General features: G+C 39.1%; 1 protein-coding gene across 1 annotated transcript; it reads right to left on the reverse strand.

The window, feature by feature from the left end:
* Nucleotides 1–1335: 1335 nt before the first annotated feature.
* Nucleotides 1336–98244, reverse strand: LOC139738885 (polycystin-1-like protein 1; the record flags this gene model as incomplete). The annotated part of the gene is made up of 44 exons (XM_071649515.1): nt 98111–98244; nt 96362–96454; nt 95347–95531; nt 92092–92256; nt 88433–88761; nt 72773–72859; nt 70870–72145; nt 69455–69592; nt 65978–66090; nt 56081–56346; nt 55194–55332; nt 54312–54871; nt 53662–53818; nt 52838–53039; nt 51676–51903; nt 50458–50577; nt 49604–49775; nt 48439–48684; nt 47276–47408; nt 45986–46192; nt 44964–45142; nt 44113–44355; nt 43510–43664; nt 42242–42335; nt 39786–40624; nt 34548–34778; nt 32381–32526; nt 31775–31904; nt 30699–30813; nt 24457–24610; nt 23411–23539; nt 21891–22127; nt 19599–19871; nt 17601–17726; nt 16483–16631; nt 15719–15819; nt 15141–15275; nt 14411–14558; nt 12963–13115; nt 12050–12211; nt 11049–11265; nt 10032–10205; nt 8656–8772; nt 1336–1405 (listed from the first exon to the last, which is right to left on the reverse strand). Coding segments are annotated over exons 1-44 (9427 nt in total), but the record flags the coding sequence as incomplete, so codon positions are not given.
* Nucleotides 98245–109245: the final 11001 nt, after the last annotated feature.

The following is a 109245-nucleotide window of genomic DNA, read 5'->3' on the forward strand; positions in this document are numbered from 1 at the left end:
CTTTCTCTCAAACCAGAACAATTTGCTTCTGATTAGTGGAAATAAGAGCTGTGGCAAAGAAGTTGTTACTTGGAAAAAAAAAAAAAGTAGACTGGGCAAATTCAGTTTCAAGACTTTCTATCCAAAAGAATCCTGCATAGTAGCCATATGATGTGACAAAACATGGACAACAATAAAAACTAGAGAAGCACTCTGAGAGCGCAGACCTCTGCCAAGCATGCAGCTCATTTCCACCACTGATCTTGTTCTTCCATAGAGTTATCAGTGATTTCCACCAGTACGTACAGTATATCGTCGGCTGAGAATGATAAGGGCGTTAAGTTGCCACTAAACCCATAGACCCAAATTCACGAAGGTGGTACAAATGAAACCATAGTTTAAACCATGGACAAAAACCATGGAGCGCCAAGTGTCGCATGGAATATTTCGTTACGAAATCGGTCATTTCGTCGATGAAATGACTATTTTGTAACGAAATGACAACACTTTGTAACTAAATGAACATTTCGTCCACGAATTGATAATTTCGTTAACGAAACGGTCATTTTATCAACGAAATGACCAATTTTGTAACGAAATATTCTGTGTAACACTTGGCGCTCCATGGTTTTTGTCCATGGTTTAAACCAAGGTTTCATTTGTACCACCTTCGTGAATTCGGGCCATCTAGTGTTCACAACCACTTAACGCCCTTCTCATTCTCAACAGACGATATATACTTATAGCATTGTGTGCTGAAAGTCGCCAGATTTCCCAATATACAGCTGCAGAAGCCTTTGTTACGTCATAAACCCTCAGCTGCACGGCGCGCCTCGCCCTAGCAGAAAATGCACAAACTAGAGCACGCACTTTAGTGCGCGCATGCAAACCTCAAATACGCGCACCCTGAACTCCCAAGTTCATTGACCCTACCTGCCAAAATATCAAAAATCCTCCATAAACTCCCCAAAAATTCTCTGATCACTACCAAAATTTAATCATCTGTTACTTGTATCATTCTCTACAAGTTTCATCCAAATCCATTAACCATTTTTTGAGTTATTTTGCACACGGACAAACTAACAAACGAACAAACCAACGGTAACGAAAACATAACCTCCTCCCTTGGCGGAGGTAATAAGGGGTAGAAATTACAATATGTATGATTTACAAGCACAAAAAAAAACATGCATGAAAAGTTACCCCATTGAGGATGGACTGATTTTGCTACAACATGCATTTCCCATAGACCCCTGCCCGAGTATACTCGGGACTCGTCCTCAACAGGTTAATGGGCAACAAGGCTGGATGCATGATATTATCTAGTACACATGTAAAAGCGTAAAACTGAAATACCTGGTGGTGGTTTGCTGTGTGATTCAATGTGCTTGTAGAGTTCACCTATTTCTCCTGGCATTGATGCTGGCTGTATAGTGAAAGAGCAAACAGACAAATAAGCAGACAAAGACAAATCACAGCACATCAGAGCACATCAGATCTTCTGAACATTATGCCTGCATGGGGTCCTGGGGGATGACAGCACACTAGACAGTTGCCTCCATCTGCTACTACATCACATACTTCTATTCATACAATTAACAGTACATTCCAGCCCTCAAAAGTGAACCAAAGCGAGCTGTGAAGATATTTTTGTAGGTTTTAGAATCCGTGCCAGCCAAAAGTAGCGCAAAATGCACAAAGATTAATGTACTGCAAATATTTCTGCGTTTACAGTAATACCATTCCAAAATCAGGGAGAGTTTCACATTCTGTTGTCAGGACATTGACACACTGTAGATATTTGATTTTTCAGGGAGCCCCATACAGTTGAAGAAGGACTTTATCATTTAATATCCATGTTTTTTGTAAAAGTGACACTGGGTCAAATTTTATGTCCTGAAGTGGTAAACTTGGCATACATGGGAAGAAAAAAAATATCACTGAAGGTGATTAATACCCCCGCCCCGTGACGACAGTCTTACCCAAGGAATGATCTTTCCTTGATCTTCTGCCATTTAAATGCCGTTACCATGGCAACGCAGGTTCCGACACGTCCGAAAATTATGTCTTGCACATCTTCCCACCAAGACTATTGTGTGTGCCACATTTCATAAGCTTTTGTCAAAAACTGAGGAAGTAGTTAAATCCACAAGATCTTTCCTTGATCTTCCACCATTAATATGCCGTTACCATGGCAACGCAGCTTCCGACACTTCCAAAAAATATGTCTTGCACATCTTCCCACCAAGACCAATGTGTGTGCCACATTTCATGAGCTTCAGTCGAATACAGAGGATGTAGTTCAATCCGCAAGATCTTTCCTTGATCTTCTGCCATTTATATGCCGTTACCATGGCAACGCAGCTTCCGACACGTCCGAAAAATATGTCTTCCACATCTTCCCACCAAGATCAAGGTGTGTGCCACATTTCATAAGCTTTGGTCAAAAAACTGAGGAAGTAGTTAAATCTGCAAGATCTTTCCTTGATCTTCTGCCATTAATATGCCGTTACCATGGCAACGTACTTTCGGGTACTGTCAAAAAATGCGTCTTGCACATCTACAACTAAAGGCACACATCTGTACCAAGTTTCATGGAAATTGGGCAAAAACTGAGGAAGTAGTTTGCAACACAAAATTTTCCATCATTTTGGCTCATAATATATGAGCTGTTACCATAGCAACATACTTTTTGTCACTGTCAAGAAATGTGTCATGCTGACCTATATCCTAAGACAAACATTCAATATGAATTCCATGAGAATTGGAAGAACACTGATGAAGCAGTTTTGCCATGAAGCATTTTGCCCTACATTTTACCAATAACATGCCGTTACCATGGTAACGCACTTTTTGCCACTGCGGAAACATGTGTCTTGCACATTAACATATTCAGATGAACATCTGTACCTAATTTCATAAAAATTGATCAAAAACTGTGGGAGGAGTTCGCGACGCAAGATTTGTACCCATTTTTGCCCATAATATGCCGTTACCATGGCAACGTACTTTTGGGTACTGTCAAAAAATACGTCTTGCACATCTACAACCCAAGGCACACATCTGTGCCAAGTTTTATGGGAATCGGTTGAAAACTGAGGAAGTAGTTCGCGACGCAAGATTTGCAACGGACCGACCGCCCGACCGTCCTCTGATTCCTATATACTAGACCGGGGGCCCAGAGCATTTATTCAGCTGAAAAGGGTCACACTTTTTGATGGTCTCATCCTGTAAGGATGTGGCCAAGGGTCAATGAAATGAATTGCTGGCAAGTCACATCCTGTACCGTAAGCCTAGGGACCACAAAAAGGGACCCCGAAAAATGGATTTATTCAGCCGAAGGGGGTCACGGACAAAAGTTGGTGGATATTGTTCCTTTGGGTGTACTTATCATGAAAACAGCAATGCCAGCTATTTTATCCTGTACGGGGCCCTAGACAGTAGCCCCAAAGGGCCCCACCCCCCATAGGCCTACGTATAAACACACACAAACATTGATTTTATTCAATTAAAAAGATTCAGGGCTAATTTCTTTTGCAATGGAAGGAGTACCAATCAGAGATATCCAAAACACCAAAGCCAGCTATTTTATCCTGTACGGGGCCCCAGACAGTAGCCCCAAAGTGCCCCACCCCCTATAAGCCCTACGTACAAACACACACACACACACATTGACTTTATTCAGCTGATAAGAGTAACGGCTAATTTCATTTGCAATGGAAGTAGTACCCATCAGAGACATACAAAACACCAAAGCCAGTTATTTTGTCCTGTACGGGCCTAGACAGTAGCCCCAAAGTGCCCCCCCCCCAACACACATACTCACACAATAGTTTCATTCAGCTGAAAAAGGGTCACGGCTAATTTCTTTTGCAATGGCATTAGTACCCATCAGAGAAATCCAAAATACCAAAGCCAGTTATTTTATCCTGCATGGGGCCCCAGACAGTAGCCCCAGACAGTAGCCCCAAATTGCCCCCTTACCCCCTCCCCTTCCCCCTCCCCCCCCCCCCCCCCCCCACACACACACATTGATTTTATTCAGCTGAAAAGGGTCACGGCTACTTGCTTTTGCAATCGGAAGTAGTACTCATCAGAGACATCCAAAGCACTAAAGCCAGTTATTTCATCCTGTACGGGGCCCCAGACAGTAGCCCCAAAGTGCCCCCTACACACACACACACATATATTGGTTTCATTCAGCCGAAAAGGGTCACGGCTAATTTCTTTTGCAATGGAAGTAGTATCCATCGGATATCAAAATACCAAAGTCAGATATCTTATCCTGCACGGGGTCCCGTACAGTAGCTCCAAAGTGTTTTGCTTTATTCTCTTTATTGTGTGCATCTCTTCTTCTTAAATATGCGCTCCTTCGTCTTCATTTTCGCGACAACGACAACGCGCCCTCCTCATCATCATCAGTTTTGCTGTTCTGGCAAACATTTTCCAGCGTATCGGCTACGTTCGATTTTAGAGCGGCGAGAGCGGAAGACGTGCATAATTGAGTCTGGGAAAGCGTAGGAACAGCGTAGCTAAAGCGGCCAACAGCGTTATCGAAGCAGGAATGAAGCGTCGTAGGAACAGGCCTTGATTTTATACGAGAGTAGAGAACTTAGTGAGAGCGTCGTTAAAGCGGGAAGGTCGTGCTTTGATCAAGCGGCGTAGCAGCGGGACCATGTCGTCGGTGTCTAGTTTAGACTATATTTCCCGTTCTTGTGCCGCTGTTACTACGGTCAGAAAAACCTGGAATTGTTACGCTCATCCCGCGGTATTTACACTGTCACTGCTCTCTCCCCGTTTGAGCTACGATTCAAAATAGGTCAATCTTGATGGGGGAGATGAGGAAGAAATTTTGAACCAGTTCAAAATTTCTTCCCGATCTGTAAAATTGCCAGATCCAACCCCATCACCCAAACGCTGCTGCTACGATGCTCCCGGTCCCCGTACACTTTTGCCGCTCTCTCCCGATCTGACAGATTGAATAGATCGGGATGCAGATCTTGATAGTGGAATTACATGTGGGGACACTTTAGGAACACTCCGTGGGGCCCCGTACAGCTATATAACTGGTTTCGGTGTTTTTGACACCTCCTTGAGTACTACTTCCATTGCAAAAGAAATTATAGCAATGATTCTTTTCACTTAGAATATAATAATACGGGAGCACTTTTCAGCTACTGGCTGGGGGCCCCTTAACTGGATGGGTTTGTGTTTTACGTATCTCAGCTGTTAATTCCACTGCCAAGGAAAATAGGCATACATGACTGTTTTCACCTAAAAACAATTAATTCATATGGGGTGGGAATACCTTGGGGCTATACCTGTCAAGGGCCCTGCATCCGGGCCAATATCGCACCTCTTTTAATCGAATTCTTTAATGTTGAATTAAATTTAGCAAAAACTTCGCCTAGATGACATGGTAGTTCAATGTCATATTAATCTCTTCATTCAAATTTATTTTGAAACATTCACATTACCTCTAACCTTATTCTAAATAACACTTTTTCAACTGAAATCCATACGATATAAGACAAGTACCATTCCACTATCCGTTCATTCATAAATTCATAATGATATAGTCACGTGATTACATGCTACGCTCGTTCATTCAAATTGATTTCTGGCCATCTAATTTAACATGTTCTGCAGTCAATTAAACAGATATGTTCATGCTTGGCCTCTTTCCTTATTTTCTTTCGTCGTAGTTATTGTTTTGTAAGCATCATAGCATTTCATGTTTTCGTATTCGTTTAAGAGACTTTGACACCATTTTTTAACGTTCTTTTTTAATCCAAAGAAGTAAGAAGCCACAAATTATCTGGCCGTTACGAGCGCTTTATTCCGAGCGGTCGGCCAGTTACAAGAAGTCAAGGTTATGATCCTCAAATGTTTTTTTTTTTTATAATTCTTTCTATGTCTTCTAGAGATATACGACTGTATATATTGTGCTGTCATGACTATAAAAAATGAAGTTAAGCTGCATTACTAGTACACGTATATGCCTATAATGACATGTACATGTATATGAAAGAGAAGGAGCGTTACCAGTCTGGTTACAGAACAACCAAATCCAGTTATACTAGATAAGAAATATGACACTTTTACTGCTTTATAACAGTAATTTATAGATGAAACGAAAACACACATAGAAAGACATGTTAAAATGATCTGAAACAAAGAAATAGCATGATTTGAATTTGAATGAACACGTTTGGAATTTGACTGTCTTTCGCGAAATTTAATGACTGAAATACACTTTTCGGCAAGTCAAGGCGAATTTGAATGAACGTAGGGTACCAGCCAATTTGAATACCCATTTTACGAATTCGAACCTTCTATCAAAATTAATGAACCAACAAAAGTGCGAAATTGGCTGGGAAAACCTAACTGGCTTTGATGTTTTGGGTATCTATAATGATGTAAACTAAGGCCTACTTCGATTGTAAAAGAAAAACAACTATGACTCTTTTCAGCTAAATGATGTCATAATAATTATGTGGGGGAGGGGCACTTTATGGCTACTGTAACCTGGGCCCAGTACAAGATGAAATGACTGGTTTTCGTAATATGGTCATCTTGGTTGTGCACTATACAGAAGTATGCTTCCTTTGCAAATTTCTTGAGTGTTTTGCTACTGTAACCTATGGGACCCCGTATACAGGATAAGATGACTTGCTTTAGTGTTTGTGATATCTCTGTTCAGTAGGCCCTGATATTAACGTTACAAAAGAATTTGTAAGACCATTTCAGCTGATTCACAGTACATGTATAATGGATGGGACACTGTGGAGCTACTGTCTAGGGCTCTGTGCAGGATGAAATAACTAGCCTTGGTGTGTTGAATATCTCTGATAGGTACTTCTTCCAGTGCAAAAGAAATTACCCGTGTTTGGGGCTATACTGTGCGGGGCCCCATACAGGATAAGATAACTGGCTTTGGTATTTTGGATATCTCTGATGGGTACTACTTCCATTGCAAAAGAAATTAGCCGTGACCCTTTTCAGCTGAATGAAACTAGTGTGTGTGTGTGTGTGTGTGTGTGTGTGTGTGTGTGTATATGTGTGTGTATGTGGAGAGGGGGGGCACTTTGGGGCTACTGTCTGGGGCCCCGTTCAGGATAAAATAACTGGCTTTGGTGCTTTGGATATCTCTGATGGGTATACTTCCATTGCAAAAGAAATTAGCCGTGACCCATTTTGGCTGAATGAAACTAATGTGTGTGTGTGTGTGTGTGTGTGTGTGTGTGTGCGTGTGTGTGTGTGTGTGTATGTGGAGAGGGGGGCACTTTGGGGCTACTGTCTGGGGCCCCGTTCAGGATAAAATAACTGGCTTTGGTGCTTTGGATATCTCTGATGGGTATACTTCCATTGCAAAAGAAATTAGCCGTGACCCTTTTCAGCTGAATGAAACTAGTGTGTGTGTGTGTGTGTGTGTGTGTGTGTGTGTGTGTGTGTGTGTGTTGGGGGGGGGGTGCACTTCGGGGCTACTGTCTGGGACCCCGTGCAGGATAAAATAACTGGCTTTAGTGTTTTGGATATCTCTGATGAGTATGCCTACTACCAATTGCAAAAAATAAAGAAAGTAGCCATGACCCTTTTCAGCTGAACAAAATCAATGTGTGTGTGTGGGGGGGGGGGGGGGGGAGGGAGCAATTTGGGGCTACTGACTGGGGCCCCGTGCAGGATAAAATAGCTGGCTTTGGTATTTTGGATATCTCTGATGGGTACTACTTCCATTGCAAAAGAAATTAGCCGTGACTCTTTTCAGCTGAATGAAACTAGTGTGGGTGTGTGTGTTTGGGGGGGGGGGGGGGGGGAGCTCCTTTGGGGCTACTGTCCGGGGCCCCGTACTGGATAACATACACTGTAGCTGACTTTGGTGTTTTTGATATCTCTGATGGGTACTCCTTCCATTGCAAATGAAATTAGCCGTGACTCTTCTCAGCTGCACGAATGAAATCAATGTTTGTGTGTGTTTGTACGTATGGCCTATGGGGGTGGGGCACTTTGGGGCTACTGTCTGGGTCCCCGTACAGGATAAAATAGCTGGTATTGGTGTTTTAAATATCTCTGATGGGAACTACTTCAATTGCAAAAGAAATTAGCCGTGACTCTTTTCAACTGAATAAAATCAATGTTTGTGTGTGTTTGTACGTAGGCCTATGGGGGGTGGGGCCCTTTGGGGCTACTGTCTAGGGCCCCGTACAGGATAAAATAGCTGGCATTGGTGTTTTGGATATCTCTGATGGGAACTACTTCCATTGCAAAAGAAATTAGCCGTGACCCTTTTCAGCTGAATAACACCATATTTCTGGGGCCCTTTGGGGCTACTGTCTGGGGCCCCGTACAGGATAAAATAGCTGGCATTGCTGTTTTCATGATAAGTACACCCAAAGGAACAATATCCACCAACTTTTGTCCGTGACCCCCTTCGGCTGAATAAATCCATTTTTCGAGGTCCCTTTTTGTGGTCCCTAGGCTTACGGTACAGGATGTGACTTGCCAGCAATGCATTTTATTGACCCTTGGACACATCCCTATATGATGAGACCATTAAAAAGTGTGACCCTTTTCAGCTGAATAAATCTTCTGGGCCCCCGGTCTATACCCCCTTCAAACTTCGTTTGGCGGGGGTATAACAAAATGAAAAGGGAGAGAAAAAAAAATGCTACTGACCTTGCTCCTCCTAAACAGCATGATGAGGGGGAAGTTGATGGGAATGGCCAAGAGAGCCGTTACTATGCCAACGAGGACCGCCTCACCAGACAAATCATAGACTCCCAGCTCCGCATCCTTTGAAACAAAAGTTGAACATGGCAAATATCATGACAGATTACTTTATCACACAGCAGAATGATTGCCATAAACCCAAGTCTTACACTGTCACAATCTTCTCAGGTCCTCTTCTTCCCAAACTCTTTTATAAAGTTAATTTTACATAATATACGGAACAATGAAGTGTGCTATTGTGCTTAAGTTTTGCAATTGCATGGGTTTCACCTTGAAATAAAGAAGCGAACAAATAAAGTTTTGAAATGTAAAGAGTTTATTCACATCAACATACTGATACTACACTTACACCCACCACTAGGCTCACAGAATGGACTTTCACGACTAAAACAAGATCTCAAGGACACCAAGAGAAGAAGAATGACTTTAACTTACAATGTACATGTATATTCCCCCCATCCAATCAGTTCTCCACAATATCTGGGATATGAATGCATTCAATCATTTTATGACATAATTTATGTCAAAGATATAATGTGCTGTCTTTTGAGATGAATACAACTGTAGTTTTGTTTGTTTGGGATGCCCCTCAAAGAAGACAGCACCTTTAAGTCCATTCAGAGGATCAATGGTATCAACTTGAGTTGACCAGTAATTGGTATAAAGTATATGCCTAATATTTTCATGCATACTTATTCCAGTAATAAGAGGATTTGCATTTTTGCAAGCAAATTCCTGGAATGGCTTACAGGGTTGTATACTCATACATACATGTATATTGATTACACCTGCACATAGTAAGCTTTGTGTATACATGTACATACATGTAATACACCTAAACATTGTCAGCAATGTACACATATTCACAAAATTAGTGACGATGAACCCATGTGATAATAACTTATGCCGGATTTGATTACTGACTTTTTTCTGACCCCCCCCCCAAGAAAAAAAAAAATGTGTCTATGCACGACTTTACATCACAAATGTGCCAAATTTTTTCCGAGTCATTCACAAACTGGAGAAGAGGGCAATAATGCACTGTTACCATGGCATCACACTTTCTGCTACTTATACAAATTTACAGAAGTGCCATCTGCAAGGCTTTTCTCCTGATTTGTGGCACATAATGTGTTGCTACTGTGGCAACACACTTTTCAGCACTCAAAAATGAAGTAGTAATACTATCGGTAACATTTGTAACAGACAGACCGCCTGATTACATGACTATTCCTACGTTGTATATACCCCCTTCAAACTTTGTTTGGCAGGGGTATGATAAGATAAAGACAAGGAGATGACTGATGGGGGGCCCCACCCACCTGGTTGTCAAGCTTCTGGTACCACAGCGTGTTGATGCACATGAATCCCATGGAGATACAGAGGCAACACGTGAGTCGTTGGACGCGGGTAAAGACGCTGTACGGCGGCCGCGTGAAGATGGAGCTCCAGATGTAGTAGTCGGCAAAGTACTGGGCCCCCTTGGCAAAGAAAGCCTGGGGGGAGGGGTGGAGGGATGCATGCCATCATAGAGGGTACACTGTGGGCAGGTGGACTTTGACTGAACTGTCACATACACTTGCTTTGTCCTACTCATATACAATGTACATCATTTTCATGTTTGTGGTACTTTGTTGGCATCTTGCCCTAGTCATGTTCTTGGTACGTAAGCAAACCGAAGTGATTTTTGAGAATGTGAGCAATGGCATCTTGATTAACACCTGCACATTTGTTATCACTTTTGTTATCACCCTGATTCTCTAAAACAGACAGAGATACCAAATTACATAAAAATGAAGAATGTATAAATGAGTGCACGCACGAATTGCAGTTGGAGTCAATTAAACTGTGGATTCCTTAAAGGGATGGTACAGTATTGGTGGAGATGAGAATTGGGCTTTTAAGTTTTTGCGAGATACCAAGAAAACACTTATGATATAGTACAGAGCTTACCATTTTCAGAGGAATTCAAAGTTTATTTGATGAAAATCGGGCTTGGAATGACTGAAACATCCAAAAACAAAGTAAAACAAAGCGATAGTAATAAAGTGTGAGTCCCACACTTTATTAGAATCGCTCTCTTTTGGATATCTCGGCCATTTCAAAACCAATTTTCATCAAATAAACGTTGAATTCCTCATAGAATTGCATGCTCTTTCATATTTCATAAGAGGTTTCTCATTATTTCACCCAAAAATGTTAGAAACCCGAAATTAGGTCTCAACCAAAACTGAACGATCCCTTTAAACACTGCCTTTAAAAAAAGAAAAGAAAATTAATTTAAATAAAAATAGGATAAATACTTATTGGTCATTCTCCCACAGTGGTGCATAATTTACCTTCTGGAAGCCCACCCCGTCTTCCACAACCTTCAGCTCCCGCTCGATCTTCCCGTCGTCCTCCTCAACGGCAAACCAGCGCTCGCAGATGAAGAACCACTTGTTGCCGGTCAGCAGGTCCCTGACCGAGATGCGGCTGAGGTACCAGCCGGGCGACAGGCCGGCATTATTGTGCCACAGCTGCAGTCGCTGGATGTTGCCCAGACTCTCTGGGGTACTGCACGGATGGGAGATGGGAGATGAAGAATAAGAGATTCAGAGGTATATTAATCCTTTCTGTGCCAGGGATTTTAGGGGGCTGCAGCTTCCATACTTCTGGCTCTTTTAAATCCTTATGTGCCACATTCGCACATAAAGCTCAGTTGAAGGCCCTTTTAAGTTCACATATTCTGCTCAAACGCACATCCACGCCCAAACTGATTAATAAATTGCCAAATTCAGATAACAGTTCAATGAAAGCTTTACTCGCAATTCCATTCCTCACACAGTAATATTGTAGCTTGCGCTGTGTGATGATTGAATAGCAGTGTTCCAAAGGGTGTTTTTTGGAAAAATATAGAAAAATAAAATAATGACACAAGAAAACCCGAGACTTCTGACGGTTCCACCCCAATTTCTTTGCATCACTGAGGTTGGGAGGAAAGCATTGACTTTTGACCCAACCAAACACGGGCACCTGTGTTTCATTGCGTGTCTTCGATAGAGTATGAGGCAGCTATTGCTTTCTTCAACTTGCGCTGTAACTGCATGTATCTCTTTAAAAATATATGGCTGTAGAAGTCATGATTATCATGAGGAAGACTAATGTAGAAGACACTCAAACCCTGAGATCTTCTATCAGAGATCAGAGACAACCTACAAAGAATATTCAGGAAGCAACCAGTCAAAATCAGTAAGTATGGGAATAAAAAAGACCAATAAGATGAGCAAAAGTTGACACATTGACAACTCTAGGCTTGCAAACATTTTTGAAGAAACGCTCAATATCTATATCACAGTACCTGATCACAAATCTATCTCTGGAGTTTCTCTCGAAGATGGGCCTGTCATCGCACGTGAGTTCCTTCGTCTCAGAGTGTCCCTCGTCGCCATGGAGAACGATGCTGATGCGGGCTGTGGTGCCCGCCCCGGTCCTGAATCCTGTCTCCACAGTTACATCATAGCTGTTTGCAAATGAAGGTTTTCAAGAGAAGTGGGACAGCATTTTAATACTAAAATGCATTTGTGTCATGACCTGCAATGAAATGACAGTTATATGACAGTACAATTGTACCTGCTATGATGAGTAGCAGTCAGTTTAACCCTTTAAATCTCATCCTGTTGAATCCTGCTCCAGAAAAATCAGTAAATGCTATTGCTATGAAGCCTTCAAATACAGAACACTTGGTGGTCATTCCAGGCAAAACCACACATTTATCTTTTGGGAGCTGGCTCAAATGTTCTCTCAATGTCAGAGGAAATTGAACTTTTGTGACATTCTTTTTATTTTCTTAGTATCATCTACCATTGTGACATCACAGATTTTTTTTTCTATGATTCCTGCCCTGAGAGTACAGCACATGGAACTAAATAAAATCTAAAATATTCATAACTTTTTTAACTGAATGTCTAATTGTTCTCACACTGTCAGTGACTCTATCATTTATCTTTTTACATTCACTGCATCCATACATCTACTCAAGGGGGGGGGGGGGGGGAGAGGAAGGGGGTTCTTCCTGCTTCCCTCACACAAGGCATAATCGTCTGTTGAGAGTGAGAAGGGCTTTAAGTTGTCTTGAACACTATGGGTTTAGTGACAACTTAACGCCTTTATCATTCTCAACCGACGAAGTTATCTAAGCACTCCAAACTCATTTGAGATGGCTTCCCAGCCGTGATGAAGATGAAACAAAACCAGATGGAGGGGTCACTCACTATTGTTGGTCTCCAGGCTGGTTGTCCTTCAGGAAGATGAGTCCCTTCTTCTTCTCGTCGTGGCAGTCGGCATAGTAACAGTAGACGAAGAGGAGGGCGTAGGCACCCAGGAGGACAGCCACAAACATATAGGGCACTGGATTCTCGTTTGAGCTGTGCAGATAACAAGGGGGAAAATTCTCGACCTGTTTATACACTGTATTCCACAGCAATGCTCACAGCTGTTTTTAAGGCATAATTTACCATTTGCCGATGAAACAAAAACCCAGCTTTAGTGCTTCAAAACAGTTCTCAAATGTGAGTTAGTGATAGAAACAACCAATGTAAAAATTTGAACCAGTATTATTGATGTTAAGTATTGTTAAATATACAAAATGTGAACAATAATTATAATAAAGATGTTTCCAGACTAAACCGTCTAGTTATGATTTAATAAGAAAAATGGTGATACCTTCTTATATTTTAGGCTTTATTGCAAAAATTATATATGGTAGTATGTTTTGTGATACAACTGACCTACACATATGCATCAAATGTGATATCTTGAACATTTTTTGAATCACTGCTCACAATGGTAAACAGTACCTTTAATTATTGTTACTGCTGAAGCATCCTTTTGGGTACTGTATGCTGGTCAAATCAGCATTGTGTCATATATGCACAATTTTGTCACATCCACAAATGCGTACACTACTTGATTTTTGTTTTAGCTGTGGGTGTCACAAAGGTGCCAAATTCTTATATGATGTTTTATATACCCATACCAATGCTCTTAGCTATCTTATAATTGTTTAATATTACTGAAGCATCATTTTTGCTATGCTGGTGAAATCAGCATTGTGTCATAAATGCACAATTTTGTCACATATCCACTAACAGGCAGGTCACTGGATTCTCAATTGAGCTGTGTGTATGTCAAGATGGGAGCCGAATTCTTACATGACCTTTTTATACACTGTAGGCCTACAGAAATGCTCTCAGCTGTTTAATTACTGTTATTACTGAAGCATCATTTATGCCATGCTGGTCAAATCAGCATTTTGTCACAAATGCACAATCAGATATTCATATCTTAGTATGTTTAAAAGTTTCTGGAATTACATTCATTTCTGCAAGGTCATACCTACGCTTCAAAGGAAAAACCAACAACAAGCAGATGAAGAGTAAAGAAAATGAAGAGGTATGAATCACATCCAGTTAGGAGAAATTGGAAGAGGAAAGTTGTGAAGATGTTTGGAAAGAGGAGGATTAGAAAGGGGGAAGCCAAAATTGAGGAAACCGTAGCATGACAAATGGCTTGCAGGTAGAAAGACAAAGGCTTGAAAGGAAAAAATGAAGAGGTACAAATGTATGAAACTAATCCAGTTAGGAGAAATTGGAAAAGGAAAGCTGTGAAGATGTTTGGAAAGAGGAGGATGAGAAAGATTTCAGATTACGTCCCGCCTTACTCAACAAATAGCTGCATGTCGATGAAACCGAGGGTGCTGAAGATGGGGAGGAAGCTGACGCCGAAGGAGCTGAGGTGGTTGCAGCGGCACTGCGTCGTCGAGAAGGTGGACGACGACGAAGTGGAGCAGCCTTCTGGAGACCACATGACTAAAAATCAGGGCAAACACAGTTGAACAAAATAAAATGTTTGCATCTCAAGTAGGAAGTTACACTGGCTGAATTTTAGGTAGGCTTTAAAAAAAAATGTGTTTTTGGGGTTCAGCATGGTCTGTTTTCAGTTTTGGGTATAAACAAAAAAGACATTTTTCATCTTCATACATCTGAAATTTGGAATGATAAGTGTAGAATAAAGTAAAAGAAGCAACTTTTCTTTCCGCACTTTTGTGAAACCAAATTTTGAAAATGGCTATCTTTTGGTAGCCCGATCCAGCGACTAAGATTTAAAGTGTAATGTTATATTTGTTATCTCGGGCAACTTCAGTTTTTTCTTTTTGGGGCTACAAAAATTTGAAAATTCAAGATTTTAATGGCCCTAACAGGTAGAAGGAGGAAAAATCTCGTGTCAAGCCCTGTTTTAGGTGTCTACATAAATACAGTTTTGATCAGTAATATACCATTTTAAAGCCAAGAATATGGCCAAGCCAAGCTCAAAGTACTTATTCAGCAACTTCTCGTTGGTTTCATGATATAAGTTTTAACATAGAAGAATCTGAATGCATATGAGCTCACCATTTTCCACATTCCAATAGAGGCACTCGCCCCACCACATCTTCAGCATATACTGCCTGGAGAGGTCCCCGTTCTGCCGGTACACCATCTGACCAAACTCGCCGTCCATCAGGGCTAGGTAGTAGCGGCCGGAGTCTGAGAAAAAGAGGAGAGTAGTGAACAACATTAGCATCATTTATTGTAGAGAACAAGAAAGGTTTTGCTGCTGTACAAAGTCCATGGACCTAAATACAGTACAGGGAAATTTCATTACAATATTATATTGCTTTGTACAAAAACAGAACAATCAGGAGTAAATCAATGAAAACTTGGGGCTAAAATCAGACACATATAACAAGTTATGAATTGAACAAGTTTAGAGATTAAGACAAATATGCAACTCTGTGTGATTTATGAGCTGAGCAGCTCTCCATTTATTTTGGAAACAAAATGTCAAAAATTTTCAATTTTCTCACAATATCTGGGCATAGACAGAACTTATATTCAGAGGAGGACGTGCAAAAAACGCATTACTCTTATCATGCTTATCATCTATCTAGAATAGGTCTGACGAAACTGTCCGTTTGTCTGAGACTTACTGTTGAAGGTATCTGGGACGAGGAAGATGTGGATGTTGTTGACATTTTCATCGTGATCCCAGCGCAGATCATACTGAGTGGGCGTTGGCTCAAAGTCATATCTACAGGCATGGTTATTGAGACAAGGAAGACAGGAGCGGAAGACAGAATAATACAAACATGTTTATGTCAAATAGAAGCCACCTGCCGTACACGACCACTGAAAAATCCCCCTAGGAGAAAAGCCATGTTAAAGGGAGTGTATGGTACTGGTTGAGGTGAGGATTCAGTTTGCAACGTTTTGCGAGATATTTAGAAACCACTCTATGAAAGAGCATACAATTCTAAGGGGAATCAAAAAATTATTTGATGAAAATCAATTTTGAAATGACTGAGATATCTAAAAACAAGGTAAAACAAAGAGATCCTAATAAAATTTTTGGCCTGTCAATTTTATTAGTATCGCTTTTTTGGATATCTCAGCCATCTCAGGACCAATTTTCATCAAATATTGTTGAATCCTTCTTGAAATTACATGCTCTTTTATATATCTTAAGAGATTTCTTATTATCTCACCAAAAAATGTTTTATATAAACCTGAATCCTCACCTCAACAAGTACTGTACAGTCCTTTTAGAGACCATGTGTACAGTGACCACCTGCCTATTTAACACAGCCAGCTGCCACCAATTTTGCATACCTCGGTAGATTTTTTACTGTATATTCAACTGCACCAACAGCCAAGAGGAAAGCTTTATTTATAGACATGACCAACCCAGTCTCACCTGAGCAGGACGGATACGGGGACTGGATGATCGATGGGGGTCAACTCGATGGCAAGGTGCAAACTCTGCTGGATGTTGGCTGTAGTCACGTTGAACTCGTGCACGCTCATGTAGGCGGGGTCAAAGGTGAAGTTGAACACCGATGGAAACTGGGAAAAAGGATTTCACACGTGTGAGGATAGACAGAAAAATATGAACATACAATGTACATGTAATGCAACTAAATATGCCTGAATGTTTCATCAAAACAATACTGAGAATTAACAAACGTGATCCGTCACTGATATGTAGGTCAAGCATGACATTATACAATAAACACAAAATCAAAAGTACTGCCTGACACTACTACAACAACTTGTTACTGTAAATTATCACCTTTGAGCATATTTGAAATTATTAAATACTTGGGAAAAAAATTAAACTATCTTATAATTACAGTGGACTCCCGTTATAATGAAGTCCTTGGGACGGGCAGTTTTCTTTCATTATATCGAAATTTTGTTATAACCAAACAAGTAAACAGTAAGATAACATAGGGAGGATAATGTTGCGGCCTGAATTTTTATTTCGTTGTAACTGGAATTTCGTTATAAACGTGTTCGTTGCAACGGGAGTGCACTGTAGCAAAAAGGAAAGTAGTACATTCGTCAGTAGATGGTTAATGCAAAACCAGAAATGTTCACATCCATTCTAATTTCGCAAATTTTGTGAGAGCCAAGATTTGCAAAATGACTGTAAAATGCCCGCGAAAGTTCTTCTCTACACTACATGCACTGAATGCCAGTGGCAATTGGCAAAAATTTCATGCAGCAAAAAAGGCCGTCGGCTCAAATTCGCCAAAGATTTCTCGCTTTACAATAATTCAATTCTCCAAAACATCTAAACACACATCATCATGCGTGTAATCTACACACATTTTCCTCATTCAATGTCAGTGCACTCATATGGAGATGCAATGTGATGAAAGTTTGCAATGACAGGAAAGAATTTCATTTGAAATGTGCAAGCAATACCCCATTGAGGACAGGCTGATTTTGCTATAACATGCACTTCCCATAGACACCTGCCCGAGTATACTCGGGACTAGTCTTCAACGGGTTGAAAGCTAGCAGGCTCACCTCTTCAACCATGTTATCGATGTCAATGACAACCTCTTGCCCAGATGGTAAGTTGCCGACGACGATGGGGCTCACCGTCTCATCATGGCAGGTATACAGCTCCAGAGAAGTGACTGGGGTCGTGACCTGGAAGTACAAACACATGGACAATGGTACATGTTACTATGTCAACTCATTAATTCATGACAGGGTTGCTGACTTTTTAACCCAATGGAGCCTGTAATACTCATTTGTGTGGAAAAGGGTTGTAAATGCATGGTTAGATCATGACATGGTCGATGATATTCACGTACCGACAGAAGAATACATGAAATACTGTCACGTGGAAATTGGAAATTTGGAAATTACAGGATATTGTTTGACCCCATTGAAATGCACATACACCGTACCATGTAAAACATGAGTATCTTTCTGACTGCTGTGAAGAACATGCTACTACTACACACATACCGGTATATCTGAAAACAGGAAACAAACATACAAACAGACAAACAAACAAACAAATAAACAAACATAACTAGAAATATCACTTAAGGTGATTAATACCCCCGCCCCGTGACGACAGTCTTACCCAAGGAATGATCTTTCCTTGATCTTCTGCCATTTAAATGCCATGGCAACGCAGCTTCCGACACGTCCGAAAAATAAGTCTTGCACATCTTCCCACCAAGACTATTGTGTGTGCCACATTTCATAAGCTTTTGTCAAAAACTGAGGAAGTAGTTCAATCCACAAGATCTTTCCTTGATCTTCTGCCATTAATATGCCGTTACCATGGCAACGCAGCTTCCGACACGTCCAAAAAATATGTCTTGCACATCTTCCCACCAAGACCAATGTGTGCGCCACATTTCATGAGCTTCAGTCGAATACAGAGGAAGTAATTCAATCCGCAAGATCTTTCCTTGATCTTCTGCCATTTATATGCCGTTACCATGGCAACGCAGCTTCCGACACGTCCGAAAAATATGTCTTCCACATCTTCCCACCAAGATCAAGGTGTGTGCCACATTTCATAGCTTTGGTCAAAAAACTGAGGAAGTAGTTAAATCCGCAAGATCTTTCCTTGATCTTCTGCCATTAATATGCCGTTACCATGGCAACGTACTTTCGGGTACTGTCGAAAAATGCGTCTTGCACATCTACAACCAAAGGCACACATCTGTACCAAGTTTCATGGATATTGGGCAAAAACTGAGGAAGTAGTTTGCAACACAAAATTTTCCATCATTTTGGCTCATAATATGTGAGCTGTTACCATGGCAACATACTTATTGTCACTGTCAAGAAATGTGTCATGCTGACCTATATCCTAAGACAAACATTCAATATGAATTCCATGAGAATTGGAAGAACACTGATGAAGCAGTTTTGCCATGAAGCATTTTGCCCTATATTTTACCAATAACATGCCGTTACCATGGCAACGCACTTTTTGCCACTGCGGAAATATGTGTCTTGCACATTAACATATTCAGATGAACATCTGTACCTAATTTCATAAAAATTGATCAAAAACTGTGGGAGGAGTTCGCGACGCAAGATTTGTACCCATTTTTGCCCATAATATGCCGTTACCATGGCAACGTACTTTTGGGTACTGTCAAAAAATACGTCTTGCACATCTACAACCCAAGGCACACATCTGTGCCAAGTTTTATGGGAATTGGTTGAAAACTGAGGAAGTAGTTCGCGACGCAAGATTTGCAACGGACCGACCGCCCGACCGCCCGACCGCCCGACCGACCGCCCGACCGCCCGACTGACCGCCCGACCGCCCGACCGTCCGCTGATTCCTATATACCCCCTTCAAACTTCGTTTGGCGGGGGTATAACAACTAGGTGGCAACTGTGAGGTGGAATAAACATATGACTGCATGTCATCTGCAGGTTGACATATACTGTTGACAAATTATATGAAATATAGACGGGGAAAAACATTCAATGAATGTGTACAATCAGTTGCATGGCCCGTATGTATTCCATCACAGCACATACCCTCTGGAAGCCATTCCCCCAGACGTAGGGGTTGTCAGCGTAGGTAGCCATGTGGGCGCTGTAGCAGGGGTAGTTCCACTGGTAGCTGGAGGAGGACCTCTGGTCTTGGGCGTGGCCCAGGAGCCCATCCAGGTCCTCAGGGAGGGTAAACGAGGCCCCGCCCGCCACCAGCCTAGCCCCGCCCAGGGCGTCCACCCTTGACCCCTGGAGGGTCAGCAAAGGGCTGTCCAGGGTCACTGGGGCACTCTGGGTGGTCATGTGACCCAGATACACCTGCAGAGTGGTCAACAGATAAAGAGAAGAAGAAGAAGATATGTCATCAATTGATTATGGTACCAGATGATAGTGTCATCAGGCTCTTCATTTATTTCTGTTTCTTTCTGTTGTAGAATATCAATAAGTCTCCTAATGCTTAATTCAAAACTTTATCTTACACTGACAACAAATTCTATAAGATTAAAATGCCTGTTTCTCTCTCTTTTAATTGGAAGATATTTGTAGATTTCTTTCTGATTTTATCCAGATTTGATAAATTTAACACATTTCTCTCACTCTATGCAGTGAAAACTAGATTATGATTACAAGGCCATTTCTGTAGCAAACTTGCCCCATAACTTCATGGATTAAAATGTCCCCCATATGGAAATGTGAAGTACACTGGCACATTTAAAGTCTTTGTCACATCTATGCTACATGTACACATGTATCACCATGATTTGATGGTTACTATTCAACTATGTGCCAGTTTTACGCCTCAGAACTGTTTTCCGAAAGAGCCCAAAAGTTGCATGGGCAGGATCAAATTTCCAAGGTGCCTGCAACAGGAGCTACAGAATCTTCCCAAATCTGACCGAGGATCCTTGGGAAACTTAAATATCTCTTCAAATGTTGAAGAGAGAATATTATAAAGGCCTGTCAGTCCCTGCTTTGGGAATGACATATCCCTTTATATTCCACATACTAAGAATCTTGCTATACGATTGGTCAAGAGCTAATCACGTGATTAAGTGTACAGTAGTTTTGCCCATCACATCACCTGAGAAGAAGTTTGTTACACTCTATGTTGATAGTCCCTTTTGTTTTGCTGATCTCTTCAGTCCATACAGTCCTAACGCAAGATGAGTACGTGCGAAATAAAAGTGCGTTGCACTGTGGACTATCACTTAACTAGGTCAAGTAATGATAGTCCACAGTGCAACACACTTTTATTTCGGTGTTGCGGTGCGCAGATCAAATTCGTTATTTTGTCATCTACGCGCATACGTCTAAAGTAAACTACGTAACCTAAACTCTAAGGATACCCAAAGACAGCTCAAACAGTTTCAGATGTGGAATAAAATGGGAATATCTAGGACCCTAGATGTGGAATATAAAGCAAATAATCAACTATTAGTTTCAGGCCATGAGACAAACTATCACTTCCTCAGCGATCTGAATGCGTACACAATCTTTCCTCAGCTGCGCTTCGGAAATATAGCTATATCTAGGTCGCCTCGGAAGTGATGGTTTGTCCCATCACCTTCACCAACATTGATTATTTGCTTACTATTAAAGATGTACGTAACATACACAATTACATCTCTTAGTGATCATGAACTCTGTAATCTCATTAGTCAATAATCCACTGAATATTTCCTTCACCTCATTATTTCTTGTTGCATTATTTCATGAATGAGGCCAATGTCTTGTTGAATTTCATGCTTTGCATTCTTGTTGATATTTGTGCGTATGCGCTGATCGATCTTGTGCAGACAGCAAACATGGCTCACAGCAGGGCATTTCAACATACATGTAGGGCATACTTGTGGAAAGAAATTAGTAAGAAGAATTCATGATAACTATTTAAAGAGATAATATTGTTACCTTATTGGTACCTTATTGGTACCTAGCAATGCTTGGGCATTAATTGATAATGGCAGAGCCTTCTGAGTGAGGAAAATATCTTGGCCAAGGATGAAAATACCAGGCAGGATTTGAACCCAAACCTTGCGAACACGCTGTTATTTTCGTGAGGGTTTAATTTTTGCGAATTCCATGAATCACTGTTGGGCCGCGAATTTTATAAATACGGGAAAATAACGCTAACGGACAAGCATCAGTGCACTTACAATAGCCTCGGTGACAAATTGCAAAAACAGCATTTCAATGAAAATGTCTGTGACTTCCTAATTCAGGAAAATATATGTACATGAAAATAACAGCTTTTACAGTGTAAGGGTATGCAAAGGTGCTCTTGTGCTAATGTTGGCAGCCCTGTACCAATCCATGATAGAGTGTTCTTGAACTCTTTACCTGAAGCATGTCGGAGAGCGACGCGATCATCCTCTCTGTGATGGCCCTCTTAACGTTCAAGTCCAAGGGCTCCCCCGTGTGGTTGTGGTGGTACGACTCAAACATATTGGAGACGACGGTCAGCATTTCCGCGAGGGCGTCCCGCGCTGAGCTGGGCTCCGCCCACCGGCAGGCAGCGCTGGAGGCGGCGAGGGCCATGAGAAGATTTGACGTCTTTTTCTGACACTCTGTGCTCATCTGTTGGTCAGAGATGGATACAAATCATTCACGTAATTCATGGCAATGTCAAATATCTTTTAATCATCATTTTTTTAAAAACCTAATTTACTGTTCGAAGCACAACATGATACCTACACAGAGTAGAGAAACGGTCAACGTTAGCCCCCCCCACCCCCAAAAGGAAACCAGAGCACTTGGCCGAGGTACCCGTTCGAGCACATGTATCCCTCAACCCGTCCCCCCATACTTTACTACAGTATTTGGATGACTTTTAGGCCAAAATGTTGTATAATATGGCACCTGATGTGAGATACAATGAAATCCGACAGGGCAATGAGCCTGGTCATGTAGCATATACGAGAAATATGACTTGACCTCCTATGAAAGTTGGAACAATAAGGGCGCTGTCCATGAAAACTTCAGTTTCCTGGAATGGCCTCCCTTTAAGCCTCTATAGCAAGTTTGAATGAAGTCCGACAAGAAATGTGGCTGATAGAGAACATCGTACGCTGTACACGAAATGTGACATGGCATCCAAGTCGAAGCACTGAGGTTGCCATCACCACAAATAATGATAAAAAAAAAGAGGTTAAACTCTCGCTGAAACCATTTGAAGCACATATTTTATGGTAGGAAATAAGCTATTCTGTCCACAACACTTCCAGGTTCTCTGCACAGCAAATACAATTACAAAGGCATCAAATTCATATGCAGCACTGATAGCAATCGGACCGGGATATTGTTGGGTTGGGCAGGTTACACCAATACAACAAATTTTTTTTTTTTTTTTTTTTTTTTTGGGGGGGGGGGAACATGCTGCTTCATATACAGCAAATTCCTTACTTCAAATGCTAGAGACAAATTAGTATTCAGAACAAGTCTTTTATAAGTTTATACCTTACACCACATTGCCTGACACAGTTCACCCCAGTATAAGATTGTTTATAAAATCACCAACATTTCAGACTTGGACCCCACACTATCCAAATTTTTCAGCTGCAGTGGAATGCTTCACTCTAAACATAATCCACTACATGCCTTCCTTTGCAACACACAGGAGAAAACACTCAAGTTCATGAGTTGCTTTTTTGTTCGTCGCTTGTTTGGCCCTACATATCCGGTACCATCCAAATACTGCAGTTTATGAGTGAACTTTTTTTTCTCCTGAATTGAGGTGGGGAGGGTTAAGTGCAGCCTCCAAGTTAATTTCCTTGGCCAAGAACTTTGGTGCCTTACATTTGGATTTGCACCTCTGTCACTTAAACCCTCCTTTCCAAAATCCAGATAACTCGCATACAAACCTCTTCTGGTACTGCAGTGGCCTCCACTGTGGCGCCAACTGCCTGCAGGATCTCGTACTCATTGCGAATGGAGAGGGCCTGTATCCCGTCTAAGAGGGCACTGCGAATGTCACACCGCTCGGCAATGTTCTAGGCAGAGAAAACAACAGTGACGACGTGATGTTTAGGGTACACTAGTTGTTTAGAAGGCCATGCATTTAACGTACAGTCCACCCACATTTCTTTTTCAAATGACTCTTGGAATCAGGTTTGTATGAAATTTTTTCAAAAAATTCTTTTGAGATCTAGCACTAAAAAAAATCAGATATTTCTCACATTTTTTTTTCTTATTTCTTTGCCCAAAGCATCTTCTAGTTTCCTATAAGGATGTACAGGTTATCATATATCTCATAAGGTATTATCTTATGATAGTAAATGGACTGATTTGGAATATTAACCAGAGTTCAAATTGTTGCCTATGTCTATCTACAAAAAGTTCAAGTGCTTATAAAGTCTCATTACATAATGAGGCATAAAATTCCAAGGCTTAAAGAATGACACAAATTTCCCCTTGTTTTTCTAGGAAACTGGTATTCCAAAACATTTTTCCTCTCCTTGGCTCACATGCATTTCCCATTTAATCATCTATGAATGTAATCACTTTGATTTGATTTGCCATATCACTTTATCTCTTCTCAGGTTCTTCAAAAAATAATAATCAAACTTCTTTTGACCCACTATGTGTAAACAGTATAAACCACACATTGACTAGTATGCAATTAAAAAAGGAATCGATTATAAAAATAGACTTAAAAAGTGCAAAAAAAAAAGAACTACAGTAACCTGATGAGGACAAACTGATTTTGTGATAATACACATTTCATACAAACACCTGAGTTTACTCACGACTAGCCTTCAACAGATTCAAGAGGAAGGGAATAATGAAAGAGGCACAATGAACTGCACTGACTTAAATTGAAATGATATGAGATAAAATAAAACAAAATGAAATAACATGAACGATCTGAAATAAAATAAAACAAAATGAAATAAATTGATCTACTCACATGGCAATGCTCCATATCTTCGTCCTCTTCGTCATGGTGCGAGAGGTCGTTGAGGAGGTGTGCCACGAGTCGCACATGGGAATGGATGTTGAGCTGGTCGCCGCGGGCAACGTAGGTACCCAGATCACTGCTGCTGCCGAGTGTGACCTCACTCCTATATTGTGTTTTATTCATTCATTTGGCAACATTAGATACATAACATTTTGACAGGGGTGAAATTGTACAGAGGTGTATATAAAATGATACGGAAGAAGTAAGACAAAGGAAATAAATATGAGCATAAAATGATAAAATATTTCGACAGCTTTGAAGATAATCCTAATTGCAGGTCATTCCTACACATAATATCTTTATATATCGAATCACTCATCTGACTAAAATTCTCATAACACAGTATCCACAATGAAAATTAAGCTGCTAGGGTCTCTTTATTGTAAATGTGTATACCTTCAACATTTACACATTGCATTTTCTCATTCTTATGGCTATTTTTTTGAGGGGGGGTAGGGTGGGTGAGAGGATGAAAAAGGTGTTACGTATTTCTTTGATTTAATAGCAATGGCTGAAGTGTATGCAGTAGAACAAAGCATTCTTCTGACCCTAAATATTCTTGTTTTTAAACCAAATCATGACTATGTTTCTTAACCTAATGAGAATGTTTAATGCTTGAAAAATAGTTCAAAATGTACTTCCATGCAAGAATTGTCTCCAAATGAAAATGTGAAAAAAAAATTCACCCGATAGTTCATCTCTTTTTTCTATTCTTTATCACTGGATTTAATACATGAACACATTCATGTTTATGATCTCTAATATTATGTATAATGCACACAAGACTAACTCTATATCATATCTGACACCCTTTGGGTTGTTACCTGTGCTCTCTACCCTAAAGTGCAGCTGAAATCATAAAATAAATAACACACAAATACTTTCATATACATGTAAGCAGTAGAAGACATCAGGAACCTGTACAAAATGAACATACATCCCAATGCACAATTTGCCCTTTAAGGACAGATCAGATATAAAAACAAGACATAGGTAACACAGACATACACATAATTGAAACAACACACCTACAAATATATATGATATCACAAACTTAAAATACATAGCAAACCGAGCTTGACTCTATTTTGTACATGCACATACACAGGTAAAGACTTCCCACCAAACTTTACTTGAAAACTTTCAAATTATAAAACTTTTGTTCATTGGACCATTTGCTGGGAACTTTGTTCACTCATAATTCTGACAATAAGAGCAGTTTTCCTTAAATCTTTGATCAGTTGCAGAGTGTTTTAGTATGAGATCTGATACATCATTGCTCATTTTGTTACGTGCAAAATTAGCAAAATACTTTGACAGTGCATGAAATTTCATACTTTCATACATTTTTCTCAACTGAAACATAACCTTGTATTTTTTGCAAGTATGCATGCATATACATTGTATATAACTTTATTTGTACCATTTGATATCCTTTGCAAAGTTGAATGTATACGTTTGTGATATAATTCCTGATTTATTCTGTGTTGTATTCTGTTGGAAAAGAGAGAAGAATGAAAATAAATGAATTGGATTGAATACTATTATTTTACAGTAGATCGGAATTGTAAATAACTGATACGAGATCAAACAAAACAGAAATCACTGTATCTGAGGGTGACATTTTGATGTTTTGTGCCAATACAAGCAACCAACTGTGTCCAGCAAAATAGAATCCAGCTGCTATCATCCTGAGAGAATTGGTATCAAATTCATTCACAGAATATGTTTTATGTTGTGCAAATTGTTTTTGCTGTAATAGCGCTTTTGTCAGTGCATCCAATCTTATACCCTGAAACGTTGATCTGCTTGCTCCACTGAGTAATTCCTGATTCAAACAGTAGCTGCACTATTTCATAAACATGGATATTATGCCGAGTCAAAATTCCCTGAAGTGCACTGGCATTCCTGAATGTATATATATATCTTTAAAAAAATATCTATGGAAATGGCATTTGTTTTGTACAAAGAGCATGCAAAACAAAATACCCTGAAATTTGCTATACTTCAACTTCAATTTTGTTTTGTGCTTTGCAACTATCGAAATGACAATGAGTTTAAATCCTGATGTTTTGACATTGACCCTATTGTGGATTCCTGAATGACTTGAGATGTGATAAATATTTGTGTTTGTATTGGGCATACAATTTGTATGCAAGTTATCCCATATCGTGCATACCCGTTTCGGTACTGTATATTCCAGTATACTTTTCATGATTTTTATTTTTGCATATATTTTTTTAGTCTGGTGTTATTTGCGAATTTAACAACACATGAAGCAATTTACTCTGATCCTGAAATGTGTAATACATTGCAGTACAGGTACAACATATGCATAATACGCAAACATTGTTTTCCATACAGGATTGCAAATTTTGCTTCCTGAAAGTGAGTGAATGACACCAATCATAAATTTAACCATTTGCTAAAAAATATTATTTTACTTCGAGTTTTCTCCCCTTTTTTTTGCATCAAATCTGAGAATCCTGAAAAGAAGGATACAGCAAGAAAAAAAAGGTTGTCTTTGAATATAAAAGCTTCTCTCAAATGTCACTCTCTTTCTGTTTCTTTCTCTTAATAAATTTCTAAATTATGGCCAGGGATTATCAAACATGAAATCAGTAAATGTGAAAAGTATGAATGGTGCATGTGCTGGGTATCAAAGGGTAGGTGTAGTTTTGGTTGAGATAAGGTTTCAGGTTTCCATCTTTTTGTGTGTGTGAGATAATGAGAAACCTCTTATGAAATATGAAAGAGCATACAGTTCTAAGAGGAATGCAAACTTACTTTGATGAAAATTGATTTTGAATGGGCAAAGATATCCAAAAAACAAAGTGGTCCTAACAAAAGGTGGGACCCACCTTTTATTAGAACCACTTGATTTTACTTCGTTTCGGATATCTCAGCCATTTCCGTACTCATTTTCATTAATTTTGAATTCCTCCTAGAATTGTATGCTCTTTCATATTTCATAAGTGGTTTTTAGATATCTTGTGACAAGTTAAAATCTGAATCTCTCATCACAACCAAAGCTATACCATCCCTTTAATGTGGAGCATCAAGGCTATTAATATTTCAACTTTTGCGTGTTTCTGTGGTGTTTTCTGGAAGAGATGGTAAATTTGCCGAGACACAATGAAAAGAAGTCATCAAAATCGTTATCTTGCATCCTTCGCCAATTTGAGACAGTTTCATAAAATATGCTGAGTTAAAGATTCAGGGAATGATAAACTGGCTAATGAATGAATTGTTACTTTGTATCAACTTTATCTGCCTTGACACTTTCACCGATTTTGTTTGTTTGTTTTTGTTTTTTTACTTGTTGTTGTTGTTGTTGCTTTTTTTTTGGGGGGGGGGGTTTAAGGGGGCTTAAATTCAACACATTTTATTGCAAAAGAAAATTAGCTTTTTTTGATTACTTTCTCTCTGTAACCAAGAGATCAATCATTTCAATGTTGACTCAAACTCCAAACGGCTCAAAAATGATATGAAATGGCAATGATAATGTGCACAAAAATGGAAGATATGCGTATTAGTTGCCTTCACAATAAAATGTTCATCATCATTATAACAGGTTAGCCATCATGACAGCATCACGTGATGAACGTCCAATATTTCGGCGGCACGACAAGGTTGCGCCGCAGTATCGTCCTTCTCAGTGTCGCACTGATCGGTAGACGCCACGACGAGATTGGGTGAAGGAAACAGAATTTCACAACAATTTCAATCGCGTTTACCCGGCAAAATATGCGGCGATTGCTTGGATTCTCTACAACCACACTTACCGAATCAATGAAGGGATGAAAATGACATTACAACTCACACACACACACAAACATATGTATACCTAAAACCAGGCATCCAATGGTAGTGATCGAGTTGAATCTTATTCCTATCAGTACAGACAAGAAACAATCATATTGACTCAAGAAATAAAGAAGATGATAAAATAAGTACACAAAGGATAAGTACTGGAAGGGGACTGTGCACAACATATGCAATAGCGCCTTTTGCTTCCTTCTTTTTTCTTTAAAATTAATCAACATTTCTTGACATTAATGCAGGCTGATCTTACACTTTTTTTTTTTGGGGGGGGGGGGTTCAGGGACTTTGGTGTAAAATGGAATAGCAGGTACAGAGCAAGGATATTTACAATGCTAACTTCACAGCACAGGATGCACAGGCAAATGCAAATTGAGCAAGCAACTTTTGTCAACTTTTGTCATTTCATGTGGTATGTGGTTGTAAATAGTTGTAGCAGTAAATTGTATGATTTTAAATGGTTTCTGCCTCCCATAACAAGGTGTTTATATCTGTTGTGGTCACAATCACAACGACAATGACAGTATCACATGACTTTGTATCATATGTTTTTGGTTGTTGTTTTTTTTTTTGACATTTAGATATTGATGGCACTGAGTAGGGTTAGAGTCCAACATGAAATTTTCCCCCTTAAAAATGAGCAATCCGTTGTATAATTCTGTTGTCTGTATGCACACATTGTGTCTCATTCCCTCTCACACTACAAAGAAAGTCACTTCTTTTTCTCTGCACACATTCGCACAATGCACCGGCAGACACTGTGAGAACAAAGGAATCTCGACTGCGCGAAAATGCACAAAATCCATAAAATAGACTGAAACACTCTTCAACCTAGCTGGACCGCCGGTGTCACGGCAACATGAAGATCGTTGATTCAGCAAAATGGGACATAATCTCTGAAATCGATTGAACGGCTTGAACCCCAAATTGGCAATGCCATGCCGTCAGCCCACCAAGGCGATGCAACAAATGAGACGCCATATTCCTCACATTTGACATAACTTCAGTACAAAAACACAGAGGCTAGCACAAAGCTCACATACACAAGCACAATTCTCTTCTCTTCTTCGTTCTTTTGACCTTCTTCTTTCTCCTTGTGATGTCAAATCAGTTGAGTCAACAATTGACTGCAATTGCTATTTAATATATATATGTTTTGACCCTCATTCTTTGGTCGAAATATGTAGCTGTGCTAATTACCACTGAATCTTTATTCTGCATTAGCATGGAGATAGAATGTCATATCAAGTGAAGGGTCTTGTAAATCTATTGATGTTTTGAAGACAGATGAATGTAACATCGTTGAAAGATTTTCTAGTCTGTGCTGTTCACATTTTCTTTGTAACTCTAAGCAGATAGCTTTATTGCAAGGGAGAATACAGGTTACAATTTAGGCATAAAATTGTGGCTGAATTGTTGTGTGTACACATATTAAAGCATTCAGTGATTAAATAAGACACTCATAACACACTGGGACAAAACACACATGAAGGGCCCTTCATACAAGGAACAAAACAAAACAAAAATATAACAAATATGTATAACCACAGCATTTCCATCATGCATGACGGAGGGTGAAAACAGAAGGAGCAAATGAGAACAAAGCAAAACAAATGTCATTACATTTCCCATATTTTGGGATAGATATAAACAAGGAGGTTATTCATACCACCATCAGGACAGGGGAGGGATGGAGCATGCAATCACAATGAAGAGGGTAGGGCAGGTACATCATAAATTTGCTTGTGCAAAAACAACACCATCAACTAACACTGTGCAGCGTAACTCTGCACAGTAACCACGTCCCTAGTAGATAAGGCTGAAAGGGTGCAATCTCCCTTAGCCTACACTGTAGATGTTACAGAGAGTATTCCACCCTTCCCATTCTCATGGAAATGACGCAGATTTCAACACTTGGGACTACGAACGAGACAGAACGTACTCAGCATGTAGCCACCTAAACAATCCGAGAGACATTTCTTATCTCTGCATGCACAAATTTGGTGTCTCAATGGTGCACAAGTTTTTTGTCTAATGGTTATGAAACATCAGACTGACTCGTGGTACTGCATCCTGTGTGATTGGCTACATAGCCTTCAGTCAACCTTGCACAAGTCATCCTATTGCGTAGGTCGAAATTTACATAATCAAAGGATATTCTCCCATACCTTTGGGGATTTGACTTGGGCGAGGTTGACTGAATATCCTAATTCAGATTTTGTTATGCATACTTTCCTTATCAAATCACACTAGAAAGGATCACCAATCTCCTGGATTGCACAGGGTGGCCACACTACTGCAGTGATTAAGAAGTGTAAAGTGTATTCATTTCAATAGCAAACACTGTACAAGGCCTGGGTGGTACTCACAGATAATTCAGTTTTTCTTCCAAGCTGCCAAACTCTTTTGGGGTTACCGGTATCGCTATGTCGCAGACTGATGTCTTAGCTCCCTGGCTGTCTACAATAGCAAGCTTCAGGTACACTGTAGAAATAAAAAAATGAAAATAAAGAATAAAAGAATAAAGGTCTTGTTTACCTTTGGGAGCAGTGATTTCAAAAATGTTCACGATATCACATTTGATACATGCGTGTAGGTCTGTTGTATCACAAAATATCCTACCATATAGAGATGTTCGCAATAAAGCCTATTAATAAGTAGGAGATATCAGTGTTTTTCTCAATAAACCGTAACTGTAGACAGTTAAGTCTGGAAACATTTTTATTACAACTATTGTTCACATTTTTTGTATTTAACAACTTGACATCAATTATATGGATTCAAATATTTACAGTGGTTGTGTCTATCGCTAACTCACGTTTTAGAACTATTTTAAAGCACTAATGCTGGGTTTTTGTTTTATCTGCAAATGGTAAAGTACACTGTATGCCTTTAATGAAACCAGGTGGCGTGAACAGCATAGCGAGAGCTTTAGAGAGAGACGCAGAGATAGAGATAATACGCAAAGAAAAAAGAAACATCTAAGACAAGATAGTTAACCCACTGAGGACGGGCTGATTTTGCTACAACACACATCTCCCATAGACACTGGCCCAAGTATTCTCAGGACTCGTCTTCAACGGGTTAAAGAGCATGCCGAAGATGGTCAACCCCCCCCCCCCCAAAAAAAAAAGAAAACAAAAAGAAAAAGGAGAAATACAAAAAATATATGAGAGAACTATGTTTCACCTTTAAGGGTTTGTCAAAATTGTCTAGGGAACTGGTTACTGTAGCATCATCAGATACATTCATGTGTGTTAACAGTTTGCGATTATGGAGTATCACACCCAGGACTGCTATTCATTTATGATTGTAACACCATACAATGTGATACACAACAGACCAGGAATAAACATGCATGGAACCCATATCCAAATGGTCTCCATCATACATTATTAATAATCTAAAAAAACATTACAGTTTCATGCATTCTTGGCAAACTTACCATTGTGGTTGTTCTCTGCATGTCCAGCAGGCAGCAGGAAGCGAATGGACGAATCCATGCCATAGTAGAGAATGGTTTCTGGATCCGACTGGTTGAGACTGTATCTGATCTCGTACAGCAGCGGCAAGTCCTATTCCAACACATTCACATACCAATATGGAGTAAGATATTGCTAGACCACAAATATCTCTCTTTCCTAAGAAATAGGCTACACAAAATTGGTTCTTGAAAAGAAAAAAAAAACTTTTTGCAAACATGGTTTTATACCTCAGAATGCAATGAAAATGAAACAGAAACCTTTTCTTATTAATGATACATGTTTTATGTTAAAAGAACTTATTTTTGCACCTGAACTGAAGATCTTTACTATTTAGCAAATACATGAGTATAGCACATAACATCTTTCATAGTTCAGTGGGAAAAATAACCTAATAATCACCTGGAACGTACAATGTTTGACAGTTTACTAAGCGATTGCATTCATTCACTCAGAACATGCTGTTTGAGATTATGTTTGTGACACTATTCCCTTTGCTGCCCCCTCCCTCTGCCCCCTCCCCCATTCCCCCTCTGCCCCCTTTGAGAAAATAAGGATGTAGAACTCACGTCATCTTGCCAAGAGTGGCAGTCGACGGAGAAGGTGGTTTCCAGCTCCGTGCCCTGGTCCGGGAGCCTGGTGCACGCCCCCCACTTGGGGGCCTCGTTCACTGTCACGTACTGGAAGGCTTCGCCGATCTGTCCTGCACCGCCATCTGTGACCACAGAGAGGGAAACAGATGTGAATATTGAAGCAGATGCAGCGCGTCAGTGGTGCCACAAGGCGAACGGCAGATATTTTCAATATAATGTTGGCAATGTTCAAGTACTGTATGTGTGTTCACATATGCACACTTTCAGTATATGTACACTTCTATGTATGTTTCTGTGTGTTTGTATATACAGTGTATGTTTATAATATTCTAATGACAAATAAAACACACACGCACACTGTGGGTAAAACACTGCATGCCTATTGTAGATGGACTACACCACATGAAAACAAAACCTCCCGTTAAAAACAAGAGACCTGGGGGTCACGCGCTCACCCGAGTATCGCAAGTTCACCTTCCATGCATTCTTGCAGACTCTTACCCAAGAACATTGGAAATTTGTGGTGGGGGTAGCTTTGAGAGCTGGGGGGCATGGTGTCCATTTGTATATTCCATCACACTGGTAAAAATACCTGTTAAGTACACTGTACTTCATAGAATGTTGAATTACGCAGTTTGGTATAAAAAAAAAGACTTAAAGCTCTATCACTTTTGATTTCAGAGAAGAATATTATTGAATGTTCCTTAATTTAGGAGGTTTGGACCCCCTGGGCCCCCAAGGTAAGTATGGGGCCCATTTAAACACTTTGAGATCCTATCCCCCTAGCAAAAAGTTTGGTGAAAATCTATCATGTTGTGTTCAGCAAAAAGATGAAAATTTAGGTCCAAATTTGGATCCACTTGGAATTACAGTCATCAATGTACAAACTCAAAGTAACTTTGCTTTATCACTTCTGGTTCTAGAGAAGAATTGTACATATTCCTTACTGTTTGGGGGGGGGGGGGGGATTAGGCCCCCTCGGGTCCCCAAGAGGAGCATGGTGCCCTGTTGAACAAATTGAGATCTTACTTCCTGTCAAGTTTGGTGAATATTCATCAAGGGGTTTTCAACGATTATGACCATGTACAATTTACATCACCATTTAGACCCGTCCCATCCCACCCCCTTGGGTCCCAAGGGGGGGGGGGGACCCCTGATTCTGCCATGAACAAGCTTGAAAGAGCAGTCATCAATATACTGACTCATGGTATCAATCTATAGCTCAATCACTTCTGCTTCTAGAGAAAGTCTTCAAAGATTCCTTACTGAGGGGTGGGTTCCGCCCCCCAGGGGCCCCCAGGTTGGGAATGGTGCCCATTTGATGGAATTAAGATTCTATCCCCCTACGAATGCTACCTGCCAAGCTTGGTGAAAATTCATCCCGGGGATTTCAAGAAAAAGATGAACATTTACAATTCAGGCCCCAATTTAGACCCCCACTGGGGCCCCCAGGTGGGGTATGGTGCCCATATGATGGGAATGAGATTCTATCCCCCTAGGGATGCTACCTGCCAAGTTTGGTGAAAATTCATCATGGCATTTTCAAGAAAAAAATGGGTCCAAAGGGGGGCACCCCTGATTCCGCCATGAAACTACAGTCATCAATGTACCAACTCATATTATTAACTTAGCTCTATCACTTCTGGTTCTAGAGAAGAAGATATTTAAAAATTCCTTAATTTTGGGGGGTTCGAGCCCCCTGGGGGCCCCCTGGGTGGGGCATGGTGCACATTTTAACAAATCGAGATCCTAACCCCCTAAGGATGCTACCTGCCAAGTTTGGTGAAAATCAGTCTTACGGTTTTCAAGAAGAAGATGAAAATGTAAAAAGTTTACGCACGACGCATGACGGACGCCGGACGCCGGACGAAGAGCGATCGCAATAGCTCACATGACCCTTCGGCTCAGGTGAGCTAAAAAACTAAAACTTATTTGAAATAATAATAACAAGATTGGCAACAGTTTCGCTCTTGACAAAAGGCGATTAGTACCAAAACCAAACGACAATTCAAATATGAGTCTGGGTGTGACAGTTAATGTACAATTGTACATTGTAGCACCTACTGATCATAGAATGATGTGACACCACATTAGACCTGGTGCCTGAAGTTAGGCAAAGGGATGACAGCTAGCAATCCCGTACCTTCTTCATATATCTTGACCGCCACGGCATAGGTGCGGCCCTCTTCCAAGAGTCCGTCCCTGAGGGTGAGTTGGCCACCCTTGAGCCCCGTGGTGGTGGAGTCCTCGCTGATGACCACCGGCTGCCGTCGCTTGGCAACGATGTGCTCCTCGTACGTGTCTTCCAGATTTGCGACGGGGTCCCCGTCGTCGTCGCTGTTCTGGTTGTTGTTGTTGTCGCTGTCTCCTGTACCTGAGTGGACATAATTCGCAGACAAAGACTTCACTATGACACACCCTAGATTCTTTTGAAACTTTTTTTGAAGGAGATCCTCCTTCTTTTCTCTTTTCAGAGATTTTTTCTGTTTTTCAACTTTTTAAATTAGAAATTTTTTAGAATTTTTTTTCAAACTTCAATTTTTTTTTTGCTTTTGTTGTTTGGTCATATGAAAGATGAATACAATATCCATCAACGGATATGTACCATTAAGAACTAGAAATGTCGCTATGGCGACTGATGCCTCCGCCATAATGCATGATTCTCCCAATAGGGGTATAGTACAATGTCTTCACGATGTGTGATCCATGACAGTTTCACATAACTGACAAAAAATAAAGATATGACAGGTTTGTCAGAAATGACTTGAATGTTCACTTTCCTTGAACTGGGTTTGCTATAATTGTCAAAGAGTGCAGGTACACATATTTGGGGAATTGAGAATTTTTACTTGAATTCTGACAGACCCTTTTATAAGTTTATGCATTGAGTAATTTCCAAGGTATGAAGAAAGAGTGTAATTACAGTACAAAATAGATTTTTTTTTTTTTTTTTGGGGGGGGGGGGGCATTGAAACCTTGCCTTTGACCCTTAACCTTTGACCTTTGACATTCTGGCTGGAAATTTCCTGGAGAATCTCCATTAGGTAATGCATGTATATATTAAGTTAGAATATACTAGTGTATGAGGGAAATAGTAAAATATTGAGGAGTTGACCTTGACCTTTGACCGCATGACTATTGACCTATGACCCCTACATTCCCTAGATAATATCTGCCAGTCAGTACATGCGTATGTACCAAGTTCCATGAAGATACATTGAACCATTTGTGGGAAAAGTGATATTACAACATTTTCACCTAACCTTTGACCTTTTGACCTTTGACCTTGTGACATGAAACTCTCTGGAGAATCTTTATGCAGTAGTACATGTCTACACCAAGTTTCAAGAAAATACCTTGGGGCATTGCGAGATATTGGGGAAATAGCAACATTTTCAGCATTTGACCTTGACCTTTTGACCTTTGACCTCTTGCCAATGTCACTAAAATCTACTCAACTAATTGTCCCATCATACATCATCCTTGGACCAAGTTTGGTGAAAGCTGCTTCATCCAGTTTTGAGTTATCACGTAAACAGGTAAATTTCAGGATTTGACCTTCATCTTTGACCTTTGACCTCAGTTCGATTTCACTAAAAAACTAGTCAAGTAATTGTCCTATCATACATCATCCTCTGACAAAGTTTGGTGAAATTTGCTAGATCCAGTCTTGAGTTATCGCGTAAACGGATACAATTTCATGATTTGACCTTGACCTTTGACCTTTGGCGGATTTCACCCAAAATCTAATCAACTAATTGCCCCATCATACTTTATACTTGGACCAAGTTTGGTAGAATTCAAGTCAATATTACTCAAGTTATCGCGTAAACGAAAGCGGACGGACGTACGGACGTACAGACGTACGTACGGACGGACGGACAACCCGAAAACATAATGCCTCCGGCACCACTTCGTGGCGGAGGCATAAAAAGTGGTAGCAGTATCGATTGTAATGGCAGATTAGTGTGAAAGTTAGTTGTCATATATACAATTATGAATGGAAATAGGCATGGGTGTGCTGTTGATCTGCGATTCCAATTTTTTAATAGAATAACCATCTATACATGGTACTGTAAAACAAGATATTTTTGAGGCATGAAATTTTTGCAAATTGGAGCCGACAGCCTTTTTCGCAGCATGAAATTTTCGCAAGTTACCTCTAACACTCAATGCATATAGTGTAGACAAGAACTTTCGCATGCATTATAATTTCACAAATCTTGCTTCTTGCGAAATTAAAATGCCCAAGAACATTCCTCGTTTTACAGTATATATATTAAAGTAGCAGTGAGACAGTTTTTCAAAGACATCAAACTGTCCCATGGCTCTGGCATGAGGAAAGAAGAGTGTTTTTGCTTTAACTTCTAGCCATATTTCTTGAAAGTTATAGTGTCTACATTCATGTAGTCGAATAATAGTGCACTTAGAAATACCAGTATAAAGCGCCATGAAAATGCAATTATTATAAATTATTATTACTATCATTATCATTATTATTATTATTATCATTATTATTATCATCATCATCATCATCATCATCATCATTATTATTATTTAAAAAAATATTATTATTATCATCATCATTATCATAGATCATGATAATTGTTTTACACACATTGAAAATTACATTGAAATCTCTCAGTGCTTATACAAGAGGAACATGATGGGATAAAGTGCATAAACAGAAGAAAGAGTCTATATTCAACCGTGTACAGCAATAAGAGAGAGATGAAGTTAAGAGAATGAATCTTGGATTTTATGCAACTGATTGACAATTCATGAAATGAATTTCATGAATTTTAATAATAATCAAATCTTGGATTTGTTTTGATGTTTCCATTGTGCAGTTTATTTGGCAAATTGTTAGTAAAATGAAATTGACCATTTGGTCTGTGTAAAACTGTTTATGAATGATTTATTATTACTTTTCCTTTTTTTCTGTCCCTTATTCTGATTTTAAGAACATGTTCTAGGTACACATTGTAGTTTGAATTTATGATATCATTGAATCATCTTACTTAGAGTATGTTATCATTACATTTTTGAAACATGAAATGCTCCTATTTGATACTGATCTCCACACTTGAGTTGTAAGTACCCTTGGCATTATTGTGGAAGTTATGTTTTAAAAATACAAATATACACTGGCTTTATGGGATGTGTTCATTTGCAAGTCAACACTTTATAGTTAAACAAGGTCTTCCTAACTCCCAAGTACTTCCACCCTCTCAGATTAAAAATCACACTGTAAATAGAAACCTGCTGCAAATACATGTAAGTACCACTCCAATTATCAAATTAAAAGAACAAAACAGATGTAACTTGGTATATGTTAACTGAAAACTGTAGTATAGATGAAGGCTAGAATGTAGCATGTGTATGAACATAAATCCAAAGTGATGAAAAGAATAGATTTTTGCAGAGATATTGTTGAAAGTTTTCCTCTCATAAAGTTTTTAGGTACATGACCACTTGCAGTTAGGATCTGAAAGATCAGAAGTCTGGACAGGAAAATGAAAAAAAAGTAAACATATATATATATATATATATATATATATATAGATAGATAGATATAGATATATATATATATATATATATATATATATATATATATATATATATATATATATATATATATATATATATACAATGTATATAAAAGCATAAGGTTGCACTTTATTCCAGAAGAGCATACCCTTATACTCATGTTACATTTTTAATGGAAAGTTAGTTTAGGTCAGTTCTCCAGATAATGTCGCCATGTTATCATCCATAACACATTCATACTCACTCTCTGAGGAACTGGATACTGTGTTAAAAACAAATAATGGTCAATTATTTCTTTAATAGGAAATACTATTAAGATAGCTGGATAATGTTCAACAGATGCAAACAGTATGCCCATTTCCAAACAGCTATAAAATGCATAGGTTGTAACAAAATCATTGCACATTCTACAATCTAACATTGATGGCATTGTCTATTCTAGTGCATTCAACACATAAAGATTTATTTATTCTGTACACAAAACAGTATCTCTTTGAAAGATCTCAGACTTGATAAACATTCTGCAAGCTGTAATGTAGAATTTCTGTAAATTGTCCTTGTTATCAATTTGATCAATAAAGGAATAGCTATACGTACATTTTGTATATGTGAAATAAGACTTTTGTGCAAACATCCATTCCTCAAATCTTTATTTCAAAATGTACTTCATTTGAATGCAATATATTTTTTTTCAGCTTTTTCCATGGGAACATGATAGGTCAAGTGTACAGTCAAGATTGAAATTATTTCATTTGTTTGTTTGGCTTCTTTTTTTTTTTCGGGGGGGGGGGGGAAGAGTCAGAGCAGATTAACGTGAGGTTCCACCAATAGTTTGCATACAACAGCAGACTAGCAGTCACCTCCTCTAAGAAAACAGTGCAATACATATGCATCTTAATAGAGAATATCACAAAAACAAGGTATACCTTTGAAGAGTTTGATTTCAAAACAAGTTATCTCCATTCTTGCTAAGTTGAGATATTTGCGATAAAAGCTGCTACAAAAACATAAGAAAATAGTCCAAAAGTACAGGATATTTTTAATCATAACTTAAAAGCTAGTTGTAATCATAACTTCAAGAATATATTCCTTGTCATGTTGCAAGCGTGGTATCACTGGAATGGTTTTATTTTGCTCTTATTGATGATAAACTTACTTTAAAGGACAAGTTCACCATCATAGACATGTGGGTTGAGTGAATGCAGCAATATTAGTACAACACATCAGTGAGAGTTTGGGCAAAATCGGACAATCCGTTAAAAAGTTATGAATTTTAGAAATTTCTGCTCAGTCACGGCTGGATGAAAAGACTCCTATGTGTATAGCTTGTGATGTCACATGAGTACAACGATATAAAGAAAGAATAAAGAAAATTCAACATATTTCCATTTTTCTCGCATAACAAAAGAACATGCGACTTCTCTCTTTCAGAAGGCAGGGGGAATAATATTACCCTTAACATACGTCAGTAGCAAGTCGAAGAAATGTGTACTTTATTCAAAAAGTAAAGTTTTGTGAAATTCTCTTTTTATTTTTCTTATATAGTTGTACGCAAGTGACATCATACACTGTAGTAGTCTTCTCTTCCAGCAGTGACTGCGCAGATACTTAATATATTCGTAACTTTTGAACGGATTGTCCAATTTTCCTCAAACTTTCACTGATATGTTCTACTAATATTGCTGCATTCTCTCAATCCTTGTGTATATGAAGGTGGACTTGTCCTCTAAAATGTTTAAAAATGGCACTCAGCCCTTTTTGCAATGAAACTCTTCATTGTGAGATACCCCTGACGTAAACACTTGCTCTAGACAGATGACTGCTGACTTACCTCCACTTTCGAGAGGATTTTCTTCTTGGAAAGAATCTTCATTAATAGACTCCTCCAGGAGAGAGCTGTAGTCCTCCACCACTTGTTGCGGTGCTGTGGTGGACCTTGGTGTGGTGGTGCCACTGGTGGTGCCACTGGTGGTACCATTGGTGGTATGCCTGGTGGCTCCTGTGGTGGAGAGGTGACTGGTGGACAGCTGGGCAGTGGTAAGGGAAGTGCGCGTGGTGGAGGCCGTAGAGGGGTTGATGGGGACGGACGAGTAGTCTTCGTAGAGGTCTTCCGAGAAGTCTTCACCGTAGTCCTCGGAATAATCCTCGACTACACTGCTGCTCAGGGAATCAACATTCGTTGCTGGCGTTGTGGGGCTAGAGTCGACTCCTCTGGCGGTGGAAGAAGGTGGCGGGGTTGAACCTTCGGATGTTGCTTGTGTGGTGGCCAGCGGTGCTGGTGGTGTGGTGGTTCCAGCAGCACTCGTTGACGCTTGCTGACGAGAAGATGTTGGAAATACCTCCGCCACCGATGATGACCCCTGCTGGAAAGTGTCCTGCTCAGCGAACGATGACACTGCCTCAGCAAAGGAATCTTCCTCAACTGGTGAGGAGCCTCCGGCAGATGTGCTAGTACCGGCAGATGGAGCATTAAATGCAGCTGACGAGGAAAACAATTCCGCTACCGAAGAACTGAATCCCGCATCTGCGAAACTCTTGGAAGTGCTCACGTTCCGCTGCGTCCGACTTCCGCTCGAGAACTCTGATGTGCTGCGACTCTTGCCGTCTCCGTCAGAAGTATCGGCAGTCGAGGCAGGTTTCTCCTTTGTGCCATTATTCGTTTCAGCAGACCTGCCCAGACCACCGTCAATGGAACTGAAGAAACTCTCGGCGAAGGAGCTGCTCGTCTCCGACGAAGACAAGGTCTCGCTGAAGCTCTGTCCCTGAGGGAAACCTCCCTGGCTGGTATGCGTCGTCGAAGCAGCTGCTGCCATAGTGATATTTGCTGACGATCCTGCAGAGGTAGCTGTGGGTAACATGTACAAGATGGTTCCATCATGACACTCTAATTGAGATTGCTGCATGGGAAAATTACTGTGGTTGCATTGCATTAAGGTAAGAGGAACAGAGAGAATTGTCTTCTTCATTTTTGAGGAGGCTAGGATACAGGGAAGACTGTGATGCATAAATAAAGGTGAAGTACCCCATCCGCCAACATATGGCTGATGAATCCTGTACAAAGTCTATGGGGGATGTGAGACCCTCAGAGGGAATGATTTAAAACAGTGATTTATGTCTTTGCAGACTTAACTCAGAGAAAAAAAAATGGTTCTCAGAAGGGCTCAGAATTCATCTTCCACCATTTGGATTTGTTTGCAATACATCTAAAGGGTCTGCCAAGAAACCTGTCTAGCTGATGCACTTTACCAGGACATTGGGTTGAGTATTTCAAGATCAAAAGTATAAAATGATTTTGATTGTAGTACATGACTTTTATTCCTGAAGCAACCTCCCCATTCAGTAGTAGGTAAGTAGAACATTACATGACCGACTGCACCCTAGCAATTGTATTTTCTCACAAGCTGCATGCGATTCACTCTAGTTCAGAAGATCTGTGGATACTACAGTGGCCCAATTTGTTGATTATCAATAATCGATAATAAAAATTTACGAAGCAACCACAATCAGGAATGCTCTAAAATTGTAATACATGCTGTGAACTGTTACATCACACATTTCTCATGCATACAAGGTACATGTATGTGTACATTTTAGAGCTAAAATTGACAGTTCTGCAGGTATACGAGAACTAAGTTTGCATTTTAACAACTAAATCCTGACTGAAAGCATCCCACCACTTTCACTGCATGACTTGTTTCAAAAAGTTCACATCTAACTCTGATAAACATTCTTTCATGCCAAAACTGTTTTTTTAACCTCATCTTGAGAAAAGCACACATGTACATGGGCAATACACCTCCTCATTCAAAAGGTTTCAGTAACCTTCAAACAATAAAGGCACTCATTCTTCATACAGACAAAAAAAGCAATCAAAGTCAAAGCTGTTCATTTTAATCAAATAATTCAAATAAATATTTCATTGAAGGAGCAAGGTATATGCTGATTTCCTTACTTGATCCTTTTGTAGACACTGTCTGTGTAGACGAAGGGGAGCTGCTTGGTTGGTTAGTAGAAGGCTCAGGTGTTGGAGTATTGCTTGCCTCTGTAGACACTGTACCACTTGATGGTGGGGTGGAAGGGGACGCTAATGGCGTAGTAGAAGGCCCTGCTTCACTCGCATCCATGGAACCTGTTCCATCGGCTGCAGTGCTGGAAATGGCGCTGGACAAGTGCGTAGAGGTGGGTGCTCTCGAAGTCTGTGGTGCATTTGTTGGCGCCTGGCTGGTGGTGGAACCAGGGTCAGAGGTTGGAGTTGAAGGACTTGATTGGCCGCTGGTGATGGTGTGCGCACTGTGGGAGGTGGGTGGGGCCACTGCGGTTGTCGTGGAGACGACACCACTGCTTACAGGCCCGGACCCGTCAGCACGCCAACATCTGGAGGCTGATGAAGACAGGTTGGGGAAGAAAAGAGTAAAGACTTTCCTTCATGTATTTCTGGGTAGATCATACAGGTACAATTTGTATTACAATTTGTGGAGGTGTCGTGGCTGAGTGGATAAGAGCGCTCGTCTGTGAACGACATGAGCGTGGTATGGTGGGTTCGAGCCCATGCCAAGCCCGACACGTTTGCCCTTCAGCAAGGCACTTTATCCATATTGCTGCTCTCCACCCAGGAGTATAAATGGGTACCCGGTAGGATGAGAAAGCTTATGTTGGTTGATCAGCATGTGCGCGCCTGTAAAATGGCTGCGACTGGCTGGAATGCTCCCCAGGGAGTGGAGAATGAGCACTGTTTAGTGCTGGTTGGAAATCATGTATCCAGTGACCGGGGTAATAATAGTCTGTAAAGCGCATTGAGACACTTAAGTGTGAAATGCGCAATATAAAAACCAGCTATTATTATTATTATTATTACAAGTATCTTCACTATTCACTCTCTAACACTTAGTGTGCCCAGATACTTAGCTTTTAAAAGTTGCTAAACTTTTTCATCATCACTCAATAATTCATCCAAACTTTATAGTTAAGTTTGCAAGCCCATTCAAGTGTAGCAATGTGCCACAGTTCAGCGGGAAGGCCATAATGACACACAAGAGATTAGGTGGATTAGGAAATCTCGCATGGACAATTAGTTTTTATTGCAACTGATTGACAAAGTGCCCTACATCGATATTTACGTTGATGTAGGGCAATTTGTCAATCAGTTGCAATAAAAACACCTCGACAAAAGAATTTCATAAATTTGGACAATTAGTTTCCAGACGTCTGTGCCAATCAGCATAGAAGGCACTCCTCTCTCTCTCCCTATGTACCGATCTATCTATCTATCTATCTATCAATCTAGTATCTATCTGTCCATCCATCCATCCATCCATCTATCCATCTATCCATCTTTCTATCTGCTGTAAAACCAAAAAAATTTCATGTGCATGAAACTTTTCTGAATTTCGCGAGAAGCCAAGATGCAGGAAAGTAAAATGCATGTGACAGCATTTTTGTCTACGCAATACATTGATGTGAGTGGCAATTCGCGAAAATTTCAAGCAGTGAAAAAGGACGTCATGCTGTGAATGTTTCTGGTTTCGAGTATGTCCATCTGTGCGAGTGTGTTTCACCTGTGTTGGTATCAACGGTGGTGCCGTCAAAGACGACAAACAGCTCCCACACCATGGTCACGTTGTTCCCACACGTCGGGCACAGCGCCTCCAGAGTCAGCTCCATGTTGGAATTCACGAAACCCTCATCGCATGACGGGCAGTCAACAAGAACCCTGCAAAATGAACGGATAACAGTGGTACGTTACATTCCCCTGTCTCATGTTAAAACATTTTCTTTCTTTGTAATTTTTGCAATATCAAAATGGAAGTCAGTAGAGGCAAAACCCACAAGAGGCATACGTTGTACCTGTCTTGGTTTTTTTTTATTTCAAATAAAGTTTGGTTAGTCTAACAAGAAAAAAAAAATTAAAATAGACAAGATGAAACAAACGTGAACAGGACAGTGTTGCTTCAAAATATTACATCTGGAGTAAGTTTTTTTGAAAAAACGCTATCTGAAGCCACTTGCCATCTGCAGATAAGTAAATCAAAGAGGGAATACTGTTCACTGAGGAGACAACAATGCTTCCATAATGTGAGTTTCTGGATTGGACAGGGCTGGGGAGGGGGGGGGGGGGGGGAAGAGATAATAGTATGGCCTATCTATGATGTCAAACTTACTCATACATATTCTCCGTGGTGGTGACCACTTTGATAACCTGGGACACTGTGACTGGTGATCGGTCCCCCTTGCTGACCGTCAGGTAGAAGACAAACCAGTACGTGAGGTCGATCCGCAGCAGCGAGGAGGGAAAGACCACTGACTCGTTAGCGGCCGGGAGAGGGGCAGAGTGATTGCCAAGGGAGGTGGAGTCAAAGCAGAGCTCAGCGGGGTTGTCCATGAGACGGCACGTCCAGTTGTACCTATCGTAAGGAAGAAATGATCATTGTCACATTCAATTCAACGCGTTTCATAGATACTTGCAGTTGACCTTGACTACCACCTATGCATCTGAATTTGAATGGAGTGAGGAAAGTCTGTCTATCTCGCAAATGGATTCACAAGTCAGGGAGTATAGAGCTTCACCAAATAAAGCAAAACAATCCAGAACTGAAAGCTTCTATTTCAATTTGCTCTGAATCAGTGTGCACTTTCATATGATGATATTGTAATCAAAGCCTTTAACCAGTCACAGAGCAGATAGAAATACTTTAGCTTGCAACTAGAAAAACAAAATTTACAATACTCATTTTGGAGAGCTGTGCTGATAGTCATGTGTCACATGCTGTTACAATGTAGTCCTATAGTGCTGAGGGAACTTTTGTACCCACCAGTTCAGATGCCTCTGATAGGTTCCAGACATAAAATCAAACAGAAAACATTGTCCCATGGGGTTCCTACTGAGTAAACATTTAACATTTTACAGGAAATTGGGAATATCTTGTCAGCTTAGATTTTTGAAAAGGCACACAAACTCATCCCTTGGCATAATTCCTTTCCATGCCAGCAGCACAGGGGCACAGACACTTACCGCAGGTCAGCTTCGTTTGGATGATCTGGATCAAATGAGAAACCCCCATTGAGGTAGACCGGCATCCTGCTGTCTATCGTCCTGGTTGTACCGCCCTCTACGACTGCGACCAGCGGGCTCTCCACGATGGTGAGAGTAAGGGAGACCTGAGCGTAGACTATGGTGTTGTTCATTCGAACCTGCCACAATGAGAAAAGCGGAAGTAGCTCAATTACCAGTGCTTTTGAGCAGCTCGTTGCAGACAGGGTTATCACAGATCATGCAACATCCACAAAATATTCTTGCTATCTGACTGGTCAACTGCTAATCATGTGACATGCAGTAAAAAGTACCACTGTTGGATGTCATATTGACTTTACACCACTTCATCCTTGAGAGAAACACTGTCATGAATGAGGCTTACTATTATACAGAATGAGACACAAACGAAAAGGGGACAAAACATGCATGTGTTTGAAATTCCTGCAGAAACAAACCTCTGTATATGGGACGGTTTTTCCTGAATCAATTATCATTTCCTGATAACACAGTATCATCTTCAAACTTACTGGTCACAAACTAAAGAAAACAGAGGAAAGCACAGAGAGTGTTAGGCACCAACATGGTAGGTTTGCAGCTGTCTGTAAAAAAACCCCAAAGAAGTCAAAACAATAACAAAACCCTGTGGACAGTAACACTCAAAAGAACAAAATGTAATTCCTGAGGTACTTGGAGATTGCATGCATTATTGTGAAAAAATAACAGGAGAAAGAGAGGAAAAAGGAGAGATCTAGGAGAGACAGATTGACAGATAGAGAGACAGATAGACAGATAGATAGGTAGATACAGATATATATATATATATATATAGGTAGATAGATAGACAGATACAGCTGTAGATAGATAGATAGATAGATAGATAGATAGATACATAGACACACAGAGAGGTGAGGTAGAAGGAGTAACGGTAGCTAAAGGCACCTTGCTCTGTATTTGCATCTTGAGGTGCTCTTCAAGACTGGCTCTCTACAATCGAGTCTTACCTCTAGCGTGACCTGATACTGCCCGAGAGGGACCACGTGACTCGCTATGTAGAGGGTGCGCTTCTGGAGTGAGGCGTGCCGCGGATCCAGCATCAGGCGGCTGCCGTTGTCGGCGTGGAAGAGCATCCACTGGTAGACAGTCTCATCGGTGATGTCGCAATCGATGGAGATCTCAATCTCCACTCGCACTGGCTCTGAGAACTTGACCTGCCACAAGAGGTTGACATTGAAAATACATGTTTGTATTTGGTGTGGACTAAAGCATCCAGCCTCTACATGGTTTGGTTATAGCACCTCGTGGAAAGGGCTTTGCCTAATTATCAGTCAGGTAAACAGCACACAGTTTACATAATGTACTTGTCTCTGTATTTACAATAATTCCTGTTTGAAGGCAATCATGTCTCACATTCAAGTGAAGCAGAGTTTCAGAATTTATAGTAATTGGAATGAGGAATAAGAATGTTTTCAAAATTTATATCAAATTGCAATGAACAAGGATGATGCATTTCTGAAATATGCAAGCCTTCTATGTAATCAGCATTGTTCAGTGTAACTCAAGGTTTTTCAGAGTATTTGTTTCTCTGCTCAACGACCACAGTAAATTCCACAAATCTACATAATTAATCTGCATAATTAATCTCCATCAATCAACAGTTCCATACAATGGAACTGTTGATTTATGTACTATTATGATGTGAAATTATGAAAATCATCTGGAATGTAAATTTCATCGTAAGTGCTGGACGATTGCCCAATAGGCAGAGATTTAAACAAATATATATATCATTGGCAATATTAGATACTGTAAAAGTGGAAATTTTCGCGGTGTTGAAATTTTCGCGCATTTCGCGCAACCAGAGACTAGCGCGAAAACAAAAGCATGCGAATAGTTTTGCTTGCCATAAGTTCCTGTGCGTGATGTCTTGAATCCGCGGAATTAAAAACATGCGAAACTCTTCTTCTCCGGCGAAGCGCGAAAAATTAGTGTCGCGAAAATATCCACTTTTACAGTATCACAAACCTGATAGACGAGGGCAGACAGTACAGACATGTGAAAGTGGAAATGTAACCCATCACTTCATTACCCTCTGACAAAGTCACAGCACTTTATTTTTGTGGTACATTTCTGGTAACATGTGAGACAAAGAAATCCTAGAAAGCTAGAGAGTCTAGATAATGTGCAAATACCAAAATACAATAGGCCTAATCTATGTTTGGCTAAATTTGCTGATAGCAACAAGTCACAACCGCAAAAGAAACAAAAGAATAGAGGAGAGTAAATGAACTCACAGTTCTACTAGAACCCCCAACAAGACCCAAGCTTGGTGCGCTGCATGGCTCACTCAAAACAAAGATGTTTCTGGTTGTGGTGGCATTACTGATGCCATTTGAAGCTGTCAGAGTTACAAAGTATTCCGCAGTCCTGGACACAAGACAGAAAAAAAAAGAAAGATGAAATTCATCACAGCACATGCCAATCAATTTATATGATCGGCTCAGGAACATCTTGTACATAGTTATAAATCATGAGGTGCAAAGAAAATTGACTTTTTGTTCTATTCATTAGGTACATGTATACCATGTGCACTTGAAATTAAATGCACGAATGCTGCTAACAAAATAGGCAAGTTTACAGCTGCTTCTATTTATATATTCTAATTACAGATCTGGGCCCTGCAGCATAAAAGTTACGATCAAACGCAAGTCATGAAAATCATTCGCAACTTGATTTTCAACCAATCAGAATGGAGCATTTGGGACTTACATTTGATCTTCTTTACTTGCGTTTGATCGTAACTTTTATGCAACGGGGCCCGTGTGAGGAAACGTTAGTGGTCTGACTGAATCAATATTCATTCAATTCCCACTGGGGTACACTTGAAAATCATAGATAAACGCTTATCAGCAATGTGTCAGTAAATATGTGCACTGAAGCATACACTCATCTGTAGTGGTTGACTCCAGTGAAGAGTCTTTGGCTGTGTGTGTGTAATCACACAAATATCAGTGATACAGCTGCACACAATTTGTTGTAGGAATTCCGAATATCTCTGTGCCAGGCCTGCCTTCCCACTCTATGATATCCCCACACCACCTGGGCCCTGTTTCATAAAGCTGTTCGTAAAGTTACGAACAACTTACGAGCGACTGGTGATCAGTTCTGATGTGCTATACTTATCAGAATTTCCATAATGATCAGCACAAGAACTGATCACCAGTCGCTTGTAAGTCATTCGTAACTTTACGAACAGCTTTATGAAACACCCCCAGGTCTTTAATCGCATTAACCCACTGAGGATGAGTCCCAAGTATACTTGGGCAGGTGTCCATGGGAAATGCGTGTTGTAGCAAAATCAGTCCGTCCTCAACAGGGGGATGCAACTGTGGTTGCAAATGCCGTAGAGCAAACTGAGAAGGGGAAAACTGAAGCAAGAAAGTGCTTGGGCACAAACCTGTTGAATATGTGGATGGCTGCAGCTTGGTCGGTGACCAGGTTGCTGGAGCCATCGCCGAAGTCCCACTCGAACTCCACGTTGCTGCCGGCAGCCAGCTGCGCCTGGAAGATGGTAGCCTCTCCGACCAGGATTGACGAGGGCGTCTTGATGACCAGGGTGGCAATCTCCGCCTGGAGGGTCATTTCCAGTGGCTGGGACGTGGCGTTTCCAAAGATGTTGATGGCAACAACAGTCACATAGTATCTATTTGGTTGCAGAGATGCAGGTGATATGGTGAAAGAAAGACTAGAAATATCCTGAAGTTGATTGATACCCCCACCTAACAGTTCTATACTGGTAGACTGTCGAGAATGAAAAGCAGTATCTTTTTTTCCCCACCTTGGGGACCACAATGCCCTTTCCAGTGCCCTTGATGAATGTGTCTTTCACAAATTTACATCAAGTTTTAGAGAGTTAACGTAAAGAGAACATGACAAGCTAGGAGGACATGCATCATAATGTAAAAATGGCAAGAACAGGCAAAGAGCTATGACTTCAGTTGCATCTGCATGCAATCAAATGTGTTAGCTTGATTCCTCACCTACTGCACAGTCCTCTATCGAGGTCAAAATCAAAGTGCACCTTTCTGCGCGCACCCATGAGGCTGTCTAAATTATGTGATCACCGAGTGCTCCTTTACTGAAGCACTTACACTGGCTCCCCATCAAAGAGTGTATCGATTTCAAACTAGCCCTTATCTTGTTTAAAAGTGCATGATGAATACCGCTCTTCAATATCTATCCAAACCTACTAACCACCCCTACAGTCTCCAGATATCAACTTCGGTCACAAAATGATACAACAATCCTACAAATCTCACAAGCAAAAACCAAAGCTTATGAATGCACATTTTCATAGGCTGGATCTGTTGTCTGGAACGCTGTACCAAAACAACTCCGCCTATGTGTTTCAGAAGAAATGTTTAGAAGGAAACTTTAGACTGGACTGTTTCAATTGTAATTATGTTGTTTCTATATTTTGTGAATGTCGTACGTTGATTGTACAGCACTTTGATCAAGTCCTGTAAAGGCGTTCAATAAGGAATACTTATTTCTTTATTTTTGTTGTTGTTGTTGTTATTATTACTATTATTATGATGCATGTAATCTGCATTCAAACTTACGTGCCGGGCGTGCGATAGGTGTGGCTCAGAGAGCTGACCGAGGTGGTTTTCGGTGCCTGGTTGTTGCCCAGGTCCCAGACGAAGCTGTTGGCGCTGTTTGAGGGCGTGTCCGCCGTGAAGGTGATTCTGGTCTGGGTGGGTACCAGCTGGCTTGCCACCTTGAGCTCCACAACTGAGAAAGTGGAAGAAAGGAAGGCAGGGAAAAGGGAGAAATCTTTCATCAGTGATGGAAAAAGTCATCTCCAGCTCCTGCTCCTCCTTCTTCGGCTTCTTTGATAGTAATTATTTTGCTAAATATACCATATTTCTGTTTTTGTATTTGTTGCTTTTACTCACTTGTACGTGTATGTAATGCACAAAATATCATCAAATAAAATTGGTACAGGAGATTCCCATTAAAATAAGGCCTCAGGACTACAAATCATCCTTCATTGCATTGAAATGTCAATATGGCCAAACAAATGAAGTATTTAACGATATACACACTGTAATGACAAAAATGTTGAGACCTCAATCTTCACTTTGTTGCAACGCAATTTTGTTTAACCCATTGAAGATGAGTCCCGAGTATACTCGGGCAGGTGTTTATGGGAAATGCATGTTGTAGCAAAATCAGCCCGTCCTCAACAGGTTAACTGTGTTTATAACTGGGAGTACACTGTATTGATTACATTAATAGGTAAGTATAAGAATAGGATGCATTCATCAGTGACAGCTTGTGGCATTCTGAACACACAGAAAAAGATGGTCTACCATCTCAGAGACTTGCATGCGATAGGAAAGCATCAACATATTGGTAGTGTTGACATTATTATGCACTGAACTCAGTAGCTCAGGACACACAGTCTACTCACACGAGACATAGTTGAGAATGCGGATATCGCACCATGTCTGGAGGCTCTGGACCTTGTTGAAGGCCACGACGATCACTTGGTACACTCCCGCTGTCCGGTAAACATGTGATACTGTGGGACCTGTGGATTTTTTGCACGCACAAAAAAGAAAAGGAAAGAAATAACACTGTCATGAGGTAAAACTTGGCCATCCCATTATCAGGGACAAACCTGGATCAAAGCTGGAAGATGATGACAATGAAGAACAACAATTAATAAATAGATTATGCTAGAGGAAACAAAGTAAGTCATGGAAGTTACATGCATGCTCATGAAAGTGAGATATTTCACCACTGCTCACTTAGCATATGTATACAATGCACTGGTAATCAATGACTATACACACTGAAAAAGATCTTGCTGGAGACCAAGTATACATAGAATGAGTAGTAGTAGTGGCAGTACAGAGCAAGTAACTTACGGGAAATGCGTCCTACTGTCAAAGTGGACGTCTTCGCATAATTTTTCGCACTTGGCCGGATAAGATGAGTTTTACCTGTTTTTAATTTTGTGGAAAGATGAGCAAAGAAAATAGGATTCCATCGGGATTCGAACCCGAGACCTACGGATTGCTAGCCTGGTGCTCTACAGACTGAGCTATAGAAAGCCCTAGTGCAGTGTTCGTCCCAGAAGCCCTAAATTCTCAATGCTCGGATGGTCAGAAGCTATAGCAGTGTGTCTGTGTGTGACACACACGCACACACTTAAACCTGGCATAAACCCGAAGGATAATTCAGCTTGGGGATAAATACGAGGAATAACTGAAGTGATGCAGCTTTTTTAGTATGTAACAAATGAAGACAGAATAAACTGACCAGAAAGAACATTGAGAATTTAGGGTTTTTGGGAAGAACACCGCACTAGGGCTTTCTATAGCTCAGTCGGTAGAGCACCAGGCTAGCAATCCCGAGGTCTCGGGTTCAAATCCCGATGGAATCCCATTTTCTTTGCTCATTTTTCCACTTATATTCTTTCTGGTCAGTTTATTCTGTCTTGATCTGTTTTAAATTTCACAGAATCGAGACATTAACTACAGACACATATGGCAAGCAAAAATATTTGCGATAAGTTTCTGGGTGCGCGAAATGTGTGAAAATTTTAACATCGTGAAAATTTCTGCTTTTACAGTGTAGGAAAATCAGCTCTTCCTCAACAGTCTTCAGACGACTAAAAACCCACCTTCAAATATGTAGTTGGTCTGATCGCCCATGGACCAGTTGTAGTAGAGATTGCTACCGGCCGCCACGTCCACGGTCAGGACCGATCGGTTGCCGAACGGGAAGCTGTAGCTGTCATGGGAGAAGTGCAGGTTGGTGGGCGGGACCTCCACGTAGAAGGGCTCCCTGAGCGTCTGGCTGATGTTGGTTAGCTGGTTGCCGGCGGTGACCGTCACCGTGTATTCGCCCTCTGCGGACACAGAATTGCATCAAATGTCCTCACACTGACAGAAACCATCAAACTATCAACACTGGGCCAGAGGCACACCTCTGAAAAATGCTTCTTCGTCAAGACTCGCATAAACTTAATCCATTATTGCTTTGCGCAATGAATTGTTGGACCCACAAGACCCATAATATTGTCTGTCGCCTTCAAATTATTCATCTAGTTCCCGTAGGCATGGAGATAATTGAAGTGTTGAAGGTCACAACACTTTCAATGCCTCTCTGAAAGCATGTTCCAGAGGGTTGAAATGATGACTGTGCCCAGCTTAGAAATAAATTCTTGCCCACAAGAAGTGACAAACTGTCTGCACCAAGTCATTGTACAGTATCACAGTTGATTATAGTTGGCTACAAATGACTTCACACCATGTACTGACATTTTCACCGTGTAAATGTAATTAGATGTTGCAACAGGCATAACAGAGTTTCTAACCCACTCTGCATCCCTATTCATCAAAGACAGGTCTTTGCTTTTTCTCTTAACTCATTATCATTCAGACGATGGCGTCACAAAGATTTGTGTTGCTTAAAATGGTAATGAGCTAGCAATGCCAATCCTAAAGTTAAGATTTTTCTAAAATTGGAGATAGTTATGTTTATGAGTAGATTCACGCTCCTGCTGCTGCAAGGATGGACATATGTACATAATTCATGTTGCTGTTTGTGTTTTTTCAGCACCACATTTACAGAATTCCATGGAGAGTGCATACCCATAGATTCATGTTCCTGGTAGACCACTTTTTATCACATTCACATAGTTTTGATTTGAAAATAAAACAGATCTATATTTTCTAGTAAATGTGCCAGGAGGTCTCCAAAAAGAAGAAGAAGAAGAAGAGAAAGTCCTGCTGGACTATAAACATGGCATACGGCCCACCAAGTGTTCAATTGGTGCCTACCTGATGTGTAGACATGCTGACCATCGCCGGAGAAACTACCATACTCGTCTATCACTCCCTCCACCACCTCAATGGTTCCATCTCCGTAGTCGAAGAAGAAATCGATGTGGGAGCCCCAGCAGAAGGCCCGGAACTCCACAGTGCTGGTGGCCCAGCTTGCCCCATTGCTCAAGAGGGAAGCAGATGTAGCCCCACCAATGACCTGACAGGTGATTGGGGGGGGGGGGGGGGGAAACAGAATTATTTATTTATTTTGCCATCTCCTCATTAATATTCCGACATCACAAACATATACATTTTAGATGCATATCATTCTGCCAAGGCAAACGTATTAATAGAGGAGGAATTTAGTAAGAATTTTCTAACACAGTTGACATCACAATTTTTGCTCAATATTTTTTGATGGACACTATTTCTGGTTTGTGATTTAGCTGTAAATCTCAGACACACAGCAAATTGACAACCTGATTACAGCTCTACATTTTAGATATGTACACATTACACATTCAAGGCAAATGTATCACTCAGTTTGAGAGATAATATGTCAAATTTCAAGATTCTTGTTTGATATTTTTACCAGAGCAAGAGAATACAGCACTGCTGAAAGTCAACACATATGAATATCTGGAAGGGGACAAAGAAGAATAAGAGGAGTTAAGGTGAAGATGGAAAATTTTCATTATCTAAATAGATTCTCTCAAATGCCAGCCCAGAACTTCTTGTTCAATTGCCAAATCTAATTATTTCTCTGCAGACTTTGGTGTACTGTATATATCTTATTCACAATGATAACAGGCCAAGTTTGGTATACATGTATAACTCACGCTCAGTTCCAACGCTTCTGGCACCTGCTGGACGATGAACGTTGAAGGGTAATTGTAGACAACTGGATCTGATTGCAAAGCGTTGTGGGCACTGACACCAATGATGTATTCCCCGGGGAAGGCAAAGGTGTGGACAGCTGCACTGTAACTGCCATTACTGGAAGGAGAGTATAACAAATGAAAACCGAATTTATTATGAACCCATGAGCATTTGCAAGCCCAGGGATGCCAACACTGGCAAAGCAACATCAAGGAGGTTCAAGGGAACAATCAACAAGTTGCCGGTGTGTTGGTACATGCATCTACATGGGCAAAATAAGTCCCAAATCGGGGAGGCTCTTATATATTCTCATTTTAGGATTCTTCTAGGCAGAATCTGGGAGACTGTGATAGACATCTCTGACATATGGTGCACAAGCCTGCACTGAAACCACCACCATTTAGGTTATTTAGAAATTGGTCAGCAAGTTCTTTCATGGTGTTTTCTTGGCAGTCTACAGGAATATAATTTGCATGAATGTGGGTACTGGTTAGATACACCATCAACAATACTCGCTGGGATCGCCAATATGACATACTAATAACATACCATCTACTGCACATCCAGATCACATTTCTGTAAAAGCACACCTTGTTCGATGGAAACTTACCTGTATGTGACAGTGGTGGGTCCAAACGCATCATTAAAGTTCCAGGTGAAGATAACGTCATTGCCTGTGGCAACCGAGGCCATCATCGTTATGTTGGACAGTAAGTTGATCAGCCACGAGTCCGACGTCGAGATGGTGAGGCCAGTTATTCTCTCTTCCACCCTCGCCACCGTCGAAGCTCTTTGCTCAGAGATGCCATTGGAAACCACAACCACAACTTTGTAGTCACCAAGAGGAGTGTAATTCTTGCCAATGGCGTACACGAAAGTGGGAGGACTCGTTGAGTAGTCAGCGTACTCGATGGACACCTTGGAGGAGACGGATGTCAGCGTCGCATTCAAACCGTCCGCAAAGCTGACATGGAAGTCAAACTCTGGCCCACCTTGAACGGTGACGAGGATCTGGGACTCCAGGCCGTGTAGCACCGGGGCGCAGGATGCAACGACTTCCGTGATTGGCTCCCGCAGGGTGGTGAGGACAGAGATGGCAGTAGAAGAAATCTGATTGGCTGCCGTGAGGGACAGGTTGAACAGCCCAGGACTGGTGAATGGCAGGTAGCCCTAAATTCGAAGGCAAAATGACTCGTATAAATTGAATTGAATTGATACAACATTCACATTAGCATGACATACCTGTAGAATCATAATTTTGCATAAAATGGACCTGAATGCTCGCAAAGCTCAATGAAGTTACCATCTGTTCATAGCAAGCTCCGCAAAGGAAAACTTTTGACAGTATCAGTAAGAGGCTGTTACAGAAAGGGTTGATGCTCACTATCAAAAAACCTTCTCTTTGAAGGGACATACTCAGGAAGGTTTCAGTCTAGCTGTATTACACCTCATTAAGACCCTAAAATGCACAGTATCTCTCAAATTCTCTTACCAATGTGTGTGCCCCGCCCATCACGACAGAGTAGTCCCCGCCAGATGAAGATGAGCCATTGACAGGTTTGATGCGCCACGTGTAGAGGATGTCTGTCCCTAGCGATGGCATCATCTCCCACGTTTGGGTGGTTGAGGGCCTTGATATGGAGAAGAAGGTAAGAAAATGACAATTTAACAGGGACTTCAGCTGCATCATCACATGTTTTTAGCTAAAGTTAGCCATTTATGTGCCCATTTTCAATTCAGTGGTGAACTTGAAAACGAAACTACGTCAGGGTTTCAGGTCACATCCCCCCCCCTTTTTTCCATAATCCATCCCTTCACCCAAACCTGGAAATGATATGCTACACAAACATGTGCTGCTATGACAACATTTAACAGATTCACAAGATCAAAATTGTAATACTGCAGTGATGAGGGAGATTACTGTATCTCTATCAATTAATAGCTAATTTTGGGATGCCTTGAGGTGGTAATCTCAAAGAAAGCATGCAGAGCAGACATGCTCTAACTGACCAACAGGGCACAGCAAAGGGTTGTTGCAAAAGAGGACAAACAGCCACACACATAAAGTCATATCGTCGCTGGGGTGACAAGACCTTGTATCTGCAATTTTGGCAAAAATGACTTTTTTCGATTAATGGTCAAATAATGGGTTAAGTGATGTCCTGTCCAAATCCCAACTGTCTTACTCGAAAAATGAAGCCACCACGGCATGTTAAAGGAAATGCTATCCCATTTGCCACAGTGCTTTGGCCGCCGTGTTTTTTGGCTCTCCTGAACATTTGACATTTTGTAGATACGAGGTTTTGTCGCCCCAGTGACGATATGTAGAACGTGTACACAGCACATTCATAGTGGCAAAACTGAAATCTCATGATTTACCAGAGGAACTTGGTGAGATCTGGACCAGTGAGGCTGATGCTTTCGATTTGCTCCTGGACGCTGATGGCTGAGTTGTGCGTGAACATCTCGTCGTCCACCGTCATGACCACAACGGAGAGCACGTAAACTCCAACGTCTGGAAAGTTGTGGTGCCAGGAGACCAAAGGGGTTGGGTCGTCCACCGTCACTGACATTGTATGGTTACTCTTGTCGTGCTGGTTTTCGCATGTGACTTCCACAGACTGAATCGATGCACCAGATGACATCTATGAAGAGAAAATATGAAGTTTCTCAAACATATAAATCATTATTAAAACAGTAAAAATTACATACTTGATAGGGCTGAGTAAGTTTGCACTTATGATGTAGAATTTCTGGTATATGAGTACTTCTACATGAATCGCAAACGTACCTTGAAAGTACACCATTATTCTCACACACTCACACACACGAACACACACAAATATTATTATACAAAAATCTAAGGCAATGTTTTGAAAAAATCTCTATGGCCTATTTCAAAGATTGATTTGCTTTCAGAGTAAGCTGTGTGAATTGCTGAAACTATGGCAGCAGTCCAGAAAAGAGAACAGTCAATCTGTCTTTAGCGAGTAACAGAGTCAAAAAGAAGTTAATATTTACCTATTAATCCATTTTGTGCATTCAATACAACTGTGGAAACTTCTCTTAAGGAATGAGTTCCAAGAAAAGTCTTGTGACATACAAACTCCATATCTATCTCATTTCGCTTTGGTCGCTGAGACTGGCTTAATGGTCAGTTAACTTTGGGTGTTGTAAGAATTGTAGAGGTCAGTACATTTGCAATCCAGATAAGGACAAACAATCCTCCCATTGGCTCTGGTAAGGCTTCCAAGGATTTCACAAATGTCACATCCTGCAAAAAAAAATATATTTCAGTAGATTTCAGATCAGGACACCTCATTAAAACTTCTCTCTGTGCCAAAAAAAAAGAAAGAGCATGGGGGAAAAAAAAATCCCCTGATATCCCAAACAGTGAGAAACTTCTACTTCCTTTCCTGCAACAAGACTGTTCCTTCAGTTCCATAAACTTTCCCTTCAGCTGGCGGGTATCAGATACTGAATGTACAACGTCATTCGCTGCATGCTTCCACCAATCCTGACGCTCGAAAAGTCTCATGACCCGTCTCTTTATGCAAAGGCAGCATACTGACAATATTCCAGGTTTGGGTCCCTAGATTTCGAGAAGATTTTCCACTGCTATATCTCTGGTCACTGTATTTCTGTGACGCACGAAGACAAACATTCCACTCGTCAAACTCGGACACGCCCTCCCTCCATCCCACGCCAAGTTCACGTGCTCCCGCTGTTCAGCGATTGGCGGGAAGTTTTAGGCCCGATGCCAACATTCGTGGCGTAGGACTTTGGTGGGCTTCCCCATAGCACTGGCTGTTTTTTTTAAGTTCTCCAACATCAATGTAACAGGGCTAATTCCATCATCTTCTGGTCACATGTTCCATTTCATAAAGACATGAATTATTTGCTGTCTTTTCTCAACATGCAGGGGGCAATTCCTTCAGGCTAATTTAAGACAGCTGACAATATCGAAGGAATGTTTGCTATATGTGACACCCTCATTCCCTTCTATCTTCCCATGGAGGTCAAGGAACTATGTGATGCCGATGCATGCTGACTTGTACTGATTAGTAATACCCTGATCATCAATTTTGTGGCCAAATGATAAATGTGTGCCAAAGATTTTATAATAATTTTTCAGCTATTTCTCTTCAGATTACTTGCAGAAAAAAACAACAAACAAACCTTCCAAACCAAGATTCTGCCAGTGACATCATCTCTCAATCTTTGATAACGTATGATGAGTAAAAGACACTGGAATGTGCAATATACATTGTACCTTCCCCTAGACACAGCATAACATGCATGTTTTCCTGCACTGTCTTTCGTTACTAATATGGAAACACGCAAGTTATGCTCAGTATACGGAAAGGGGCATTCTGATATATTTTGTAAATCAGTACTTTAGCAGTGATTGGCAGATAATATCACTGGAAGAATCTGGGTTTGGAACAAGGTTCCTGTGGGTCTATACAAGTAATTTGAAGAAAAAAAAAGAATAGAAGAAAAACTATTACAGAATACATGTCACATATATCCTGACATTCATTGGGTCACACAAGTGATGTTGAGGTTATCATGTATTAACACAAGGCAACATTCATTTGCATTGCATAATTCCTTTTAAAGTTATCACATTCTATAGTACAGGATGTAAAACATTGTGTCATTTACATTTCAGTTGTTAACCCCCCCCCCCCCCCCCCCGATAGACATTGAAAAATCACTTCTATTCTGAACTCAAATGAATAGAAGTTCTCTACACAAGCAAGGACTTCAGCCAATATAATGATCTAAAATGATAACAGGAAAGTGATAGACTGTCAGATAATAGCCAGCTTGTAACTTACATGATACATTTGTTCTTCTTGTTCACAAAAATTGAAAACAAAACTTGCATTATTATGTTCACAAAATATGAGACACTGACTTTACAAAGTATGTAACTTCATCAATAAATAAAAAATGTAGAACTTCAAACAAGGATACTTTGTAAGACATTAATGATGTACTAAAACTTGTGTCACTATGCTTTACAATGCAATTTGATCAGTAAAATGAAGCAGTTAGCCAGAATTTAAAACTAAGACAAGTCACTAATGTCCTGTTTAACAATGAGCAAAGAAAACTTGCTCTATTATTATGTTCACAAAGTATGGGTTTATGACATCACAATGTATGAAATTCATCAATATTTTCTTTTTAAAAGGCACTATTTCAAACCAGCATGAGCCAATAATGACCTATTAAAAATTGTGTAAATATTATGTTGACAAATTATGGTTTAATGACCTATTAAAAATTGTATAAGATATTAGGTTGACAAATTATGGTTCAATAACTTTACAATGTAATTCATAAAAAAAAAGGAACAGTTAGATAAAATTTCAAAATACAATAAGCCAGAAATGACCTACAGTATTATACAATGAGCAAGCAGCAAAGTTTTATTATGCTAATAAATTATGGGTCAATGACATTTATAACTCCTTACAAATAAAACAGTTAGATAGAATCTCATTTATAGCAAGCCAGAAATGACCTATTTAAAAATGAACTTGTACTAAACTCAAATCTGTGTTGTTACTGTATGCAGACAAAATATGGGTCAATGGCTTTAAAATGTATGTACCGGTAATTTCCCAATAAATAAAACAAAAAGACAGATTTTCAATCAATCAAGCAAAGCCTGCGTTATTATGTGGACAAAATATGGGGTCAATGACTATAAAGTGTATGTAATTCATCAATAAATAGAATGAAAAGCCAGATTTTCAAACTAGCACTTTAATTCAGTAATGACCTATTAAAAAACAATCAAGCAAAACCTGTGTTTTTATGATGACAAAGTAATGGGTCAATGACTTTTTAAAAGTGTCTGTAATTCACCGATGAATAAAACAAAAAGAAAGAATTTCAGACTAGCACAAGCCAGTAATGACCTATCAAACATCAAGCAAGCAAACCGCAAGAAATGGATAGCTCCCAGCAGCAAAACTGATGCTACGAGATAGATGAAAGAATTCCCCGCCTCCAGTACCTTCTCTCCCTGGGAGTATTAAATCGCTGCAATTTTGGCAGCGAGAGAGAGGAAAGGGCCATGCTAGGGGGTCAAAGGAGGTAGGCTTTACATCTGCAAAGAAGAACAAAAGGGGCTCTGAAACAATGGGGAAAAGAGTTCATTGCCCTTTGCTGAAGGAAGCCGATCCCTCAAAAGACAATCGCGTGATTTGCTGAGGGAAAAAAAAAACCAAAAAAAAAAAACCAAACAGAAATGAATGTGCATGCGTCATATGCCCGCTCTGGGGACCGGCTGATGATTTAGTAGGCAAGGGTGAAAAGCACTTCCATCACTTTCTTGCTCCATCCGTGGGGGGCAAATATGATTCATTGTATTTATGAACAAAACACATTGTTCCAGTAGTTAAGAGTTGCAAATAGCATGGGATGATATTCCACTTAACACCCTCCCCCCCCCCCCCCCCCCCCCTCCCCCAAACAAACACACAAAATCACAAATTTCTTGGCAGGTTCTCAAAGATGTGAAATGTAGTGGGACCATTCACTTACCAATCATCTCCTTCCTACCTACGATATCATCCTCTCTTCCATCTCATGCCCACTCTCCCTCCTTTCTTGCTCTTATTCTGTTCCCTGTTCCTTCTCCCACCCAACTGCATTTTCTTCTTCCATCTCTCTTTCTCCCCATCACTGCCATCTTCCACATTGATCTTGTCCAAACTTGCACCCTCCTAAGTTATGCCCTGGCATTTCGTCCTATATTTTCTATTCCTTTTTCCGATATTCCTTCCTCCTCTTCACCGCCTTCCTTCCCAATCAAATTCTTCATCTTCAAATTCTACTCAAACTCTCCTTCCTCCTTCTCATCCTCAACCTTCCTCTCCACTACCACTTCTTGCAATATATCTTCCTTTTATACTTCCTCCACACTTCCATTCCCCTCTCCTCCTTGACCATCTCTTCTTTTCCTCTCCTTAATTTTCTTCTTATTCCATTTCCTCTTCATCCTGATCCACCATCCTCCATTTCTTCTGCCTCCTTCTCCTTCTCTGTCATACCTTCCTTTTTTCCTCTTCCTCATCCTTTTCCTTTTCTTTTACCACAATTTCTTTTTTCTTCTACTTCCCTGCCCTACTCCCCATCTACCAGCTCTTCAAGTTTTTTTTATTTTTGCCTCCTCCTTTTCCTCCTCTACCATTCCTTCTTCTCCTTCCTCTCACTCCCAATCCCTAATCTTTTTTGTCTCTTTTTCTGCCGTCTCCTACCCATCCTCCGCTACCCTTTCCTCTTATCATACCACCATGCATCCTTCTTCATCTTCCTCCTCCATTTCTAATTCTGCCTCTTTCGCATTTTCATCCTCTACCCCTTCATCCTCCTTTCCATCCTCTCCTGTTCTCCCTCCTCTGTTCCTTCTTTTCTGTCTCCTCCATCTGCCTTAACTTTTTCTCTTGCATCCTCCTCCATCCCCATCTCTTCTTCCTCTTCTTCATCCTTCACTTCTCCTTCTTGTCTTGCGCATTCCCCTTCTTATCCTCTGCCCTCTTCCTCCTATTCTATCCCCTATTCTTCTTCTTCCTGCTCCTCCATCATCCTCCACCTCGTCTTCTGCCCCATCTCTCCTTCCTCTTTCATCTCTTCTTCTCCTTCCTCCTATGCCTCCATCCCATCTCTTCCTAATCTTCCTCTTCTATTTCTTCTTTTGCCTTTTCTGCCACCCCTCTTCCTCCTCCTCCTCCTCCTCCATCACAATCTCTTTTTCCTCCTCCATCTCTTTTTCTTGCCTTCTTTTTTTCCTCATCCTCTCATATTTCTTCTTCTTCATCCTCCTCCATACCAGCACTGCCCCTTCTTCTTCCTTATTCCTCATATTTTCTCTTACATGTCCCATTTATAATAGTAGAATATGACTGACATTCTTTTATCAAATTAAGGTGTTTCAGTGACTTTTGTTCTTTTGACAAAGAGTTTGTTAGTTTGATTGATGGTATAGAATCTGCCCTGTTCCACCCGTAAGCCTACTAGCACATCCAACAGTTTCCCACATAACTTTTGTAAAGGCTTTGTACCGGAAACAGAGGTCTTAAACATAATGACTGCAATTGTTCTTCCAACTGCATGACGACAATGCTTGCGTCAGCTGCTGATTTATTGGACCTTCGCGTAATTGCTCCGTTCTCTGCAGATCCTTTCTGCTGCATCATGCTACACCAGGATAAATTCTCCCCTGCCGGCCCTGAAAACACAATGAGCATCTCTCCAGCACAGTCCTCCTATGGAATTTGACTCAAGGTCAAGGTGAAGTCCCAGTGTGTGTGCACTACACTATTAAGAGCATCATCACATTAACCCTCTTGGCACTACCAGCCTAAAATCCCACTGACATTGTACATAAACATGCTGCCCACGAGACTGAAAGAGTTAAAAGGAACAAGAAAGTTATAAAAAAAAGGAAAAAAAAGAAAATAGAGGGCGGGGCATAATAGTTGCTTATGAGGTACTCGTAGATGGTCTTAGATTTCCTTTTTACCTCCACCAAGGAAGGAGGTTTTGTTTTCATTGGGATGTTTGTTTCGTTGGTTGGTTGGTTGGTTTCTTTGTCTGTGTGCAAAACAACTCAAAATGTTCTGAACAGATGTAAATGAAACTTCCAGGAAAAGTTGAGAATGACACAAGGAACGGATGATAAAGTTTTGGTAGTGATCCCGGAATTTTTATGGATTTTTTTGGATTTTCAATATTTTTGGCAGGCAGGGTCAATGAACTTGAGAGTTCAAACTGCGCATTTTTGAAGTTTGCATATGTGCAGTAAAGTGTATGCTTTGCTCAGGCAAGACACCGCGCCGCTGGAAGCTGATGACATAAAAAAAGGCTTTTATATTGGGAAATCGGGCAATTTTCAGCATGCATACATATGTGTGGATCTCATTTGGCGACCAAGATCAGTGGTGGATATGAGCTGCTTGGCAGAGGTCTGCGCTCTCAGAATGCTTCTTTAGTTTTGACATGGTATCATCAAGAAAACCTTTCATCCTTCCCATTAGATTTTGTTGTTGTTATTGTCACGATTTGAAGGGGAAAGAGGCTGCAGCTGCTAAATTGTTGACCATTCATATGATTTTATTGCAATGACCTTCATACAGTACTGTATTTTAGGAGAGGACAGCACAAATTTGCATTCTGTATGGTTGCAACCAATATCACTCTTTTCTGAAAAGATATGAAACATCAAAAATTTACTTTAATACAGATATTTAATGTCTTATTATTTTGTTTTCCAATAAAGTTCTACCATCCATTTTAGTACAATTTTACAATTGATAAAGACAACTTTCAAAGATGGTACTGATTATTCCTTACCATGGTGTACATGGTCTTGTGTGTCATGTAAACTAATTCTCTACTGCTGTGTGTGATATCTCATGTCAAGTGGACCCAAATGAATACCAAGTGTACAGATATAGATACATTAGATAAATAAATGAATATTAATGTAAATAATGAGAAAAATAGATGGGATTTGATTTGGAACAGTTGCTAAACATACTTCAGTAAATTTCATTTGGTTTGCTGCAGATCTCTATGACCAAAACCATGCCCTGGAAAGAATCCTTGAGGTGGAATGCTATCGATTGCCACTTTTCAGGAATAACGAAATTTTGCTCCATGAACTAATCACACCTCAGATTTTTTTCAAAAGTAAATATCAATATTGAATAGGACACTGAATTCAAACGTGTGCTGAGTGTACAAGTCCATGCAAAAGGCTCACTAAAAATCTAGATTCAAGGATGAGATTTGCCTCAACAGATAATGCAAAATTTGCTGACAACTAAACAACTATGAGAGAAAAAAAGACTGTCAAAATCTACTAGCTATCCAACCCTCTTATTGCGATTAAACAGATTGAAGCTTGGTACTTGCTTATAAATAAACATGCTGACCAATGAAATATTCTCTTTGCCAAGATATTCCAAAGCAAATGACAACAAACTTACACAATTCAATCTTTGTTTTCAATTGAATCTAAGAATCCTTTCCAATGCCAGACAGATACGGGTTATTTCCGGCTTTTTTGTGGTTTGGGCCTTGCGTGATCCTAATTGCTCTCCCCCTGTGATACCTGCCGATAGGAATTTGCCATTAATATTGGCCTCTTGTTTCTTGCTTACGTCCTTTGTTATTTCAATCTCAGATAGGAACACACACAAGAAATGAAGAATAAAAGCAGTTGAAAATATGCAGGGGGGTATGAGGAAAATTTGAAAAGATCAGGAAAAAAATTCAGAGAAGAAAAATCAGAGATAGACAAACTCAAACAAGAGATGAATATATCTTTAATTTAAGATGAACATAAAGAGTCAGCCATACAAGTTATTGTACACTTGAGAGATGTGACACTATGTTAGAAAGACACAAAGACAAACAGACAGGAAAATATATCTAAAACACAAATTAAATTTTCATAGCATTACGGATGGAAGATTCTGCCCATTAAAAGTTCAAACCACAAAGATAGAACCAAATGAGAAAAACAAAAACAAAGTTGATAATGACTTTACAGTTGATAATAGGCACTTTTACTCATAGACAATTTTCCTGAAAACTGCAATAATTATAATTAGTACAACTCATCAGTGAAGATTTGAGGAAAATCGGACAATCAATTCCAAATTTATGAACTTTTAAATTTCAGCGCCGTCATCTTTGGATAAGGAGATTACTACACTTCATGACATCATCATGGACAACTATAAAACTATATAAAGAAAATATATGGAGAATTCAACAAAACTTCATTTTTCATGAAAAGTACTCATTTCATCTAATGGTAATATCATTTCCCCTGCTTCTAAAAGAGGCAAGTCAAGTGCTCTTTCAATATGCTAAAGACGTGAAAGTACAATACATGTTGAGTTTTCTTCATATTTTCTTTCTATTGCTGTCCATTATAACATCACAAAGTGTAGTAGTCTCCTCATCCAGCAATGACAGCACCGAAGCTTCAAAAGCTCACGACTTTGGAATCGATTGTCCAATTTTCCTCAAACTTTCACTGATATGTTCTACAAATACTGATACTTCCATCTGCATCTATAAGCGGATTATGGTTCTTTTAGAGTGTATGAGAGAGATTCATACATTAAAAGTCGTAACTAAAATCTTTGTCTTACTGCATCACTTCTGCATTCTAAATTTGGTTTGCCTTCAGAAAACACACAACTATAAATGAGATAAAATAAAAAAGGGCTGTGGGTCATCATTGACGGACATGATCCCGGTCTTGTGTTACGAAATTTTTGATGCATAACTTTTTGTCCACACATTGCCATATTGATCACTTGTGACCAAAACCATGACCAAAGTTTATTCTCTACATGCCACACCTTAAAATCAAGGGAGAATAAAGGCTCATGAGTAATGGCAAAATACACGAATACATCGAGCATCTGGCACCATTCCGGGGCACAGACAACTCAAGCACAATTCTATGGAATGTCACTGTCACTAAAAATGTATGGCAGTCTACTGTCACATAAGTCCAAGTTATCAATGTCCCAATTCTCTCATATAGAAGCACACCGATGCATAGTTTCCTGGTACGGCAGGTCACTTTGAAATGCTTGAACTTCAAATATCCAATGACACCTTGCACTGTCTTGCAGCGAGTCTTTTGTGTGTCTTTTATTTTTCATTTCTTAGACTTTAGAAATTTCATCAAGACCATCACCTCATGTTGACTTCAGGAAATGAAAAATGATAGAGCCTCCAGCACCATTTTTGCACAGAGGCAATAAAAATCAGCAAAATCCAAACAGATATTTCAAGCCCAAAGACAAGAATCTGAGATCAAAAATAATATCATTGAAGACATACACTGTAAAGGATGATGATAATGATAACAATCATTATCATTATCACCTTCACAATTATCGTCATCATCATTTCATCTCCATCGTCACTATCATTGTTCTCACCATCATCACTATCATTATCATTAGCTTTTAAACATCATTGTCATCGTCATCATCGTCATCATCATCATCACAATCCCTATCATCATCATCATCGTCATCATCGTCATCATCATCATCATCATCACTATCATATCATCACTGCTATACTGATAAAAATAGACATGATGCCGAGGATGCATTTCTTCACTTGGCAGCTCGTCATTCATTCCAGAAAATGACGTTTTCACATCTGGAAAAGATAAAAAAAGAATTCTCTATTAAAACCAGGAAAAGTCTCACTTACCGACAAGCTAAAACTTGTGGCGGTCCGTACATCCATGTGGTGGGAGTGGTCGAAGAGAACAGGTACCGCCTGGAATGCATCCACGATGGGAACATCCACTGATTGGTTGCCAACTACAGATTACGAAATAAGACAAGCCTTGAAAGGAATGCTTTCTAATTAATACAATATTTCTTGTCCACATGACATGCTGCCTTCTGTAGCTATTTAAAATTCATATAAAAGTTTAATAGACATACCATACATGTACACCATAGGCTGCATTTATCAACTTTCCCCTGTTTAAACGGCTTTCCAAAGCCCTTTCCAAAGCCCTTTCCAAAGCCCTTTCCAAAGCCCTTTCCAAAGCCCTGTCCATAGCCCTTTCCAAAGCCCTTTCCAAAGTCCTGTACTATTAATGTGGCGCTTGTTTTCTAAGAAGGGACGGCGAAAAGCAATTACCATCATAAGGACATATCTTCCTTTGAGAGTGACGAGTCATGATGCAATGCCACATGAATCAACTGTCTTCCTATCTGTGAGGCAGCTCCAGTTTAGCACATACTTCAAACATTTCTGAGTGGCGGCATGAGACTTTGGCTGCATTTATCAACTTTCCCCTGTTTAAACAGCTTTCAAAAGCCCTTTCTAAAGCCCTTTCCAGAGCCCTTTCCATAGCCCTTTCCAAAGCCCTTTCCAAAGTCCTGTACTATTAATGTGGCGCTTGTTTCTAAGAAGGGACGGCGAAAAGCAATTACCATCATAAGGACATATCTTCCTTTGAGAGTGACGAGCCATGATGCAATGCCACATAAATCAATTGTCTTCCTATCTGTGAGGCAGCTCCAGTTTAGCACACACTTCAAATATTTCTGAGTGGCGGCATGAGACTTTGGCTGCATTTATCAACTTTCCCCTGTTTAAACAGCTTTCAAAAGCCCTTTCTAAAGCCCTTTCCAAAGCCCTTTCCATAGCCCTTTCCAAAGCCCTTTCCAAAGTCCTGTACTATTAATGTGGCGCTTGTTTCTAAGAAGGGACGGCGAAAAGCAATTACCATCATAAGGACATATCTTCCCTTGAGAGTGACGAGCCATGATGCAATGCCACATGAATCAATTGTCTTCCTATCTGTGAGGCAGCTCCAGTTTAGCACATACTTCAAATATTTCTGAGTGGCGGCATGAGACTTTGGCTGCATTTATCAACTTTCCCCTGTTTAAACAGCTTTCAAAAGCCCTTTCCAAAGCCCTTTCAAAAGCCCTTTCAAAAGCCCTTTAGAAATGGCTTCCAAAATAGTTGCGTTTATCAACTCTCTTCGCGAACACAATAACTGGCCTGTCACTGCACAGCTGCATTGCGCAATTCGACCCGAGGAGAAGAGGTCATATAAGGCATGCATTGTTCGTAACTGCAGTACAATACTACAAAGCCGTTTCAAAACAGCTAAGTTGCGTTTATCAACTTCAAAAGGCTTTTACAAACAGGTTTCTGAAAACCTGTTTAGGAAACCTGTTTGGAAAGCCACAAATTTGCGGCTTTTGAAAAGGCTTTCCGAAAGGGCTTTCAAAACAGCTTTGCGTTTATCAACTCGTAAAAATTCCTTGAAAGCTGTTTGGAAAACCTGTTTCTGCTGAGAAAAGGAGAGTTGTTAAACGCACCCTTTCGAAAAGGCTTTCCAAAAGGGCTTTCAAAACAGCTTTGCATTTATCAACTCGTAAAAATTCCTTGAAAGCTGTTTGGAAAACCTGTTTCTGCCGAGAAAAAGAGTTGATAAATGCACCCATAGATACATTGTACCTCCTATCCACAGCTTAGGCATGATTATCTACGGCTATCCCATCCAAATTATGATTGAATTCGATAATTTCCTTGCGATACATCCTTCTTTCTTCTTGTATTGTCACTCTGTTCTTTGTCTTCCCGCTTTACCCTACTTTTTCCTTGTTCTTTTTGGAGCCACATAATAATGACCACACTTTGCATGCTAACCCTTTCTGTGCCAGGGACTTTGGACAGCATGCTGCAATGCTACGCAGAGACTGCAACCTCAAGCACCTTCTGATCGGGAGATTCTCCCGCCTGAAACCCCTAGCAAACGGGAGACTCCAACTTGGCTCGCGCACATCACGAGCGCAAAGCGCGAAGTTCCTTGCGGCCAGGGTTCTAAAGTGGAAGCTCTAGGCTAGTAGGGTTCTAGATGCTCTCTCGTGCTATCTAAGGCTTATTTTTTAAGATACGATGACACTAAGTAAGAAATCATTTCAAACGGGAGACACAGAGCCTGGGCTGGAAAAATTAAATCTCAAGCGAAAGAACGGGAGATTTTGCAAAAATGGGCTTTTGGCGGGAGATCTCCCGTTGAAAACAGGAGAGTTGGAGTCTCTGTGCTATGGGGTTTTCGGTGCCAATCAACAATCACTCCAAGCAGAGAAAGGGGATAGGCCAAAACGATGAACATTCTGAGGGACCCATCTCGACTTTCTACAATTCAAGAAAGCTGTCTATTGATATTCATCTGAAGAGAAAAATACTCTTCAACCTCATGCCATTCCACATGAGATTCAAGATTCAAGATTCATTTGTTTTCATTTCCATAAAATAAACAGAGAAATTATACAACGTATTTAAGCAGAAGATATTTGTAATAACTGAAAAAACGTAAATTGACAAAATACATGCCAAAATGAGTAACAATGAAGAAAACAAGGTTGTATTTTTTTTTTAAAGATATACGTACAAGTATATACGTATGCATATAAAACAAGCAAATTAATGTGCATGGCGACTGCTCCCCCTTCGAGGTGCAGCATGGATCCGACTATAATACCATTATAGACTCTTCTAGATAAAGGTTGGACTAAAAAACTTTTCCACAAATATCACCTACTTGACTCGCCAGATGGCAATGACACATTATTTGCCTTTCACAGAAGAAAGTGCATTGATGCTATGACCCCCTTTGTCATGGCGACTGACTCACAAATCATATCCAATGTTTAAATTCTATTTACAGCAGCATCAATTGCAGATCTGTCACATGAAGTGGTCATGAAGTGGTACCCAAGCACATGATGATCACATGTCATTTGGAATGGTTCTGTTCAAAAACACGTCCATTGAGATCTGGGCCCTCATTTCATAAAAAAGGCTGGCACTACAATAGCAACTCTTGCGGCAATGACTACTATCATGGCAATGAAGATAAATCCTGCTTCTGGATTGGGTGTAGCTTTGGAAAGTTGCTATTTGAGCAAGAGTTGCCATACAAACTGTACTAACACCTTTTTTTTTTTTATTTTAATGGGACCTTGATGGCATTTGGCATAACACCAAAACTGCTCTAACCGACTAAAAATCACTCATTTAACCCGTTGAGGCAGGACTGATATTGCTAAAACATGCATTTCCCATAGACACCAGCACAGAGTATTCTTGGGACTCGTCTGCAATGTGTTAATAAAATGCTGTTTCTGTCTAGTATGTTCATATTCTCCTTACCTTGGTTGGTGACTGTCAGCAGCAAGCTCTCCGATGGCAGCTCAGATTTCTCTATGACTAGCAGACTGCTGCCGGTACTGACGTTATTCTCTCCCAGGTTCCAATGGAACACAGCTTCCATCTGACCTGGATGTGTGCCTGAAGTACAATATTACCCCCATTGAGGACGAGCTGATCTTGCTATTTAACACGCATTTGATGATTTTCCATAGACACCTACCCGAGAACACCTGGGACTAATCTTCAAGGGATTAAAGATGGTTTTGTAGGGATTCCAAGGTAGACTTCCACAATTAGCTCAATCATACATCATACAATCCAACTTTGTCTATATTTTACTGGTGTATAACAATAAAAAATGCAAATATGCACTCATTCACACAAAAACACACATCTATCAGAGGTGGTCACCGCCATCATTCAAACATCTTAATCAAGGTTGTCGTTGTTTTTTTTTTTCAGGGGGGGGGGGGAGGTGGAGGATCCTGCAGAAATGGGGAAAGTCAGCAACTCTGCCAGACAAGAAAGGAGACTATGATAGGATGTTATATTGTGCAAATCATTCACATTAATGGGGGCATGAGTAAGATAAGATGTATTCAAGGTACCTTTAGTATAGTCTATTCACCTAGCCGAGGGCATCTGGACTGTTTCAAAGGTACTATTAAAGTGTGGGTAATTACACTATTAATTCCTGAACAAAGATAACGTGTATTATTTACTTTATAAAATGATGAAACAGATCATTGATGTTTGATAAATCACCCTCGTCGCAAGTAAAAAAAAACAACAACAACAACAACAACGCAAGCTCCGTCAGTTACCCTTGCGAAGTGAAAATGCTTTAATAGACCAGCCATTTAACATTTTTAATGATCAGTCATACGCAAAGTTATGTAATAGGCAAAATAAATGCCTGGTCACGTGTACACTCTCAACAAATCATCTGATTAGGATCTGCTCCATCATTTTCAAAAACACATCCATTTTACCCTCACCACAGTAGGGATGAACTTATGCTCTGATGTAGGCATGTTTTCAGGATTTCAAATCTATTACTGATTTCATTCATTCCACTTTATAAAATCAAATTCACAATTTCAATCTTAACACAAGGCTAGCAAGTTTACATATTTTAATGCATATCAAATTTAAAACAAAAAAAAAACATTGAATGTATTGGAGAAAAGAAATCCAAATGCTAGAGCACCTTGACATCTCACACATTTTTTAAAACTTTGCTTCATTAAGTGTTGTCCATAAACTGATTACTGGTATTTCATTCGAAAACAGCAAAATTAATTCGAGATAATTTTCATGCATTGAATATAGAAAAGAGAGAAAGAATAAAGGAAAAATAAGAGCAACATTAAACCTGAGATGTAGGATTGGAACCAAGTCACAGTGAAACTTACCATTGATGTCCACCAGTAGTGCAATTTGATTTGAAGAAATGGGAAAGCGAGACACGGACAAGTTTCCTAAATACGGCAGAACCAGGTGTTTGACTGGTGTCGAGAGTTGAGAGACATTATTTGATGCCGAGATGTTAATGTCATGAAGTCCCGTCGGCTCCAGCTGCAGCTGTACGACATATGATTGATTTCCAGCCATCACGGCCTCTAAAACTTGCTCCTCTTCTCCAGACACTCGGTGAAACTGGACGTGCGAGCCGCGCCTGAGCTCGACGGCAATCTCTGCTGGGGAGCCCACTAAGCTGGGTCTCGCAGACTGTGCAGTGATGCCGGAAACGGGCTCTTGGATGACCAGAGGCTTACCCAGTCTCCTGGTCACCGTACTGACCAGGTTCTGAACCGTGACACTGATATTGTACTCGCCCGATTTCGCAAAGGTGTGGTTGATGCTACTCACGATTACGGGGTCTGCGTTGCTCTGCAGACCAAAGTCCTCGAAGGAACTCCCATCGTCAAAATCCCACAGAAATGTTGGCCCAGTTCCATCCTCCGTAGTGGCCTGACAAAGCACGCTCTCTTCCAGTGCCATGATTGAATTCTCAGACTCGCTCCAGACACTCACATCCTGGATCTCTCTCTGCACTGTGATGACCTTGGCGTCCGACACGGTGCTCACCAGGTTTCTCAAGGTAACCTTGACCAGGTATCGGCCTTCCGCCGCGAAGTTGTGCACAAAGCTTTTGCTGGTCATTACAACGCTGGCGATCGTGACATTTTCGAGACTCACCGTCCACTCGTACGACATGTTACCGGTTGTGACGGGCACAACTGAACCGATTGTTCCGTTCGAGTGCAGAGGAAATGACTCTTGTGAGTCCAGGCTAACAGATGGAATCGCTTCCTGCACGACGATTGTTTGCGGAAGACTGCCAGCATACAGTGTGCCATTACTCAGCACATGCACCGCAGGATCAAAGTGTCCTGTGCTGGAGTACTCGTGGCTGAAGGAAACGAGGAGTTGGCATCCGTCGCCGTAGCTCGCCGTCAGGTACAGGTTGGCCGGATTGGCCGAGCCACCGCTGATGAAGGTCTCGTTCACGTCCCTCAGGGACTGGTTGTAGACGACGCCGTCACCGAAGTCCAGGAGGAGCATGGCGTGCTCGCGGTCGGCTGTCTCCATGCTGAGTAGGAAGATGTGGCTGACATTCGGCCTGGTGTGAAGGGAGCCCTCTAGAAGAGACACACTCAGATTGCTAACACCTCGATCCATGACAATCTACGAAGGAGAAGGACAGCAAAAAAGTATGGTTCATACATTCCAGATAACCAACAGCCTTTTGCAGCATAAAACTTTGGTGAATAGGCACTGGCATTCAATGAATTGTGTAGACAAACATGTCCGCATGCATTTTACTCATCTGAATCTTGGCTCCTCGAGAAATTTTCACCGATGAGAAAATATCTGGTTTCACAGCATATTAGATTTTCATCCATTAAACAGATATAAACCTATATTGCCATAATGCATGATATGATGTCAGCAACTAATCAGCAACAACAACACAACACATAACAGCAAGAACAGTAGTTCCCATGAATTGATTTTCACTCTCAAACTACATTTATCCATTCATCAAAACTTACATTTTACTCTAGACTATCAGTCAGGGAATCAGCTCTACAGAAGTGGTCATAGGGAGCTGTTGTGGTTCTGTGGATACAACACATGTGGGACTTCCAATCACTGGGTCCCGGGTTCAAATTCCCCTGCTGCAGCAGTTGCACCCCAAGGTTAGGCACTTTCTCTTCTTTGCTTTAATAGTCCTTTATACAGTAACCATCCGATCAGTCCCCTGACTCCTTGCTTACAAGCATTAACTGCTTTTTCAGCGGCCATACTTACCACATGTAAAACTTTGAGTGCACTTCCTAGCGAGTTGGAGGCATTAACGGTCACAGTGAAGAGCCCCTTTTCTCTGAAAACATGTTCCTGACAAGGGAAAAAAGGGAAAACAGAAAGAAATTAGACAGCGCTGCAATATCACACAGCAATATCCCACACTGAATACACAACCGTTTGAAGGCAAATGTACAGTTATACTTGTCGAAGCAGCCTCCAGCTGGGTAATGCTCCTACTACAAATTCCCCACAGAAGTTAGCTTGGAGAGCATGTGCATGGCGACCGCCTGTCCGTAGCACTTATTTCATTGTATTACCCTTCAGTGGTTGCTATACGTACAGGTTTGACTATACTTGTATTGAACTTTGGTTTTTCTTTTTTATATCCTGACTCATAAAGGAAAAAGAGCCAGCAGAAGAACAAACCTGGTTTCTCAGAGCTGTGATGTGAGAGGAGGTGGAAAGAAGTATAAAAAAAAAAGAATCATGAAACTCCTGAAATGGTACAAAACTCTAATCACCTTCACACATTGCCTTGGTCAACATCTATGTTTACACCACCAGCAGAAGACGTTCACTGAAAACCACTGTAAACTGAGGCTCTTACCCCATTTATACTAGTAAAGCATGTAAAAAGGAGGTTCTGAAGCATCTTTAATATAGCAGCACTTTGAATAGCAAAACTGCATTTTTAACACAAAATATACACTCAACAACACAAGAGTACAGTATTTCTTCTTTCATGGTTTGGAGATTTTATGAACTATATTTGTAATTCACACATTTTAATGGTAGCTGGTCACCTCTGTATAATCATATCTGTACAATGACAAGTATATAAAAAGCATACTGTAAAAGTGGAAATTTTTGCGATGTTGAAGTTTTCGTGGATTTCGCGCAACCAGAAACAAGCGTGAAAATAAAAGCACATGAATATTTTTGCTTGCCATAGGTTCCAGTAGTTCATGTCTTATTTCTGCGGAATTAAAAATACGCGAAACCCTTCTAACCACGCTGAGCGTGAAAAATCAGTCGCGCGAAAATATCCAATTTTACAGTATCATTTCATCTCTTAATACAGCAAATATATTACAAACAGAAGATATCTTGTTCACGTATGTGGGCAAAAAAGGCTATAATGAGAGTATGGGATATTCACATTAAATTTCACTCAAAAAAATCATCCCATCTATCAAACAGAGACATGATCTCAGGTTTCACTGGATAACATTATTTGAGTATACAATGTACCTTTAAAAAAGTATCCCAGTCTTAATGAAGTCACTCTGCAATCTTAGACGCAATGTTTCTATTTGACAGGCCATATGTTAAACAGAACAAAGATATGACTTACTGCTCAAAATAGAGCTTTTTAAAGAATGGAAAATCCATATTTCTCTCAATTTTTGGGCGGACCCTCGCCAAGTGAGCAAAGGTCACATGCAAAAACTGGCAAAGAATATAAAAAATCACCTTGCTCCTACGAATAATGAGATAACAACATTCATCACTTTAATAGAGCCAGGAATTATATGAGATACACCTGTAAATTTCTAAACTCTGCCCATTAGTTACATTTTGCATTGTTACAGAGTATACTCATCATTTGTTATCACAGTGATATTCAATCTCCAGCACCAACTGCATCTCCAAACAATTTCTTGACCTCTGACCTCTGATGAGTGAATTACTCAGCTATAGATATCTCCTCTTTCATCAGGCAGTTAACTGGATAGACAATATCACTTAATATTTTCATAGAAACAAAAATAAATTACATGCTTTGTATGTTAAGTGTTGTGTTTTTTTTCATGGGCTTGCAAAGCACTGTAGAGTTGTTGTTTTTTTTCCTTCTCATCCACAACCACCTCTTCCTTCATTTTGCCTCTTCTCATATGTTTTGTTTTATTCTTCATCATGCTCTTTCTTCTACTCCTCCTTTTATCATATTCCATTGATTTGTATTCTACTTTTCTTTGCTCCTTTTGACACTTTTTTTTCCTTCCCCCTTCATCTTCTTCATATTTTTCTCTCTCTCTTTTTTGTTGTTGTCCATAATACATACTTATGGAGTTTGTTTATCAGTTCATTGTCTGAGCACCAATGCTTGCATCTCAGCTTTGGTCTTTCAAAACAGACCAGAGACAAAGCTACACAAATTTTCGGGGGGGGGGGGGGGAATTCCCCCCCCCCCCAAAAAAAAAAGTTAATACAAAACTGTAAATCAATGTAGGTGAAATCACAGAGCTTGCTCTGTAGACACAGTGCCTACATGTACTGTATATGCAAGAAACACAAGACACTTTAATATGACAAAGACATTTCAGGTGAAGTGGAGTATTATATACAGTTTCCTAACATGAGAATTCAAAATATGTGACCTTGCATATAGTTACACACACAAAAAAAGAAGAAAAACGTTACCAGATAATCTAATTTCATAGTACAGTGTGAGTCACACTCTGAAAGAGAATAATTCCAGCTTTTTTATGACTCATCAAAAAAAATTGGATGCCCCATAAACATACAGAAGTAAGTGAAAGGAAACCATCAACTGCAGCATTTCTGAGAAAAGATCAAAACTCGTTTTGGTGGCCCCGGGGGAAGTGTTACGAGGTGTTAATAATAATGAAGTGAGCCATCTACGGCGTAAATAAAGAGTTCGAAAATGGAAACCGAAATATGGTGTCGGAGTCGATGACTTCGGGCTCGGAGAAGGACGATTGTGATGAAATGGTTGGATCCCGTGATTTTGTGTTATGTTGAGGATGAGATGGGTACCTCGCGACAAAAAGTTATGGGTCTATACTGGAGTGCTCTATATGGTTGTGCATTAAAAAAGAAACTCGACAGTAGATATGTTGACAGAATAATAGGATTGTCCTGAAACATGGCATAATTCTCATTAAAACAAACTCAATCCATGCTTATGTTTACAGTTGAACAATACCATTGCAGAAATAATGTTTAAAAAGGGGGTTTCCCCCTTTAATTTTTAACAAAACATTTTCATGTTCCTTAAGGGCGGACAAAGGAGAAGAATTTTGAACAAAAGAAAGTCAAAAATCCAGTTTAATGAAAAACAAACAAACAAACAAACAAACTTCCTCTTCATTCTCGGCTTCCAAATTTTAGATAATTTTAGATAGGTTACACTTTTTCAGTTAATACTAAAAACAACAACAACAGCAAAAAACATTGTCAAGCTACAATGTAGGACAATCAATTATTAGATCTACCTATAAAAGGAAACTGACCTGAGCAACGTTAGTGAGCTTCGGCTATCCAAGGTCCATGCAAAGATGTTGCCTGACTATTAAACCACAACACAAGTTTGTTTGTTCGTTTTTGTTTTTTAACCCGTTGTGGATGACTCCCTAGAATACTCGGGCAGCGATCAACGCGAAATGCATGTTTTAGCAAAATCAGCCGGTCCTCAACGGATTTAAGCCAACTTCTCAAATGTACACGTACATCTCATAGCAATTCCCATGAGCTTAAATATTCAAGTGTGTGTGTGCGTGTGTGAGACAGCATGCACGTGCATATGTACTAACCTTTCAGCTGAGAAGCACATTAATGTATTTACCCATTGAGGACGGGCTGATTTTGCTTACAACACGCATTTCCTGTAGGCACCTGCCCAAGTATACTCAGGGCTCGTCCCCAACGGGTTAAAAGTAGCATACAGAGCCTTTGGATTTCACACCTTCTTGCTGGCCAAACAGGGTCAATGTCTCACTCATTCCTGAAGTAAAAGGCATTCCATGTTGTCATTTCGTCACTCATCATGTGCTACACAGATAATCCAAGTGGTTCCATGACATTTTTTTCTCCTGCGACAATCGCTCCCATGAAATAACTGCACGCTAAAGCCAAACATAAATTCTACCGGCAAACATTTTACCCTAACTCTAATCCTAATCCTCACATCAAATTACATGCTATTGTGAACATAAAACCTTATCACCATCCTAACTCTAATAAGTTCATGGAGAAAATAAGACCGGAGCAATTGTTGCAAGAGCAAATGTCATGTCAATGATCGACGAAGGAACTTCTAAGTGATCACAAGGGCTACATCAACTAGAACAGTGAACACCCAGTGGGAGGAATTCAAATCCCTGCCATAGCTTTACAAAGACAGAGCCTACATTGTGTCTTTATTTGAGGAGAAACAAGAAAAGGATGCATCAAATACACCCACCACTTAAAAAACCCACCCACCTGCTCTAATGGTACTTCTCCCTTCATCATCTTATCTCCCTATCTTTGTGCATCTCTCAATCTTGTCTCTTCTCCATCTCATTCTTTTCTTTTTTATCCTTGTTTTGTCTCAGATCTTATCTCTTCTAACGGAGAGGGCTTGTGGCCAAACGCGGTCGACCGGCCGACCATCAAAGGGAGTGTTGACAGGACTGAAATAGGTTGTATTCTCTGGGCAATTCTGGGACTCATCATTCTGGATCATCTTCCCATCTTCATTATCATGTTGGACCATCTTTTATCACCTCTGTGGCATCCAGCCACACCCACATGTCATATTCAGGAGAGAAGAAACAAAGAAGGAAAAAAGGAACCCCAAAAAATCCCATTTCGATCTACCACGCTTGCAACACTGGTCTGCGACCACCAACAGACTCAAGACCAGTGATTGATTTGGCTTGTTGACACCAACAAATACTACCTGGCATTCATCAACATTTTCAAGTACAGATTGGGGAGTACACTGCAAGACCTTAAAGGGAAGCAGTCCTGAGATTTTCACTGTACTGATAATTAAGAAGAGTAAAAAATATAACCTTTCACCAATTTATACGCGTGGACATCAAAAATTGTCTCCGTACGCGATTTTTAAAAAATAATTCCTGCAAGCGATCGTGTAAGAGCCTGCCAAAAGGTGCAACGTCATTGATGCCCTACTCTCAAGTTGACAGCCGTGCCTCAGAAAACCAATTTAAGTGTTCAAAATGATCATATCTGATTTTTTCATAAAATGTGACAATATGTGGTTTTATTATTTCAAACAAAATATTTCAAGCTTAATATACAATTGATATAAAAATAAATAGTAAACATGTATTTATAAATAACTAGGGATGACGAGCAGAACACCGCTGGAAAGAGTTGTGCATCGATGGCGTATGACTCTCCGCCAAGACTTGCTCATGTGCAGAGTCACACCTTTTTAAGCGAAATGTACGAGCTTATTTGGTGATTTGAAAGTTTGTTTTTGATGAAAGTAGTTCATTGGAGGTACCAACAACAACATATTTTTTTAAATGTTGTGAGGACTGCGTCCCTTTAAGATCAGTTGAGCTGGATTTTCTTTTCTTCCCTACAACAATCTGAAACATAACTGCTGGACAAACTCAAACTTAATTTTGACAAAATAACAGTCATGCATGTGTAGAGTTCTCATAGTAAATCATAAAGTGAGAAGCATAAGACTTCATTCATGTATTCCATAGAGAGCTGAAAATGTTGAAATTTAGCCAAAATCTAGCGTTATTTCTGCTGAATGCTGGAATGCGGAATTGTGAGGGGTATTTACTTCCATCCCCAGATTCCTTCTGACTTGGTTGCCATGCTCCCAGATCTCAAAACTTTGCAAGATCTATTTGATGAACCACTCCCAAATTTTGCATCAAACCACAGAAGTTTTAAGATTTCTTCCAAGAATGAAAATGGCCTCACATTTTCTCTCCAAGAGGAACATAAAATTTCTCAAACACCTGTCTTTTTCCCATATAAGTGCTTCTACTGAGAAAAAGAATCTGCTTCTCACACCATTTGAGGGAGCACGTGAGCCTACTGGCGCCCACTTGTGGCAGGATGCCCGTTGGCGCCGTGCCCAATATGAACGCATGTAAACTACAAATAATGTCCTCTATTTCATTATACATCTTTGTGACAGCAAAGTAGTTTCAAACTGCTGGAGTAGTGCTCAACAATGCCATGTGACATGGGACCTAATAATCATGTCAACAGCACACCATTGAGTTATTGCAAAAGAATCCCACGGAGACACATAGAGTACTACATGCATGTATGTCATATATTTTGGTATATTTCTTTCAAGAGGATAAATTTGCCATTCAGAACCAAAGTGGCCTTTCATTATTTATGCCAGAAAAACACAAATATGTAAAATTCTCTTTATATTTTCTTTCTACTATACTATCACAAACCGTTGTAGCCTTTTTCTAAACCAGCGATGGAGGCACCAAAACTGTAGAATTCAATGACTTTGTGAATGGATCTTTTGACTTTCCTAAAACTTCACCGATGTATTAACTGCTATATTGCTGCAATCACTGAAGTTTGTATTTATGGGTAATTTTCCCTTGAATTTCAAGAATATCAGTTGACAAATGATACCTTTACTTGCCAAAAAGAGAGAAACCATTGCATTTCACAATAAAAAATGTATACAGAATTTCACATTTTTCTCCATGCTGTCATGCAGCAGAGTTTAAATTATCATCAGCTTTTCGATATTCTTGTCACTTTTCAAATTCACATGATGAACAAACAATTTCAAATCCAAATTGGGAGCTATTTACACATTTGGGAATGCACATCTTATTCATACACGGAGCACACATAACAGACAAGAAGAATATCTACAAAATATATTAGGGAAATTATGCCACACAATGATTGAATGAACATTATCACATTATTTTAAGGGGGAAATATACAAGTTCAAAAGAATGTGAAGACAATGTTGTAAAAAGAATGGGACAGCAAAGTGAAAAATGGTGAAGATAATAGAGTGAGATGGAAAGAAAGATTTCATCAATTTGAATCAATTTGAATAAAGAATATATGAGTAGAAAAATCTGATAAGTTACATACAATAAAAACTCTGTATTTTCATTTTGTGAAGTCCATGCAAAAATCACTCCAGTTCTGGACAGAATTGACTCTTCCAGCTACCCTTATCCCCTGGAGAAATCATATGCTCAGCCGGCAAATACGAGAGGAAGTTTGAGCCGGTGACAGTCAAAGAGAGAACAGAAAAAGGGGGATGTCTGGTTTCTCGTGCGAAACAGGCCACTCTTTCACCACGAATTTGGTCTGAACAAAGAAAAGTTTGTATTTTACCAAATCACAATATTGGTGTGGCAATTTGCGGCATGATGACAGTTGATATTCGACCACAATCTCTGATCTCTGTTCTATTCATTTTTTTTCTGTGTGTGCAACTGTAGGCTACGTGTACACGTTTGCTTGTACAATACCGGTATGTGTGTGGCTGGGGGTGCATGTCAAGTACAATGTTCTACACAGTTTGCTCTGCAAAAATAATTCTTGACCACTCCAGTATGGTCTATTGATAAATTACAATACGTCCCAGAGATGTGGATTTGTTGTTTTTGTTGTTACCATTATCATCAACATTATCATTATCATTATCATTATTATTGTTATTATGACTATTATTATTGTTGTTGTTATCATTTTGCATTTTGAAAAGCATCTGGGTTATAATAAACAAACTGTTTCTGGGAGACTTGTGTTGTGTTTCATTGCAGCTCTCTTGACAGAGAAGACTACTACATTGTATACAGTGTAGGTAATCTAAATTCTTTGAAACCACATGTACAGAATCCTTTGATGCAATATGCCAGCCAGTCAGTGGAGATAGATTATTCAATCAGGAAAGGCATTTAAAGAACTTTTTACTTCCTACACCGTTGTATGTACCCACAAAGCACATGTCACCAAGTGGCCATTGGGTACATTAAATCTGTACATATTCAATCAACAGTCTATGGTGTTCCGTAAGTGTCAGTGACCTACATCTTTGTACTAATTAGCTTTCCCTTTACACTTGCCCCATTGCAGGGCATTATTGGACATCGCAAATAAACCCCACAATGTCATGCAGAGAATACGTACATTCAAGTGTAATAATGTCTTGAAGATAGTAAACAGAGTGATGCCAGCCCACAATCTACAAGTTCTAATCTGAGATTTAAAAGACTGGTCAGTTCAACACAGTCTCAGACTATAAAATGCAGAGAAACTGAGCTTCTAAACTTTAAAAAGTAAATCTAGACATAGTAATCAAATTCATACCCTTATGATACAGTTGTTTTAATGATGTTGCTGATTCTGTCAGCAACCTGAGCGTCAAACCTGAACATTCACATCTACAATTGAAACTATGAATGTCTTTGTTAGTACATGAAACATGTAAAAGTGCTTCATTTGCAATCCGTAAGTATTTGGATCGATATTCATCCCTATAAAAATTGGGAATCAACAGCTCTTTGTAGGCCTATATGTGCAATTAATATCAAACATTGATTTTTATAATATGACACTGTGGACTTTTTACAACTTGATAAACTTCAACAACTGCAAGATTTAGGCCTAATTACAGTGTACCCATGCTTGTAAATGTGACCACATCACCCCGGGTTGAATAACACTGGCAACCAATACGTTACTGAGTTAAAGTCAAATTGAATAGATAAATGAATAAATAATATATATGTAAACATCAAATTAAATTCAAGCACAACCTCATACCTGTACAACAAAAGTTTAAATAGCAACTCTATATGCCAAATAATCCCATTGACAAGGACAAATCTAGCTGACTTTAAAAACAGAAAGAAGAGGAGAGGGGCGGAGAGGACAGGAGGGAGGAGAGAGAGATGAAGAGGGAGAGAGAGAGAGAAGGAGAAGGCAATAGAGAGAGAGAGAGAGGTCTGAGAAAAGAAAATACAAGAGCTGAAAACCACAGATCTGTAAATACCCCAAAATAAATGCAACAGGAAAGTTTTTAGGGATTCAGTGCCAAGTTGTGTTTTCAGAGTGGCCTTGTCAAAATGACCAGTTTGATGAGCATCTGTGCTGCTTTTGACATCTCACATGGGTCAGTTGAAGCTGTCATCGCCCGGCAATTCAATTCTCGGAAATGGCCATTTTGTGAAAATGACATACACTGGGAACAGCCACAAATTACAACAAAAAAAAACACCCAATAAACAAAAGAATAGGACCTCTGCTAGCTCTTCTGTTGAACATAATACTAGTCTCATGGTTGCCAAAAATGAGTGGCACAATGAAAAGATAAAAGGGAGATCAGTTGTACCAAATTCACCTGAATTAAAAAAAAAAAATAATTAAATGAATCCCTGAATTTCAAATACACTGTAGAGTGGTATGGAGCTAATTTTTGCTATGAGCATACTACTATACATATGTCCCACCTCTTAAAACAGAGTGACTCCAGAAAATAATACCGTATATGAGAAAAAAACAAAAATCACATAATCACTAACAATCAATGTCAACAAAATCCTTGATAAATAATATGTTTTAGAAATCAATGCTGTCATAATATCTTTCATAAATCAATGCCATCATGATTTGACTATCAACGTCAGAAAGATAGAATACCACTCGGTAGGTGCTGTTTGACAAAAATCATATCAATGATAGGGTTGTTGTAACTGTTTGGACAAAAATCATATCAATGATAGGGTTGTTGTAACTGTTTGGACTAAAATCTGCACAAAAACAGAACTACAATCAAGGGAGTACATGTGTATATATAACATGCACAAATGTGACCTGCCACAACAAAAGGATCCTAAAATCGCTAACGGCTGAGCCAAGAAAATCGAGATTGAAGTCAGATCATTAAAATCGGTCAAAACAATCAGATTTCTGTTTTTGGCATACTTTAGTAGTCTAATGTATTGTCTATCATCTGCCGAAATTTTGAAGCTAAATGATCAAAGGAAAGGGCAAAAACTTAGCATTTTTCTGGGCACTGATTTTCTGACTTTCAACGGAACAGAAATGTGTCAGAAGATTTGGATTCAGCACCGCAGCTACTGTAGACTATGCCCCTAGCAACGAGGTAGTGATCTTATTGGTCAGTGTGTGGCATCCCGGTTACTGATTGGTTGTGCGTAGACCGCTGGCGCTAAGCTTGAATGAACATCGCAGAGGTTGCTATTCAGAGCATACATGTACCTTCTATTGTCAAGAGGTGGAAACTGTCTTGCCTCCCCTTGATCATGATGGCGTTGGAAAGACAACTTTGAAAGCAGATTTCTTGAAATGCTGATTTTCTAAACCACTCAACATGCGCTAATAAAACCATCGATATCTCCGCAACCGAGTACTTTTATGAGTCATGTTATATATGGAATTAAAGTGGAAGAGTAAGGGAATAGTGTCATGTCATTTTCAGAAAATTGCTCTCCCCCGACTTTCGGATCCTTTTGTTGTAGTGGGTCACAAATGTCTGGGAATCACTATTCTACTCAGGAGTACCTGTACATTGTCTATTCAAAAAGCTAGGACTTGAAAGGAGCATGCTTTTAACACCTTTTGTTCCTTCTACAGCCAGGATTCTACCTGTAAAAATCTAGTGTCTAAAGCCTCTTTTCATCATCCCTTTGCAAGAACAGACAGTCAAGCCCCCTTCCAAAGCTCTTTTTAAACTGAGTGTTGGTTTAATCCTCCAAGTTGTGTGCACTCTATGTCAAGACTACACATGTACAATATGTATGCAGTAGGCAAAAATTGTGTGGCTGGGGTTATTGTATGAAGAGCACCTGTACTGTGTAAATGGAAAAAGCGCAACAATGCATCCCCCGAAGAAAATAGACTGGAATCTCAAGACCAGTGTCATGTAATTTGCAATAATCTTTTAATCTTCTTTGCTATTAAGCTATGCATGGTCAACATCTTAAGATCTTCTTGGCAACTCTTTATACAGGCCTTAACATTACAAATGGGCAGTGCTATATTTTTTGTTGTTAGCATTAGAAAAGACTTGGAAAAGGAAACATCTATTCAAGGTCAAGTACAAAAAAAAATGATTAGTTTCTCGTCCTATTTGCAAAATTCTTTCATGGTTAGATGTGAACACATGATTTCATGATCTAATGACCACTTGAGGGGGGTTTTGAAATTTAGGCACTTCACCCACAATATTCAAAGCTTATTTCTTCATTACTGGGACCAGTCACTCGAACAACTTCAGACACTGTTGGGTTGCATGCAGTCAGTCTTGAGACTCACTGCTTAATTCACATCAAATATCATTCACATACTGTATAATTGGTTTGTGTAGCCATCAACACAATTGCATACATCCTATACAGCTAAGAAAATCTTTGGGAAAAGGCCTAGAACAATCTGAAAACATTAATGAGTCAAGACAAAGATTTGAACTGCAAACCTCTCACAAAAACTTTACATGATGCTCTACCTTATGACATTTTGTTTTGATACTTTCGTTTAGAAGCAACCTCTTCCTGCTTCAAACGTCTTTCAATATCCCAGGGTGCCTTCTCATGGACTACACTTTGTATGCAGCCTCAGCTGCTGTTCAATGAAGATATAATACGGAGTATAAATTTTATATATCATAATCCCTATCATATCCAATTACTTTTAATCATATTGTCTCATATCGTATCCCATCATATCATTAATTAACACTCTGTTATCTTCATACTGCAGAAAATGCACTATACCCCATAGCTTGATGTGGTATATTGGGTGCAAAATGTACCATCCCTACTACAAAAAAAAAACACCAAACAAACAAAAAACATGGACTATCATTCACTGAAAAAAAAACAAACAAACAAAAACAGTGAGTGATAACAAGACTGGAAGGCTGGGTTTTGCTTATTTCATTTGTAATAGTGTGAAATACAATGCATGCATCTCTCTTTCAACAATGAAAAAACAAAAACAAAAACATGCATTGTGTTGAGGACTGGGTCAACATTTTCTGGAGCATGTTTTGCAACACAGGGTCCCAAAGAAACACAGTTGTCATAAAAGCATTGTACCTCTTGACGGATAGGAACAGAAGGAAAATGAATCTACCACTTTATTTTATTGTTTTCGTTGTTCATGAATATTGTATATTGCTAATGACAGCAATGGCACCATTCCCCATAGTCCATGGGCCAAGACCCGAAAAATGGGTTGTTGGTACCATCTGAGGTGGCACAACCTTTTTGGTGTCAGTTTGTTTGTCGGGCATAGATATGCTTATCAAGCTATGATAGCATTTCCAAATGAGTAGCTTAGTCATAATAAATGAATTTTTAACCAATTTGGTCTCATTTTTATATCCCTATACTTCTGAATCGAAACTAAACTGCTATACAAAGAAGAGCGCTGGTGTTCTGTTGTAAATGCGGTGCGCTTAGTCTTTATTCAAGGCAGCGAAGGGAATATCCAAAGGGTTATGATGTCCACAGCTGTCACGCGGTGCGCTTAGTCTTTTTCTAGACCAATGTACCGTTATCATATCTAAAGTTCCTCATGAAAGGGATTATACTGTTTTTATACTACCCTATCAACAAATACATCAGTTTTAAACAAAAATCACTCTGTTCATTTGCAATATCATTCATTATAATGTATCGTAGTGTACCGGTACATTGTTTTTGCATTATCTTATATTGTTGGAGGGAAATAAAGCGACATCGGCGTGGTATTAGCGTTTTCACCGTAGTGATTTCGCCGGAAAATGATAAATAATTGAAAAATACGGTAAAATTCACGAGGAATTGCTTTTGTTGTTGTTGTTGTTTTTAGATAAAAGGATATACACTGTATCATACGCTTTGGATATTCCCTTCGCCATCTAGAATAAAGACTAAGCGCTGTGGACATCATAACCTTTGGATATTCCCTTCGCTGCCTTGAATAAAGACTAAGCACACCCCGTTTACAACAGAACACCTGTGAACATACCATAGAGCTGCATTTACAGCTCTATGGAACATACAGAAGACAGTGCTCTTCTTTGTATGGCGGTTAGTTTCGATTCAGAAGTATAGGGATATAACAACGAGACCAAATTGGTTAAAAATTCATTTATTATGACTAAGCTACTCATTTGGAAATGCTATCATAGCTTGATAAGCATATCTATGCCCGACAAACAAAATAACACCAAAAAGGTTTTGCCACCTCAGATGGTACCAATATCTGGCCTGGCCCATGGACTACCACCCCTATTCCCTTCACCTCTTCATGAATGACCTGCTTTGTGATTTATGAGATGATTCCATATTCATGGGTTCATAAAAGGAATCATTTACACTCATCTATTAGTTTTATTTAAAGCAACATTTTGGTTCATCCCAATCACTGCAAAGACTACACAACAGCACTTTTCTCACCTTATCTATGAAAGAAAAATGACTCCAATTATGTCTGCATGTCATTACTCCTTACACACCCACTTTAATAAAAAATTCTTCTTTAAAACTTGATCAATTTTTGGTGAGATTCAACAAAAGTACAATGAGTTACAGAGCAAATCAAATCTTTGGTCTAATGATGCAAACAGCAACTGACTTGCACATTGTACAAATGTGGCCTATGACATGGATTCCAGTGCAAGAAATATTACGCTTGAATTTGAATGAAAATGCAAGATAGTTGGAATTTATATACAACATACTTTTGGATAAGGCATGGGAGACATCAATACTACGCAGACGTCATCTACTGTATTACTGACTGTGTACACCCCCCTCAATACCAAAGCCAAAGTGTTGTAGTCGGCACTAAATAGTTTCAAGGAGGTGGGGGGGGGGGGGTGGCATTCATTTGGTTGATTTCTTTTACTTTAAAAAAAAGTTTTATACTGTTTGTTTGTCTTGAGAGAAGAAGCAAATCTGTCAAATGTTTTTTTTCCCTCAGATTGAGTCTCTTCTACCCTGAATGCACCCATATTTCCAGGGATTCTCATTGAGATCCAAAAAAGATAGCATTTTATAGCGATGATACCTCTCCTTTCCCACTGGAGCTGACCTGCCTGCTGCTTCTGCACGAACAAGCAATAAATTATACACCCACCCTTCTTCCCAGATCAAAGTTGTCTCCTTTGTTTCACCTTGTTCTGGCTTTTCTTTGTGATATTCCAGTGTTGCTATTGTTGTTTGGCAACAACTTGTACCTGTGCTTGCCTATCTACACTTTTCATCTGACGACAAAAAAAAGAAAAAAATCTGTTAATAATAATATAAAAATTCTGGCATTGGACGGTGGGCATTGCTTGAATTCCAATGGACGAACATGTGCAATCTCTCTCTCCCAACCTTACAGACAATTGCAGCATTGGAAAGTTGATGACATTTGAAATTCCAACAGATTAAAGTCAGTACAACTTGTCTCACAGCTTTATTGAGGGAAAAAAAGTATGTTTTTTTTTTTATAGCAATTTAACATGTGAAGAGTTTGTTCACAAAAACCAATAAGTCCATATTTGCCAAATGGAGATATTTGCGATTAAAGGTCAAGAAAGATAAAGAGAATAATAAGAAAATTTTTGCTTCTTTTGACCATAACTTCAAAAATGTACCTTTATATGTTGTGACCAATATATCATTTCAAAGGTATAATGTTGTACTTTATGACAGAGACCGTACTTCAAAATCTTCAAAAATGGACTTATCGGTTTTTGCGAACAAACTCTTCACATACAATCTGTAGTCATAAGCATTCTCACCGATATCAGATTATCTTTTGTTGTCCATGCATGACCTCACAAAATGTTGAAGTGTTCTCTAACAGTCCAGCAATGGCAGCACCAAATCTTTAAAAATTTGCAACTGTTCAACGGATTGCCTGATTTTCCTAAAACTTCGCTGATGTATTATATTATTATAATAATATTGCTGCATTCCTTCAAACTACACATTATTTGGGTTTCATTCTCCTATAGTTTTAAGCAACGAATTTGATTTACATGTAAATAACTCTGTGAATTGGAACCTTAATGTTGCTGTGGTGTCATAGATACTGTGCATTTCAACAAGAGTACTTTATAGGCAGGGAGAACCCTCTAGGAACCTCCATCTAAAAATTCTGGTGACATACACATAGGGTGCTGCGGTAATGGCATAGATATTGACAAACAAAGGACAAATGAAGGATGACCACAATGAAAACAAATTTTTGTCTACAGACCCTAAGACACACTTCAACACACAGACATATACACGTTGACATACGCAAGCATCATACAATGTATGCATCCAGGATATCATCACAGTTCTCCGTGGGCATCACGCAATGTTTCACCGTCAGATTTTGAAATGTTATTTTCAGATGGCAACCAATTGCCTACAATAATGTTTGGGGGGTTTTCTACCTTCATCAAAAATTGTACATTTTTTAATGTTTACATTTTTTCAAATCTCACATGTTGACTGAATTTTCATGAAATATAATGGTAAAAGGGCATTGCATAGCATCAAAGATGGGAAAGTATGTCAAGCTTTCTCTTGAAAACTAAAATACAAACTTTTCATTCAGTCAATATGGTCCTTGATCACAAATTCACCTACTCACAAAGTTGTCCTGTGCCTATGACTTAATTAGCAAAACATGGTGTATACAAATACTTTTGCACTGCTCTTGAAGTATCATTGGTATGTCATGATAAAAGTGTTGTGTCATTGTGCATGAAGTTGTTCACAAATATTTTAATAAGAAAGTACCCTTTTGTGTCTCCTAGTGTTAGAAGCACAAATATCTCAACCATTCTGCGTATCTGTGTTCATGCGGCACGTTTTGCTTGTATTTCATTGTAAGCTGATTCAATTTTAAACTGAATCACACACGTCTGCATCAAAACTGAATTCTCACCTGGTGCGAATGGAGACACATGTTCCTGTCACAAGATTCTTCGTTTTCCAAATAGGGAGTGGAGGTCACGTGACTCCCATCGTCCGAGAACCACCAGTCAAACGTCAAGTTGACGCCAATGGACAGGTAGGCCTGAAACTCGGACTCCTCGCTGACGAAAACCGCCACCACAGGCAGGTTGGAGGAGAGGCTGTCATGCTCTGGCACACATGATGGGATGTTGCCCTGACCAGGTCGCAGAATGACCTGGAGGTCAGAGGGTATGGGCTGTACCACGTGCAGCGTGGTGGCTACATGAACGCGAGACACGGCATTGGTGACCATAACCTCTGCAGATGGATACAAACAGAATGCAAGGTGTTCCAAGCATGGTGCCGCCATAAACAAGGCAAGAATACATTTAATCAACATCTTCCTACCATGTGAAGAGGAAAAGGGAAGCATTTCAATCTAAAGACAATCATTAATAATCATGACAATACAATTATGCTATCTATTATTCAATAAAAAGCATTAGAATTAACATACATGACATTACAGCTGCATGTTGGCCATCCTAATAGTTCTCTTCTTTGTCATTTTCTTGTGTTAACATCGAAATAAATCACGATTGTGTCATTTCTCAAACACCAACTTTTAGTATAGAAAGCAACATTGAAAATTGTATTAAGACATGCAAAAACTGGAATGAAAGCTTTGCCATTTGTTCTCATTTAGCAGATATTTGTTTTAAAAAAAGAAATAGAAAGAGAATAAAATAAGAAAATAAAGGACAAAGCATCAGCCTAACTTTAAAATTGCTGAATAATACATACCAGTATGATAATAATTCCTTTTTAAGTTTTTCTAGACTGACACTGCATCTGAAAGAAGTCATTACATTCCAATCACAACGACAATGTTACCACAAAATCTGTATGGCATTCAATTGCAGCAGTGGAAAAATATTCATATGAAAAATGTCACAATGGCTATAAAACCACTACAAAGCATCGTATTGCCCTACAGCAATTGTGTGGAGGGACTATTAGAGGGATTGTACAAGGCATTGGAGTGTACAGACTCTGAACACGGTGATGATATTCAACATTTCCCTCATTCATGTATAGTTTTATGATAGTCATGTGGTCAACTTTACTATAACCCATTGAGGATGGGCTGATTTTGCTGCAACTCGCATTTCCCATAGACACCTGCCCAAGTATACTCAGGACTTGTCCTCAATGGGTTAAAATTTGAAGTCTTCCACCAGGGAGGTCTTATAGCACCTCCCTGCTTCCACTGCCTCAACTACAGTACATGTACAGTCACCTACATGTTGTACATTGTACCAACACACTGCAGATTTGAGCCTTAAGTGTGTTGTCAAAGTCACACTATTTTCAAATTGTTTAAAGGAGGGTTTTATACTGTGATATTAAAATGATTTAATGTACACTGTACATTATAATTGTAAATATGGACACAACTTGAAATGTTTCTGTTCTTAGGGATGTACAGTGTATGTGTGAGTGAAAATACACAAGCTTAATGTACTAATTAATTTAGATGCCTGAGCCATACATTTCTGAAGTTAAAAACATAATCTTACTTAAAGAATGTCATACACATTTAATATCTCCATGAAAATTCAATTTTTAACACAAAAACACAATTAACACAAATTTAGTCATGAAAACTATGGATCTGTTTCAGGAATATTGCATCCACATCCATGGAGCATCACTTTCAAGATAAAATCAAGTTTTCACATTAAAAAGGGATGACATTTTAGTAGCTACTTGTATCAAATGCAGGAGAACACTTCCTCAGAGACAAAACTTTGAGGTCTTGACTGACTCTACTTTCTTTCATGTTAAACTTACTAATCACAGCCATGTGCTTTCCAAAATACCCTCTTCCATCTGACGGTTGACATTCATATACAAAAATTGATTGCTCAGATACTTTGCTGTACTTTTCTTTGTATTTTTTTTTTGTACACAACCTCTGATGAAACACTATTACAAATTTCTACCTGCATGTGTCTAATCCTATTCTGAGCTGGCATTCCGACAAATAATCTGCTACTGATCATCCATTGTGTATGGCAGTCTTCACCACAATTTGTTCAGTCTCTTTTTCCCATTGCTCTGGGTACATAACTGTCCATTGTACCCACGTAAAAAAACCCCAGACAAACTTTGCATAAGAAATAACTCTCCCTCCTCTACCCCCCCCCCCCCCACACCACTTTTCCTCTGCCCCATTTTTCCATTCCCAATCTCTTCTCAAAACTCTTACATAATCAAAGCCCCTTTCATCTCAAATCCCTACACTGTCACCGAATAGGCATCGTGTATGTAAGGAGTGAATTAGGCGGTTGCCACTGGCTGTGGAGCGAAATCCCTGCGGTGGAGTTTAGAGGAAACCCTTGAAATGTTTGCGCAGGCAGATACGAGTTGGCTACAGAAAGGGGTGGTGGAAAGGGGAACCAATGTTTGAACCAGTGGAAATCCTTCTTTTGAGCCACATTTGGACGATGGCATTGTCACCAGTATCCACACACCTCTGGGGACATACTAGACCCATTCTATGGGTACCTATGCATAACATCACCTACAGTGTAGGAGTGTTAACATGTTATTGACAAGACCCTGATACACATTGTATAAAGCAGTTAGCGTTCAACAGAGTGTACAGGAACGCAAGTTTACTACAACACTTTTCTTTCTCTCTGTCCTTAAGTTTCTGTTTTATCTAGATCATACTCTCATACAGTTGTATATCATCTTTCTGATACAAACCTGTAGTTATCCAGTCTTGGCCTGTCTTACTATCTTCTCTCTCTTTATTGAATGTTCATTTATACTTACACAATATTTCTTTTTGTTGAAAGCATTTCTGACACATACTCATCTATAGATCGCTCTCCCCTCTCTCTCCATAGATGTATTATTCTATCTACATGTACCTAAAAATGTTCCAATCTTTTTTCTCTTTCTCTTCTGCTTTTTTCCTTTTTTCCTTTGTATCATTCTATTCCTCTTTTTCTCTATCCACCACATTCTTTCTACACCAACAGTGGTGGTGAAGCAAGTTTGCTGTGATAGATGACATCATTGTTACTCATGTATATCGTTTCTATCTACAATGTATCTACAATGTATCTACACTGCATCTCTCAATCAATCTATTCAAATGGTATCAATTGTTAATTCTACCCTTTTTTTGTCTCTATTTCTATATACCATCAGCTTTATTTTTGCTTCTTTTCAAGTCATTCTCGTCCCATTTTCCTCTGTCTGTCAAATTGCTAATGAATGTATATCTACATAGTCAGAGCATATCTATGTGTACATATCCTACAGTACAAGTGTGTACGTATGTATGTGCACTGTACACTATAATCATATCTTCCATTGTTTAGGTATGCACAGTTCAGAGACTTATTTAAAGCACTTTAATACAGCCAGATTACTTTTTTTTTTTTTTTTTTTTTTGGGGGGGGGTCATGTTTGAACAATGGCAAATAAAACAATTTTTTTTCTTTGCATTTAACAATTGAAAAAAAAAGAGTAATTTTCGTGTGTGAGTGAACCTGTCATGAGATTACAAGTATGTGGACGCACACACACACACACACACACACACACACACACACACACACACAGACTCACCTACAGACCAGGATCCAACCTGGTTGAAAGTGTGGAGGAAGTTGGCAGCTGCTGAAGTGTTGGTGATGGCTGCCATGGTGTGCTTAAGCACTACCCCATTGATGGACCAGGTCACATTGACAGCATCTTGGAGCTCCTCATTCTCATTTATTCCAAGAGCAAGCCCTGAAATGGGTGAATGAAATCACTGAGAATTATGATCATTCTCACACATGAATGCTAAAAGGAAAGCAGATTCAGCATTATTTGGCAAAGATGTGTAAAAGCATTTAAGACCATATTCAAAATGAACATTTGTAGGTAGGACATATTGGGGAATAATTATCCTTATCAAATTTGATCAGCAATATCACATTAAAAAATGTATCAAATGAAATTTAAATGCTGTTCTATATAGCTATTAAAACCTGCAAAAAGCATCCTGCTTTTAATAGCAATGATCTGTCGCACATGTGACATCAGCAAAAATCATTTCCCATTTACATTTAAAAGTCAATTATGCATATCATCCACCAATCCTTTGGGAAGAAGAGTCCAATTCAGAAAAAAAAAGTCTAAAACATATTTAGTCTTTGTTAAAAGTGTATCCTCAAGGACTTTTCATACTCCTTTAGTGTTTGGTCAAACATGTGCTCAGCAAACACACACATACACAATATAGTCAAACTCAAATCTTGACAGTTTCCTTGCTTTTGAAATGCAAATTGCCAGTGACAAAGTTTGAAACATGAACTCAACGTGTAAAACTTGAAGCAAAAAATAGAAGTGTTACACAATGTTCCATCCAGAAATGCTCCTGAACATTGCTGCAGAAAGAAACAGAGTCCAATCCCAAATTGTAAGATCAGGGGCCCGTTTCATAAAACTTGTCATCAGTGACAAGTTGTCATAGATGTGACAAGCTACTGAAATCCTTGCATCTGATTGGCTGAGAGCAAATTTGTCATAGAAATGTGGCAGTTGTCACTGATGACAAGTTTTATGAAACGGGCCCCAGATATTCATATTCAAAATTACAATATAGGACCTACAGTTGAAGAGCAGCAACACACACACACACACACATGTACTAGAACTTTGTATTATTCTTGTCATCCCAAGCCAATGAGATAATGGATACATGTTTATGAATTTGATGGGATGAAATGAGAAAAACTAAATAGAAATACTAAATGACAGTGGTGACATTATAGTTTATTTGAGAACAAGTCACATCCAGCATTTACATGTACTCAAAGTGAGTGGGTACATCCAGTTTTTGGATCTCTTTGTAAATTATACAACAAAGCTAGGACAGTGAATTCAACGGCATAAGGCACAGTAATTTACATATGAATTTGACTAAATAATGCACCCTAAAAGACAAACACACCCAAAACAAACAACAACAAAGAAAAATATCACAACAGAATTATTTAAACAATGAGTTTGTGGTAAAGTCAATGCGTCTGAAAACATGAAGGCAAAGTACAAATGAGGACAACTGTGGGATTCTTGCTGGGAAGTGCAGACCACCAACACCCCCGTCATCTTGGGGTCGAGGGGGCGAGAGGCGAGGCTTACCAGCCGAGCCCAGCTCTGAAACCAGCGATCACACTCCCCTCAAAGTCACAGAATTTGAGTACTCAAAGCAGATGTTTCACTCACTCATAACAGAGACAGACAGTCTGAAACACATTAGTTTTAGGGAAGCCAGTTAAGCTTGTCACTACACAAAAACTGAAAAATTCATCAGATTCCCAAAAACCATCCCGGTACCAAAGACAGCTGCTCCAGTCCCCCCAAATCACAAGATGAACAGACACAGACTTAAAAACGGACAGAAAGACAGACAGAGCGCATCAGTGTCAGGTGCCATTTAAGCTTGGCTGAACATTAAACAAAGCAACCATTGTCAAGTTCATCTTCTCCAAGCAAAAGAGAAAATCAACATATTCCTCTGGGAAAAATGGGGGAAAAAAAAGCTCAGACAAAGTTAAGAACAGCTAATGCTAGATGATCTTTTTCATCCTTTTCTATCCCGCTTCCGATATGTACCTGCCTCTCTCTTTCTCCCTCTCTTTTCCTCTCAAAACACAAAACAAAACAAAACAAAGCAACTTTTTATCCTCTTATCAAAATGTATTTCATCACGACACCTGCAGTACATTTATTTACTCCAATGGATTCCATCAGCAAAGATGTCTTGTATTCTTTTGCAACACCGTTACACTTTGTGGGCTTACAAGGCTAAATGGTACAATCGCACTTTCTCGCAGAGTTGCTGTGGCAACATGCGGAATTGTAGCTGATGGTAAACAAGATGCTGACAGATACTACGGCTCGAATCCCGATTTCATGGTTAAAGTTCAGGTCAAAGAAAAGGAAAAAGGGATGTTAACACCCAACACCCAGTCCAGAAAGAGCATTTCAAAAGGTTAAAAAAAAAACAAAAAAAAAATCTTGCCCTCAAATTTCTGTGGAAGCATCAGAACCTCAAAATTCAAAATAATGTAAAATCTACCTTGATGCATTAAAATGTAGGATTTAGAAACCTCAGAAAAATAAGCAACAGAACTCCCTTTATTTCAAATCACACTCACGGGAAAAATAAACTTTGTAACACCACTTCTGAACATTATCAGAATGCACCGAAAGGGTGTACTCAATAAAGATCAGATTAGATTTTATTGGCACATGATCAGTAGACTGCTGACAATAAACTCAATCGGCATGAAGGAAGAAATTCAGGAAATACTCTGGGAGACTAGGAAGTAATTCAAAATTCCATTGGATACCCCAAATCATGACATTCACTCTGAACTGAACTTCTTGTGTTCGATGTTTCAAGCATAGCACGTACACATTTGTAACTACAACCATCAGGATTTGAATTTCAACTTTTCTGGTGCTGTAAAAGCTGTTATTTTTGCATTTTTCGAGAGGGTCACTATTCAAACATTTTCATGAGATGTTGCTTTCGTGATTTGACGTGAAGGCTATCGTAAGCACACGCCACTCTACTGTACATGGCGATATTTTTGCGTGTTGTTGAATTCACAGCCCAACAATGATTCGTGAAATTTGTGAAAGCTTTTATAGTACTTATCAGCATACCAACACATCTAAAACATTTTGGTGTCCTTAAAAAATACACAAATCAAATAACACCATCTGTTGTAAGCATTGTTTTGAATACACTGTGAAGAAATACACAACGATGAGGTACTGTACGTTGAGTACAAGTGAAAAGAGTGTATAAAGATTGGTTCTCACCTGTGGAAGTGTTCACACTGCCCGCTAGTTCTATTCTGGCATCGAAGAGTGATGTAGTGCCAGTCTGAACAGTGGTGGAGCCTTTACTGAGACTGACAGTCAGAATGTATGGTCCAAGGGTGGAGTACACACTCATGGCCTCCATGCCACCTCCACATGGCAAATAAGAACTTTCTACAAAACACCTGAAAAAAACACACAACAAACAGCGGGGGAAATTATTTTGAATGTCAACATATCACGACGGAGCTTCCAGTGACAACCTTGACATTGCCATTGCAATAATGAATGGACATTGTGACTTTTTTTTTCTCTTCTTGACAAATCTTTATTTCAATGATTCACTGGACATGAGGAATGTGACTTTGTCAGATCAAGTATCCAAAAGAATCAGTATAAATGCAAGTACCATCTTGGAAAACACTGTCAAGATGTACATTATTGAGAAACCTGCCATTCCAGAAAATGCAGTATTTTCAACCATACTACAAGTAAACCACAACCAGTATCTCAAAAGAAAAAAAAATGCTTTGTTTAAAATGTGAGCAATGACACACTATACATTACATACAGTGTACAAGTATATTCAGGAACACCTGTACCACTGAACAAGGGAAGATATTCTTTTAATCAGCTTCAATTCCATTTCAAATACTTTAAAAAAAAATCATTACTGAGAATGGAAAAAGCTGAATAATTTGAAGATTATGTTTTCACTAATTATTTACATCTTTGCAAACTGCTTCTCCCTTTTATTTTTATTATCGTATTTTCTGTCTATCTCTTGCTCCCTTCTTTATTTTCTGAATCTCTGTCTCTCCTTTCTCTATACTACAAGGAGAAAACAGAATTAATACATGTACATGGTGTATGACAAAATGGAGGGACAATCATATAAATGGAAAGAATCTTCTTCACTATATATCCTTCTTTTTCATTTGTACATAGCATACATTCCACAACAGAGAATCATACAAATCATGAAATCGGTGCTGAAAGGAAACAAATTGCTCACGTTGTATTGCATGCTGATTCCGGCGCCTCGAGGCCGGGGCTGGTGGAGGTCCCACACCAGCAGCTGCCGTTTCCCAAGGCAGCATAGTCAAAGCTAAAACCAGATTGAATACAGAACAACAACAACAAAAGTGTATAGGGTTACTGTTAAGGAGCACACTCCTAAATATAAGATACAATGATACAATGTACAATGTACAATGTACATTGAATTGATGTATTTATGTACAAATGTATCCATCCAAATATGGTAATGAATTAAACCAAGAGAATCAATGACCCACAAATTACCAAACAATGCAGTAATGAATTTAAAAAAAAGAGAGAGAGAGAGGTGAATAACACAGCTGTCATGGTGAGCTACACTATACAGTATCCATCTGCCTGAACTACAAGTTTTGCTGGTTTTTTTTTTCATTATTGTAAAGTTACACTAGGCAAGAAATGTGAATGGGTAGTTGCTTGTCAGTCAAAAGTAAAAGGCCCCTGCAAACTGTTTTTATGCTCTATATGTCTTCTTTTTTTCACGGAAAAAGAAATGTATCATTCTATTATATCATTTATACATATTATGTACATTGTATCATGAAGTTTCCACTTCAAGTTTTCACAGTTTACATTACAGAACTCAGCTACAATGTACAGTACTATACAAGTGTATGTGTCATTGTACAGCAAATTTTGCAAAAATGATGAGGTAAGGATCTCCGACAATTCTAAACTCATGACTCATGTTGTTACACGTTTGCTCTTATTCTTATGAAGTACAGATAAAGAGTAGACTCCCAAATTTTCTAATGAATAAGTCCAAAATATGCATGAACAGTCAGTATATTATGATTGCACCTGAATGTAAAGGCCTTTTTGTTCGCCTCTTCAAAGCATGTACATTTGTACAACCTACATTGTATACAAATGAATTTCTATGAACATAGAGATTGGTGTGACACTGTCTCATAGTTCTATTATTATATTAACTAGGTTTAGATCCTACTGAAAACCCATTCCTGAAGAAAAGAAGTGACACTTTCTTCAGATTTTCTGGACCATAATGTAATAAAAATAATGCATTGAAATACATGTAGGAATTAAAGAAAAAAACAATTGAAATTTGTGTGCTAAACGAGGCTAAGACGAGGCTTTCTAAAAACTTGACATGTTGTCAATTGATCTTCCACGAACACACAATCAGTACATAATATTTTTGGCCAATATCATTAAGACATCAATAGTGCATTCAACATGATCAAGAATCAATGAATGTCATTTAGCCCTATATTCATCCAGTCCATTGCAAGATTAAATCTCAAAACAAAAAGTATAGACCTAGAGCAAAGGTTGTTAATGCTCTCTGTTTGAACTCTCTCAGGGACTTTCTTCTTTCTTTATCTCTCTCTCCCTCTCCACTTTCCTCAAAAGATTCATAAAAATCCAAATAACTTTGGGAGGGGGGGGGGATATCATGGTATTGTTCCAAAGCCATGAAACTGCAATGCAACAAAGTAATATTCTATACACAGAACCTTATTTCAGAGTGAGAGCATGTCACCATACCACTACACTTCCCCAAAAGAACTCATCTTTAACCAAACTGGATACGTGTATGTTGTGCCTTTGGTCATTCAAAATGGCTTTGGTATTCCAAACAGCGAGTGCATTCCAATTTAATCATAATACATGTAGGCACTACTTTCGTTGTCATGACTTCCACTTTTATAATATAACAGTTTACATGTTTTGTTTCACTTACCCATCATTATAGCAGTGAGCGCAGCAACTGGGCGGAGTTGCTGTTACATCTTCATTCACAATATATTGACCAAGAGAGGGTGATGTAATGCTTGACCAGTAACATCCTTCATACCACTGAGTACCTGAATACATGTAGATTCACAAAGGAAAAAGAAAATCATAAAATTTTTCTGCTTAAATACATGATGCATCCTCTTTCACTTTCTTCTAAAAATCTTGATTGTGATTCATAAATAAAAGATCTTAAAGTGAAACACATCAGATAAAACAAAAATCATTAAGTATTCTATTATTAAAAGTAACTTTACCGAAAGGTACAAGATGTACAATACTTTTATCAAGGCAAGAAATCATGTAGGTTTGCTTGCCTAAAATGGATTCACTGCTAAGTCCAATTTTAGTTTTTGTTTCTTTGTTTTTGTTTCTTTGCTTACACCTCATATTCTACAGAGTACAACCACATTTTAAACTCTTATACAGCACTTTCAAACATAGTAAATTCTACAGCTTAAAAAAAAAAATAGAAAGGCCCAAGTTTGAACAAGGAGTTTCAAGAGATGGAGTTAGAACTGGCTGTAGGTTCCTACATGTACAAGTGTAGTTATTTAAACAAGCTGTCAGTTAAATGATAGATGCACAAAACATTTGTCAAAGAATTCCACAGGTACAGCTGCACATTTGTAGCTTTGATGATCAGGGTTCATTTCTGCCATCTCTCTGAGAGATACGTATGAAAATTAATTTTGAACACTAATACAATAATGGCTATACTTTGCTTGTTTATTTATTAATTAAATGAAATGAAATTTTAACTTTATTTTAAAGAGCATATGATATCAAAAAAGGTACAACATAAATCCTGCCAAGAAAAAATACGCGCAAAAGTGTATCTGAGTTGTACATTGTGAAAGTACAAATGTATAGTTTATCTATAAACTGTACCAGCACTGGAAAGCCAATTGTATCATTTTTCTGATCACTGTCGTCAAATGATGGTTACAAACTTGAACTAAACAGTTCTTCAGTCATTTGTATGTCAGATTAGTTTACATTTGTAAGACATGTTAAGTTGAGTTTTGTTTATTTTTTTTTCATTTCATCAGTCTTTGCGCAATATTCTATTTGCACATCCCTGTATCTGTACTAGAGATTAAACTGCTCATCTTTTATAAAGAAGGGATGGCAAAAAGGAATAACCATCAGAAAGACACACACATGTATACATTATATACACTGTACATTAACATACTTCATGCTGATATCTTCCTTAAAGGTCCTGTTTACCTTTGGGAACAGTGATTTTAAAAGTTTTCAAGATATGACATTTAATGCATGTGTACATGTAGGTCTGTTGTACCACAAAGCATCCTATCAAATAAAATTTTTGTTATAAAGTCTAAAATATAAGGAGATAAAAGTTGTATCCTGTATTTTTCTCAATAAACTGTAACTGTAGACGGTTTAGTCTGGAAACATTTTTATTATAACTATTGTTCACATTTTGTACATGTACTGTATGTTTAACAATACTTAACATTGATTTTACCGATTCAAATTTTTACAGTGGTTGTTTCTATCCCTAACTCACATTTTAGAACTATTTTAAAGCACTAATGCTGGATTTTTGTTTCATCTGCAAATGGTAAATTATGCCTGTAAGAGATTGACTAAGTACATGTGCAATGAAATGAACAAATTGTCTTCCCATCCTTGGGGCAATACCAGTTTGGCACACGATCACAGTGTACTTCAGTGTATTTAATATTACATTTGAATGGCGGCATCATAACAAACAAGGCTGTTGTGCCTCAATCACTTGAACCTCCTTGGTTTGAAATAAAAATGTTCACGATATAATGATAGCAGGAATTCATAACTTGAAAGGACACTTTAAATAGCACATAGTACTTCTTCAAATAACTTAAATCAAACAAAATTAATCAAAACAATGACATCTATGATAAACTGTTCAAGAATTGATTACATTTTCCCAGTGAAATACAGTGTAGATAATTCATATGCAATTTCCAATTCTATTTTGAATCACAATTATTTTACAATCATTTCTTGTTGGCCCACTTCTGATGAAAGGGCTTTACATTGTATGCTAAACTGAAAAAAAAAAATAGTCACCTTTGAATCCTATTTAAATGTAAAAACTTTACAGATACAGATACAGATACATGTAACTGACCAGGTTTCTTTAAAATCATCTAACTATTCAAATACTCACCTGAATGAATAAGGATTGTACATCATCACAGACTTTCTTTTAAGGTACAGTGTATAACATCAGCAAAATTCAACTTACACTGTATTTTCCTAGCTACACTATAAAGGTTTTTTGAAAGGATCTACAACTATTGTACATGTAGGTCTTACAATGTAAATACATAAACTATAGTTGAGATTCTGCTTGAGCTACATGTAAAATGTTATGACATTGATAGTTTCTGTAAGCAACAATGCAACAAGTCAAGGGAAGTTATTCTGTGTATTTCCTACCTGTATACACTACATGTACATTTATGTAGACTGTCATTTTTAATTGCCATTATATGTAATACTCAGTCTATCAAACATCGAATCATCAAAATCAAAAGAACTGAATTGATTGATGCTCTTTTTTTTTCATTTCTTCAACTAAACAAATCTTATAAGTACTTACATCTTTGCTGATTTGATTACATTTGTACATGATTCATAGGTAAAATGATATTCATTTTCAAGTGGGTGACTGCAAAGAAGTTCAAAGTTTGTGAAAGTGGCCAGGCCAGTGGTCATCCAAGATATCCAGATTGTAGTCCCTTTTGTTGTAAAATTGACATTAACACATCAAGTTGATTTTTTTTATTTTCAATATTATTGGGAGACAATATCTGTATTGATAAATGCCGGCTAGGCCATAATACTGATTAAAAATAGAATATCTACCAGTACCGTGTCTGTATTTTGTTACAATTCAGATTTCTTTGTTTCAATGCAACATCAATAAATGGAAAATTCACACAGCAGCAAGTAAAACTAAAACTTGACGAAGGAAGTATTACCACTGAAGAATCATTATCAGCCACAGAAATTTCCAGAAATGACATAAATTTTGTCGACCAACATTAAAGAGCTCCAAACCTATTCAATACGGGTTCTAGATGTTCTACAAAGACAACTACCCGGTACTTTATTATCAAGATTATAAAGAAGGAGCATCGCAATCTCCACGGTTCGCGGTCCGCCGTGCAGTATGATGCGCTCTGGACGAGCGTAAGCGAAATTAGTTTGGCGACTTGCTAAGATTCTCAACAATATTCATAATCATATCTTAAATCTTTGTGATAAACCGTGGAAATAATATATTGGGAAAGCTGTAGACTGCTATGGAGGACATCACATATTACGTGGCGTTAAATTCTGTGATAAGATCTCAGCTCCACTAATCACAGGGACTCGGAGATAGAAAATATAGATCTACTCAATAACCACTGTGGTCTACATTGTATACTACGTGAAGATCGGGTAGGAGGAGCGTACGACACTTTCTAGTCTCAAGCCAGTAAGTTCCCGTGTGCCAAACTCCGAACACCCAACCTATTATGAAAACTTCGTCAAACTCCTCTGACAAAGTCGTGTTCCAAAATCACTGCTACATCACTCACCTGACGCGAAAGAAATCGATAGAATCACAAGAAGGCATAATCTCAGCGAAAAGGCTAGAGAAGAGCCACTCGTCGCCATTCCCGCCGTCTTTTAAGTTCCATTATCTTCCAAGAATTGAGATGTCTTCGAAAGTTTGGCAGTAGTGTCGCAGTCTCCACAAAAATCCACCATCACTATATCAAAGTGTGTATACTCAATACGTACGACCAGCGCCTAGTATATACGCGGTATATATTGGTCAAAAGGTGCGTTGCTCGTTCTCATGGTAGCTGGCGAAACGATAGCACGATAGCACTGAGTGCGGAGCGGCGCGGTGCGACTCTCTACGGAGCGACAGCTGACGAGCGGAGCGTCGTCTGTGAGCAAACGCCGGTGGTGGTGGTGTGTGTAGTAGGCTGGGTTTGTGGACAATGATGCTTTACATTTTCGCATCACTTCCAGTAGTACTGAGTAACTTTTGATGGGTGCGGTATAACTTGAACATTGTGGAGCAAAATAATGGGTCTGCGGTGTGACTTCAAAATAAAGTCGGAATGCACGCAGAGGCGGAGAACTGCGCTGTGACTCGCATCCTTGCGGATGACTCGACTGCTTTGCTATTGAAACCGGGGATAAGATGCTATTGTGTTCTTTCCGAATTAATCCCCGTTATCTTCGCTCTCCGAATTTTCTCTCGACTTGTATACTCAAGCGTTAGGTTTAGGAAAGACGTTAAATCTTCAAAATTACAGCTTTCTTTAAGACCCGAATGAATACAAGTAGGTGGATGATGTTCTGGTGGTGTAACATGAATGATACGATAATAATGATGATAACCAGTGTTCATATTGAACCTTTTCAAAATATAGCCAGTGCTTAAAAATCACAACAAAATACAAGATATCAGCAATATAATGAACTAAACAAAAGAGAGAAAACAATACAGAACATCAAATATACTCAATTTTGTGTTTTGTTCTTTATGTGTTTTTGATTTGTTTTCCGTTCTGATTTCATTTTATCTATTTTTGGGTGGAGGCGGATTTGAGGTCGGGAGTCTGAATTATTAGCCGTTAAAAAAAATATTAATGCGTTACATGATCATTAGCTTCATAATGAAAAGTGTATTATACCGGCCACGCTGTTTTGACAGATTGTTAATAAATCGAAGTGATAATATTCACAAAATTCAAACACAATGAATTGATTCAAAAGCAATCAATTTATACCATTGAAAACCTCCTATCTCAAAATGCCCTCGTTATTATGTATAATGCTTTAATTTTACTATACATTTACCATACTGCAATACTGCAATACTGCATGTGTAGGGAAGCATGGCTCAAGTAGAATAAACTAGATTTGAAGGAGTTCTTTAGAAACCCATTTAATATGCTGTTACATATAATCACCAATTCCCCCTACTTAACCCCCTCCAATCTTTCATTGGAAAGAATGAAAGTCAATGATATACTTTATACTTTTCAGACTGCAATTTTTATGTAAAAATATGCTTGGGTGACCGTCTTCCGAACATTTTTGATGGGTTTTTCACGGCAATTACAGTATCTGCTGTTCATTCATCCAACTCGTCATTCATCCGATTATCATCTCGAAAACCGTAGAATCATCATAGCCCCAAATCATTAAAACATCATGGACCATAATGGAATATTCTGCCTCAAAATCTAAAACACTGTACTATAAATAAGTGAATATTTTAAAGAGAAGTATTATCAAAGACATTCTCATATCCCAATATTACATAGGCCTAAGTAAAGTCATACCATGATTTTGTAACTTATTCTAAACAATCTAGATTAAAGGTATAAATCATATTAATATCATGTTTTCCACACAACATAAACACACATGATGAAATTATAATGTATATAGTTTACTGAATGTTTATTGCTATCGACGTCATCACAGCACAACGCACACAGTCACAGTGCACTGTACACTGTACACCCTCTGCACTGCTGTTCACAACACAGTGATTGGCTACATAAAGATGTACTTAAATACATGTAGTTTATTTCATGTCGTATATTAAGTTTATCTGGGGTCATCTTCCTATATAGTCAAGCGCTGCTTGTGAATCAGATGGTCCCCTGCATTTCCAATCTCTCTCTCACACACACACACACACACACATAATGTACATATTCTCTCTTTAAACTTAATTCTCAGTGTTCCCTTTCGTACTGTGTATCTTCAATTTGACATTGTTTGATATTTTTATCCCTATGCTTTCTTTATACAATATATACTCCATATAATGTGTATTAATGCGATGGAGCAAGTTTATTCATTATATTGATGACATGATTCTTTATTCTCAATTTTTGTTATCTTATCATGTTACAAAAGAATGCAGAAATAAACTGAACTGAACTGAAGTTAAAATAAATGCACTCAGGAATGTGGTATTTTTTGTTATTTTAATTCTTATCATATCATAATTGGAGTATCTCGACCCCCCCCCCCTCTCTCTCTCTCTCCCCCCCCCCCCCCTCTCTCTCTCTCTCTGTCGTTCAGGAATAGTCTTTCAAGTATTTCAAAGTTTGATGACTGATGATGATTATGATGTAAGGTGAGATCAGGTCATTGGGGATCAGGCCAGCTATAGACAGTGGTTACCACGGAAACCGCGGAGATGTGGTCAATCAACACACAAACTTTTACTGGTTGTCGGGAACCAACATTTTGTTGTGTAAACTTGATGAATAGTAAACCGCATGCCTATCGGACCGAGGAGGCATATCATACCGGTCTGGTACTATATTAGGCGAGTATCAGGCCTCCTCAAATAAAAAGCGGAGGACATTTCGACCATCGGACTATATATTTCGTCGATGTTCAGTAAGCCCAGAGGAAGAATAATCTGTCTTTATTTAAGTGAATGTGACGTCACGACAGAGTGATAATTTCTATCCTTGTGATTTACAAGAAAATAGTGGGTTTTTCTAAAAATGTGTAATAACAATGATAAGCTTTCACTGAGCGCACCAGCAGTGTTGTTTGTGCCATATGCTTCCTACCAAGAAATATTGACTTGTCCCTTTCACTATTTAGGGTAAAAAAAAAAATATCAATAGTATTACAAACTTAAAGTGGTATTTTATTTTAAACTCTTTCCACAGGTATCGATACGCAAGTGGCGTTACAGATTATGACTAACACTGCTTGGTTTTTGGAGTTCCTTTATGGGCATCAGGCTTACACTGGACTTATTTCAAAGTGTTTTAACTATATCTTTGTAAACTCGAGGAATTTAGGACCAATTCTGTACATTCTGTTGCCTTGATTATATCGATTTTTATTCAAATTAGCATTCTCGTGTGCTTTCAAATCACCTGCATAATCCAAATCCAATGATCTATACTATAGGAGTAAATCTTCCTATCTTGGAGATCAGTGGTAGACCCGAACCATGAAGTACGCATCATAACATCACTTTAAAGAAGAATGAGCCTTTTCAAGAGATCCGAGCCTTAACTCTCGTGATACTTTAACCCTCTGAACGCCACATTGATTTCCTCTTCATAGGTTTATGTGTGACATTTGTGCACATTTTGACGTATTGGCACAGAAAGAGTTAAACCATGATATAGAAAAACTCCTCGCCTTCAGGTTCAGATGATAAATACCTATACGACTTGATAATTTTATTAGCGATTTTAACTCTTGTTGAAATGTTTAGTGCAATGATGCGTATCGGTATGGGTACATAAAAAGTATATGACTCATTAGATATTTAGATAAATAAAGATAGATATAGATAAATAGATAGATAGACAGAAAGATAGATACATATTGTACACACACACATACATACATATGCATATGCATACATACATATACATACATAAAGCGTCAAAATAAGAAAAAGAGTTTAAAGTCAAGTTCACCTTCATAGTCATGTGGGTTGAGTGAATGCAGCAATATTAGTAAAACACATCAGTGAGAGTTTGAGAAAAATCGGACAATCCGTTAAAAAGTTATGAATTTTTGAAGTTTCTGCTCAGTCATGGCTGGATGAAAAGACTACTATAGCTTGTGATGTCACATGAGTACAACGATATCAAGAAAGAATAAAGAAAATTCAACATTATTTACATTTTTCTCGCATAACAAAAGAACACTCAACTTCTCTCTTTCAGAAGGCATGGGGAATTATTACCCTTAACATACGTCAGTAGCAAGTCGAAGAAATGTGCACTTTATTCAAAAAGTAAAGTTTTGTGAAATTCTCTTTTTATTTTCCTTATTATAGTTGTACGCATGTGACATCATACACTGTTGTAGTCTTCTTTTCCAGCAGTGACGAACTTTTGAACGGATCGTCCAATTTTCCTCAAACTTTCACTTATGTGTTCTACTAATATTGCTGCATTCTCTAAATCCTTATGTATATGAAGGTGGACTTGTCCTTTAAGTAAATGAATGATAAAACTGTTTAGGCACCTATATACACAAAGATAAAGTAGATACCCAAAAGTTAGCTTTGTGTGTTTGTTTGAAGCATAATGTCTGTGTCCATTATTTTTTTTTTTCTCTCTCGGAAAACTGATATATTGACTAAAAGTAGAGGAGTATTCTTTTTCAACTGTGAAATGTATTGTTTGCATTAGTGAGTATAAAACTAAGATATCTGCTACTTGACTCTGTAATCATATTGCGCGTAATTATACAGAATTGATACAAAAACAACATAATCATTAAACTGCATGGTCAAGTACATTCATGCCTGAGATCTCCTTCTGTACAAAATTGATGTTCAGCGACATGCGTTTTACACCGAATATTGGTTGTTTATGTCAAAAAGCGCAGGGTACGACGGTATTGATATTCTTTTGAAAAACATCATGAATTTCATTGTTGATCCTCTGGCATATTTTTAATTTGTCTTGTTCCTGAGGCAATGCAAGTTTCTGAAAGAAATTACAATTTATATATATATATAGGGGAAAGGGAAACAGTGTGTATTGTACAGGTGAATGTCCCTGTTGGCCTCTTTTTCGAAGTTTCTTGAAAAAAGTTTCCATTATTATGTAAGTTTCTAGATAGTCATGAAATCATTTCTGATTATCAATAATTTTGGTTTTAGGCAAAGCACAATAAATTTCACGCAATCTTTAATTTCCTTGCAGTGGCGGATCCAGAGGGGGGCGCAACCGGCGCCCGCCCCCTCCCCCTTTATTTTTCGTTAAAAACAAAAGAAATAAAAAGAAAAAAAATGAAATGAAACCCGGAAGTGGCACCAGAAATATTAGTCACGCCCCCCCCCCTCTTTACAGAATTCCTGGATCCGCCCCTGCCTTGATAGAGTCTTAAAAAGCTGCCTATGAATGTTGAATTTTTATCATACATTTGTGTCTTCCTGGATCTCTTTAAGGCCTTTGATACCATCGACCATCATTATGATTTATAGATTATTTCACTAGGTATCAGAGGAAGGGCCTAACGTAGTTCTGGAGTTACATTTTTGTACCAATCACGTTGTATCATTGGTTATTCATTTGTTATTCAAAATGTCAATTATGGTGTATAACCTCAAGGAAGCTTGGTTGGACATCTTTTATCAATCTTTATATAAATGATATGCCGAAATCATTAAGTATTAATTCATTTTTATTATTTGCTGATGTTTCTCTACAATTTCGATCCTGATATGTTGATTGATACTTTGAATATTGAATTAGTAAAATTACTTCAATTAATATTAAGAGCTATAAGTTGTCCATTCTAAAAGAAAAAAAGCCTAAATGTATGTGTTTCAGTAAAAGCAAAAAGAAGAAGAATGAAAATAAATGAATTGAATTGAATTAAATTGAATTCTCTTGAAATTTGCCGCGGAATATTTTCCTGGACGATACAGTCACAATACAGAAAAAGTTCCATCAATCAAATTTGTACAAGTTTCATTCATTCATTTTATTCATTCATTTATTCATTTATTAATAATAGAAGTTTGATTCTTGATAAACTTACCTTTGATCTATACATTGATTCTATAAATGTCACACTAATTTCTCGAAATGTAGGTGTTATGAATAAAGTCAAATTTTGTCTCCCTATTGTATACAAACACTCTTTTAATGTATACTCAACATTGTTATTACCTTCCTTATATAGTTAACCTATATGTATAAATAAATGGCATTATACTCGCCTGGAGAGGCAAATATCCCTCGTAGCTAGAAAGAATATTATCATTGCAGAAAATGGTTATTCGTGTTATTTGTAAATGATTTATGGAGAAGCCAATATTTTATTCCATTAAATCAACATCTTAAGATTCTCGGTGAGCTATTGTATCTTGTTCCTGGCGTGCGTTGGTATTAAATCATATTGCCTCTTCCTCTTCCTTCGCCCCCTTTGCCTATCCTTCCTATAGTCTCTTCCTGTTATATTCGAAGACTTTGTTCGCAAAAACCGATAAGTCCATTTTTGAAGATTTTGAAGTACGGTCTCTGTCCTAAAGTACAAAATAATACCTTTTAAATGATATATTGGTCATTACATATAAAGGTACACCTTTGAAGTTATGGTCAAAAGAAGCAGAAAAATCCTTATTATTCTCTTTATTTTTCCTGACCTTTAATCGCAAATATCTCCATTTGGCAAATATGGACTTATCGGTTTTTGCGAACAAACTCTTCATTCCTTCAACGCTAATCCTCCTCCTCCTCCTCCTCCTTCTTCTTCTTCTTCTATAAAAAAGCTGCCTCGTGTTTGTTTGTATGTGTGTGTCTGTATGTTTCCTGTAACAGAAAAAAAGCTCAATTTTGACTGGCAACGTAAGTTTGCATTTTTACCGAGACTCACAGTAGCATGTACGGTATCAGGGGCGGATCCAGGAATTCTGTAAAGGGGGGGGGGGGGCAGAAGCGGATCTAGAGGGGGGTTGGGGGTTGCAACCCCCCCCCCCCCAAAAAAAAAAAAATAATAATAATCCGGGGACCATTTTTTGTTTAAATCTTATCTTTTTTTTTAAACTTGTAATTTTTAATTTGGCAATGACCTCTATACCAAAAATAGTGGTGTTTTAAATACAGGAAAACGCCATTTTCACACACAGATTTTCAAAAATTCTCCCTACTGTGCGAGGGGGGACACCCCCCTCCCCCCTCGCTCGCTACGCTCCCTCGCATACCGCCCCAACCCCCCCCCCCCTTTATAAAAAGCTAGATCCGCCCCTGCGGGGGGGGGGGGTGACTAATATTTCTGGTGCCACTTCCGGGTTTCATGTCATGTTTTTTTCTTTTTATTTCTTTTGTTTTTAACGAGAAATAAAGGGGGCGTGCGCCGGTTGCGCCCCCTCTGGATCCGCCACTGGGTATAGTTCCCGGGTTAGCTCACTGAAATTAGAATATTTTTCTCCGTTTTATATGTACGCAGAACTGGCATAGTGGTGGTGACTTTGAGCAAGTTCATTCAAATGAGACATAATAGCTGCATCGACACGTACACATGCACACATGCACACAAAAA

The sequence above is a fragment of the Diadema antillarum genome, unplaced genomic scaffold (genome assembly GCF_040938485.1).
Source record: "Diadema antillarum isolate AM-2024a unplaced genomic scaffold, OU_Dant_1.0 seq00000772_RagTag, whole genome shotgun sequence".
Taxonomy (NCBI): Eukaryota; Metazoa; Echinodermata; class Echinoidea; order Diadematoida; family Diadematidae; genus Diadema; species Diadema antillarum.